We start from the raw sequence: 144,179 nt of genomic DNA on the forward strand, positions 1-144,179 counted from the left end.
GAGAATGAATTAGTAGTAGGTCACATGGGGCAGAAGAGAAAGAGAGGAAATGATAGAGGTGGGACATCAAAGTTAAGGAGTTGTGGGTGCCTTAGGATAATGAATAAATTATTATGTCTCTCATGATGATTATGGTGTTATTATGATTGTGTGAATGTATTTATGTTTGTGATTATGAGAAGGCGAAGTTGATATTGTGGCAATTAACAAAATCTCTAGCAAATTTGATCAGACTGTCTTCATCTTCTCCCCCTTATTCCTGTTCCGTATTTTTAAGATTTTGATGAATGTTCTGATAAAAAATAGAGAGAGCAGAGAGTGATTAAACACACAACACTAAACACAATATTATTTTACAGACAATACATATTTATAGTATCTAGATCACTCACAACGACACATCTAGATAGCTATTACAACTCACGCATAGGAAACTGAGTACTTCTAGATTGACACCTAGGGACTCACTATGAGAACCCAAACATTACATGGAAGAATTACTTCCAACACTCTCCCTTAATGCTTACATGTAATAAATATAAAAAACCCACATTACAAGAATAAATAAATCTTTGATAGATTTGTCTGATATTGATGCATGAGCATCCAACGCAGGGAGGACATGGCTGGGAGTTTGTCTCTTTCAAATAGTTTGGGTTTCATTAGTTTTCATTTCCTAGGAATGGTTGTTTCAGCCAATGTTAATGTTTGCTTACGTATTTCTTTTTTAATTTTTAGTTTTATTTAAAATTTGTTTTTAATTTACAAAGCAAGAAAAGACAATTATTTAGAAACCATTTTATGTAACCATATAATGTAACTACTGGCAGTTTGCTAACTGCCCAGTGTTCTCTACAAAACGAAAGGAGAAAAAAACTAATGTAATCTTTTGCCATCAGAGAATTGAATGAAGAGAAAGCATAGAAACAGTTTCTGAAGACAAACAATTGAATCCATTCATGTTACAGCTCTAGAATTTTTCCTACAGAATACTGTTAAATTATTTTCGTTTCCATAAGCAAAGTGCATAAACACAGGTGAACAGCAAGCACCAGTGGGGAGAGCTCCCGAAAAAGTAACAACATAAACAGAGCAAATATACGAAGGAACGAGAAAGCCATTATCCACAGAGACAAGTTTCAGTTACAGAAATGATTACGTTCCCAATTTCCTTTGCAAAAATTAACAATCGAATTTACAACACACACACACACACACACACACAGATATATATATATATATATATATATATATATATATATATATATCTTTTTCAAAAGCCGAGCATCACAGTGCATTGTTCAACAACCAATAAATAGAACAGAGTCGACCGAGACTACAAACCCCTGCGAGATCATTGCAGGATCGTTTAAATACACAAATAACTACAAACAGCAGAGTCGCAAATACATAGTGGAGCCACAGGCACAGTGCCAAGAAACCGTAGAGCGAAGCCAAATTACCACCAAAGACTCATAAACCCTATGAATAGTACACCCTCAGCTAAACAAACAGGAAGACACCAAGGAGCGACCCTACCCTATTCAGGCATAGGAGACACATCGTGAAGACCACGAACAAGCCCATCGCTCATGTGCATTGGCCAATGAACAAGTAGTTAGCCACGAGAAACAAACCACAATTACGTTAACAAAGTGAAACCAGAACAAAGGGTAGGGTTATGAGGACTTACCAAGGTAGAGTCGAGCTTGTGTAAGCCGACAGAGGAGCCACAGAGCCAAGGTCACAGCTAAAGAGTTGCTCACTACCACGAGGAGCAGAGGCTGTCAACAACTAAGAAAAGAAAAGTAAGAACAACTAGCATAGAAAGAGAGCTTACCTTTTGGAAAACTACCGAGTGGAAGTCGAAATTTGAGCAACTCCATAGCCGCAACCTGAGACAAGAACAAAACCAAAAAAATAATCAACCTATGAAGCCAACGCATGGAGGGGAGACAAGTAAACTAAAGATGCAACTGAAAACACAAATATAGCCGAGAAAAAGTTGAAAATAGAGACTGATACCAAGGGTTTCACACCCAGGTCTCAAAGTTGAGCCCAGAACAGGCCGAGACATTGTCCGCAGTCAGAAACCCTCACTAAATTGCAAACCAGGCATAGTGGAAGCAAAACCTCAAACAAGTGACAGAGCAAACCCTCGTGTTGCAGAACTAGAGACCTCACCAGCAGCATAGTGGCACAACAAAACTAACATAGTAAATGAAATGGACAGTTATGGTTTCAGGGCATAGAAGGAGCAAGAAGGAACAAAGCCTGAGGCCTGGACACATGTCCTCGTCTACATAAAACACCACTCCCACAGCATTAAAGTCAACCAACCACCGCTTAATAAAATTCCGATCAACAACTTTGTCATTAACTCGAAAGTCTTAAGGGCTGGACCCATCAAATTTTGGTATTAGAGCAGGAACAGTTAACTGATTTTCTTTTAAAATGGCAGAGCTATTTGAAGAGTAGTAAATGAGTGATTGAGGGAAGAGATTAGGATCCTGAATGCCCATTTGGTAGCAGTAGAAGCAGGAAGGAGAAGGGATCCGAAAGTAGGGGACGACAGTGAAGAAGAAGCTGTAGTTACAATAGATGGATTAGATGAAGAAGGACCTAAAATCAAATTGTTAAGGTCAGTCTTGTTGGCTAGCAGTAAGCCAAAGCCTGAAATTCTGAATTATGATGGTAATTTGTCCATAGAAGTGCTGTTGGACTAGATTAGTGAGCTGGACAAATATTTTGAATGTGAGGAGGTCAGCAAAGATAGGAGAGTTAAATTCACTGCCACCAAGCTGAAAGGACACGCGACCTTATGGTGGGACAGTGTCCAAGCAAAGAGGAGAAGATTGAATAAGTTACCAATTAAAAAGTGGACCAGAATGGTCGCCAAGATGAAGGGCAGGTTTTTGCCCAAAGATTACCAGATTGCTCTGCATCGACAGGTATAGAATTTGAAGCAGAGAGGAATGACGGTGAAAGAATATACTGAAGAATTCTATCAGGTGAATTTGAGAGCTGGTTATACTGAAGACACCCCAGAAAAGACAGCAAGGTTTGTGAATGGCCTAAGGTTGGAGATATTGAACAATATAAGTATTCTTTCTTTGAAAACCATAGAGGAAGCATACCAGAGTGCCTTAAAGGCAGAGGAAAAGATCATAAGAAAGTAGAATGCCAGGAGAGGATGAGGAATTGGCAGAGGGAAAGGAAATCCTTTGGCAAAGGAAGAACTGCCAACAACAGTGAAGAGGGCAGCAGTTCAAAGACATTAGGGACAATAGAAAAGGAAGGTAGCACTAGGGGAAGAAGGCCATACCAGAGAGGAAGGGGAAATGGTAGAAGCAGAGGAGCTCCCTACCAGTGCTACAAGTGCCACAAGTGGGGCCACAAATCCTTTTAGTGTCCTGAAGGAGAACAGGCTGGTCAAAGAGAAGCATGTGTCGCTTAGACGGAAGAAGCAGAGGCACCGCCTCAAGAGGTAGAGAATGTATCAGAGAGAGGAGAGGCCTTAGTCTTGAATAAGGCACTGTTGAAACTGGCAAAGGAAACAACTGAACAAACCCAAAGAAAGGCATTATTCTAGACTGTGTGCAAGTCACATGGCAAATGCTGCAAATTGATAATATATAATGGAAGCACTGATAATCTGGTTGCAACAGAGATGGTGGAGAAATTGGGTTTAAAACAATTGAAGCACCCAACTCCCTATAATGTGTCGTGGTTATAGAAGGGTCACCAACTGCTAGTTGATGAGCAGTGTGAGGTGGAGTTCCATACTGGCAAGTATAGGGACAAAATCATTTGTGATGTCATGCCCATGGACGTGTGTCATATTCTGCTAGGTAGGTCATGGTAGTATGACCGAAAAGTTGTTCACGATGGGAAAACAAACTGTTACAAGTTTGTTAAAGATGGGATTAAGCATACGCTAGTACCCATCAAGGAGGAAGAGACAACAAAGACTAGTGGAACAAAAGTATTACTAGTGGGTGGAAAACAATTTCTGAAACAGATTGAAGATGATGAGGTAAAGCATGCTGTTGTAAGGAGACCAAGAATAATGCTTATACACACTGAAATTTCTGATTTACCTGAAGAAATCCAGAAAATGTTGCAGGAATTTAGTGACATTGTGGTGGACAATCTACAAGATAAATTGCCACCAAAGCGGAGTATCAGTCATCACATAGATTTCATCCCTGGAGCTAGTTTACCGAATAAAGTTGCTTACCATATGAGCCCCAAAGACAATGAGGAGATTAAGAAACAGGTATAGGAGTTGCTGGATAAGGGACTGATTCGAGAAAGCTTAAGTCGATGTGTAGTTCTGACAGTTCTAGCTCCCAAGAAAGGAGGCGAGTGGCGGATGTGTACAGATTCACATGCAATAAACAAATTTCCGATCAGATATAGATTTCCATTGCCACGAATGGATGACATGATGGACTGTTTGAGCGGGGCAACATATTTTTTGACGATAGATTTGAAGAGTGGATACCACCAGATTAGAATCCGAGAAGGGGACGAATGGGAAACAACTTTCATAACTAATGAAGCGCTGTATCAATGGCTGGTGATGCCATTGGATTGAGTAACGCCCCTAGTACTTTCATGCGCCTCATGAACGAGATGTTGAAGAGTTCATTGGGAAATTTGTGATTGTGTATCTTGACGATATACTGATTTTCAGCAAGACCAAGGAGGAACATTTTTGACATGTTTGATATGTTCTAGAGAAGTTGCAGCAAAACAAGTTGTTGATAAATCTGAAAAAATGTACTTTCTTTCAGAAGGAGTTAGTCTATTTGGGTTTCGTGATTGTAGAAAATGAGCTGAAAATGGACCTAGAAAAAGTTGGAGCTATACTTAGCTGGCCATCCCCTAAGAGTCTGTTCGAAGTTCGAAGTTTTCATGGGTTGGCAAGTTTCTACCACAAGTTTATAAAGGATATTAGTGGAATTTGCGCACCTATGTTGGATACAATCAAGAAGGCAAATCAACCTTTTTAGCGGACTGAAGCTGCATAGAAGAGCTTCTAGATATTGAAGAAGAATATCATTGAGAGGTCAATTTTGAGGCTACCTGATTTCAAAAAACTTTTTCAAGTTCGTTGTGATGCCAGTGGTACAGCCATTGGAGCTATACTTAGCCAGGAAGACAAACCAGTAGCCTATTTCAATGAAAAATTAAATGAAAGCAGGCAAAAGTATATGTCTTATGACAAGGAGTTTTATGCCATCGTTCAAGCTTTGAAGCATTACAGACATTATCTGTTGGGTAATCAGTTTGTCTTATTTTCTGATAATTCTGCATTATAGTATGTTATGCAACAACATAAGCTGAATCATAAACATGCAAAATGGGTGGAGTACTTACAAAGCTTTACATTCGTATAACACAGAAGCGAAAAGATAGCCAGAGGCTTTGACTTATATTATCAGAAATAGGATTCGGATATTACAGAAGGAGTATTTCTTTACAGAGATCGGCTGTCGTCACTTTTACTAGACTTCATACCATTCGCTGGGAACAAGTATTACCGGAGGCTACCTGGCGATGGACAGACTCCTCCTCAGAAATCTTATGACAAACTTTAAGACTTTTCCTATGGTTCAGCCACTTTAGGTTCTCACCAGTGCCAAGCACACTGATGCGCAGGCTTCCAAACCGATACTATAAGACCAAAGTGATATTTTCATGATGCAAGCAGATCAGACACTATAGTCCACAGATGCAGAGCAGGAAAAATCACTCGACTCCATACTCACAAGACTCTAAACTCTTCAGACCCGAATGGCCTCTCCTTTCTCAGGTCTCATCTATTTATAAGACTCATGAGGGAAAAGCATCTCATGAGTCATCAACAAGATTGATAGAAAGCAAGATGCTTCTGCTGATAGTAGGATGTACAGACTGACAAAAGTAAGATGCTTTGAAAGGACCAAATCCAGGCATGAGCGAACTACTCATGTTATCTCATCCCTATTCCGATACGGAAAGCCAGAGGCATATGGGGACCGGATTTACTTTATGTTTACACCGAGGAGATTCGTACAAGAGAACCCTCGAAAGACTGAAAATATGAGATTTTCATATCTCAATATTTACACAGTAGATATTCTTGATCGGGGAATCTACGCAAGACCCGTCCAACTCCATTGTCAGTTGGAAAGACTTTACATCATGGTGTAGTAATCTACTTGAGGCCAGCTGTGGTGTTGGAGATTCCACTGTTCAATCAAGTAATTTGAATAGTACTGGACCCATATCTCTTTCTCTGTTTCCCAAATATTCGTGTCATGGGGATCTGGTAATTCCAAGTAGCTAAGATGACGATAAGGATTGTTTTCTGCACTTATCTGCTGATGAAAATATTCATAATTGGAATTATTGTTGGTGTAAAGTGTTCTTTCTTTGTAGTGATTCATTACGAACCAGCGTACATGGCCACATCTTCGTACTCCTTGTATAAAATCAAGATCACTCAGATTTACAAGATCATTGATTGTTTTTCTTAGGACATCTGTCAGGCATGGTTTCTGCGGAGTGAAGTTAGGAATCTTTAATAAGGTGAAGGAATGTGGTTTTAAGATTAATGGAGATAATCCATAAATCTTCCACCAATCTAAGAACCACTCTGGAAGTGGATCTTCTTCTTCCATATCTTCGACTGGAATGTGCTCATACCAAAAGGAGAACTACACAGAGTAAAATAAATTAGTTACAAAATTTTGTAATCCCATAGTTGTGTAGAATGCCTGTTCTTGCCATTCTTCATCAAAGTTGTCTCGATCCAGAAAGTTGCAGAATATTCTTAGAGTAATGTGGCAACTAGTGATCCATGTACTATCTTCTTCATCTCTTTCTAGCCTATAGGCTATGCTTCCAACATGTCTGAGATAATCAACAGCCTCTAAAGCTTCTTCATTCATTTCATCTTGAAGTGCATCTGTCCATTTGTATGGTATACCAACTCTCTGTCTGACTTCTTTGATTGGGATCCAGTTATGCTCATGGTCAAACAGATTCTTCTGTAAATTGAAAGAAACCCATCCAGTGGATGTTTCAATTTCTACTTCTTCTTGATTTCTTCGGATAAAATTTAGGTATAAGGCATGCATTGAATGTTCTTCAAGAAATTCTCTACTGAGCATGTCAGCAAAGCTATTTTTATCTCCTTTGACAAACTCGATATCAAAAGAATATTGGCTGAGTTGCATTACCCAGCGCACCATGGCTACGTCTTCAAACTCACACTTTTGAATAACAAACTTCAGGGCTTGACAATCTGTTCTTACTGTAAAGTGTGTGTAAATGACAAAGTCTTTAAACTTGGAAATACCAAGGCATACTGCTCGCATCTCCTTTTTAAGGCTAGACCAGTTCAACTGGTTCTTAGCCCAAAGACCAGAGGAGTATTGACAAACTTCTAGTGCCTTTTTATCTATGGGGTTTTCCTGACATAAGACTGCACCCCAGCTGGCATGGCTTGCATCTATCATTATGATCTTTTTACATTCTTCTCTTATAGGTGAAAGGGTCTGTATATTTCTTACTCTTTCTTTAATTCTTCGGACTACTTCAGGGCAATCTTTATTCCAGGGAATAGGATCTTTCTCTAGACGTTTATTTAGCAACTTTCTTTCCTGAGCACAATGTTTCAGGAACTTTGAGATATAATTTAAACTGCCTAGGAATCTCTGTAACTGATTTTTATCAGTTATCTCATCAGGAAAATGATCAACAAAATTGAGACTCCTTTGTATCACACTGTAGGAACCATACTGAATATTGTATCCAAGAAAGTCTATCATGGTTTTGAAAAGCTTCATCTTGGACGCAGAGAGGACTATTCCCATTTCTTTCACTCTTTTATAGAAGATCTTTATATGCTTGATATGTTCAGGAATGTTATTAGAATGAATCAGAAGATCATCTATATACTTCTTTAGAAATTCATCCATACCTTCAAAGGTTTCATCCATAATTCTTTCGAAGGCGGATGGAGCATTGATCAGGCCAAATGGCATAATGTTCCATTCAAAATGTCCTTCAGGAATAGAGAAAGTTGTCTTCCATTTGTCTTCTTCTTTGATCCCAACTTGCCAGAATCCAAACTTCAAATCGAATTTAGAAAAGATTTTTGATTTGGAAATCTGTGCCAGAATGCTTGATGGTTTGGGCAATGGGTAAGCATCATTGTCCAAAATAGAATTCAGGGGCTTATAGTTAACAACTAGTCTTGGTTTACCCCGGGCCTGTTCAGCATGATTATTTACATAAAATTCAAAGCAAGCTATAGGGCTCTTGCTTTTCCTAATTAATCCCTTTTTTAAGAGATCTTTGATTTATGCTTTGTATGTATTTAGTTGCTCTTCATTCATAGCAACAGCTTTAGATCTTCTGAGCTTGCCATTAAAATATTTCTTGAGTGGCAACTCTACTTCTTTCTTCTTTATATGCCAATTCGTACCTTTAGTTTGACACAGTACATTACATCTTGGTTTACATAGTTACAACTCAAACCCGATCTTTCTGCTTCAGACTCATCATCTAAATCTTTCTTTTCAGGACCTGGTTTAAAATATGATGTAGAAGCTGTATTTGCATGAAGTAGTTTGACAGAAAGATCTCTATGATTTTCTATGCATAGTCTTTTATTTTCTTTTACTGTTTTCCTCAATTCTTTAATAGCCATATGCATAGCAGGCAATGTCTGTGGTAGATCTTCGCCAAATTCTTCATTCTTGAATTGTCTCGTTAGTGCTTCTACTGAAAATAATGATGCAGGGGAAACATAACCTCGATTTCAAGATGACTTTGAGGTTTTCTTTGAAAGATGATTAGTTAGCATAGATCTGTACATTTCTTTTAGCTGCTGATCACTAGCAGCCATCATCTGAGTGAAGAGATTTCTTCTAATTTCATCATCTTCACTTTTCATCATACGTATCATATTGCACTTGCAAACATCAGGGTCACTGCAGTTACAATCATTGCAATTTGTGCAATAGGGGTCTCTGCAGTATTCTTCTTCTTCTGAGGAAGAGTCATCTGCAAAGTTCAATTCATTCTCTGATTCTGAATCAGAGGAGATTAGCTCATCATAACTGCTTGGAAGGTCAAAGTAATTTAATTTACCCTTTTTGTTCTTATAAGCAATTTTCTTTTTAGAGAACTCTTTCTTCTTCTCAGGACATTTATTAGTAGTGTGTCCTTTCTTCTGGCAGTTGTAACAAATTACTTCTTTGGAAAACATTTCTGTTTTTCTGTATGGCTTTGGTTTTCTGTGTCGATCGTCTTTTTTGTGGTGAAGTGGGGAATTATTCTTGGTGAATCTCTTTTTCTTTCTTCTCACCCCTTCAGAACTACCAGCTTTGCCCAAATGCCATTGTTTACATAGCTGCTGATAGCCATGCGGCTTCTTAGGATTAGTGGTAGCACGTGCAATCTTCATCTGAGAGCAAAGTTCAACAATGACTGCCTTAACTTCTTGATGAATAATGCCAAATTTGTAGTCTCCAATTTTGCTGGGGAGTTTAGCTACAATTGCTGAAGAAACCCAGTTAGGTATAGAGGAACCAAAAATCTCTTTCCATTTTGGTTCAAGAATTAAATCAGGAGAAAGAGTATGGAGACGATGCAGATATTCATTGAAATATTCACCAAAGTGCTGCATGTTGTGTAGTTTCATTGCAAGCAGAGTAATGACAGTTATATCATTGGTGATCTGAGGAAATTTAGTGAAATTGACTGTGATGCCATAAATCAAACAGCTATCATATTATTTACCGCAAGAGTAGTGACGCGGTCCATATATGTAGTGCCATCTGCATTTAGAATGACTGATTGTTCCCATTGTGAAAGCAGAGTAGGTAATTTTAAAGTCTCAGCTTTAAGCCAAGAGTCTAATGTACCTTCAAAGCCAGCTATTATTCTTCTTGTAGCATTTATTGGACCAATTTCAACTGCAAGATAATTACGATAACATACAAGCATAGAATGCAGAATAGACATTAGTTCGGCTTCGGTACAGTTGTCAATGTTCCATGAATAAGTGGAACTTGCTGACCAATCCTTATGATATTCTGATTTCATTAAATCACGACGGTCAGGAGCAGGGTTCCATGTAGAAGTCCAAGTAGATCTAGAGGTAGTAGCATGGACTTGCTGGTCAATGTCAGAAGTCTCCTTTTCTTCAGAAGGATCCAATTCAGAAATACCAAATTTTTCTTTATCCTGCTGAGAAAAATTATTTATGCAGCTTTCTAGGTCTTCAAGTTTAGGTGTATCATCTATCTTATTGATACTGGTAATTGATACATCTGATTTTTCTTCTTCTTCATCATGACTAGATGAAGCAAAGAACTCTGAAAAACTTCCTTTGAATTCTTTAGATTCTGCTTCTTCCTTCTTTGAACCAGGAGTGTCTTTAGGGACCGGCTTTGGAAGTGGTGTAAAGAAACTTGGATTAGCAAATAGAGAGTATGGATGAGAAGAAGTGGGAGGAGGAAAGTTTATAATGCTTGGTGATCCGGATTTAAACAGGAACGCAACAAATTACAGAGATAACCATATACACAAGATGCAGTGGAAATAATACTTCATTTCATTACTGTAAAATATTGAAATATGCTTACAAACAGAAATGGAAAGAAACCAGCTAGGGCGATGGTAGCTTATCTCTAAGAAGAGATGTGGTGGCTACATGCCTCTGAACTGTTCTGAACTGTATTACAATGAGGCTCGAAGGCCTATTTATTGTTGAGAAACAATGGAAAACCCTTCACATCCCGAAACCTAACCTGAGAAGACGAAACGCCAAATTGTGGACCCCGTTTGGGTAAATTGGTACACCAATTTCCCGGGTCGTAACTTTGGCATACGATCTCCGTTTGACGCGCACGATAGCTCCTTAGAAAGATCTATCTGAGTACTACCAAAAAAACGTCGTTTAGGGCCTCAAAATGGCTCCGGAAGTTCAGGACCCGAAAAACTGCTAAAAATAGTAAACTGTGCTACAATTTAGGAAACTGAAAAGACTAAAAGAGACAGTTGTGGGGGTCCAAATGGGATAGGTGGGTGGCCTCCAACATCCCCCTGGATCATTCCTCCCCCCTTAGGAAGCAATGGTCCCCATTGCATTGAGTTCCTCCTTGAGATGAGGAAGCTTCTGCTGAGCTGGGTCTCTGGTGAGCTGTTTTGCACTTTCTGATGTGACCAGAAATGGTGGGAAGCATGGTCGACGACGGTCCACATTGAACACTCGGTGCAAGCCAAGGAATGGAGGAATGTTGTGCTTCAAAGCATTGTTGCCCGTAGCCTTGGTACTGTTGTAAGGACCATGTCAGAGTTGCCTGAGTTTATGATGGGTTCTGGTAAGGCGTTCTCTCTGCAGATGTAACCAAACTTTGTCGCCCACCTGAAACTTGTGTGGTACCCCTGTGGGTGAGGAGAAGTTGTTCTTGTGTTCTGTCATGACCGTATCCCTTTGCTGCTGCTGCTGCGTGGAGGAACCCTTTGCAAGGATCATGGATGTAGCAACGATCTTCCCCTTACTTTGGGAGTGAACTAGACAGATGAATTTCCTGGTCTGTGATATGAGCTTGTTGCCTTTATTGGTAGTGATCAAAGATGTGGCGGTAGGTGGGGCTACCTCCGGTATCCTGTATAATGAATTATTCAAAGAAATAATGACAGCACGAGGCCTGGACTCATACACAGCATGTCACCTCCACAAGTATGGTTGGCCTAGTAATACATCACAAACATCCAGAGGTGTAACATCACACAATACCTCGTCTGTGAAGGGCTTGATGCTGTAGGGAAGGTGGCACTGCTGGCGAACTTTGAGATCTTGTCCTTCATGAAGCCACCCGATACTGTACGGCTGTGGGTGTGGTGTAGTCGTTAGGCCCAACCACTTCACGACCTCTGCTGAAACGAGGTTCTTTTGGCTGCCATTGTCGACAATGAATTGTAGCGGCAAACCCTTCACCCACATCTGTGAGTGGAAAAGACGCTCCCCTTCCTCTAGATTTTCGGGCTCATCTTTCTGGATCTTGGCGGTGGCAAAAGTGGCACTGGGATCTGCATCAATGATCTGCTTCCCTTTGCCATTCCCCTTGTCGGGTTCTGGCTCAGGGTCGGAACATGCATCTGATTCGGAAGCCTTCAACTCGGCCACCAGCGACTGCTTGGTCCAACACTCACTTGTGTTATGAGTGGGACTCTTGTGGAACTCACACCACTTTCCTGTGTCCTTCTTCGGCTTCGTGGTGTTGTTCTTTTCTTGCGGCTTCGACGGGTTGTCTTGGGTCACCCCGCCTTGGCTTTGTCCTTTGGGCTTCGGATTTGCAGATCCAAAGTATCGCTTCTTCTGTTTGAACTTTTGCTTGATTTTGACAGCGTATGGGTATGCTGTGCCGAGTGAGGAAATGTTCAAGAACACCATCTCTTCCTGGATGTATTTGTGCAGGTAGCCACGGTATTTGAGTACCAGATGAAACTCAGAATATTTGATACCCAACTGTGTGCGAAGGGTATGAAAAATGTTTGTGAACTCCGGCACATCTTGGTCTCGTCCCTGCCGTAGTGTGGTCCATTTGATGTATTTGTCCTCATAGGTTCCGACAGGGTAGTACTGCTCCTTGATGGCATCCCGGAAGTCATTCCAAGTGTGTGCGGCTGAAAATAGCGAGCCTGTACTTTCATCCTTCTGCTCGCAGTAGGTTTCCCACCAGTCCTTGACGTGGGGGGCTGCTTTGAGAAGAGCGAAAACAATCTTTTCCCGACTTGAAAATTCATGAACAGAAAAATACCCATCTAGCAGATTTGACCATTTATCTACGACATCTGCATTTATTTGAACCTGAAGATGGGGATTTCAAAATTAACTTGTACCTTAAACGGTGTGGCGTTTCCAAAGTCACTGTTGGAATCCGATGCGTCGCCTCTAGGTAGCCGCTGAAGGATCTGCGCAAAGCTATCCATCATCGCGTTCCTTTTCCGCTCGAGCGCTTCTTCGAGCAAGATTTTGATAGGATCTCTTGCCCCCTCGTCTTTCTTCTCATCTGCCATGGGAGGTCTTCGGGATTTGCGAGGCTGGTCTTGCAAAGGTTCGACCAATTCAAGCCCTAACTCCTTATATCCCGACCTCGTTGGGGACATGCAAAGAAAAACAGAGAAAAAGCAGACCGCTCTGATACCACTGATCCAAATTTAAACAGGAACGCAACAAATTACAGAGATAACCATATACAGAAGATGCAGCGGAAATAATACTTCATTTCATTACTGTAAAATATTGAAATACGCTTACAAACAGAAATGGAAAGAAACCAGCTAGGGCGATGGTAGCTTATCTCTGAGAAGAGATGTGGCGGCTACATGCCTCTGAACTGTATTACAATGAGGCTCGAAGGCCTATTTATTGTTGAGAAAAAATGGAAAACCCTTCACATCCCAAAACCTAACCCGAGAAGACGAAACACCAAATTGTGGGCCCCGTTTGGGTAAATTGGTACATCAATTTCCTGGGGTCATAACTTTGGCATACGATCTCTGTTTGACGCGCACGATAGCTCGTTAGAAAGATCTATCCGAGTACTACCACTTTGGGAGGCAACATGGGTCCATGGTGCCCCAGACTCCCAAAAAAATGCCCCAGACTCCCAAAAAAATGTCGTTTAGGGCCTCAAAACGGCTCCGGAAGTTCAGGACCCGAAAAACTGCTAAAAATAGTAAACTGTGCTACAATTTAGGAAACTGAAAAGACTGAAAGAGACAGTTGTGGGGGTCCAAATGGGATAGGTGGGTGGCCACCAACATCCACCTGGATCACTTGGAGTTTTGATTAAACTTTCCACAGAAGGAGAAATAGAATAAGGAACAGTAGTAATTGGATTGGAAAACAAAGTTGCAGATTTATAGCTTTCAGTATTTGGCTTTTTCTTTAAAGTAGCTAAATCTGAAGAAACAGTTTTCACATGTCCGTTTACCAAATCTAGATTGTTATTGACTCTAACAATCTCTCGTCCATGAGTAATTGCTACATCATGGATCTGCTTTTCTGTCTTTAAAGACAGCTTATCAAGACTCTGTGCTAGAGTCTGATCATTTTCAGCCAAGGTATTTACATGCTCATTTAAGTACATAGTATTGTAATCTTGCTTTTGCAAAATTCTATCCAGAAGTGCTTTCATTTCACTATTTGCTTTTTCTAAATTATCAAATTTAGGTTTAGCAAATCTTTCCAGGCTAGATAGAGCAAGATTAGTCCAATTAGTAGCAGCTATCATATCTTTGGCTGAAGAATTTGGATCATCTGGATGGGAAGGCAAAATTTTATACAATTTCCCATCTTGTCCTCTAATGACCAAATTTTTCCAAGGAGGAAAATCATTTTCAGTTTCAAAAATATTTCCATCAAGGAGCTCCCATTTATGCTTTACAGGGGTTCCTGATCTTATCATGTTTATTCTAAGATTAGAACAAACTTCTCTTGTAGATATAACAACCAAATTCAGAGAATGTTCCTCTGATGATCCAAACTCTTCAACCAAAGATATGATAGCTGCTACTAATTGGACTAATCTTGCTCTATCTAGCCTGGAAAGATTTGCTAAAGCTAAATTTGATAATTTAGAAAAAGCAAATAGTGAAATGAAAGCACTTCTGAGTAGAATTTTGCAAAAGCAAGATTACAATACTATGTACTTAAATGAGCATGTAAAGACCTTGGTTGAAAATGATCAGACTATAACACAGAGTCTTAATAAGCTGTCTTTAAAGATAGAAAAGCAGATCCATGATGTAGCAATTACTCATGGACGAGAGATTGTTAGAGTCAATAACAATATAGATTTGATAAAAGGACATGTGAAAACTATTTCTTCAGATTTAACTACTTTAAAGAAAAAGCCAAATACTGAAAGCTATAAATCTGCAACTTTGTTTTCCAATCCAATTACTATTGTTCCTTATTCTATTTCTCCTTCTGTGGAAAGTTTAATCAAAACTCCAAGAATTATAAACTTTCCTCCTCCCACTTCTTCTCATCCATACTCTCTATTTGCTAATCCAAGTTTCTTTACACCACTTTCAAAGCCGGTCCCTAAAGACACACCTGGTTCAAAGAAAGAAGAAGCAGAATCTAAAGAATTCAAAGGAAGTTTTTCAGAGTTCTTTGCTTCATCTAGTCATGATGAAGAAGAAGAAAAATCAGTTGCAGCAATTACCATTATCAATAAGTAGATGATACACCTAAACTTGAAGACCTAGAAAGATGCATAAATAATTTTTCTCAGTAGGATAAAGAAAAAATTGGTATTTCAGAATTGGATCCGTCTGAAGAAAAGGAGACTTCTGACATTGACCAGCAAGTCCATGCTACTACCTCTAGATCTACTTGGTCTTCTACTTGGAACCCTGCTCCTGACTGTCGTGATCTAATGAAATCAGAATATCATAAGGATTGGTCAGCAAGTTCCACTTATTCATGGAACATTGACAACTGTATCGAAGCTGAAGTAATGTCTATTCTGCATTCTATGCTTGTATGTTATCATACTTATCTTGCAGATGAAATTGGTCCAATAAATGCTAAAAGAAGAATAATAGCTGGCTTTGAAGGTACATTAGACTCTTGGCTTAAAGCTAAGACTTTAAAATTACCTACTCTGCTTTCACAATGGGAACAATCAGTCATTCTAAATGCAGATGGCACTACATATATGGACCCCGTCACTACTCTCCCGGTAAATAATATGATAGGCTGTTTGATTTATGGCATCACAGTCAATTTCATTGGATTTCCTTAGATCACCAATGATATAACTGTCATTACTCTGCTTGCAATGAAACTGCACAACATGCAGCCCTTTGATGAATATTTCAATGAATATCTGCATCATCTCCATACTCTTTCTCCTGATTTAATTCTTGAACCAAAATGGAAAGAGATTTTTGTTGCCTCTCTACCTAAGTGGGTTTCTTCAGCAATTGTAGCTAAACTCCCTGACAAAATTGGAGACTACAAATTTGGCATTATTCGTCAAGCAATTAAGGCAGTCATTGTTGAACTTTTCTCTCAGATGAAGATTGCACGCGCTGCCACTAATCCTAAGAAGCCGCATGGCTATCAGCAGCTATGTAAACAATGGCATTTGGGCAAAGCTGGCAATTCTGAAGGGGTGAGAAGAAAGAAAAAGAGATTCGCCAGGAAGAATTCCCCACTTCACCACAAAAAAGACGATCAGCATAGAAAACCAAAGCCATACAAAAAAACAGAAATGTTTTCCAAAGAAGTAATTTGTTACAACTGCCAGAAGAAAGGACACACTGCTAATAAATGTCCTGAGAAGAAGAAAGAGTTCTCTAAAAAGAAAATTGCTTATAAGAACAAAAAGGGTAAAGTAAATTACTTTGACCTTCCAAGCAGTTGTGATGAGCTAATCTCCTCTGATTCAGAATCAGAGAATGAATTGAACTTTGCAGATGACTCTTCCTCAGAAGAAGAAGAATACTCCAGAGAACCCTATTGCGCAAATTGCAATGATTGTAACTGCAGTGACCCTGATGTTTGCAAGTACAATATGATACGTATGATGAAAAGTGAAGATGATGAGATTAGCAGAAATCTCTTCGCTCAGATGATGGCAGCTAGTGATCAACAGCTAAAAGAAATGTACAGATCTATGCTAACTGATCATCTTTCAAAGAAAACCTCAAAGTCATCTTCAAATCGAGGTTCTGTTCCCCCTGCATCATTATTTTCAGTAGAGGCACTAACGAGACAAATCAAGAATGAAGAATTTGGCGAATATCTACCACAGACATTGCCTGCTATGCATATGGCTATTAAAGAATTGAGGAAAACAGTAAAAGAAAATAAAATACTATGCATAGAAAATCACAGAGATCTTTCTGTCAAATTACTTCATGCAAATACAGCTTCTACATCATATTTTAAACCAGGTCCTGGCAAGAAAGATTCAGATGATGAGTCTGAAGCAGAAAGATCGGGTTTGAGTTGTCACTATGTAAACCAAGATGTAGTTTACTATGTCAAACTAAAGGTACAAATTGGAAATCACACAGAGTTTTTGAAAGTTTTGATGGACACTGGATCTCGCCTAAACATTGTTAGTGATACAGTTGTTCCAACACATTTAAGGAGGCCTACAGAGTGTCCAAAGGTAATAACTGCCAGTGGAACTATTCCTACAAAGCATGAAGCAGATGTAAATATCTTTTTGACAGAAGCCACTGGAGTTCATCTTGTCTGTCCAATAGTCCCGGGAATAGACTGTGCCATGCACCTTGGGACTCCCTTCTTCAAACATTTTGAGAAGCATGGCGCCAAGCTAGATCGAGCATCGGGAAGGTATGGTTATTTTGTTAGCTTGGATGAAAAATAAATTTTCTTTCCTTTTATTAATCCTAATTCTCCAAATAGAATATCTAGAATTGAAAGGATGGAACATCTCTTAGCCAAAATGGTGGTGAATAAAGAAGTTCTAAAAGCAGAAGAACTTCTTAACAGTGGAAAATACGCCAAAGAAATTGCAGATATAACAACCAAATTCAGAGAATGTTGCTTTGATGATCCGAATGCATTCTGGCATATAAAGAAGCAAGAAGTAGAGTTGCCACTCAAGAAAGATTTTAATGGCAAGCTCAGAAGATCTAAAGCTGTTGCTATGAATGAAGAGCAACTAAAGACATGCAAAGCAGAAATCAAATATCTCTTAAAAAAGGGATTAATTAGGAAAAGCAAGAGCCCTATAGCTTGCTTTGCATTTTATGTAAATAATCATGTTGAACAGGCCCGGGGTAAACCAAGACTAGTTGTTAACTATACGCCCCTCAATTCTATTTTGGATTATGATGCTTACCCATTGCCCATACCATCAAGCATTCTGGCACATATTTCCAAATCAAAAATCTTTTCTAAATTCGATTTGAAGTCTCGATTCTAGCAGGTTGGGATAAAATAAGAAGACAAATGGAAGACAACTTTCTCTGTTCCTGAAGGACATTTTGAATGGAACATTATGCCATTTGGCCTGATCAATGCTCCATCCGCCTTCCAAAGAATTATGGATGAAACCTTTGAAGGTATGGATGAATTTCTAAAGAAGTATACAGATGATCTTCTGATTCATTCTGATAACATTCCTGAACATATCAAGCATCTAAAGATCTTCTATAAAAGAGTGAAAGAAATGGGAATAGTCCTCTCTGCGTCCAAGATGAAGCTTTTCAAAGCCATGATAGAATTTCTTGGATACAATATTCAGTATGGTTCCTACAGTGTGATACAAAGGAGTCTCAATTTTGTTGATCATTTTCCTGATGAGATAACTGATAAAAATCAGTTACAGAGATTCCTAGGTAGTTTAAATTATATCTCAAAGTTCCTGAAACATTGTGCTTAGGAAAGAAAGTTGCTAAATAAACGTCTACAGAAAGATCATATTCCCTGGAATAAAGATTGCATAGAAGCAGTCTGAAGAATTAAAGAAAGAGTAAGAAATATACAACCCCTTTCACCTATAAGAGAAGAATGGAAAAAGATCATAATGACAGATGCAAGCCATGCCGGCTGGGGTGCAGTCTTATGTCAGGAAAACCCCACAGATAAAAAGGCACTAGAAGTTTGTCAATACTTCTCTAGTCTTTGGGCTAAGAACCAGTTGAACTGGTCTAGCCTTAAAAAGGAGATGCGAGTAGTATGACTTGGTATTTCCAAGTTTAAAGACTTTGTCATTTACACACACTTTACAGTAATAACAGACTGTCAAGCCCTGAAGTTTTCTATTCAGAAGTGTGAGTTTGAAGACGCAGCCATGGTGCGCTGGGTAATGCCACTCAACCAATATTATTTTGATATCGAGTTTGTCAAAGGAGATAAAAATAGCTTTGCTGACATGCTCAGTAGAGAATTTCTTGAAGAACATTCAATGCACGCCTTATCCCTGAATTTCATCCGAAGAAATCAAGAAGAAGTAGAAATTGAAACATCCACTGGATGGGTTTCTTTCAATTTACAGAAGAATCTGTTTGACCATGAGCATAACTGGATCCCAATCAAAGAAGTCAGAGAAAGAGTTGGTATACCATACAAATGGACAGATCCACTTCAAGATGAAATGAATGAAGAATCTTTAGAGGCTCTTGATTATCTCAGACATGTTGGTGGTAGAGGGAAAAACTCCCCTAGGGCTTTTGGGTGAAACCTTAGCAGACTGAAAGTTGTCTATTTAAAGAAACATGCATTCATACAGCCATTATGCTATTATAAGCAAATTCTATGATAAGGGTACGTACCTTTAGTCCTATGTTTGAGAAGGCCTTTAGGGTCCAAACCCTTCTTGGAGTTCCCTTCTTCTCTTTTGTCCTGCAAAACCAACAATTCAAAGAACACAGCAGTACATGGACAAAAACTTATAAAGAAAACATCTTCATTTTACAAAGAAAGGTAGTTAGTTATGAAATCCAAACAACCATTTACACATGAATTCAAAACATGAATATCATTAACATAAAGAGGATTCAATTCGGGAACCAAGACATGTGTTTCTTTTATTATAGACAAATAAAGTACATAAAAAGGAATATGTTCACCTGAGTCACCTTCAGCAGGCTCCAAGCAAAGCTTCCTTCCGGATCCGTTCCAGCCTCAAGCCTCTAACAAAACTCCTTCCATGACTCTCTCCATGATGTCATAAATAGTGGATGAACATCAACACACAAGGAAACAAAGGTTTCCTGTACAAAATGGGGGAAGTGCAGAAGGCACAAGGGACTTCAGACCTGGTCAAGGGGGAAATCTCAGCATAATAACCTTTCTCTCTATTCTCTCCTCCCTTAGGCCTTCCCTTTGAGGTCTTTTTATACCATCTCCAAAGTAGTTTTTTAGTTAGGAGTTGGTTGGGAACAGTTGGGACACGGGCACTAACAGGTGATCAGCAGGTAAAACCCGCGATCTCCGATCGAAAAGAAGGAATTTTATATTTTTTTTAAGTGTTTTAATACATACATGCGGGTTGGATATACACAGACCCGCGTATACACGCGTTTAACTCAGGGCAATGTCGCGTATAAGGAATAAAACACTGTTTTTTAAATTTTAGGACCAGGTCTGGAAGGAGGGGTTGCCCTAGGCCATGAGTACAACATCACAAACCATAAGAGTGGGATTTGGAGCTATAACAGATGCCCCCTAATATATGAGGTCAGAAGGGGTACATGATGGCCGAAATATATTATGCGAGTACATGGAAAGGAAGTCTGTCAAAAACCGAGGAGGACTTCACCAGAATTCAACCTGCCAAGCCACCAAAGGAGATCAGAAAGAAACACTGTCTGAGGCGGGCATACCCATGCTCAGAAAAAGTAAAGCATGTCCGCATATCAAGTACAAGCGGATCCACTAAGTATACTAGTATAAATGACTGAAAAATACATATTGGATCATCTGATCATAATGAACAAGTAGATGTCTGAATATCACATATAAGACTGTCAATGATGCTGAAAGATGCAACGGATCACTGATATCAAGGACTGATCCCAAAAGGTACCAACTGAACATGATGGAATAGGATGGTACTACACTACAAACTCAGGTGCCAGCATATAGAATGTCGCCGTGACTGACTGCAACATATAAAGTGGAGTGGCATCAACTAGCAGCAACAGGAGCAACTGTCAAGTGAACCAATGAATGCTGATACAACCTGAGGTCTTCACCGACCGCCGTGGTACATTTCTACACCATGGGAATAAATGATCTGAAGTCAACCATGTGAGAAATCGTTTGATTACCGGTCATTGATGTGTACCGTTAACAAACGCGAGACTACTCACCGATAATGATAATGAGTGTCAAGGTACCCAGTACAATCTAACAAGTGTGAATATATGAGCTGGAGTCGAACACCTGTAAGAATCTATCGATCAGGAGACAATGATGGTTTCCCACTGTCGATAGTGAAGGATCTGCCACTAATGACTGCAAACCCCAAGGTACTTCCAAATGGACTCTAGATCTTTGACCTAGAGCAATTAGTCGAAGTCGATAGGGAAAGATCCACTAGAAGGAAGGCATTAAGGCATCCTCTATCAATCTAGCGCGAGTGTAACTCGTAGGCCAATAATGTGGAAGGAATCAGACGAAAAAGATGTAGTAACCCAACCGAAGTACGTTTCCGACGTACACAAGATGTGGCTAGCACACGGTAGAAACCCTCTGAACCAACCAATAATGAAAGCCGACACAGAGGTGAGGTATCCACCAATAGGGTCAAATGGAAACCAAGGTACTGCACGAATCCCAATGTGTGATAATGTAAGCTGATGTCGAACACAAGGGAAACCACTCAGTCAAAGACCCATGATACTAATCGATGCTGAGCACAAGGTGACCTATCAATAATGAAAATAGGGCCAGGGTGCAGCTCTAGACCTGTCCTCAGAGCAAGGTGTCGTCGTCGATAAGGACAAGACCCGCTAGCAAGAAGTCAATGGGGACCTTCTCAAACCGACACGAGTAAAGGACCAATATAACTGATGTAATGATAGACATGAGACTGACAACCAGGGATGGCCGACTGAAGAATGAGTCAAGAGACACCGCAGAGAGGCCGACTCGGGCTAACTTCCCTTGAACAAAAGCATGACTCAATGTGACTGTGTGGCAGCATATGATGACTCTGTATAAGTTCACCATGCAGGAGGCACGAACGAACCCTCCATATGATTGGAAGAGATAACCAATCGGGGGAGAACTGACTCAATAACAAGGTTATGGCGTACCTAAGTCAAACTAAATCCCACCCATGCGGAGGAGACTTTGTTTTGAGTGCTTTGTTCAAGGGCGACACGACTGACTCTAGCTGCCAACAATAAATGGAAATAATGTCCCGTTCCCGCTCTTTTTGGAATATTTAATTTTTTTGTATTTTTCTGTTAAGCCGGAAAAAGAATAAAAGAATGCTATGGTACAGTGGAAAGAGCGAGTGTCGGTGAAACAGATGATCTAGTTCCCGGGACAGGAACGTTCCTATGCTCAATGCAGGGAGGTGAACACTGGTCAGTGACACTCAAAGGTATGCTCCTTCCACGGGTCAAGATGTGTCAAGCTGAAGAAGTCAAAGGTATGCAAGGTTGATTTTGCAGACGTCATGGTCAAAAGTTGGCTTAAACACGAGTCCAAGTGAAGCCGGCTTTAGGCCAAAAGGTGCAAGTGGTTAACATGCAATGCAGTAGTACAACTCAACGCAAAGGAGCCTCTAGGGTATAAGGCCAGAACAAAGCGGAGAAGCTAAGAGGAATGAGTCTTCAACGCATAAGTCATGGCGGGACTAGAGAGGACTCCCGAGCCTACTCAAATCGGAGCAGCATGGGCAACAAATGTCAGTGAGGTGCTAACTAGGATGCCCATGTAAAGGATGGCTCTACCATCATGTCATGATTTAAAGAATCAGCGGGTGAAGATGGCTTACGAACCATAACACGATGGGATCGACGCTATGGCAGATGTATCGGTCGAATGGAGGCTAGTATGCATAATGCAATGGAAAAATAGTGTCCCTAACCTATATGCCAGTGAAAACACGATACCTGCCATGACAGGTCAGCAGTCATGGAACCGTCTCGAACTGTCGAAAAATTTCCAAAATGTCCTAAAAACAATCTCGACATTCCAAGCTCCCAAGTTAAAAGTCACATGAGGCCAAACAAAATAAAATTTTGAAAAAATTTTGCATTTTCAAGACTTATAAAAAGCATTCTGGACTCACCATTTTTACCATTTGAGTTTGAGAGCAAAAGATTTGGAGCAAAAGGAGCAATCTTCCCATGGTCAAATTCAACCGTTCAAATTCGTCGAATACCTCCAGGTAACCCTTATACTTAGCTTGCAATTGATTGTGATAGTTTTTAAGATTTATGATTGAGGTTTTACCGTTGAATTTTTGTCAAAATTTCGCTCGCGGCGTATACGTGGGTTGGTAATATTGAACCCGCGGATACGAGAGCCCTACACGCGACTGTGTGCAAAGGGACCCGCGTATACGCCGCGAATCATTTTAAACAAAAACTAACGGTTCAAACTCAATTTTTTTTTCAGGATGCCTATCACGTGGCATGAAAGAGAACATGCAGCGGTAGACAATGAAGTTATGAACAGTCCAGAGGCATTGGATGCGCTCTGGGGATGCGGTTTGCTTAAATTTTTCAAATTGCCAAATATGAAAGCAAACACGCGATTGCTCGAGATGCTCATTGATTATTGGGATGTCGATGAGGAAGCTTTTATGATCGATCAGATGCCACTCAGGGTAGAAGTGGAGGACATATATTTTATCACGGGCCTTTCCCGAAGGGGAGAGGTAGTACAGTCCCGGGGCAGGTCACGGAGTGCCCTCTTTATAGAGGACTATGTACAGATATACTGCCCTGGACATCCCAAGAAGGTTGGGAGCCAGATTTCCATTACACATGTGGCAAGTTTGTCACTTAGGATAATCCTGTTTACCATGGCTCGGGTGAACGGATCATCCTCTCTGCATCAGGCGTCACGGCAAAACATGAGCATGGCAGTTGACTGTCTTACTACTGTGTTTGACTGGTGTACTCCTCTTCTGGCCAACATGAAGAGCCAACTCACTTCTATCAGGAGGGGTCAGACTAAAAACTTTGGCTATGGAAGCATTTTGTGCACTTTCTTTTTCGAGAACGTTCCCGCACTCCACCCCAGGGTAGCAGTTTCCATCAGCACCCCACGAGATCCACGCATGGGCTTGTGGGCTGATCTGATGAAACGTCTGGGGGGTGGGGAGGTCCCAAGGACTGCATTTGACGATGACTTCTTCACCTGGTGGGATCAACAGATCATCGCCGTGGACGACTACCCCTATGCTGGACTGGATTTCCGAGGAGATCTTGATTTAGCGTTGCCACCAAATGCAGCATGGGGCGAGATTGGTAAGATTTTTTTTTGATTTTTTGATTTTTTGTTTTTTTTGGATTTTTCAAATATAATGATGAATTTTGAAAAATATTTTTTGATGAGATTCAAATGACTGATATGATGATCATGTTCCAGACATTGGGCCTGTACGACCAGATGGATTCCTGCGGCATGGACGACGTGGCCGAGGAGCCGAAGAGGCGGCTGCTGATATAGAACGGACTCTAAACAACGTCCAGCGACACTTGGCAAGACTGAGCTGCCGAGTACCGATGGCCATCATAGAGGACCTTCCTCCGGATATGCAGCGTCATGTGGTTGTCATGCCACGTGACTGGGTTTGCATCTTTTGGCACGTGGCCACTGCTATAGTGACATACTTAGATGCTCATCCTGAGCCGAGGCATTAGATATGCCGGATATGATTATGGGCATTTGAGTCCCAATTTTGTATATTTTTGGACACACATATGTACACTCGAGACGCTTTACGATATATATATATATATATATATATATATATATATATATATATATAGTTTGACTTTTTGATGCTTGATTAGCGATAGAATCAACTAACCAATTATGAGATCTTGGAATATGAAAATAATTAATATAAGTAAATGATCTTTGCAACAACCTCACCCTTAAATACTGGCGATATAAAGATGGATCCCGTACCCGATAAATGTTATTTAATTGAGACACTATCAATTGAGAATCAAGATAAACTACCAATGAGTCGATCCCATGAGAGATTGCCTCGGATAATAAATTAATAACAGCAGTATACTCGGCCATATTATTTGAAGTAGGACCGATGCACACGCCTCTTGATGCCATCAATTGACCAGTTGGATAATAGAGTACCCAAGCTGCAGAAGCAAGATTCCGAGTGTGCCGACTAGCACCATCGGCAAACCCAAAATAAACCAAATCATCCATCAACACCTGCCAAGGCAGACCAAAAAGTGCTGATATCAGAAAACTCTCGATGGTATATGTACAAATATACATAAAATACAAAGAAGCCATCGCCTGGTAAAACTAAGCAAAGTACTTCTTTAGGTAGAGCCCATTTCGGGGCTCCGCCAGCTTGCTTCCTTCGAAATCAATTAAATCATATGATCCTTTTTCTAAAACTCGTTTAATGATGAAAGGACCGTACCACATAGGCTTGAATTTTCCTGCCCCCAAGGCGTCCTTATCTTGGTCATAGACCAGGACAAGGTCACCTTCAGAAAAGACTCGAGGACGGACAGAGTTATCATACTGAGTTTTAACCCTTTTCTTATGGGCCTCATTCATCGTGGCAGCATCTCGACGCTACTCATCGAGATGTTCCAGGTGAACTAGGCACTCTTCGAGACTCGAAGTCTCAGGAAGAAGCTCAACAGCCAACTTAAGAGATGGAATTTCACATTCGACCGAAAAGATAGATTCCATCCCATAAACCAACTGAAAAGGAGTAAAACCAGTAGCCGTTTTGACGGAGGTTCGATATGCCCAAAGAGCCGAATACAACATAATGTGCCAATTGGACCGATTTTTATCGATTGTCCGTTGGAGTATCGTCTTAAGAGTTTTATTGACTGCCTCGACCTGTCCATTGGCATAAGGATAATAAGGGAACGAATGCTCCTGACGGTAACCTAATTTAAGAGCCAATTCGGACATTAATTGATTCTGAAAATGACTGCCATGGTCAGTGACAATCTCTCTTGGGATACCGAATCTTGAGATAACCTGATTGAAAAGAAACAAAGTTGTCGTGTCACTGTCGTTCTTATAAGTAGGCATGGCCTCAGCCCACTTCGTAAAGTAGTCTACAGCCACGATAATGTACTTGTGATTCGCCGCTGAAGGTGGATTACAAGTTGTAAAATCAATACCCCACTTAGTAAAGGGACCGACGGTGACAACGGGAAAAAGGGGAGCTGGATGGGCGCATATCTTGCGAGTAAAGATTTGACACGGGTGACAGCGTTTTACCGCTTCCACACAGTCCTTAAAAAGTGAAGGCCAAAAATAGCCGGCACGTAGGATGCGCTGGGCTGTAGCAAGCCCTGATAGATGACCGCCATAAGCTCCACTATAGCAATCATTAAGCACAGACTCTGCTTCCTCTAAGGTTAAACAGCGCCGAAGGATTGAATCAACCCCTCGACGGTATAATGTGTCACCAATGATAACATAGTTTTTAGCCAGGTGACGTAATTTGCGACGTTCATCCTTGGAGAAAGTAGAGGGAAACTTCGAAGTCTGGAGATAAACAATGATATCTCCATACCAAGGGTCGAGTGAAGAGATGAGGAATAAATGTTCGTCGGGAAAACTTTCCACATAAACAGTATCCTCTCCACAAGGAAGCTCAGAAATTAGCTCCGCGAAAACCATAGATTTCTTAGACTTGGCTGACAAGAACTCGAGATCGAATTCTTACAAAATGACTATCCATCTATTATATTTGCCCCCAATCACTCGCCTACTGAGGACAAATTGAAATGGATTGACCGCCGCTAAGAAAAAAGTTTTGCGAAGCAAGATATAATGACGGAGCCTCTGGACAGTGTGGACAGCTGCCAAGGCCAACTTCTCAGCCGAAGAATAGCGGAGTTCAGGACCTATTAAGCCTCGGCTCAAATAATAAATCACGTGCTCGGCAAGAGCATCGTCTTCCTGAACTAGAACCATACCAATGGTTGATTCTGCTGCAGCGAGATATATAAGGAAGTCTCTACCATAATCCGGTGGACACAAAAGCGGGGCAGAGACTAATGCCTTTTTCAAAGCATCAAACGACCGCTGCGTAAAGTCGTCCCACACAAATGGAACTCCTTTTCGTAGCAAACGCATGAACCCTTTAGTAATCTCAGCATATTTTGCTATAAACCGTCTTAAGAAATTAGCCTTCCCTTGAAGACTTTGAAGTTGACGAATTGAGGACGGGGGAGGCAATTGAACTATTGCCTCAACCTTGAAAGGATCAAATCGAATCCCTTCATTGGACACTATGAACCCTAACAACCGACCGGATGTAACCGCGAAAACGCACTTGTTGGGATTCAACTGGATTTTATAAAAATGACAACGTTCAAAAACCAATCGAAGATGACTAGGATGATCAGTTCTCTTTCGAGAACGATCAACGAGATCATCCAAGTATGCCTCGATGACATGTTTGATGTCATGAAAAGCGTATGACATGGCCCGCTGAAAAGTGGCTCCCGCATTTTTAAGACCAAAGGGCATCTTTCTATATGCAAAGGTACCCCAGGGACATATAAAAGCTGTCTTATGTTGATCTTCAGGACGGATAGAGATTTGATTATAACCTGAAAAACAATCCATGAAGGAAAAAATTTCATTACCCGCACACTCGTCGATAATCTGATCAATGAATGGCGTGGGGTAATTGTCTTTCGAACAAGCCTTATTTAGGTCCCTAAAATCGATGCATACTCGGATTGTTCCTTGCTTTTTGTCCACAGGGACTGGATTAGAAACCCAATCAGTAAGAGGAACAGGGTATATAAAACCCGCCCTTAGCAGCTTCTCAACCTCAGCTTTGATAGCCGCTGCTTTCCTAGGGTTGACCGGCCGAAGCCTTTGACGAACTGGTTTTGCATTTTCATACGTCTTGATCTCATGTTGAACTATAGAAGGGTCAATGCCAGGCATTTCCTCATAAGACCAAGCAAATACATCACAATATTGCTTGAATAGGTCGGTGTAAATTTGAATTTCTTCAGGGGAACACTCAATTCCGATGAAGATATTCTCGATGACGTTAGGGTCCCTAGAGATGTTTATAGGTATCATTTCTGAAATTACCGACATATTACCTTAGGCACGAACGCGTGCTGGAGCCAAAGGGTTCGACACCGTACAAACATCACTAGCGAGGAGCTCGGAGAATCTAGATTCTACTTCCTGCAATGGAGGAAGAAAGTATGAACGATGGTGTAAGTCTTCCCAAGGTCGATCTATACCCATCATTACTTCGAGGATTGCTTCTTCAGAAGGCAGAACCGAATCTAAGCAGTCCAAGGCAGAGGTAGAATCAAGGCTCCAAGCCGGGGCCACATGACCATCTAACTCCTCTTCAGAAAAAGGAGTAGAATGGTTGTCTACAGAGTCTACGATAGACTGATATCTAAGTTCAGCTACAGATATAGGGAATGCCATTCCATTTACTTGTCCTTCAACTAATGTGGTCGTAGGTGAAGGCAAGGTCCAAGGGTCTGAAAAATAATGAGTCCGGAAGAACTCTTCTGGAGGAGACTCCTTAGATGATGAAATAACATTAATTTTAGCGAAAGGAGAGGGAAGATCAAATGTACCCATCAATGAGGAATACATCCCTACTCCTAAATTCTCAGTCGGCGGGCGAGGGTTATCCACTAAAGGGACAGTAGAGTCAGAGCTTGCTTGAGGATCAGCTGGACAATAGTCCAATTGATCAACCTTAATGATTTTCCCCTCATGAGGAAAGAAAATTACACGAAACAGAGTTGAAACAACGACATCCATCTCATATACCTAGTTCCCTCCTAATAGGAGATTATAGTCTAGGTTAGCATCCATGACCTCTACTTCAATATTGGCGACCTTTCCCCCAACACATATAGGAAAGGTCGGGATAATCCCATGCGGCTTGTGAGAATGACCGTCAAATGCAGTCAAGACGGTGGGTGAAGGAACAACCGAAGGTGATCCAATAGCCTTCCAACATGACATCGACATAACGCATGTGGAAGCTCCTTCATCTACTACGGTGCGAAAAATATTGATTTTTCGGTATGTTGACTTTATTTGAAAAGCCATATGATGAGGAAGTCGCTTTTTGACATTTAACATGTCAAAAGTGAGCACTAAAGAGTTAGCTGGATCGACTGCTCCAATTGCGGAGAGTAAAGCACTTCTGTGAGCTGGACACGACTGGAGAACCTCTAAAGCGGACATGGCGCACGGACTCTGAGCCAGATCCTCCACAATGGAGTAATTCTGGGCGGCCCTAGCATTAGGATTAATCGTCACGCGTTTAGCGGAACCTTTCGGTATCCGTGGTATAGTCTCGATAGAGGGTCGCTCGATATGAAGGTCAGTACTTCCGGGAACAGTCTTGTCCTTGGAAGTTTCGGCTTCACCATAATTACGTGACCGAGTAGCCACATGGACATTAGAACCCATCATGAAAACATTTGACAATTTTTCCCCTTCCTGGTTGCCCCCAGCGGAGGTTCCAGGGTTCGAACTCGCGCCAGCAAGAAGTTGCTGCCCTTGGGGAAACGGGTTGGTTAACACAGCTTGAGAACTAGAAGTCCCTTGCTGTCCTAACAAGCGCTGAGCGTCTTCAATCTTAGGGCAAAGATGAGTTAGATGGTCTCCACTGCACAACTTGCATGGAAACTTGACTTTCTTTCTCGACTCATTTCTACCACCACCAGCATTGTTGCCGGATTTATTTGCATCAGGCTTCCCATCCTGGTTCTTTTTCTTACCTCGTCCTTTCTTTTTCCCATTGGAATTTTGATTTCCTTTGGGATTATCAGATTGGATGGCATTTATTGAAGAAGTTTGGGAAGCGGGGGGATTAGACGATGTGACTTGGTTGTTAGAAGCAGTTTGCAAGGACAACTGCTGCAATTGATTCAACAAGTTCACGGTAGTTGTGTCTACTGACCCGACGATACCATCCGCGTGCGGACCTCGCTTTGACTTAGCTACATCAACCTTAGATCCAGAAGCATCTGGCAAGTACTTTTGTAGGATCCCAGACTGAGAGTAGATCTATTCTAATTGCTGGGTCCTAAAAATGGCTTGCTCCTCAGAATAGACCCCAGACATGGAGACATCCTTGGAGATCTCGGGTTGTAAAGACTTCAAAAACCACTCAAGACAGTACTCCAGAGGGATTTCGGCTTTAATGAGCCTCTTTCTCCATCTCCATTCCTGAATATGATCAGAAATGTGGGTTGCCTTATCCTGACGAAAGGTGGCTAGAAGTTCAGTTTCGGCATCATAGCAGACAGGCAACTGGAAGTGATTTAAGAAAATATTGGCTAAGTCAGCGAACGATGTAAAGCTGCCCCCTGGCAACTCTATATACCATTTGGCCGCATTACCAGTCAAGGTGCGCTGAAAGAGTCTTAACCTAATCGAGTCATCGATAAGGGAGTTAGATGAGCACCACAGATGGAATGTGGTTACATGGTCGCCTGGGTCTTCACCACTCTTCCCTTCGAATGTTGGAATGTCCGAAGGGAGTTTGGTTGGGACCGGAGGCCAGGCTGGATTGTACCTGATTGGGTCATTTGTTAACTTAGTGAGATCTGGCAAGTTTAACGTTGCCAGAAACGGAAGCCTAGGAGGACCTTGGGGATTCCACCCAGACTGGGCAGAACTCCCAAAGCTCTTAAAAGATTGTCCTGGAATTTGGGAGGCACCAGGTTGCCCGAAGTGACCAGTAGAACCGGCTGAACCAAAAGGCAATCCTTGTGGTCTAGCAAAATTCAGAGTTTGACCAACTCCGGTCGTATAACCTCCATAACCAGCAAAGTTTCCTCCTAAAGGATTGTAGGGAGTTGATAACCCCTGATACAGATTCCAAGCCGAATCAAGGGGAGGAATACTTTGAAACATGCTAATTGTGGAGTACGGCCTATTCCCTTGTTGGCCGCTAAACGAATTCCCAGTTCCCGCGCTACTAACCCCAGGGTTATTCCAACCTTGGAAAGGATTGCTGCTTTGTCCTACAGAAGAAAAAGGCATGGATCCTACCGTCGGGTTGGAATGTGGTATATGACCACTTCCGAAAGGAAAACCCTGGAATGAAGCCGATCCGCCCATCATGGACGTAGCGGCACTAAACGGAACCGATGGAATACCCTGTGATTGGGTGCCAAAAGGGAAAAGTCCAGTACCAAAAGCATTGGTTTGGGCATTTCCACTCGTGGACAGAATGGAGGTAGACCCAACTAAAGATGTGCTAGCAAAAGATCCGAACAAGGAAGCGGAGGGGATGGAAATGGTTCCTCCCCCTTGCACCGATGTTGGGGTTTGCATAGTCGTAGCACTCGTAGAAGCCATGCTTCCAGTAGTGGTCATCGATGGTAAGCGCGTAGCGTAACCTGGACTTGACGGTCTATGCGTCGGAGTCCCAACGTATTGTAATACGTCTGGATGACTAGATGGTAGTGGAGAATTTGGAGCCACTAATGACTCTGAAAGTTCTTCTACCTCTATGTTATTCTCCGCTTGAAAGCGAACTCCAGAAAGGACTGGAGTGTCCCTCTCTTGCTCAGAAGTGCCAGGCCTTGCTTGGCCGCTAATGCCCCCGAGAGGAGGATCAATCCCCGATGTGTCAATCGGCGTGGGATGGAACCCACCGGTAGTATTTCCTCTGCGCCTTCTGGGAGAAGGCTCTAAACTTGGTGGCGAGACACCACGAAGTCTTCGAGACCCTCTTGGAGATCGGTCAGCCACTTTGAATTTTTTATTATGATCTAACTAAAGACTCAAAAAATTGAAAGCTAGGCCAACTAGGAGCATAGAGCACACACTATAAAGTCCCTAAAGATACAGCCAGTCAAACAACTTCCAAGTATTTCTGCTCCTGGTGATTAAGACCTTACACGAAAATACGAGAAAGTGAAATAAGGGGCCTTCCGAAGATAGTCTGGGATGATGAGGGCCCAGTCCTATCAGCGAAGGTATCAGAGGAAGTTACGATGACCTCCTAACAACAGCCTACGCCGATGCAAGCCCCCAAGCTTCACAAGGGTGCCCTCCAGTAGTACTGTCGAGAGTGATGCAACGTGGACCTCAGGTGCCACGGGATTCCCCTCCGCAGCCACCTGTGTAGTTCCCTAGGAGCAGCAACTATGGATACCAACTCGTCGCAGAAGCCAGGCGGAACAATCTTGAGGTAAGTTTGGACAAGTAGGAGAGGGGGTATCTCTCTTCCCTGTCTTCGCAGACCCTCGTGCTTAACTCCCAGATCCAGAGCTTTCCTGGTCTTCCTAACACTATTGGATTTTCTCTCGTTATTCAAACTCCTACGTTTGACGTTTATATGTCCTTGGAGAGTTAACTCTCCACTCGCCTAATCCAAGGCCCTAAAATCCTAATCTTGTTGGTGCAACTGACTAAAACAAAAAGTTCTAGTGAATTTTAGTTAGCGTTTGATTTTATTAGGCTGTTCTTTAAGTCACAAGGTAACGGAAGTGAAACTAGTGGTGTTTTTTGACGCAAAAGAAATTAATAAAAACTTAACTACATGCGCATGCACTTTTTCGTTTTTTGATGAAGAGCAATTTCTATAGGGTTCAGAGGTACTTCCAATAAAACAAATTTTTCTTTTCTTTTCGTTAATGCACACTTCACACTCACAAAAGTTAACAAAGCTATATATGCCTAAAAGAGGATGCAAATCTATCCTAATGCAACAACTATATGTGGATGCAAGATTCAAAACTACTCTAAAAACAAAAATGAAAGTTGCTTGTTTATCAAACTTTATCTTGCCACTTAAGATGCCTAGATGGAATATGAGGTGTTTCCATTCATTTCGTCTAAACACTAAAAACAAGTTCTAAGACTAACATAAAGCACTTTCACTTCTCTAAAAGGAAACCAAATGAAAAACAAGTTCAAGAAAGCAAAACTAAGATTTTCAAAAGATTTTCTTCAAAGCAACAACCAAAAATTCTTTTCAAAAAATGCTCTCAACAACACTGAAACTTGTGATTGAAGAATAGGCAATTAAACACTTTTGTGAATCAACACCACTTAATGGATGAAAACCCAACAAAAATACATGTGTTTGAAATAGCTCTTAACAATCAAAAGCAGCAATGAAAGCCTTGGCAATGAAAAACCAAAAATATCAAAAAGACAAATTCCAAGAAAGTGTCAAACGACAACTTTCATGAAACAAAGAAGCAGATGGTCACAAAAAGCAATTTTGACAAGCGAACAAAAAAGTCACCAAAAGCAAGATTAACACAAAGATTTAATTCAATCCTCCTACCCTGATGAAACAGAGCAGCCAAGATTCCTAGAAAGAAATCTTGCATGCCTTAGCAAAACGATGACGCTCGCAATCAACAAAAACCAAACCAACACTCCTTATAATCAAAGAGAATTCAGAACGAGATGCTCGCTGTGAAATAAATAACTGCTACTGGAGAATAACTGTTTCAGACTGACTCAAACCACCAGAAAAACCTTCAGAGGCCAAAAAGATTTACAAATCTTGAAAATTGGGATATATACGCGACTGTACTGTAGTACAGATTGCGTGTATACGCGACTGTGTTTGAGGAAACCTGCGTATATGCGGGTTCTCTCAAAGAAACAAGCGTATATACGCTTCTGTATCTAAGAAAAACAACGTATATGAAAAGCTTCAAGAAAAATAAAAAAACAAACTGAAGAAACTGGCAAAGCTTAAAGTTCAAGTACAGACCAGACAGTAACAGCAAGCAGACAAGGCAGCTGAGCCCTGATTGGCTTGAAAAACACCCAAACTAGGAACAACAAGAGTGTTGTCCCCAGTGGAGTCGCCAATTCTGGTAGAGGGAAAAACTCCCCTATGGCTTTTGGGTGAAACCCTAGCAGATTGAAAGTTGTCTATTCAAAGAAACATGCATTCATACAGCGATTATGCTATTATAAGCAAATTCTATGATAAGGGTACATACCTTTAGTCCTACGTTTGAGAAGGCCTTTAGGGTCCAAACCCTTCTTGGAGTTCCCTTCTTCTCTTTTGTCCTGCAAAAGCAACAATTCAAAGAACACAGCAGTACATGGACAAAAACTTATAAAGAAAACATCTTCATGTTACAAAGAAAGGTAGTTAGTTATGAAATCCAAACAACCATTTACACATGAATTCAAAACATGAATATCATTAACATAAAGAGGATTCAATTCAGGAACCAAGACATGTGTTTCTTTTATTATAGACAAATAAAGTACATAAAAGGGAATATGTTCACCTGAGTCACCTTCAGCAGGCTCCAAGTAAAGCTTCCTTCCGGATCCGTTCCAGCCTCAAGCCTCTAACAAAACTCCTTCCATGACTCTCTCCATGATGTCATAAATAGTGGATGAACATCAACACACAAGGAAACAAAGGTTTCCTGTACAAAATGGGGGAAGTGCAGAAGGCACAAGGGACTTCAGACCTGGTCAAGGGGAAAATCTCAGCATAATAACCTTTCTCTCTATTCTCTTTTCCCTTAGGCCTTCCCTTTGAGGTCTTTTTATACCATCTCCAAAGTAGTTTTTTAGGTAGGAGTTGGTTGGGAACAGTTGGGCCACGGGCATTAACAGGTGATCAACAAGTAAAACCCGTGATCTCCGCCCAAAAAGAAGGAATTTTATATTTTTTTAAGTGTTTTAATACATACACGCGGGTTGGATATACACAAACCCGCGTATACACGCGTTTAACTCAAGGCAATGTCGCGTATAAGGAATAAAACACTGTTTTTTAAATTTTAGGACCAGGTCTGGAAGGAGGGGTTTCCCTAGGCCATGAGTACATCATCACAAACCATAAGAGTGATATTTGGAGCTATAACAGTTGGAAGCATAACCTATCGGCTAGAAAGAGATGAAGAAGATAATACATGGATCACTAGTTGCCACATTACTATAAGAAGATTCTGCAACTTTCTGGATGGAGACAACTTTGATGAAGAACGGCAAGAACAAGCATTCTACACAGCTATGGGATTACAAAATTTTGTAACTAATTTATTTTACTCTGTGCAGTTCTCCTTTTGGTATGAGCACATGCCAGTCGAAGATATGGAAGAAGAAGATCCACTTCCAGAGTGGTTCTTAGATTGGTGGAAGATTTATGAATTATCTCCATTAATCTTAAAACCACATTCCTTCACCTTATTAAAGATTCCTAACTTCACTCCACAGACACCATGCCTGACAGATGTCCTAAGAAAAACAATCAATGATCTCGTAAATCTGAGTGATCTTGATTTTCTACAAGGAGTACGAAGATGTGGCCATGTACGCTGGTTCGTAATGAATTGCTACAAAGAAAGAACACTTTACACCAACAATAATTCCAATTATGAAGATTTTCATCAGCAGATAAGTGTAGAACACAATCCTTATCTTCATCTTAGCTACTTGGAATTACCAGATCCCCATGACACGAATATTTGGGAAACAGAGAAAGAGATATGGGTCCAGTACTATTCAAATTACTTGATTGAACGGTGGAATCTCCAACACTACAGCTGGCCTCAAGTAGATTACTACACCATGATGTAAATTCTTTCCAACTGACAATGGAGTTGGATGGGTCTTGCGTAGATTCCCCGATCAAGAATATCTACTGTGTAAATATTGAGATATGAAAATCTCATCTTTTTAGTCTTTCGAGGGTTCTCTTGTACAAATCTCCTCGGTGTAAACATAAAGTAAATCCAGTCCCCATATGCCTCTGGCTTTCCGTATCGGAATAGGGATGAGATAACATGAGTAGTTTGCTGATGCCCAGATTTGGTCCTTTCAAAGCATCTTACTTTTGTCAGTCTGTACATCCTACCATCAGCAGAAGCATCTTGATTTCTGTCAATCTTGTTGATGACTCATGATATGCTTGTTCCCTCATGAGTCCTATAAATAGATGAGACCTAAGAAAGGAGAAGGCATTCGGGCCTGAAGAGTTTAGAGTCTTGTGAGTCTGGAGTCGAGTGATTTTTCCTGCTCTGCATCTGTGGACCATAGTGTCTGATCTGCTTGCATCATGAAAAGATCACTCTGGTCTTATAGTATTGGTTTGGAAGCCTACGCATCAGTGTGCTCAGCACTGGTGAGAACCTAAAGTGGCTGAACCATAGATATCAGTGGTCAAGCGAACAAGGTAGCAGATGCACTAAGCAGAAGAGTTCTACTCTTGTAGGAGAGCACGATACAAGTGTTGGGATTTGAACACCTGAAGGAATTGTATCAAACAGATGCAGATTTCAAGGAGGCTTATGAAGCCTGCCAGAATCCATTGTTGAGGAACAATAGTCCATGGCTGGACTATAACTTGCAGGAGGAGCTATTATTCAAGGGAGGACAGTTGTGTGTCCCAGAATGTTCAATGAGGGAGAATCCGGGAAAAACATAGTGGAGGTCTAACTAGAGATTTCAACATTGATAAGACCTTGGATAAGCTCAATCATTTTTATTACTAGCCGAAGATGCGAAGAGACGTACAACAGTATGTGACCAGGTGTAAGATATGTCAATTGGTGAAAGGGAACAGTGAGAACATGGGGTTATACACACCCTTGCCTATTCCAAACAGACCATGGGACTCAGTCAATTTGGACTTTGTCCTGGGTCTGCCCAAAACACAACGAGGTTTTGATTCCATCATGGTAGTGGTGGACCGATTTTCGAAGATGGCACACTTTATCCCTTGTAGGAAAACCAGTGATGCTACCCATGTAGCACACTTGTTTTTCACCGAAGTCATTAAACTACATGGCTTACCCAAGTCCATAATTTCTGACAGGGACGTGAAATTCACAGGGCATTTCTGGCGCACCTTGTGGAAAAAGCTGGACACGAAGTTAAATTTCAGCTCCACTTATCACCCACAGACTGATGGGCAAACAGAGGTGGTGCATAGAAGTTTAGTAAACCTGCTGCAGAGTCTAGTTGGATAAAATTCATGAGTGTGGGATCATGTACTTGCTCAAGCGGAATTCACTTACAACGATTCACCAAATTGAAGCACAGGATGTAGTCCTTTTCAGATCTTGTATGGAATGCATCCCTGAGGAGTGCATAGCTGCAGGATTTGGGATAGTTATAGAAAATAAGTGCTGACGGGGAAGACTTTGCAAGAGAAATTAATGACCTATATGAGCAGGGGAAGATGAAATTACAGGATAGCAGTCAGAGGTACAAACAGAAAGAAGATCTGAAACGACGTGACGTACAAGTTAATGTAGGGTGTCAGGTTCTAGTGCATCTGCACAAGGAAAGATTTCCTAAGGGTGAATACAATAAGCTGAAATTCAAAAAAATTGGACCTTGTAAAATTCTATGTAAGTTTTCTGCAAATGCCTATGAACTGCAATTGCCTCTAGGTATAGGAATATCGCCCATCTTTAATGTGGCAGATTTATTCCCATACACTGCCAGTCTGGAAGAGGACAGTTCGGCACAGCCAAAGTAGGACACCTAGGAAAGGAGTAGTTCATGGATGAGACAAATGCCTTCAGCTCAGCCACTTGAAATTGAAGGAATCCTTGACACACAGGTGGCCAGGCGGACTCGAAGGAAGGAGTACCTACAGTACCTCATCAAGTGGAAGAACTGCCCTATTGAGGACAGTTCGTGGCTTGATCCAGGACAGATACAATGTGCAGGGTATTCTATCGAGGAGCTCATGGACCAGAGCCATGAATTTTCACCTACACCGGGGGCCTGATGCAGGAGCATCCAACTCAGGGAGGACATGGCTGGGAGTTTGTCTCTTTCAAACAGTTTGAGTTTCATTAGTTTTCATTTCCTAGGAATGGCTGTTTCAGCCAATGTTAATGTTTGCTTACGTATTTCTTTTTACTTTTTAGTTTATTTAAAATTTGTTTTTACTTTACAAGAAATAAAAGACAATTATTCAGAAACCATTTTATGTAATCATATAATGTAACTACTGGCAGTTTGCTGACTGTCCAGTGTTCTCTAGAAAACGAAAGGAGAAAAAAACTAATGTAATCTTTTGCCATCAGAGAATTGAATGAAGAGAAAGCACAGAAATAGTTTCTGAAGACAAACATATGAATCCATTCATGTTACAACTCTAGAATTTTTCTTACAGAATACTCTTAAATTATTTTGTTTTCCATAAGCAAAGTACATACACACAGGTGAACAGCAAGCACCAAAGCAAGGAGAGCTCCCGGACAAGCAGAAGCACAAACAGAGCAAATATACAAAGGAACAAGAAAGCCATTATCCGCAGAGACAAGTTTTAGGTACAGAAACGATTACATTCCCAATTTCCTTTGAAAAATTTAAGCAATTGAATTTACAACATATATATATATATATATTTGTCAAAATCCAAGCATCATAGTGCCCTTTTCAATGACCAATAAATAGAATAGAGTCGACCGAGACTACAAACCCCTCCGAAGTCATTGCAGGACCATTTAAATACATAAATAACTACAAATAGCAGAGTTGCAAATATACAGTGGAGCCACAGGAACAGTGCCAAGAAACCGCAGAGCCAAGCCAAATTACCACCAAAGACTCATAAAACCTATGACCAGTACAACCTCAGCCAAACAAATAGGAAGACACCAAGGAGCAACCCTACCCAGTTCAGCCATAGGAGACACGGTGTGAAGACCACGAACAATCCCATTGCTCACCTGCATTGGCCAATGAACAAGTCGTTAGCCACAAGAAACAAACCACAGTTACGTTAACAAAGTGCAACTAGAAGGCATGGTAGGGTTATGAGGACTTACCAAGGTAGATTCGAGCCTGTGTAAGCCGATAAAGGAGCCACAGAGCCAAGGTTACAATTACAGAGTTGCTCACTGCCATGAGGAGTAGAGGCTATTAGCAACTAAGAAAAACAAAGTAAGAACAACTAGCATAGAAAGAGAGCATACCTTTCGGAAGACTGCTGAGTGGAAGTCGAAAGCCGAGCAACTCTATAGTTGCAACCTGAGACAAGAACAAAACCAAAAAAATAATCAACCTATGAAGCCAACACATGGAGGGGAGACAAGTAAACTAAAGTTGCAACTGAAAACACAAATATAGTCGAGAAAAAGTTGACAATAGAGACCGATACCAAGGGTTTCACACCCCGGTCTCGAAGCCGAGCCCAGAACAGGCCGAGACATCATCCACAAGAAGAAACCCTCACTAAATTGAAAACCAAGCACAGTGGAAGCAAAACCTCAAACAAGTGACAGAGCAAACCCTCGTGTTGCAGAACCAGAGACCTCACCAGTAGCATAGCGGCATAGGAAAATGATCATAGTAAATGAAATGAACAGTCAGGGTTTCTGGGAATAGAAGGAGTAGGAAGGAACCAAGCCCGAGGCCTAGACAAATGTCCTCATTTAAATAAAACACCAGTACCACAGCATTAAAGTCAACTAACCACTGCTTAATAAAAATCCAATCAACAATTTTATCATTGACCCGAAAGTCTTAAGGGTTGGACCCATCAAATATGGTCATCATCAACACCCACATCCACTCTAGAATCTCGCAAACATGCTCTTTCATGACCACATCTTCAAGTCATCACTTGACCTCCATTTAAAATGTAACGGCTTTAGACCATCGTTGATGTGCTTTGCACAATGGACACTTCTCAACCTCCCGGAGCGCAACAGGTCAATCTTGATACTGAACCATCCTATGGAATTTCCACCATCTATGAATCCATGTCCCTTCGCAGCCTTCATCAATTATCTATGATAGCATTCTGGGTACAGAATGTCTTCAACAGACAATTCTACAGCTTGACCTTGTATAAATAACCTGTACTAACGCTCCCGGAGCACGACGATTCACACCAGCTTGACCTTATTAAGAACTACCTATGACCAATGCTCCTGGAGCACAATGTGTCACATTAGCCTATTAATTATTGGCTTGTTCTTCAGAGTTCTATATCATTTGATTTTTGAATAACATACTACAACTTAATAAAATTACACTATAAAATTTCTCTAACCACCTCTTTTTTCCAATTTTCCTTTTTCAAGCATCTTAAAAAAAAATTCTTGAACCTGAAATCACCCATAGATTGAGCTTCTCTTATCTGGTCAACATTTCCTTTGCCTCAACAACTATTTTTCCACACATTATGCATATGCTGATCTGATCCATCCTATTTTCCAGATCTAGTGAGAATTGTGTTCGATTCTGGGAAATAATGGCCTCAACATTGTACGCCTCCACAGCTCGTTATCTAAGAGCTTCTGGATTTCATAATCAACAACAACCTTAATTAGGCCACTTCCTCTCATTACCATGTTTTCCCACCTCATAGCATCAATTAAGTACCAACAATGGATTTCTCACCTCCGGTGTTCTCACAGTCAGATTTTTGCTTTTTGAGAATACTGATTCGTTAACAGGTCACTGCATTCCAAAGTTTTGCAGATATGTACTTGCAGAGCCTCCCCAATATGCTCGACCAATCCCTATATTTCTAGACAGCGTAAAGTGCTTCCACCAATTTCATATTGTCTAAATCTTGAACCCATGTTATGCATTTGTCCACTAATGCTCACCCCACAAGGCATAGGCAACTACAAACAATATATGCAAATGAATGATTTAATTCATTCATTAGATCAACAATACTATTAGAATTGCAAACAATACCCATGCATAATCTATAATTTTTTCCTTGCCACCAAGTTATCCCAATTGAGCGGATTGTCTTGCCCTCTGCAGATCATCTATCTTTCCTTCGATATAATTTGCGGCCCCAACAAATCAAAACACAAAGCTAACAAATTTGAACACAAAAAATAAAATTACTTACACGCCAACATTCACACAAACAATATTTTAAACACTGTCCTATGCTATCTATTTACATAACAATGGACTCAAATTTCTCTCACATCTTCTTGGCTGTCCTGTGAAGGAGTTAAGCCACTTCCAACTCTGATACCATGATAAAAAATAGAGAGAGCAAAGAATGATTAAACACATAACACTAAACATAGTATGATTTTATTGATCTTATAGGCATTACATATGTATAGTATCTAGATCACTGACAATGACACATCTAAATAGCTATTACAACTCATGCATAGGAAACTAAGTACTTCTAGATTGACACCTAAAGACTCACAATGACAACTCACACATTACATAAAAGAATTACTTCCAACAAATTCTGTTAAGATATTAACAAAATGTGAATTACAAACATTTTAGATTTTAATATTTGCAAATTATAATGGTGTTGCAGTAAACTTTATTATAAGATAATGGTTAGTTGTTAGGTTATATTTGAAAATAAAATAGTGTTTAGTAGTTGGGTTATGTTTGAAAATATCTAATATATAACGGTAATTATTGGGCTGTTAATTCAATTTTATTGTATAGCTTGTCAACAAAACACATCACACAATTAATTAATTTTTTTAAGCTTTCAATCCTTCATAATATATAGTCAAATCATATATGTGAAAAATTAGTGTTAATGTTTTTTAAAATTCTTGTTTGGCGATAGAACACACTTGGTAATTTATCCGAATAGGATGTTTTATGTCTATTGTAGAGTTAGGGATATTTTCGGAATGCAATATGCATGATCAAAGTCAATTTAATTTTCGGATAAGTATGAGCACAGATATATTACCATTTTTATTTAAGCTTAGTTGACTTTTAAAATATTCAGAAGTCTGCCACTTAGTTTGAAGTTTATATTCACATTTAGAAAGAATGCTATTCAGCGAACATTGAAGTTTAAATTTTGAAAAATATGTTTAAGCACTAACACATCTTAGATAGTGTATTTTCCAGCTGTTTTTTTAGTTACGTATATATTTCAGAGAATCAGAGGTACACGTATCAATACGCGAGAAGGCAGCCCACCGCCCCTCCAGATTATACCGGACGCTTCATTTTGCCAAAAGTACATTGCGCTGTTTCATTGTTTTGGAAAAATCTCAAACTTTAGCACGGTATGATCACATCTTTGATGTCATTGCTTTTCACGTAGATATTGCACTCATAGCTGAATATATTTGATAAATAAACATAACATTAACAACATTTGTATTCACATTCATGACTATAACAACATATCTGAAGTTCTAGACTTCTACGGAAATCAAATTGTTAAAATTGTTCTTAATTTTAGATCTAAATGTGTAAGCCTCCTTATACAGTGCAAAACTTGTTGATTTTATAGATTTATGGTAAAGTTGGATTTAGGGTGTTGGGTATGTTTAAGATGAACATTATCTTTTGAAATATAAGTAATTATGAATTAAATGATGATAATGATGATGATTAAGGTCCAGTAAGACCAATGCGGTCTATTGAATTTTAATAAGAAGAAGAATCTAATTGTAATTCTTTAGAATCTTATTTTTGTGCTCAAAAAGAAGGGAAAGAAGTGCACTAAGATCACTATAGGTATGCTGGCTTAACTAGTCAAGAAGATTGGACGTGTGACAGATGTTAGGGAAATGACAACCGATGTGAGTAAGGGAAGGACAATCTAAAGGAAATTTCTTTTCATCCTTGTTGACACCTAATCCTTGTGATTGGGTGTATTATTGTAAATAGATAGATAGGAAATATGAACAGTCATCGGGAGACGAACTGAATAGTCTCTCCCTCATGTATATAATGAGGACCTACCTGATGGAATAATACAGTCAATTTATTTCTGCCCTATGGAGTTACTGCCTGGCTTGACATGGTATCAGAGCCAGCCCTTTTTTAGCCTTTGTGTCCCTTGTAACTCCCTGTTTGCTCTCCATATAGCTGAGCAGCTCCTCCATAAAATTAGCTGCTTCTGACATGGTAGCTGCCCCACTGTCTATACTATCCATACTGCCCTCCACTATCCAGCACTGTCCATCCTGTCTGACTGTCCAAACGTTTAAAAAAAAAAGGCGTTGTCCTGACATAAAATAAGCACTGTCCTGTGCGTTAAAGTTTTTGAAATGCCCTGACTTGCACCTGCCGCCTCCATTGCATGAATTGATTCTTCTGGTGGAGAAGTGGGGAAGCAAACCACGTGCCTCTCACATAAACCTATTCTGATTACTCGCTCTCCCCTGATACTAGGAGCAGCGTTATTCCCACAGACGGCGGTCTTCGCCTTAGGTCCTGCGCTGGAGTGGAAGGCTTTGTCAGGCTCGTTTGCATTGGAATTGAGAGTTGTTTCGGATAAACATAACTTCTTGTTTGTTATTTTTTGTTTGTTCTACAGTGAGAAGACTGTGTGCCGGAAATTGCAAGAGTGCAACGGAGCTGACCATTTGAGCACTAACAAATGCAAATGAACCGAGACCTCGTTCTAGTGGCGGAGTGGAAGAGTGATGGTGCCACTCAGAATGGTATTTTTGATGGTGTTTAAACTATAATAGTATGATACCTCTGCTCACATACGCAGCCATAAATATTTTTTTGAACACAGCCATATGTACTGTTTGAACATTGTCATACCTCTGCTCACATACGCAGCCATAAATATTTTTTTGAACACAGCCATATGTATTTTTTGAACGCTGACATGGTAGCAGAATAGATGACTGTCGATTGCTGGGAATTGGAGAGGAGCTGTGGGTGATGCGCGCCATAAAAAGGATCTTTGTATCTTGGTTTGCAATCCCTCTGAATGCCATTCTAAAGGATCTCTTAGTTTTCGGGAGATTGAATTAAATTTGGAAAAGCGCTTAAGCTTTTTGCAGTTTTGTGGAGTATTTCATGTGGCTTAAAATCATAGATACACCTGTCTCAAATTATTCTTGAAAATAACCTAAATACATCTCTGTATGACACAATATCTGAGAGTCCAAATACATCTGGACTACATTCTTCAGTTTTTCTTTCGTGAACGCAGTGCTGTTGAGGGTATTTTATACTGCCATATTTTGTGCTTTGAATCGACTGTCCCATTATATCAGAACTATATTTTTTTCCATTAAGAGTAAAAGTTTTGCAGTCAAAATTTTATTTGCTACAGTATGCATTCAATCATATCTATGGTGGGAATAGTTCTCACTGGCAAGGAGAACTATCCTGAATGGTCCCGAATGATAAAACACACCCTCATTTTCAATGAGTTGTGGAAAGGAGTGTGTGTTGGAGAAGGAGACAATGACCCAGTACAACCTACCTTAGACAAAGAGCTCATCATTTCGGAAAACAAGAACAACAAAGCTTATGCATTAATCGCAACATCTATAAATGAAGAGTTTGCTAAAAGAGAGAAAGCTTTTGGAAACAAGACAGCTCCTGAATCTTCTAAAGCGACTGTGTGCCTTGCTCATAAAGAAAAGCATCATGCTCAAGATTCTACAAGAGGAAGAGGTGGATGAAGAGGAAGAGGAAGATATTTCAGAGGCAGGGGGGGCAGACATTCTCAAGGAGAAAAGGCGGATTTGCACTGCATTCGCTGCAAAAGAAATGGATCACATGACGCCTCTACATGCAAGCTACCATGGGACAAAATTGAGCAGAAAAGAAATCAACATAAAGGTAAAATTGATGATACAGACAAAGGTAAAGCACCTGAATCCGCTCACTATGTTGAGGCACAATGTAACATTGGATTAAATGAAGATTTGTTTAATGCTTCACTTGCTTCTTGGAAAAATGATTGGTTGCTTGATTTAGGAGCAACCTGTCACATGATTCGTAGAAAAGATTTTTTTGAAGATTTCACTGACAATGTTGATGGAGCAGTATATTTTGCAGATCAATCAAAAATCAAGCCATCAGGGCTTGGCACAATCAGGCTTAAACTGCCTGGTCTTCCAAACTTTCTTCTGGATCATGTTCTATATCTCCCACAGCTCAAAATAAACTTGATGTCCTTGGTCCACATCCGCCAACAAGGTCACTCCATTCATATGTTTGATGGCAAGCTTGAGGTAAGAAAAGCATCTGACCACTCACTTGTCATGAGGGGAATAGAAGAAGAAAGGCTTCTCAAACTGTAAGGAACTTTTGCTCATGCACAACATTTCTCATACAATTCTCATCATGAAGAAGGTACACTTCCATCAAGTTTATTATGGCATGCTAGATTTGGACATTTGAACTATGACAGTCTCTGCTTGTTGAAGAAAAATGGTGTTGTTGGTTTGCCTACAATTCCTAGGAAACTTAAACAATGTGATGCTTGAATTCTAGGAAAGCTTAGCAAACAGTGTTTTCATGATTCACATTCAAGAGCACATAGGAAGCTTGAACTCATTCATTCAAATTTATGTGGTCCAATGCATGTTCCTTCTACAAATAGAAATAAATATATCATGACATTTATTGATGACTACACCAGAATGTGTTGGGTTTATTTATTGAAGAACAAATCTGATGCTTTTCAAACATTCAAGAATTTTCATAAATGGATTGAAAATGATGCACAATCTCATATTGGGTTTATTCGCACTGATAATGGAAAAGAATACACATCAAATGAATTTCAAAACTATCTTCGCCAAAATGGGATCAAACATCAAACAACTGTGCCTTATAATCCCCAACAGAATGGTGTAGCCGAAAGAATGAATAGGACAATCTTAAATATGGTAGGATCCATGCTCTTCTTCAAAAATGTAAAGATAATGTTTTGGGCTGATGCTGTTCTATGTGCTGCATATATAAAGAATAGATGTCCATTTAATGCTATAAGAAACAAGACTCCTTATGAAATGTGGTATGGACATGTTCCTTCGGTAAAACATCTCAGAGTCTTTGGTTCCACCTGTTATGATTTGATACCAAAGGAACATAGAAACAAACTTGGTGATAGAAGTCGCAAGTGTATCTTCCTGGGGTACTCAAACACCTCCAAAGAATACTTCCTCTATGATGAAGTAAATAAGATGTTTGTTGTATCTAGAGATGTAATTTTCCTTGAATCATCCAAAACTGACAATGTTGTTGAGCAGCAACTTGATCACTTAGATAGATTTTCAAAAGCAAAATCATTTCAAGAATTTGATAATCAGATTCCACATACTGAAGGGGGGATTCCTATACTAGATCAACATGTGGAATCTTCTTCTGAAGAACACTCTCCCCCGCATGAAACTCCAACAATGGATGATGCTTTAAGTGATGTAATTGATAGAATTGGGAGAATCAATATTGATTCAGTCCCAACTCAATCAACGGAGCAGCCTGGACCATCTGAGAAAGGTCCCCGAAAGTGGCTGACAAAGACATTTGAAAGTGTTCATCTTGATGAAGTTTGAAAGATAAGAACCAGAAATTCTAACTAGTGAAATGGAGGTGATGTAGATGACTCTAATTCACCTGTTGATATGGATGTTTCTCATGATTGTGAATTGAACTTGTCTATAGATTTTGAACCAACTTCCTTCAAAGAAGTTGCTTCTCATGATGAATGGAAAGAAGCGATGCAAAAGGAGTATGATGCCCTCATAAAGAACGGCACTTGGAAGCTGGTTGATCCTCCATTAGGAACCAAACCAATTGGCTGCGAGTGGGTCTACAATAACAAGTATAAAGCTGATGGCTCACTTGACAAGCACAAAGCCAGGCTTGTGGCAAAAGGTTTTGCACAAAAGGAAGGGGTCGATTATGAGGAGATTTTTGCCCCCACAACAAAATGGGCTACCATCCGAATGATCTTTGCACTAGCAGCTCAGAACAGTTAGAAAGTACATCAAATGGACGTAAAAACTGCTTTCTTGAATGGAGATCTAAAAGATAAAAAAATTATGTCCCAGCCTGAACGATTTTCTGTGAAAGGACATGAACATAAAGTATGCAAACTTGTGAAGTCCTTGTATGGCCTCAAACAAGCACCGCGAGCCTGGTATGAAAAACTAACTAAGCATCTTCTGAAACTCAATTTCAATCATTTTGATCTTGATGATGCAACTTTATTTGTCAAGAAAGTTGGCAAAACAGTTGTATATCTTGTGGTATATGTAGATGATATTTTAATGACAGGGAACAATGAAAGCTACATTGCATCCATAAAGAAGGAATTGGGGAAAAGTTTTGAAATGACTGATTTGGGCTATGTTCATTACTATCTTGTCATTGAAGTAATCCAACATCCAAAGTCCATATTTCTTTCTCAAAAGAAATACATTGGAGATTTGTTGAACAGGTTTGGCATGATAGAGTGCAATCCTCTTACTACTCCAATGGAACAAAACTTAAAGCTCACATCTATTGAAGGAAAGGAATTTGAGGATGCAACAAAGTATAGACAGCTTGTACGAAGTCTCAACTACCTCACTACTACCAGACCAAAAATTTTGTTTGCTGTTGGAATCCTCTCCAGGTTTATGCAAAAGCCCTATGAGGGACATTGGTCTGCTGCAAAAAAATCTCTAAGGTACTTGAAGGGAACTCAAGACTTTGGAATCAAGTATACGCAGGTGGACGACTTCAGCTTGATTGGATACTCTGATTCAGACTTCGATGGAGACAAAGAAACTGGAGTATCAACTTCAGGATATGCTATGAGTCTTGGATCAAGAGCTGTCTCCTAGAGATCACGCATACAATCAGTTTCAGCAGATTCCACAACAGAAGCAGAATACATGGCAGCAGCTGAAGCAACAAAAGAAATTGTGTGGCTCAGGAAAATTCTTGAAGATTTGCACGTAAAACAAGTACAATCAACTCCACTCATGATTGTCAATACCTCTGCAATAAAGTTGGCCAAGAACCCAAAGTTCCATGATCGAACGAAGCACATCAATACTAAATATCATCTGATTCGACATCATGTTGAGGCCAAAACAATCCATCTCCGTCATTGTTCCACAAATGAGCAAATTGCAGACATCTTCACCAAAGCGCTTGGAAGAGAAAAGCTTGAACGATTCAAAACAATGCTTGGACTCACCAACATCCCTTTAGATTAAGGGGGGGAATGTTGACACCTGATCCTTGTGATTGGGTGTATTATTATAAATAGATAGATAGGAAATATGAACAATCATCAGGAGACGAACTGAACAATCTCTCCCTCATGTATATAATGAGGACCTACCTGATGGAATAATACAGTCAATTTATTTCTACCCTATGGAGTTACTGCCTGGCCTGACAATCCTCAACCCTCTTAGTATCGCAAAGTTGACAAATTCTATCATCCCACGAAGTCTTGGGAGTAGACCACTGCCCGATTTCACTTCGATGCTCATGAGAATTAGTTTGAATCTTAGCGATGCTCATTGTTTTCTTCGAGCTAGTCAAACCAGAAAGACAATTCTAGTTCTCAAAGGTGGGGTTGATCACCTCCTTATAATATCTTAGCTTCCTTTTACCCTCCAACTCCTTATCATCCCATAGCTTATCCTTAAATTTGGAGTTGGTAGTACCTTTGACACTATCCTTGTTTTGTTGGATGACCTCCCTGTTTATCCCCTAATGGTTAAGACAAGACTAGGAATCCTTATGCCACCCACACTTGAGACAAAGGTGGAGGTTTTAACAAAATTTAGAAGCAATTTTAGGAAGCCTCTTGGATTCGATGTTGTAAAGCTTCTTCTTATAAATTAGATACTTAAACATATCCCTGCTTTCAATAGGGGAGAGGCCAACTTCGATCAGGAGGATATGATAGGGGGTATTTCCATTTATCTTGAGATTGTAGGTTATGAATTGCTTTTGAATCATCTCAATATTTCTCAACGACTCTATGGATATACTGCAACCCCAGGCTTCACAACTGAATAGGACAATAAGGGTGATGAGGGTCTCAAAGAGGAACCTATTTTTACTCCAAATACAAAGATCGACAACCTCACAATTGTTTCCAAGCTCATAATAAGTTTTCGAACCTCCAATAATCCTTTTTTCAATGCTATAATTCCAATTGAGCTGATAAGGAATGTTAATACCCAAGCATTTATAAGAAGAGACCTGATCCAAGCAATTGTTATCATAGACGAAATTTCTATAGGTGATCTTTTTGGATTTAATTATCATGATTTTAGTCTTGTTAGTAATAACCGTCATACCCATCTTAGAGCAATATTCGTGAAGAGTCTAAAGCCGCTTGTCCAAATCCTCATGGCTTGTAGCAAGAAGAACGATATAATTGGTGTAGAGGTGAAGATTAATGATAATACCAACAAGCTTGGTTCCCTTGCACCCTCATATTCAAAATACTCCTTTAGCTTATCGATGTAAATACCAACATGGATAGGGGAAACAAGACACCCTTGCTTAACCCCAATATTTCATTTAATATCTTTAGACTACCCTTCATTGCTCTTAAGCTTGGCAGCAACCGTCTCATAGAGGCGAATCACAACAATCTTCAACTCAGGATGAATCATTATCTAATCAAGTCTTTTCCAAAGCTTATCCCGAGGAAAAGTGTCACAGGATTTTGTAAAGTCCACAAAGCAACAAAAGAGATCAGTTTTCCTATTGCGACATTCCTTGAAAATGATCCTAAGAGTGAAAAGATGGTCGATAGTCGAGTGGCGTCTCCTTAAACCAGCTTTCCCTTTAGCTCTTTTATGATGGCTTCCAAGCTAATGGTTGATCTTCTTATCCAAAATGAGACCATAAGGCTTGGCTAAGATGTGGCTAATCATAATGGTCTTGTAGTTAGAGGGAACAATTTTCTCCCCATTTTTAAAGATACGCATAATAAGTCTTTGCGTCCAAGGCTTAAGGAACCCATGATTTATAGCCAAATTGAGAATCTTGTCTAGATGAGGAATGATGATAGATATTCCCAGCTTTAAGATCTCAACTTCATATCCTTCAATATCTTTAGTTTTCCCACTAGCGAGCTTATTAATCCCAGATTCAACATCTTCAAGAGAAAATATATCTTCCTTAATCAGAGTGCTAACGATGTTCTCCATGGTGTCTGAGGAGTTATACAACTTTTTAAGATAGGTGTTCCAGTTTTCTAAGGGAATTGAATGATTATCTTTAGATTTACGAACAAGAACATTTCGCAAAAACTTTCTGGGTGTAACTTTCGAAAGGCGAAGAAGTTTCTCTTATCTCTTATTAATATATCAACATGTTTTCTCTTTTACAAGGGCTTTGTATATACTAATATTTTAGAGCTTTACAGTTTCGATAAGAGTGTCTCAAATAGTTTTCCTTGCACTTTTACATTATTTGTCATACCAAGGGCTCAAAGTTCTATTAATATTATTTTATGGAACCTCATTGGAGAACTTGTTAACGGTAGTCGAAAGGGTAGTAGTAAAATTTTGAAAATATTGATCAATATTGTTATTATAAGTCAGGGAAATTAAATCAATTTTTAACTCCTCTAAGAAAAGGTCAATATTACTCTAATTCAAATGAGTGTGTCTTTAGCTTTCACTAGTGTCATGCATGTGGCTGGTATGCATGACAAGATTGAGTGTTAAAGACAAAAGGTATGTGGTTAGAATGAGGTTCGAAATATTTAAGGAGCTCATAGTTGGTAATACAGTTAAGGACATGGGTATTTGAAATCAAATAGTCCACAACACTACTTCCCAACCCATGTAAACAAGTCATCTAGCCAGAGGAAGTCCACTTGCTAATACCATTACATATAATCAGGTATTGGGAACTACAAAGCTTGAGGAGCTCGATGCCAAATAAGTTCTCGGTTTTATCCTTAGAGGTTCTTTTGAATCTACTAGCTAGGTCATCATCCTTTTCATGCCACAAGGGGTTAGGGTTAGGGTTGTTACTTAACATAATAACTTGGTTGGTAGCAGTTCTAACATTGAAGTCCCCAAGAAAAAGGATATTACCTTCATTCCTTAGGTTGTGAATGTCTTCTTCTAAGGTAGTGAAAGGACAATTCTTATCTAAGTTGTTTTTATTATATGAGGTAGAGTTGATAGGGCTGAAATAACATATTGCAAGAAAAATGTTATTAGAGAAAGAATCAGAGATCTCGATCCAAATGTACTGATTTAAGGGGTCGATAGTATGAAGCCGGATGTGAGAAGAAGCAATGTTATTAATATAACAAGTTATACTTCCAAGACCCTTTCGAGAGGATTTATTGTTCCAAGCAGAATAAAGAATGAATTTTTCATGGTGAGGAACCCTAGATTCGTCATGCTCCCAAGTTTCAACTAGAAGAAAAGGTCAATATCACTCGAGATCCAAATTAAAATAGAACCTTTATGCCATGGAAAACCACGACAGTTCCATAAGAGAATTCTGAATGATCCTAATCCCTATTTATCACTTGTATTTTGGAATCTATCTCAAATAATAGCTTTCCTTTGATAATGGTAGTCCATTTCCCTTATTTCCTAGCCTTCTTGACCTTTTGGACTTCTTTCCTGAGTTTAGCGTGGTCTTCAGGAATCAAATATTCATTTATAAAGATTTTGGATCCCTCTAGGCTCGAGGATTTCTTGGGTATATCTAATTTGTGGTCATTGAAACTTACCTTAATACATATTAGTCTATGTTTATTATCAAGTAATTTTCTTACCTAGGTTGCTTCTGTGATATAAGTTGTTTGAATTTGAGATTTTGTTTTTAATTTTTCTTTTCTATTTCTAATGTGTCCTCATTGTTTGTTCTTCTATACCAACAATTATAAGGTGTAAGGCTCTTTTATGGCGTTCACGGTTGGGTTCAATCAATTTGTTAATTTCCTCTTTTATGGGTTTAATATCTAATTTATTCTCTGTGTTATTTAGGGCGGAGTCATTATTTATTTATTTTTTAGACTATTCATCTTGTTTTTCAGGGTGCCATTTTCTTCAATCATTGATTGTTTACTATGTTATATTTCTTGAATCCTACCTTTCATTCCGCGGAGTTCATTTTCAAGCAAGATTATTCTATTTTCTAGTGATTTATGATTGTTTTCAATCAATGTTGTTAATTCTATTTTAAATTAGTTTTCACTTTCTTCTCTTCGTCTGTCTAGAGATTCAATGTACTCATAAAGACTATCTAGAGTAATTTTACTTTGTTTTGTTAGAAAATTATATATTACAGAGAAATGGAACACATAAAATATTGCAAAAATATAAATACAGAAAATACATAAAACAATAGAGACACAGATATACGTGGTTCACCAAGTTTGGGCTACGTCCATGGAGAAACAACTAGTCATTCCTTTTATATTATCCAAGAAACTGAGGAGATACAACCTACAGTAGATCCGCTGTAATTCCCTCTTCGCTCTCACTCTCCTCTCTCTTCCTCACTCAGAATACATAGACGCAATACAATTCCCTCATATATAGCGAGGGGTTGCCTTTTAGGGAAAAAAACTCTAAGTTAAACATAACTTCTATCATCATATCCCTGCCTAATGAACGGTCAGAATGACTACGAAATTACAACATTTTACAAGGCAAATTTACATCTATTTTTAGCTTCGGGGGCGCTGCCCCTAATCCCCCCGCGGGGGGGGGGGGCTCCCAAAGGTTGCAGTTGCCCCTCCCTCGAGCCCGCCTGCACCGAATATTTTACATGCGGAATTTCCACCCTATTATGAACTGTGGTCCAATGCGATGATACCTTTGAGTATAAAAGATAATTAGGCTTCACACCCAACATGTTTCCCTTTACTAGAAAAGGCCTTAGATTACTCATAATATAAATAATCAAAACTTCACAAAAGAGTGTGAGATGGAACGTATGTACCCATCATAGTACGAGTGATTTACGTCACCTGCAATGATATGTAGCCTGCAATGATATGTAGCGTGCACTTCTTTCGCCTCTACTTCTTGCCAAAAGGATCTGAATCTACATAGAATCGCCAAAATTTAGAGGGTATCTTCGTGCCTTGTTCAAGTTCTTCTTCACAAGGATGAACAAGTATCAATAGTCCTCCTTAGTTCCACGTATCCAGACATAAATGAATATGAGGTTGTCGTTGTCTTGAAACCCTCTTCGTTGGATATCCCAAATATTTTTTGCCTCAAGAAATTAGGGTTCAGGCTATGCATACACTTCAAATGCTTCGGATAGTCACAAAGAATCACATGCACTTTAGAACTAAAACTAAACGTTAAGAATGGTTGAATGTGCCTCCAAATAGTGACAAGAAATAGCATAACCTTATACCTGAGATGAGTTTCTTCATAACAATATGACGTAATAAAACTTTAGAGATCGAGTACTCTCTTAATATAGGTGGAATTTGACTTAATTTCAATGTTCTGTATCAGTGTTTTTCTCATAACCGAATCTCAGAGAGGCACATGAAACACATGTTCGATTCTACAGAAATTTGTAAATTTTGCTGGTTGGAAAGATAGTCTTTAAAGCCACGAACAGAGCCAAAAGAGATAAATATCAATATATAATGTCGAAGACTTTAACCAATAAGAAAATAAAATAGTTAAGATATTAAATATTTCTTCATTAACTAAATTAAAATCAACATCAAAATAGTGAAATAGTTTGTAATATATTTATTAACAAATTCAACTATATATATGAATTCGTTAGTAACATAAAACGTATTGTTCATGAGTGAATTTCAAAAATTACATTAAGGATAAGTGGAATAAAAATAAAGAAAAAATGTAGAAAAATAAAAAAAAATTACATTGAAATCAATATAGATTCATAATTCAATGCATTGATTTTAATGTAAACTTCAATTCTATTCAATTTCTAGAGCATTGATTATATATATATATATATATATATATATATATATATATGGATTTGAAGTATTTGTCAATTTAAATTTCTATGAGAATGTTAATTTTAATATCAATTTCTATTTTTATTTCGATTTCTATTCGTATTCAAATTCTATCTCATTTATTTTTGTGTACATGTCACTTTCTTGATGTGTTGATCTAGAGATGAAGAAAAATGTGCACTGAAATCAATGCATGATCACTAAAATCAAATTCTCTTAAAATTAAAAAGATTTTCTAGTTTATACATCCATGTCTATATTTTTTTATTGTCAAAGAGACATAAATGATATTTTCAAACATTAATCAACTAGGTAACATTCATGGGAATTGATATCGTTGTGATTGTTCGTCTTGCTTTTCACTCTCTCTATGTCAATTGCAATGTTATTAGTATGTGTAACCAAGGAAACCAATTGATAGATTATTTTTAGAATACATTAAATTTTTTCTTATTCCAATTACTCTTGTTAGAATACACAATTTATCATATGGTTTACATACATATATGTCATTATTATTCTTCATAATAATCTATCAATCCATTAATTTGACTGGATATTAATTTCAGTTTACATGTCAATTTGAATTTGAATTTGAATTTCTCTAGTGACAGGGCTATCATCTTAGAATGATTTTGCTTCAAGTTATTAATTTTCATGTACAAATCTCAATCTAGTTATTCTCACTTACTTCATAATTACTTCAATATCTCAAGATATTTATTGATATCCACCTACAATGTACTATATTCAACAACAACACGTAAATCTTGTTTTCTGTAAAGTGTTTATTCTCTCTTTACTTATACAATTGACTCTTTTGTTAAGTGAACAAGTGAGATTGTAAAATCATTTCTCTTAAATTTCAATTTCTTACCTTTTAACCTCTCCTTACACTAAAATCTATATTTACTACATCCTTTTTCTATGCCTTGTATTTATTTCCCCTTCTTCTAAGTTTCCAACTTCATACCATTATCTTTGTTTTCTTAATCTATATTTTTATTTTTATTTACTTAAATATATGTCCCATTGTTTATATTCCTCCACTTTATCTTTACATATTTTCTTATTCTTTCTTTCTATTTTCAAACTATTTGTGATGCAGGAAAGTGTTCCCTCTGCGGACAGAGGCAACCCCTCTAGCCCTAGAGTGGGTCTATTCACAAATAAGGACATATCAAAAATAGCTTTCATTAAATAGTCATAGTTGGAGGCTTACCTCAAACGGTGGTCAATGGAGTTCTGTTGTGCTGCTCCAGCTTTCACTTCCTTCTCTTAATGAGTGATCAACCTAAAACAATGCAAAGGAAATACAATAAAGCACGTAACAAGAAAACAACAATGATCTGTTTATTCACAAAGTCAAGAAGTCATGAGCTATCAAGTAAATTACATACAAGACATAGGAAAACATCATTGATTGTATTAATAATGAAATAAGAGCAAGCTTACAGCCAAAGTCTTGACGTCGCAAGCCTTCTCAGAGGGATCCAGCCAGCATGTTCCTCAAGCATTCATTCTTTGAAGATGGATCTCCCAATATACAAGTATCTCTCACTTATAAGTTTTACACAAGATTAAGAGCACTTCACAACCTTGCACAAGCTATCAACAATCCCACACTTGTCACACTCACACCAACTATCTAGCAAACTCAGAAACACTAACAACATTGCTCGACTAGCCAACTATCAAAACTATCCAAAAAATAGCAATGCATAGCGATGGTGAGAGTTTAAATAGGAGAAGGAGTCTCCATGAAAGGTGGAAGAGTGAGCTTATCCCAAAGAAAGATAGCACAATTGATGGAACTTCCATGCCAGAGAAAGGAGGGCGATACAAACTATGCCAACAACCAGGTCTGGAGTCATCTGGAAGGCCGGCTGTTGGAACAAATTCCTCCAATCTGTATCATCACAGGGGCATAACTGATCTTTAGCACTGACATCGCTAGTGAGTAATTTAGCTAGTCAGATCATCGCTAAAGATTATAAGTAACTTCGCACTAGGACATGAAATCGGACCATCGCGGGAATCGGATGTACTTTTGCGCTGGCAGCGCACTCGGACTGTTTATGAGCACCTTTCAGTGCGTATATTAAGTCCATAGTCACGATGAGGCAGATAACTTAGGAAACATGGGTCATTTGGCAGCACAAGAGAGCATTTGTTCAATATGAGCATGTTTAACTTAGACATATAACACAATAGAAAGACTGGAGTGAAGACAGTGACAAATTACTATGTAATAGATGCCCCCTAAAGTCAAGAGAGTGGAAGGGGTGAAATGCTTTACGAAACAGATTGAGCTAGAATACCATATAGAAGAACTTGAATAAAAGTACAACTGATAGCTCTGATAATGAAGTACATGTAGTCTAGGCATGGGCGAGCCATCCAAAAGGCATATGAACTAGGTCTGTGGTATGGACCCAGCCATCCAGCTAATGAGACCATAATAATGATAAAGGTATGGTCGCAGCCATCCATGAAGACTCAAGTATGGTTGCAGCCATCCATGAAGACTCAGGTATGGTCGCAGCCATCCATCAATGAGTCATGTAATCACGAACCAATCCAAGTAGCCCAAACATGTGTAATCTGAGTTCGCGGTCTTGAACCCATCCGATCATAGTACAAATTCTAGCATGCGAATAGATGTGTTGAGGTTGAGCATGATAGAAAGTCACTTGATTACCGGTCAATGATGAAAATCGTTAACAAGCGCAAGAGAAACCACCAATAATGCCAATGGTTCTCAAGGTACTAGCTAGAACAATCCACGAAGTGTGAGAAAGGAGCTGAAGTTGAACACTTGTGGAATCACCCAATCGACGACCAATAATGAAAGTCGACTGTCAGGTGCGAAGAACTTTCCATTGAGGCATGCAAGCTCTAAGGTACCAAAGGGGATCTCTAGATCAATCTCCTGGATAATGAGCTAATGTCGACAGGAGATGACCCGTCGTAGGAGGGCCATAATGTTTCCCCCATCAACGACACGAGATAAGGAACAAGCGGTAGATGGCTAAATAGAGTATCGGAGGAGAAGGCAAGCATGTAAACTGCAAAAGGATTATACTCTTAAACATGTCGGCGACACGACTCCGAAGGGTGGCAACATTCAGGTACCAAGGGATCAGAGGCTCGATGAAGACGACATGAATCGGATGGAATGAGGCTAAACTGCAACACAAACCCGCGAAGGCCAAATGACGATGTATGGATGTCCCAACCCGAAAAGAAGAAAAAGTGTCGATCTTTAAGAGTGACTAGCTGCCAATGATGATTTCCAAATTTTCCCTACCATTGCTGGCGAGTACCCCTATTATTTTTAAAAAAAAGCTTGAAGGGGATAGCATATGATTGTAATGTAAGTTCGATCGTCAGTCGAATCCAACCTAGTAATAGTTTAACGAGCCCTAGGAAAGAGAAGCTCGAGTTTCGTCATGGTGACGAGTCTAATGTCGTGAGGGTTTAACGAGTCCGACATAGCTAAAACTCAGAGTCTTTTTCATGTTTAGAGAGTTTGAAAAAGACACGGAAAAGAAAACTCCAGGGAGGTCCTTGTTTTGTAGATTTGTGTCTCTCGAGCCCGAAAAAGTATAAAACGATACTCGAAAGAACCACCCGACCATTACGACCGAGGAGTACTTTTCGTGTTTTAGTGACCTCGACCCGAAAAAGTAGAAAAGCAGTCGAAATCACGTTGTTTCGTAACCAATAACGATCTTGAAACGACAAAGGCCTGTCAAGCTTTTGAATTGTTTCCATAAATGCAGTAGATATTGTACTAGCTTTAAATGGATGTGATAATGCACAAAAGTGTGCATACTTGGTAAGTCTGTCAACTACCACCATGATGACACTCTTTCCCTCAGACTTAGGTAAACCTCTGATAAAATCCATTGAAGCCTCCTCCCAACATTGGCTTGGAATGGATAAAGGTTGTAATAGACCCAGGGTTTTAATTGTTTCAACTTTATTTTTGCTGGCAAACCAAACATTCTGCCACAAACTTTTGAATATCCAATTTAAGGCCATCCCAAAAAAATTCCTTCTTAACCTTGTGGTAAGTTTTTAAAAATCCTGAGTGCCCTCCTAAGGGAGAAGTGTGTGATTCCATAAGAATCTTTTGTTTTAGTTGGGAATTCTTACAGAGGTATAAGCGATCTTTGTACCATAAAGAATCATTTTTCTAGCTAAATGTATCAGACGTACTGGAATCTTGTTGTAACTTTCAAATAAGTGCCCACACTTCTTCGTCATTCTTCCATTCCTCCCTTGCTTCATTTATCCAATCTGGTTGGATAATAGAAATGGCGCACAACAATGCTTCCATGTCCTCATCCTTTCTTGAGAGTGCATCTGCCACCACATTTTGCTTCCCTTTTTTGTAGATGATTTCAAAGTTGACCCACTTTTGTTGCTCTTCAGAGGATAATCTTTGTTCTAAAAAGTATTTAAGGCTATCTTGATTTATTTTTACCTTGAAGTGTCTTCCCATTAGTTAGGGTCGCCATTTTTTAAGTGCATGGGGTATTGCCAACATTTCTTTCTCATAAATAGCTTTGTGTAAAAACTTTCCCTTGATTGGACAACTTTCAAAAGCAATGGGTCTTTCATCTTGCATTAAAATAGAACAAATTCCATTTCCTAAAGCATCACATTCCACAATAAAGGTTTTTGTGAAGTCTGGTGTAGCTAATATCGGTGCTTGGCACATTGCTTCTTTAAGATGTTCGAAGGCCTTTGTTTCTTCTGGAGTCCATGAAAATGCATATTTCTTCAATAATGTTGTTAGAGGTGATGCTATTCTCCCATAATTCTTAAAAAACCTGCGATAATACCCTGGCAACCCGAGAAATCCTCACAAATTCTTTATGGATGTGGGGAGTTTCCATTCCTTAATGGCATTAATTTTGATAGGGTCTACCTTAACTCCTTCATGAGATACAATATGACCCAGATATTCCACCTCTTGTACTCCAAAGAAACATTTGGATCTTTTTGCATATAATTGTTTCTCCTCCAATAGTTGTAGCACCCTGTCAACATGTTCAACGTGATCCTTCCAAGACTTGTTGTAGATTAGTATATCATCAAAAAATACTAACACAAATTTTGTAAGGAATGGTTTGAAAATGGAATTCATCAAACCTTGGAATGTTGAAGGTGCATTGGTAAGGCCAAAAGGCATGACCTAAAATTCATAATGATCCTCATGAGTTCTAAATGTTGTTTTCGAAATGTCTTCAGTCTTCATTCTGATTTGATGATATCCTGAACGAAGATCCAACTTGGTGAAGTAAATTGATCCATGCAATTCATCCAGTAATTCATCAATGACAGGAATCAGAAACTTATCTTTAATAGTGAGCTTGTTGAGCTCCCTATAATCTGGACACATGCGCCATGATCCATCCTTCTTGTGAACTAATACTACTGGAGGAAAGAAAGAACTTTGACTCGGTTGAATTATACCAGCCTCTAGCATTTCTGCAACCATACGTTCAATTTCACTCTTTTGGGCATAGGGATATCTGTACGGCCTCATGTTTGGAGGAACACTTCTTGGAATTAGATGAATAGCATGATCATGATCATGAATAGGTGGGAGACCTTTGGGAGTCTCAAATACCTTGGAATGATTGTTCAAGACTTTTTGGAGATTTGGAGAAATAGATGATTCCAATGTGGAAACATCTAGTGAACATAATTGTGCAATTACACCCCTTTGTTCCTTTCTTAGAAGCTTTGTCATACCGTTAGAGCTAATTATCTTTCCTGGTTTCCCTGCAATACCCCTTAATTCAACTTCCTTTCCTTCCACAAAAAGTTTCATGAAAATTTCTTGAAAATTAAAAATCTATTGTACCCAAGGATTTTAGCCATTGGACTCCTAGTACAACATTAGCACCTCCCATTGGAATGCAAAGCATTGGGCTAGTCAATACATATTCTCCCATCGATAGCTTGATATTATGGAACTTTCCAGAGCAATTTATTGTTCCTCCATTTGCAACCATCACTTGACACTCTGGTGCTGGATATAAGAAGCAATTCAATTCTTTTGGTACCTTACAATCAATAAAATTGTGGGTACTTCCTAAATCAATCAACACTATTACCTTTTCCTTCTTGATTTGTCCTTCTATCGTGATGGCTTGAGGAGTGGTAATTCCAGCCAATGCATTACAAGATATGGTCAGATTCATTTCTTCTTTATCTAGGCTTTGTTCCTGGAGTATATCCTCTTCTTTTGACCTTTCTTGCTCCTTTTCTTCTTCCTCTTCGCAATCTATGTAGAATAATTTCTTCTCAGCACACTTATGATCTTTATTGTATTTGCTATCACAACTGTAACAAAACCCGTTTTCTCTTTTTTCTTCCAATTGTTGTGGTGTCAACCTTATAGGTTGAGGAAGGCTAGGGGCAACAACACTTCCATCTTTATAGTTGTGAGTGGTATGCTTCCTGGTTGCCAAAATTTTTCTTTCTATTTTTCTTGCTAACCTGAATGCCTTCTCTAATGAATCAGGTTCACAAAGGCAAACATCATGTTGGATATTATCCTTTCAAGACCCTAAGAACACATCAATCCTATGCTCCTCTAGAATATTTTTTACCCTTATGTTCAATTTTTGGAACTCTTCAATGTGCTCCATTATTGAACCCTTTTGTTTGAGACTTATCAATTGGCTTAAAAAAGTGTTGCTTTTTGTATCCTCATAATGTGCTGTCAATTATTCCGTAAAAATTTCCCAAGTGATAATTTGCTTATGAGAGCAAAGCCATTGATACCATAAAAACTGATTTGGTTCCAAATATAAAGTTGAAATATGTACCTTTCGCGTGTTTTTCACATTATTGAGATCGGAAAATTGATCCATCTGTAATATCCATGTTGCAGGATCCTTGCCATCAAACTTCCTCATATCGATTTTTGGAATATGGTGGGTCTTCGATCCCACATTGGAGTCTATGAAATCATGATTAACATTTCTTTTCTTCGCATCATGAGTTTCCTTTACAACATTTTCACCATTAGTAAGTATTTCTTGTAGAAAATTTGTCAATTCTGTCTTCAAATCTGCCATGTCTGTCTTCAAATCTGTCTTCAAATCTGCCATGTCTCTCTTCAAATTTGTCTTCAAATCTATCTTCAAATCATCCATCTTAGCTTCCATTCCCTTTATCTTAGATTCCATGCCATTTATCTTAGCTTCAGTTAGCTTTTGTGAGCGCGACATTTGTTGCACTTGTTCTTGTAATTTTGATATATCATGTAGCATTTCTTCCTCTTCTTCATGAGTCATGCTAGGGCTTTCAAGTTGCTTACTTGGTGTTTGCATTTTCTTTCCTCTGGGCATCCGTTACTGATAATAATACTCTACTATTGCCTTTGAATTCCTTCAAAATAATTTTTCAAATCAATCTTAAGAAAAAATGTAAAAGAATCTACACACCTTTTTTCACTTTGTAGGAGCTTGATATTGCCTCTGATGTATCTCTGTACTTTCAGATCATCCAGTTCTAAAATTGTGACCTGCAGTAGCCCTCTGTGTCCTCTTTCCAATGCCACCAATCTAATCCAAATTGGATTCCCCAAGGAAGAGTTATGCAGAATCTCCCACAGTGACCTGATTATAGACTAGTTCGGTAGAGCGAACTTGTATGACATGCCACGAGTCACTGTTTCGACCTTTGGCTCTAAAAAAAACACACAAGAAACTAAAGTCCATCCTCTTTCTGTACCTTCTTAATAAATTTCAATCAAACGCTCAGAGTGAAAGTTATGACGATTTTCCCCAGGTCACCTGTTTGGAATGAAATTCAGGAGTCTATATGAAGACCAACTTCCTCAGATCATATCTCCTCAAATATAGCACGAACAACTCTGAAATTTGGATCTAAGATTTAGCGTGATTTTTTCTAAAATGGGTTTTTTTTTAGCTTCTGAAATGTCACAAAGAAAAAGTTATAGTGAAAATGCGACGATGACCTGTTTGGAGCAGCGAAACCCTAGAATCCAAAGCTCTGATACCAAATGTTATGAAACCAGCTCAAGAAAAGATAGAAAAGATAGATCAACACCTTAGAATTCAGCCTCTTCGAGGGGGTAACCTCCTTTACATTACATAAATGAACAATTCTTGGATGATTCAAATGACAAAACCTCCTTTCTATATATAGGAGTCTAAGTAGTCATAATATAACCCAACCGACCTAACAATAATAATATAAAGCCACAAAAATAACAATAGAGGGATTCTATGGGGCATAGTAATAACAATATGGGGATAATAGGAGCACAAAAATATTAATAAGGGATGCAACTACAATATTAATGGGGTAATCACTAGTATTATAGGGACCTAACATGTTCCATATGCAAGTGCAGTCAGTAGCCTGATGTATGCGATGGTATGTATTAGACCATACATTGCACATGTAGTGGGAGTATTGATCAGGTTTATGTAAAAACCAAGGAAGGAGCACTCGACAGCAATGAAGCAGGGTTTTAGGTATTTACGTGGCACCAGTGATTATGGTTTGTGCTACCAAGGAAGACTAGGATAGGATAGAGTGTTGGATATTCATGGCTTCATTGATGCAGACTGGGCTGGAGATCTGGATCAGAGAAGATCAATAAGTGGGTATGTGTTTCAGTTATTTGGAGGTGTAGTTAGTTGGGTGATCAAGAAACAATCTGTAGTGGCACTATCAACTACAGAGGCAAAATACATGGAAACCACTCATTCAAGCAAGGAAGCAATTTGGTTGTAGAGATTGTGTTTAAATATGGGGTTAGTATAGGGAGCTATAAGGATAGACTGTGATAGCCAAATTTTCTTGGAAAAGAACCCTGCATATCATTCAAAGACAAATCACATTGATGTTTAGTATCACCTTGTGATGGATATGATAGAATATAAAAAGGTGTTGCTGGTAAAGGTGGACACTTTGAAGAATATTGTAGATGCATTGACGAAATCTGTGAGCTCTGAGAAGTTCTCCTAGTGTAGAAAAACAATGGGCATAGCAGGGCTGGATAAATGACTAAGCTCTATTATGGTCCCCTATGGGAAGAAAACAAAAAGTGGGAGAATTTTCGATTGTGTTATATTCTTTCCAGGACTAGCCCACATAATTAACGAGGGGGTTAGAAGAGGGGCGGAGCCCCCCCTTCATTGCACCAATTACATAGTGGCGAGAGTCACAGGGGGTTTGAGGGATGTAGGTAACCCCACTCTATGGGGTTCGACGCAACGCCCCAAAAAATTTTGTTTTTGGACCCTGAATTAGGTTGGGTAGACCTAGCTATGGTTTTGTGCATGATTTTCACACATGGTTTTGGATGCGATGGTTTTCTGTCCATAGCCTTGGACACAATAGTTTCCGGTCCATGGTCTTGGACACGATGGTTTTTGGTCCATGTTCGTGGACATGATGGTTTTTGTTCCATGGTATTAAATTCTTCAACATGTATAAATATGTATTGTAACATTGAAAGGAACATAATGAAAAATCAAGCTGGTTGACTCGGTTTTGAGAACCAGAGGAAAATCTCTGTGTATATGTGTTTTATGTGTTATGCTCTCGCATTGTTATTTTCTATGTTTTAGAATTCATATGCAGGTAATTTCTGTATGGGGTTAAAACCTACAACACACTCGTTGTATGAGCAATATACTTTTTACCTTGGCTTCTACAACAAGGCACTAAAGAGATAGATTGATTCTTTTGAGGAGAAAGGAGTGGCTATAACGCTCCACTTTTTGAGCTAGTGATGTTCATTGTATACATGTGTCTTGGAAATTTTACTTAATAACATAAGCCTTCAAGGCCAACACATTCTTCCTGCATGGATTATGGATATTTTTAATACTATTATGTGAATGTTTGTAATTCATGTTTTCTTTCATCCGTGCTAAATTAGTTGAACTATTTTGGTAGTTTTCATATTAAGAATTTATTGTAATTTCTATTATCCTTGTCACATTATCGTGGACTATTCCGCCGGATATTAGACAAATTTTCCTCATCATATTGGTTTCGATGATCGTTGCATCTCTGTGGAATATTTTTCTTGATGTTGCACAAACCCTTCTTCTTCATGTTTTTCTCCATTAGGATGGTACTACTACCTCTCTCTTAGATGCTCAGTTATCCTCCCCTTTATAGTGAAATAACTTTGACACACTTATGATTGAACACTCACCAAGAACACCCCCTTTCTTTTCAAAAGTGCATGTGCACTCATATATCTTGATGATACGAACTTAAACATGAACGCAACAACTTACAGATATAATCATAAATACAGAGATGCAACAGAAAAATGCTTCATTTCATTAATATAAAAATATTGAACTATGCTTACAAAGAGAATGGAAAGAAGATAGTTTGGGCGATGGTAGCTTATCTCTTAGAAGAGATGTGGCAGATACATTCCTCTGAACTATGTTACAATGAGGCTCAAAGGCCTATTTATTATTGAGAAATAATGGAAAACCCTAAACATCTAAAGACCTAACCCTAGGAGATGTAGCACCGAAACTATGGGCCCTGTTTGGGTAAATTGGTACATCAACCTCTCAGGGTCGTATCTTTGGCATACGATCAGAAAACCCTAAACATCCAAAGACCTAACCCTATGAGATGCAACACCAAAACTATGGGCCCCTTTTGGGTAAATTGGTACATCAATTTCTCAGGGTCGTAACTTTGGCATACGATCTCAACTTGGCTATCATAAAACATCATATCGAATATCTCAAAGATAAGGTTGAAATTAAATCGGCAAGCTATTTGGGGACATTTTTGATCTCTTTGTCTTCCCTAAAAAAATCGTTTAGGGCCTCAAAATGGCTCTAGAAGATTAGAACCCGAAAAACTACCAAAAAAAATAAATTGTTCTACAATTAAGGAAACCAAAAAACTGAAAGAGAACGTGTCAGGGTTCCAAGTGGAATAGGCGAGTGGCTACCAATATCCACCTGGATCACTTGCTAAGAGCAAGAGCCAGGGAATATCTATAAGAATACATGGAAACCAGGTAGGTATTCTGGATGGGGATCCTACTCCAAATGGTGTGAGGTCTAATTGGGACTTCACATTAGGGATATCCCATGTTCTATGGATTTCCGGCATCGTCAACAGTGGCACTAGAAGGAGGGCCAGATGACAAGCTGAGCCTGTGGAATCTGGTTTGATACTCTTATCTAAATGGCTCATACTCAAATATTATTCTCTCATTGTTTCTCTAATTTTTCCCTTTATCAATTTTCAATCCCAGATGAGCTTCTCTATCACTTGTCCTAGTTAAAGTTTGATGGTGAGGATGGAACATCAATAATCAAGCACATTTATCATTTTCTTAAATTTTATGAATCTTACAAAATCAATGATGAAGAGTGTGTTTTTCTTCCTTACCCTTGGAGGTCATACTAATTGATGGTTCCATACCTTTCCACCTTCTTCCATCCATTCCCTTCATCATTTCCTTAGGGAGCTTCATCAAGCCTTTGATAGGTACAATTACCGAGATTTTCGTAAAATAATCAATCTCTTAAGAATGAAGCCTAACGAATTAGTTGAGGACTTTTCTAATCTATTCCTTCACCTTTGTTGTGAAATTTATGAAGAATATATGAATCAGGATTTCTTGAAACAAGAATTTGAGCGCTTGGTTCTAATCTCTTTATATGGTGAACCTGAATCCCCTAATTTTCCTACTTCCCCAATTCTTGTGAATCATGAGACACCTCTAATTTCAGAGGAGGAATCTACTGTTCCTTTTGTTCTTTTTCCTCCTCCTTTTCCATTTCCAATGGGGGTGCCTCTCTTAGATGATAATAAAATTGGAAAATCTGCAAATCATATTCCTAATCCATTTTCTCATTCTTCTTCCATTTCTCATGACCCGGTTTCAATGGAGGAAATTGTAGAATGGATCATGAAGCCCAGATGGAAGAAAATCTTCCCCATTCTACAATACGATGTTATCATTCATAACTCTATCCTTTAATATGATCTAGCTTTTCATGATCCTCTATCATCTACATGCCATGACTCTTTATACTGTGATATGCCCAATCAATCTGCTCCACTAGCTAGTCTTTCACACTCTCTTGATTTTCACATTGTTGGTTAAAATTACGATCAGGTACAAGGAAGTCAATTTACACAGATAGAGGAGTAGGAAGGTAAAGATGCTATCAATGTTTCTTGTTTTTGTCAAGATCCTCTAGGTCAAGATGATGCGCTTCCATTCTTGGATGATTGTCAATATGCTAATCTCGACAGTGAATCAAATGCAATAAACTCTTTCAATCAATCTATAGCCTTGGGAAACAATCATTCCCATGATGATGACTACGATAATAAATTCCCAAGTGCATTATCTAATTTTTCAGATCCTCCACAACATGTTGATCTGATTAAAATTATATCTATAATATGATCTAGCCAAATAAAATGTATGTATCGAAACTTCCTCTTCATCTCACAATCCCTTATGCTCTACCATTTGTGATGCACTTACTTGCGACAAAGATACTCCATGCTCTTCAATTTCTTCATCTGATGAGTTAAATTCTCAATTGACACAAGGTGGTGAGAATATCCATGATGAAAATGAACACGATCAAATCATTGAGTGCTCTTTCCATTCCTCATCATATTTTCTCTTGCATAAAAAGAACTCTCCAAATCAAATTTCTCATGACATTTTTTGGTTTCATACATCTTCATATTTGTGATAATATGAATCTTTTAACATGACTAATCTAGTTGTTGAAGTTGAAAAATATGATCAAATCAGTGATACAGATGCTTTCCACCCGATTAATAGTGATCTCATCAAGATCAGTGAAAGAAGTTATCCTCACACAATGTGCGATATGGTTCAACCTTCAGGATGCAAATTAATAATTTTGGAATGTTTCAGGACTTGCTAGGGAGTCGGGGCACTTCAACTTTTGTTGATGGTTATGTTAGGATTTATTTCTATTAATACCCCTGACTTACGTCAGATATGGCTTTCTTCACAAAACTCTTCATTCGACATTGTAAATTATTTCTTGAAATATAATTTCCATTGCAGATATGATCTCTCAAATTTTCAAGATCTGATTTATGATCAAATTCAATATATTTCACCTTCACGAAAATATCCTATATCAAAATCGGGTTTAGAATTCCTATCTATCATAAAATAATCAAATTTAAAAGTTTATTATTTTAAATATAATCTTTGGCCAAAGTAGTCACAGCTATCACACTCTTTTGAAAACAATCATTTCCTCATCCTTCTTTCAAATATTCTGATGCTAATCATTTTCTTCATTGCACCTTAAATCCCCTTGAGCATCAATGAATGCATGGATTATTTGATGAATCAAATTCTTCTTCACTTGTTTTACCCTGACTAGTTTCATGTGATTGTTATACTAGCATTCCTATTTACTTCTCTTGACAATTACAATGTTATTACAATGTGTAACCAATCACAAGAAAATGGTTTGTTATACTTGTCACATGAGGAAAACAATTCTACAATGAAGAACATTTATGAAACTATTCAAATTGATTTGTTAATTAAAGAATGGGAATCTAATGCTTTAATTAACTTATCATTATTCTGTCTTTGATGATTGTCATTCGTTTTATCATTTTCTCACCAATACATTCAATGACACTTGTTTTACATCCTTCGATATTCATCATTCAAAATATCACTATGCATATTATTGTTGAGCCATTGAGGCATGCTAAACTCCGCTAATGCTTATGTCAAGTCCTCAATATCTCAACATGACTGCTGAATATGATCAAATCTATTTTCCCTCACAATATTGTTATTATAACCCCGTGCCTCTATTTGAAAATCCATATTTTCAAAGAGTTCAAGGTTTTGAAGAGGATCATCATGAATATTATGATCCAATCATTTAATGGTTGGAGAAATCTTACCTGGGAATCTCCATTGTAATAAAAAAAATTCGACCTTTTCTCATGCTTGCTAAGCAGGACGACAGAGAAGAAGGTGCATTCGCAAAATGTCTTTGAGGTTTTTCTGATTATCGTTTCCATTGAAATGGTAAGAATGTGAATTGGATGAAATTATAAGTCATGACACGTCTTTCTTCCCACAGGCAAGACCTTCCTATTGTTTTGCAAGTTATTCAAGCTCTCATATTCTCTCATGCACACTACTTTATATCTGTTTTAGTTGATCATATCTTTGTGATTGCAGGTCGAGAATGATTATGGTGGCTACATTAGAAATTTCATTATACGTGATACCAACCTATTAGTTGTTAGGTTAGGAGTAGGATTAGTTACAACTTAGTTTTCCCATTTCTCTCATTCATCCCGTGCTTAATCTCTTTACTCTCTTATCTTTTCTTACTTTTCTCTTGCATTATGCTTTGGTTTAGCTTCTTTTTCTTATGCTTCAGCTTTTATTTCTTGTTGTGTCATGTATTTTCCTTTTTTTCATTAACAAGATGTTTCATGAAGATTCTTTATTGGCTCAGAAGGACATGCGGAAAAATAGAAAAGGACTTTGTGACACTACAACATTTGGCTAACTCTCTGTCCTACTTCCTTGTATCAATTACATCTTTTGGTTGATGATGTTTAGATAAAAAATGTGGTCCTTGTGTTAAGAAATACTTATGCTGAACCATGACCTCCATGTATATTTTCTAAACCTTATGCATACACTCAGGTTTTTATGTTTTAGTGTTTTCAAGATGATCCAATCAAGTAGAGAAGGACAAGGGGAAAATATAAATGAGAAAACCAATATCAAAGGTGTTATGTATGCTTCTATGAAGGAAAAACATCTCCTGGTGTCAATAAGTCAGGATCCCTCTTCTACCCATAAATAGATACGTATCAATGAAACGTCATCTTTAAATAAATAAATAAAGGTGAAAGAAGAGAAAGGTTTCTCGTGATGAAAGGTGAAGCAAGAATTTTCGTTGGGGTAATATACAAGCTCACTGGAAGTGGAGCAATGTTTGTGTTCTTGAACTCACTCCATCGGGTACTGTCTAGGCATGTTGGTAGTAGAGCAACATGAGAGATGAAAAATAATACTATGAAAATCTAAATCTCGTGAACTTCATTAGCTTATCCTGATTCAAAACATTGTCTAATCGTTGATCTCATGTTTATGTTTAACTCGGTAAGGAATTGAAGGGTCTATGTTTATGCATGGGCCAAGGCAGAGAAGATGTAGTTCTACCAGTGTCTCGCCAAGTGTTGTCGCTATGAAAAACAACCTCCAAAATTTTGTGTTCACTCGAATTTTGGAGCCTTCTGTGGATCTTACGATTGGTCATTTCATAGTCACTACTTGGTAAAATGATCATTTTGTGCTCCCTTCTTGGACTGGAAGTGTTGAAGTTAATTTATCATACATGCTCAGTCTGCAAAAAGTGCATAAGCGCATTATTTTATGTGAGCTTAGACAAGAATAACACTTTCCTACCAAGACTATGCCTGTACAATGTCCAATCCATGTCGACAGTCTGTATGCATTGACGACAGCTATTTCTCACATTATAGTTGTGTTTCTACTTCTATTTTAGTAATTTTTTCAATTTGTCACACCCGCACACCTTTATTTTCAAGAGTGTCGCTTTCATGTTTTTAGATGTCGTGTTAACTTTATTTCCCTATAACTAGTGTCAATTTCATGTTATCTTTGATCTACCATGTGTTTTTTTCACCATTTTTTATATATCACAATTCTCATTCACATTTTTATCTTCATATAGCAAATGTCGTCTTCTGGTATGGGAATTTCCACTTGTCTTGTAAAGTTGAGTTTTGTTTTTTTTTCAAGGGGAAATCTTTGTGATACTGAGTTTTTCTTATCACGTAAGCATGTTTCACACTCATTTCAAAAGATTCATGCACTATCACACAAGTTTCGTCATTATCATTGCAATGTCTATCTTTAGTGTCGCAGTTGTCGTAAGTTGTCACATCAAGGGAAGTATGTGTTCATATGTTCTGGATGATCTACGCTATGTTTCCAAGTGTATATGTGTATTGTCACATGTAATTTCTATCAGTGTCCACATCAGCTTCATTGATCCCTCAGTTATCTAAATTTCATAAATCTCCCAACAACTTAGCCTCATCTAACAATCCTAAGCTACAAATTTCATTGTCTCAGCCCTTAAGCAACAATATTGTCACTTGGCACTACACAATGGGTAGTCTTTGCCTCCCAAAACTGTGCATTTCACAACCTTAGTACTCAAGCCCAACCCTTGACTCCCAGAACTGCATAATCACTGAGTCCCATCTGTTTTCTAGAACTATGTAGTTGGCTGAATGAGTGACCAACCCCTCAACCTAGCCTCAACTATGTATTGTGCAATATCTGAGACCAAGCACCAACCCTAACTACCTCAATTGATGTTGGGCATGGAATCCCCCTCAAGGCTCAAAGCCCAAGTTCTAACCAAATTTTGTTGTAAAGCTCTGCGAATTGCAAGCATGGGGTGTGAAAGTATAATAGAGTCATAGGGTTGTCCACCCTAGTTTTGTAATGTAATGTTGGCTAGATAGACCTACCCATGGTTTGTAGACCATGGGATTGTATAAATAGAGTGAGGCTGTAAGTGTAGAAAAAGATAGATAATAGAAGAGAAGAATGAAAAGTCTAAGTGATTGAGTCATAGTGCGAAGTGCGTCTTTGGTTCGTAGAATAGGAGAAGGCTCTACAACTGAGTGCATAGAGGCCTAGTAGTCCGCAGCTGAGTGCACGGACCCCTGTAGCTGAGTGCGCAAGGTGGAGTCGAGTTTGTAATCGAGGAAGGAATTAATAAAGAGAAGTTTTATCATAATTTTGTGTATTTGGTCTTGTGTCAATACATGTTTAATTTGCAAATTCAATGTTTATTTACTGTGTGCCCCTGTATGAATGATTTATGTTGTTAAGTATAACTTAAAGCTAGAATAATCACTAACATTTGAATACCAGTAAATTCTCAGGTAATAACGTAGAAGCACAATGATTAGCCCCTAAGTAGGGTTGCACATAGGCAGTATACCAAGTTGCGAGGTGTGGGAAAGTGCGCGAAACAACATGCACACAGGGTCAAACCGCGGACCACTTGAACTCATCAAACATATCTAGGGTGCGGAAACTTGGTTCTAGCACCCTCCCATACTACTTCGGGTGAGACCTGAGCTTGCGATCCATGGAGTTTTGCCGAAAGGGCCAGTAGTACCTGGATTTGTTTGGCTAAATAGACTCTGATCCTAGGTCAGGCCCTAATAAGCCAACAAATGGTCTGTTGCCAGGACCAGGATCTGCATAAGAGATATCTGATGTCGTATCACTGGAATCTAACAAACAAAGGAATTGAAGAGTAGTTGGACAAAAAGATTCATGAGTTCGCGGCATAGGAAAACCAGAATCCGCGACTATCAAAGGAAGAGTGGTTACTTTGCTACTTATGTACGAAAATCCACGCAATTTTCTTTGCATCCTTCCCCTCTATGTTATATGAGTGGATTGTGAAACTAGCATATAGTCAAGGAAGGTGTAGGCTCGACAAATTGTTTGTGTGGACTCCCGAGTTGGTGCATAGACTGGAAGCATCAGAAGACAAGATCGCACGTGGTGTGGACCATTGGCTCGATCAAATTATAGGATGGTTTCTCACCTAATTCACGGTAGATACTTCAGTCAGCTACAACGAGTTGAACGACGCTTCCTTAAGGGATTTCAAGGTAGGTACATTAAATCTTTGACACTTGGATTAAAATTATACAATTTGAAAAGTGGGTTATGCGAATAAATTGATGTTTGGGTCTATGCGAAGTGGAAGGATCTACAAAAATGAAGGTAGCACATAGCTAGAAACTAGCCCCTTGATTTCACCTCTGCATGAAAGCGAGGAAGATCTCGTGAAAATCTCACCAAGAAGTATGATCAGTCTGATAAAGCAAGAATTCTGTGCATACCATATCCACATACACCACTAACAGTTTCACCATATTCACCCTCGTCTTCGCCCACACCACCTCTACCACCACCACTATTCAATATGGCAAGCACGATAAAGTTGCAAGTGTTCAAAGGAGTAGGGAACGAAGACCCAGACTAGTTTTTGTTCATGGTAAAGGTTGTATGGGAATCACGGGGACTTATGGATGAAAATATAAATAAAGCAACACTGGTTAGTGCTTTGCAGGATCACACACTGATGTGGTACGTTAAGCATTCCAATGACAATCCAAATTCTGGGATCATGGATATCCAAGCCGCACGAAATAGGAAATTTAGCAAGCCAAAGTCAGAGACACAGTCGATTATTGGATTTAAGGAGATCGTGATGCTTCCAAGCGAGACCCCCTGGGAGCTAGATCAGAGACTATAGGGTATGATTCGTGAAGCTAACATGACCTTGACGGATGGAAAACACCATGCATGGTTTGTAGCATCACTAACACCACATCTAAGGACAGCGTTATCATAGCAAAAGCTATCCACTCAAGTTGAGGCCTTGGAGATCGTAATGAGATTGCAGGAGACCCCAATACAAGACCCTAACCTAGGAGTTCAATAGATCCACATGCAGTTGAAAAAATTTTGCCTCTAGATGCAGAGTTTGAAAGATGATAGGACAACTTTCCTAGAAGTACGCAAGGAGGTATGGTGCATAAAGTGCAAAGGCCAGGGACATGACAAGGACCATTGTCTAGTCTTTGCAAACTACCTAGTGGGAGGAGGGCCAATTCCATTGAGACCAAAGGCACAAGTAGGACTGAGCGCAATGCCTACATTATGGTGCATGATTTTTTAGATAGGAGGGAAGCATGATATAGATAACTGCCATCTATTATAGAAGTATACACAGACTTCCTAGCAGTTGTTTTGTAATTTTTGCAGGATAGTAGGCCACGATGAACATACCTGTAGAAGTTATGAATTGATGATGGATCAGATTCCTAACTATAGAGTGTAGACCAAAACATGAGCCCTCGATCAAAATGTATGGATGGCACACACTAGATTTCAGGGGCGCAGAAGAGGTCGAGGTGGAATGGGACCGGGAAGAGGTTGTGGATAGCTGATCTATTACAATTGCGGAGGGCCAGGGCATTATGCTCGTGATTGTACAAATTCGACAAGAGCATTGTGCTTATATTGTACCTAGTTTGATCATGAGATAGAGGACTATCACACGCTGATAGCAAGGCTACATGATAAAGGAACACTCCAACCTCCCCCCCACTCAGAACCTGCAAATGATGAGGTCTCAGTTGTACGAGGAAGTCCTGAATGTAAAAATCATGCTTTGAAGTGGTATTACAATAGGAGACGATAAATGCAAGCAACCTGAAGAGAGTGCATTGGTTCACAAGGCTCCGACGAAGGAACCAAAATTTGATTTGGAGCATGCTAAGGAGACATTCATGGAATCTAAGAAAAGCTTCACAGAGGCCTCCACTTTAGGTAGTAAAGACAAATTGGAATTGGAAGTGGACCCATCAAGGATTACTACCTTTCTGGAGACATGCATGAAGCCGTTGTGCGATAGAAAAGCTATGAAGGGACTACAAGAACTCATCACTAGATGTGTTGGGACCGCACCAGTAGAACAATGCATAGTCCAAAAGCTCGGGAAGCACACAACGCGAAGAGAAAGGGAAATGAGATTGACTGCGCAGATCGGGCATTATGAAATGGATCAAGTGATTCTGGATCTAGGATCGGACCCGAATGTCCTACCAAAGCAGACATGGGAGCGCATGGGCAGGCCTGCACTACAAATGGTCACCAATCCAGCTGTGAACGATGAACCAACAAAAGATCCTACCTATGGGAAGATTGCAGGGAATAACTGTGGATATCGAAGGTGCAAGTGCTCTTGTAGATTTCGAAGTAATAGATATTTTTGATGATAGTATTCTCTATCCCACGCTATTGGGAATAGACTAGGCCATCGACATGAACGGAGTGATAAATATAAAGGAGTGGAAAATGATTTTTGAGAAAAATTCACTGCATGTAGTGGTACGTTTAGACCCTGCAGAAAGATCGCGCTACACAAAGCTAGTGCACGACTATGACAGTGACGACGATCTAGACTGTATTTACAAGATAACTACTTGGGAGTAGGACTGGGTGAATCCAACTGTGGATATTAGGATCTCGTGGGAGCACGAAAGCTCCTGCACTTCAGATTCAAATGAAGAGATAGAACAATGGCAGAACTAGTTACAGGAGGTAATGATGCTCAATTGCAACATGATTATAAGGTCACTATGTTGCGTGGCAACAAAATTAAGAGATCTACTTATGTATGACAAATTGAACGAGGTGGATGATTCCCTGTATAAATTTAAAAGAGAAGTACTGAAACAACTACGTTTCGACCCTCTGAAATGGGAACTGTGCACTACGCCCACAAGGTGGTGGGGTATGCATCAAAGAAGGTTTGAGGATTGGTGCAACTGTAGAAGGATGATACGCATGTGGTTTGGAAAGCCTCAGATGTGGATGAAAGCCGGGTATGATGGACAAAATAGCTTGCACGCCACCTCTCCAGATGGGTATAGGTGTATGTTGCACAACCTACACAAATGCACATTGTCCTCACGATTGGTAACACGACCAACAAGTAGGAGTGGGCAAGATGATGGTGTGAACAACAAGGCATGATAAGACCAAGCACGTCAAAGATTATCCATGTGGAAGCCTTTGACAAAGTACGCGAAGCGCTGAATGTGGTCCACCATGAGAAGCAAACTGACTGGGGCCTACACGTACCAACGGTTCTATGGGTTTATAGGACCATGTGGAAAACCATGACCATGCGAGAACATCCAAAGCTGAAGTATGAAGAAGAATCTGTAATCCCTATAAAGTATGCAAAGACTAGTCCATGCAGAGTAGTACCTGTAGATACAATGGTCCGCGAATCCCGGAAGGAAAGGATGACATAGCTGCAAGAAATAGAATGCATGGGATTTCAGGAAGAAATCCAATAGGGAAACTTCAAACTTGAAAAACTTGAAGAAGAAAGGATACATTTGAGGAAGAAAAGTGCTTTGATGGATGCGAAAGTCAAGAAGGTGGAGGACGAAATAAAGAGATATTTTCTAGGAAAAAAGACCAAAGTGGTAAGGCAGGAGGCGTGCGATCACAATGACAAGTTTATGGCCTATTACCATGAATTCATCAGTTTGATGCCTTGGCTTGGACCGAATATTGCTAAACATAATGACCAGGGTAGCATGTTGCAAATGGTGAAGTGCACGATGACGACTGTAACAATAAAAGGTGGGGACTCTCTAGGAACCATGATGAAGGATAGGATGTAACTCCACACGGGTGGTGTGACAACCTGACTAGCCAAGAGGAGGATAGTCTTAGTGCTCCAGGAAGTTTAAAGGGAGCGTGGGACTATAAACTATCCTGCCCGAGAGCTACACGATGTTGGAGATGCGCACAGAAGTAGAGAGTCACAAGGTCCACGTATGCTCATGGGGGACTACGCTACCAGGCGGATTGGCCAGAAAGTGACCGTTGAAGTCACTATTCATGATGGGATGATCAACTTAAGGTCAAATGGAGTAGTCAGTGGACATTTAAGACGCGATTTATGGACAAGATTTGGGAAAATCTGCTACTAAGAAAGCATTAATGAACCAGAATTGGCAGGAATGGTCGAATTCAAATTCAAAAGGCACTATAAAATGTAAAGGGCTGCCCAGCAGACAACACTTCGGAATTTGTGAATTGAGTGGTTGAACAGAGCCCTGAGTGTTGTGAGCTAAGAGTTGATTAAGCCTCTGAATTCGCGATTGATCGATTGCAACATGGAGACGATGACAGTAGCTAAGGATGGTCTGGGGATAGACGAGGTGACCACCGGTGAGGTCATGTAGACCCCAACTGTGGAGGATTTTTGAGAAGGTGCCGGGACTGTGGTAGAGATCTTGAAATCCCCACGTACACGATGACCCAAGAAGGATAAACAAGCAATGGCTCTCATGTGTGTGTCCCTGAGGAACACACTGTGCAACAAACTATCGATGGAGGAGAAGGGGAAAGCTATCACGATAGAAACATATGAGAAAGAAGAAAATTTGCAGGCCCTCATTATCACAAAGGAAGAAGACAAAGGCATGGAGGTCGATATTCCACCTATGCACTCTATGACAAAACTGCCCGCCTACATCCTCCCATGAAAAGAGAAGGCCAAAGTGCCCAAGGACCTAGACGCGACCAAGAATTCGCTCCAGAACCCGCTCCTCCCAGATGGCATTATGCTTGAAGGCACGCACCTAGGCCACGTGCCAACCATGAAATTTGAAGATTGGGAACTCACTGACCAAGAAAAGTTCCCTAACCTTGAGACTGGGAACCTGATGAAGCAGAACACTGTGGGGATGGTGACAACGTTAGAGCTATGGAAATCGTTACGCAGAGTGGAAAAGGTCAAGTTACTGAACCTACCATGGGTGCCGCATTTCCACCGCACCCCAATAGCCATTTTTGTCATCAGGCAGCTACTCTGCCTGGTGAATGATGGGTATCTATGGCTGGAGGAGCCCATCCCCATCACGACAGACCTGAATCATCACATTTCCGGGCTAGCATACAAAGGAAATGACCTCGTCATCATATCAGAAGGGAAGGGTAGTGATTTGGCCCTCGCAGAAGCCATGAAGATGAATTACAAGTTGGAGAAGAACAAGAAGGGATATGCCATCTCTGGGATCAAGGATAAAGGAGTACGTGTAGCAACCCAAATCCTAGCAGGAAAGTTATGCAGAAGTGTCGTGCAGATAAGGTACCTACACTAGTGATCGCACTGGCAGAGCAGTGTGTCGAGGGGGTCTGGTCTAATTGGTCCGAATTCCTCTACACAGAGTTCTCACAGAATTGTTGCGAAGCCTAGGAGCAAGGTAAAACCTTCCACTATGAATGGTTGTTGTTGTCCATAGTGCTCGTAGCAGGGGAATTGCTAGAGGACAATCAATTCCCCATCATTGACAAAGAATTACCAGAGGCCGCGAGGTATGCTTCACTCTGGGCCACAAAGGATGCGAAATGGATATGTGACAGCAAGATCTTCTAGGTTCTCATGGAGATGAAAATCCGAATGTGGATCAATCAGAAGCCGCACTTGTCACCCATAGTGTATAATAGTCTACAGATTTTTGTAGAATTTAAGGCAGACATGCATAATATATACATCAGGGTTCGAAAGGATCTGACAAAGCAGTGGACGAAGCTGCCCTTTGTAGCCACTGACGATGCCATTCTTAATGTCTTGGAGACATGGTCACCAGAATGGCGCACCCCAGATATTGCAAAAATAGAGAGGTCGGCAGCACAAAATAAGAAAGATGATGTCAAGTTGCACGTCGCATAGTTGGCTGAGGAAAGGCAGAAGGAAATAGCACCAGGTGAGGTGCAGGCATTGTGGGAAGTGGCATAGAAAGTAGCCGAGCAAGAAAAGGTCGTAGCAATAGCAGTAGCATAGGAAGCAGCCACGAAGGTGGGCGAGGGCCAAGCAATGCCTTCGCAGGAGCAGGAAGCAGAGGAAACCTAAAGAGAATAAGGAGGCGCAGACCCATGCACCGCGTCCACACATTTGAAGCACCAACACCCAGTAGCGTGAGCAGGACTAAAGAAGAAGGTCAAGGCCTCGAAATTAGCCATTGACCCAATCACCCTAACTGAGGGTGATCTGCATAACATCGACAAGAGAGTATGAGATGTCACAAATGAGGCTCTTCAGGATTTCATGCTGGAGAACCAGACTGTGTTGGGGGCCCTGAGAGCATAGTTGTAAGAATTACAGGTGAGCCCCCCTCAGGTTGGTACCCTTTCAACAAACCTCGCAGAAGGATCCTTGGCAGCAGAGAAGATGTTGCGCATGCGGACGACGAACACAATAGTGTTGCCAAAAGGGGCGCTAGTAACATCAAATGAGGCCGAGAGGTTTTCAGTGAGCACGATGAAATGTATCAGTGTTAATCTAGCTTCCCTCCTACACGAGACACTATGTTTGTTACAGGATGGGATAACGACAGAGTTACGCGCAAGGGAGATCCACGTGCTCCAAGTCCTCAATGAGAAAAAGATAAATATGGAACAGCTCAGCTTGCAGCATGAAGAATTGGTGTCACAAAAACAATAGCTGGTGCAGGTGATTGGTGATGCTTGCTGAAGCATCCCCGAGCTCGCCATCCCAGCAGATCTACCAGCAGAAGTGTGGATCCACAGATTAGTAGCAAGAGTCTGTGAGGCTAGGGAAGAAATGACAAAGGTTTAGTTGGAGCTGAATCTTCAGATCGTCAAGATGCGATTAAAGTTGTAGCCATCCACTCCCCCAAACGTTAGAGAACAACGCGCTTGCGCTATCATAGTGGGATTGGAGGAAATCAAAGGTGCAGTATGAGACTACACCAGCAGGGTTGAATAATCACTTAAGGTCCTCACCACTTTGTAGGAGGATCCCACTATTCAGTGCTTAGAGACAAAGGCATGTGAATTCCAATAGTAGTATGACATTGTGCGAGGAACTACATAGACAATGGTCCTCACCCAACAGCTTGTGAGGATGCATCAAGTTAAGGCACTGAAAGAGCAGGTGGACATGGCAAGACATAAGGAGGCAGTTCTAAAAGCACGCATCTAGCCTTGGATCGATGAGGCCTTCACTATCATTGCAAACATCAAAGGCAAGCTCACGCACATACAGGGGATGCATGCATTGCTGCAGAGAAGCACCCCAGACATAAAGGTCTCGGAATAACGGTTGCAGTAGATCCAACAAGCAGCAGTTTAGTGCGTTGTTGACCTCACACAACACGAGAACAGTTGGAGGGACTCCACCCAAATATCGTCGCGCCAACCGAGTGACTCGAGGGCATGTCACGATGTTTGTGTTGGGGGCCTGTTGGGCATGGAATCCCTCACAAGGCATGTTTTGAGCTCAAAGCCCAAGTTTTGACCAAATTTTGTTATAAAGCTCCATGAATTGTGGGCATAGGGCGTGAAAGTATAATAGAGTCATAGGGTTTTCCTCCCTAGTTTTGTACTATAATGTTGGCAAGATAGACCTACCTATGGTCCATAGACCATGGGATTGTATAAATAAAGCGAGGTTCTAAGTGTAGAAAAAGATATAGAAGAGAAGAAAAGAATGAAAAGTCTAAGTGATTGAGTCACAATGTGAAGTGTGTCTTTGGGTTGTAGAATAGGAGAAGGCTTTGCAACTGAGTGTGCAGAGGCCTAGTAGACTGTAGTTGAGTGTGCAGACGCCTGCAGCTGAGTGCATAGGGCAGAGTCGAGTCTGTAACCGAGGAAGGAATTAATAAAGAGAAGTTTTATCATAATTCTGTGTATCTCGTCTTGGGTCAATACATGTTTAATTTGCAAATGTACTATTATTTACTTCGTGCCTCTGTATGAATGATTTATGTTGTTAAGTGTAACTTAAAGCTAGAATAATCACTAACATTGGAATACCAGTAAAGTCTTGGGTAATAACGCAAAATCACAACCATCAACCCCTGAGTAGGGTTATGTGTAGGTAGTATACTAGGTTTCGAGGTGTGGGAAAGTGCGCGAAGAAACTTGCGTGCAGGGTTGAACCACGGACTAGTTGAATTCATCAGACATCTCTAGGGTGCAAAAACCTAGTTCTAGCACCCTCCCATATTGCTTCGGGTGAGACCTCAATCCATGCTCCGTGGACTGTTGTCAAAAGGGCCAGTAGTACTAGGATTTGTTTGGATAAATCAACTCCAAACCTAGGTCAGGCCCCAATAAGCCAACAGTTGAAAAACTACATAGTTATTGGGCCTTTCCCTTCACTGACCACTAGTTCTGTCTCAGTCAACAGATCATCATGTTTCATCTTAGATAGGGGTTTATCATACTGATGTCGTCTTTTCGTGAGTTTATGACAGAAACAAGAACTCTACCATGCTATGAAAAGATGATAAAGAAGGAGATGGATAAGGAATACATGTTAGATGACACATAAGGAGGTGAGGAGAAAGGATGATCATCAAGAAATAATATTAAGGGACATTGGAATATGAATAGGACCGCATGAAGACTCCATCTAATTTACAACCCTTTGGAGGACAGATATGAAAAAAAATCACATCTCTATTGAAGTTGAAGTACGAAGGACAAATTATCATTGCCACATAATTATGTCTTCAATGTCATGTATTGTTGTAAACATTGAAACTCATTTCATGTATTTTATTTAAGTGTTTTGGTCCTATTTACAATGTAGGAGAATTGTCGTCTTTTCCCATACTGGTTGTCACACAGGGTGTAAAATCCTATTCTAATAGTCACGAAGGGTCTACCTTTGTGTATATTATTTTTATTAAACATTTAAACATCGGTCACTCTCATTCACAAATTTTTGAGCACTATTGAACAAGTGTTACCACGGTCATCGCAAAGTGTACCTTAAGTGTTGCACTTGTCGTAAGTGGTCATAAAGTGGTCACACTGAGGGAAATGTGTTGTTCATGTGTCATGGGTGATCTATGTTGTTGTGTCATCAAGTATTCTAAGTGTGAGATCATAGTTGAGGTCTTATCACTATTCACATCAGTTTGACTGGTCTTACACTTAGTCATTTATGAGATGGTCTCCTGACTAAGCAACTTGGATTCATTGGCCTCCACAAACTTCAAAATGTGTAGTTACAGTCCTCTATCTGAGACCTTTCTCACTGAAACTATATAATTCATACTTCTTACGTCCGAGGGATGTTACGTTGCGCAATTTTTATGCTCAAGCTTCTGCCTTGACCTCCAGAATTGTGCACTAGTTCTTGCCAGCCCTTGACCTCACACTACACAATCAAAAGCCTCAAGATCATCCATCGAGCCTTTGAAATGTGTAATTTCATAGTATATCAGTATCCATCTCCTCCTAAAATTGTGCACTATGTTTTCCCAGTGTCCATCCACTAGGTTTGCTTCACTGTCACTAAGGATTATGCAGTTGCTCCCCTCAATCTCACCTTAACTACAGACTACGTAGTCATAGTGACCAAGCCTCACCCATGGATACTTGAAATACATAATTACATAGTCACTCGGCTATCTCTCCTGACCCGTCACCCAGTCCCAACTCAGTTTATGGATCCAAATGCACCGTATTAGACTAGGGGTTTTTATATTGATGTCATCTCACCTTGAGTGAATTACAGATGTGGATACTTTCTCACACCATGAAAGGATGATGAAGAAGGAGATGTCGAAGGGAAGCATGTTGAAATACATTTTTTCAGTTGGACATGCAAGTTGATCAATTGAAGCAAAGTAAAGGGACACCAATTTGCGACCAAAACCCTAGATTTGAGATCATTGAAGACTCCTTATCACCAAGCCATGAGGAGGTGGAAGAAAAAGGAATTCTGAAGTAGATATTAGAGATATAGTATCATCAGTGAAATGACACTGGCACATCATCAAGTAGTCGATGTCAACAGTCTCATGTCATGTCATGTCATGAGTTTTCATAGTCCACATCGTCATTGTGAATCATGTATATTCCAAATGTATCATAAAGTGGAAGTCCAAGGGACACACATGGAATATGAAGAGTCATGTAAGTTGAAAGGTCATAGGAAGTCAAATAGTCATGAGGGTAGTCAAAGAGTCAAAAAGAGTGTGAAGCATCACCCCTTGGTTATATATACACCCTCATTGTTTGAGAAAAGGACTTTTCACCTTGGCTCCTCTCACAATGCACTAGAGAGACATATCAATTCTTTTGAGGAGCAAGGAGTGGCTCCAACACTCAACTATTGGAACTAGTCATGTTCATTATATACATGTGTCTTGGAACTTTTACCTAATAACATAAGCCTTCAAGGCCAATACATTCTTCATGCATGGATTATGGATATTCGTAAGAATATTATGCGAATGTTTGTAATTCATGTTTTTGCTCATCCATGCTAAAGTAGTTGAGCTATTTCAATTATTTTGGTAGTTATCATATTGAGAATGTCTTGTAATTTCTATTAACACTACTGCATCCTCATGGACTATTCCATTGGATGTTAAATAAAACTTGCTCATCATATTGGTTTCAATGACTGTCGCATCTCTGTGGACTATTTTGCTTGATGTTACACAAACCCTTATTCTTCATGTGTGTCTCTACTAGGGTGGTACTGCTACCTCTCTCTTAGAGGCACACTTCTCCTTCCCTCCACAATGAAAGAAATTTGACACACATATGATCTAACACTCACCAGGCACACCCCTTGCTTTTCAAAGGTGCATGTGTACTCCTCTCTCTTGCTGAGAGTTCGAGCCAAGCATATCTATAAGAATACATGGTAGCTAAGCTGATATTCCAGATGGGGTCCTATTCCAAACGATGTGAGGTCTAATTTGGACTTCACATGAAGGAGACCCCTTGGTTGACGAATTTATAGCTCCATTAACATTGTCAATGCCCGAGCTCTTTAGAACTACTTCTAGTAGCGTTACTGTCTTTTTATATTTTTATTTCCTTGTTTAATGTTGTTTGTTCTTGTCATGTCTCACTCTTTTTCCTTTATTTTGGTCAGTTTACATAAATAAATTCTTTTCATTTTAATCTCTTACAAATTCAATTGTGTAGGAAAATAAGTGTATGCAGTTGGGGATCTGCGTGGAAGGAAGGATTTGAGGAAGAGGGGGTATGTGTGGGATAATGGGGTTGCAAAGTAAACATTCTTCCATAGACATGAAAATATCTTAACTTTAATTAGAAACTTCATATAAAATATTAAATGAAGTTTCTTTTAAATGGATGTGAGAAAGATATGTTTTATAGGAGAACGAGTTGTCACTTAAACTCAATCAACTTCTGAGAGTGCAGATTAATAGATACTATAAAATTAATTAAAGCTCACTTATTGTAAACAAATTAAGATGCCATTTTCGTGAGGACAAGATACAGACCCTAGTTATTTTGAAATTTTATAAATCTTAATCCTATATCTAAAAAACATTTCTCTCCCACAAAATGTAAGTGTTTTATGAATTTACTTGGTGAGTCAACATGTAATCAAGACATCATTCAAGTTCTTAATATCATATACTAGTTGTAAACAAATGAAGAATGTGAAAAGGACTTGGAAGCGAGTATCCATTGTATAAAATTGGAAGCATTTTCAAAAGAGAGATAACTGTGATAGAAGCTTTATTTTTTCACTTCCACACCTCTTCGTATATTCTTCATCCTCACATAGTAACCTTCCATAGTGCGGATAAATGGATATTAAAAAATTAATTAAAGCTTATTAACAAAAAAATTTTATTATGAAAAGATTGTATGTTGATAAATAAAAGTCTTTTTAAAATTTATTTGACAAATCAAAGGGTAATCAAAACATTGTTTAAGGGCTTAACAAAATTTACTTTAATTTTTTTGTAATGATTGCTAGTTTCAAACGAATCAAAAAGGTGTAGATGGCTTGCAAGTATTATCCATCCTAGCAGATTGCAGAATGTCTCGAGGAATATTTATTCCCCCACTTCTTCATCTTCATGCACATTCCCCCTATGCACATAAAGTCAATCAACATACCACATGGATAATGCATATTAAAATACTAATTAAGGCTTACTAGTTGTAAAGAAATCAAGAAGGTTTACTAATTGCAAACAAATCAAAAGGATGTAGAGGGCCGCACAACTAGTATCCTTCCTAGCTTAAAATTCTTTCCATTTTAAACTTTTACAGATTTAGGTGTGCGAGGGAATAGGTGTATGGAGTTTGTGATTTGTGTGGAATGAAGGAGTCATGGAAGAGGGGTTATGGGTGGGATACTGCAGGTGAAACATGAAATTTCTTCCACATACATGAAATTATTTTAACTTTAACTAGAAACTTAGTATCCAATATTAAATGAAGTATTGTTTTAATGTGTGTGAGAAAATAAGTGTTGTGTGGGAGAAGAGGTTGTCAAATAAACTCAATCAACTTCCCAAAGTTCACATGAACACATATTAAAAAATCAATTAAGTCTTACTAATTGGAAATAAATCAAGAAGTAGTTTTCATGATGACAAGGTGGAGATCCTAGTTTCTTTAACATTTTTCCAGTGAAACAGTGAACGAACGTGTAAGCAAACACGAGACAAGATGTGAAACCCAAAATGTCTTAAGTGCACCAAAAAACCAATAATTATAAAAATATGTAGGGATTATGCTGCTATGCAACTATCAATTTTCTTTAACTTGGCCTCATTTTCCTTTGAAATAAGAATTTACAAAACTATTACATATGTTATAATCTTTTTAAATGTTTCAAACATAACAAAAATTATTTAAAAATTAAATAATTCTTATGTATTTGAGAAGAAAGTCACCTCTCCATTACAAATTCTTATAATATTCAAATTATCACATATTTCGAGTTTTTTCTTATATTCTAAAAAACGTGATACTTAGAGTTAAATAAAATATGAAAAATAATTATATAAATTAGTTGAGGTTATTTTGGCTAACTCAGAGGAAGGAATGAAATCCTTCCACCTAAATTCAATTTTTGCAAGTGACATAATGGGTTTTAACAATATTGACACTATAAGTAAATATTCTTGTTATAAAATATACATCATTTTACTTGTTAAAGGAAAAATGAAAAAAAAAAAGAAAAAAACTAATAAAAATACAATAAGTATGTTATATGGGAAACGTAATAATTCACTTCTCCTCTTCAAAAACATATGAAACAAGAGGGATATGTTGTGTCAGTTTCCAAGAGTTCATATGAAACAAATTCGTAATGTAATGTATGTTCCACTAATAAAGGAGTTAATTGCATATCATTTTCCATAATTGTAGATTAAGATTTCAAACATGAATTTATTAAATCATAATTTTTCGTGAAGGATGGACATTATTACCACAAAGTCATAACAAAAGGAGTCAAACTTAGAGGATCATGCAAGCTTGATGTTACAAAGAAGGATCATCAAGCATTGGCATCAACTACTATGCCAATGGAAGAATTATGGAATGAAAGGTACGGTAATTTAAATCATAATAATCTTATGATACCTCAAAAACTCTAATGGTGGAGGTTATTCCACATTTTAATAATTAAAGTGTTGAATGTGAGTAATTTGCATTGCAAAAACAACATAGGAAAGACTTTACTACAAGTATAGAAAAGATTAAATAACAATTCTTCAGTTAACACATATTGATGTGTGTTATCCCACGTGGTGTAGATTCTTATTTCCTTAGTTGTCTTGATGGCAGAACTATATTCATAATGGTTTAATTTAGCAATAAGAAAATGACGTGTTTATGTAGACAAGAAAGTACATCAAGATTATATCGAGGAATCTAATACACATATAAGGAGAAATCATCAAACATAATTTCAAATAATGGGCCTCAACAACAACATACATTACCAGAAAATGAACACAATGGTGTGGCTGTGAGACACACTAAAACTTTAGTTGAATGTGCTCATACTATACTATACTATATATATATATATTTGAGTTAACCAAATAAGTAGAATTATGTATCTCAAAAATAGAATCCCTTGAAACAATTTACAGTAAAAAAACCCTTAAGCAGAATTTTATGGCTATAATCTAGTATTTAATAATTTTAGAGCTCTTAGGAGCAAGATATTTTCCCATATTCCAAAATAATATGGAAGAAATATTGAGTAGAAGTGAATAAAATGTGTATATATTGATTATAATATTGATCATACAAGTTTATAAAGTATATGATCCCATCTCTCATAGTGTTTCAAGAAGAGAAGTTATATTTCATGAATTTGCAAATAAGTTTTAGGAGGGAGAGAGTGATATATGGAAATTGTCTTAAGATAGTAAAGAAAAAGGGATTGAATAGAAATAGGTTGATGTTGAAGATCAAGATAACGTTGAAGCAGAAAAAAACCATAGTACACCAATAAAGAGTGATGCAACACCAATAAGAAGGGGAGGAAATCAACAAAGCAGTTTGACATTATAGAGATCAACAAGGAACCTTTAAATTTTCAACAACAAAAATGACATAAATAATAGAAGCATGTCATCAAAGAAGGATATGATTCTATAATGAAAATTGAAACATTAGAAATGCCATAACTTCATGAGAATAATGTCCCTATAGCTCCAGAATGGATGTTTGTGTCTCAATCTAATGCTAATGATGGCATAAACAAGCATGAAACTAGATTGGTAGAAAATGGATATTCACAAAAAAGAAGGAAAATTTATAAGGACATTTTTGTACATGTACCTAAAATGAAAACCATTAGAATAATGATTTCATTGAATACTAAATACAATTAGAAGTAATATAATTTGGATGTTAAGTTTTCATTTTGAATTAATAACAAAAATAAGAAGTTTATTTTGTTCAACCAAAGGGGTTTCTAAGGATGGGTCAAGAACACATTGTGTCTGAGCTAAAAAAATCACTATATGGAATCAAACATGCACCCATCTCATGCCATGTAAAATTGGTGTTTTCGTATTTTGGCAAGCTTCGATTAAAAGTAAAAGTGACATGAACCTATACATAAATAAGTATGGGAGTGACGTTATTGTGTTCCTTATATTCATAATTATACTAAGAAAGGGGTGAATTAGTATAATGACATTTTGTTTTCTTAAGGGGGCCTAACCCATGTTCAAAGTTATTCACACCAACCAACAAAACCATAATTGCTGGCTCGTTCGGCAACAACCTACATAACACAGGTAGCAGTCTCAACCAAAAAGGTATTGGGGGATGCTAGAACCAGGTTTCTACATCTTGAGATTGTGTGATGTGTATTCCAACATCCTTATGGCTCAGATCTACCTTCAAACAGATCTAGACCTTCCCCATGGTCCATTACTGCAACTCTATCCAAATGGATTCTAGACCTTCATGAAGGTCTACGATCAAGCTTACCAGACCCAAAAGAATCAGACTCACAACTTTTTCTCTGTAAGTAAGAACCCTAGATCTGCCTTAGCGTAGATCTACCTGTTCCAACTAGTTATATTACCAGATCTATCTAATGTCTTCGCAAAAATAATTCATTAAATTCTTCATGCATGAATATTAAAGATTTAACACATTCGCACAGAAAATACACTTTATTTCATAGAAAATGGATCATTAAGCGATAATGTATAAACTTAAACAGAAATAAGAACAAGGCACATATGCAATAGATTTGGTCCAAAATCAGCCTTTATTAGATTCAACATTCAAATTACAGACTCTTCCACCCTACGCACCTAGCTGCAAGGGCCCGTGCACCCAACTATGGACTTGCCAAGGTCTCTACACACTCAATTGTAGGAGCCTTCCCCTTTCACCTAAGTACAGGAAACAAAGCTTCCCTTCCTTAGCACTTTTCCCTTACACTTGTTCTTCACCAAAAGGTTATATCTCTAGACTCACTATGACTTAAATATTTATAGCCTTTCTAGTACAATACCATGGCCCGCGGCCTATGGGTGAATCTCAAAACCATCCTATCACTTACCCAGACAAGGGACTAAAGCATGTCTGAATCTTACTTAGCTGCGCACTTCGCTTCCTCATTTCATAGATAGTTTACATTCTTTGAAAAATTCTTGACCAAAAATGGTTAAACTAACCCAAAATTGACCCTAGGGATGCTGTCCCAATAGGCCCCCAACACAAATATGATGACTCTCCCTTGAGTCACTTAGCTAGCTTCTCAAATTTATGGGAGAGGTCACTGAAATCCTTCTTCATTGCTTCCAGCTCTGCGATGCCTTCTACCGCATCCTGCTTCACCTCTTTGACCAACTTTTCTGTAGTTGGTCCTTCTACTACATGGCCCTATGAGTCTACTTCATAGCTTTCACTTTCTCCTGAATGGTCTGAGAAATTTGGCTGGCCTCTTTTCTCCAAGGTTGAAGTGAATCCTTTAAAACTGATTATTTTTGCTACAACTCTTGTTCTTGTTCCTGTATCAGCTTCCCTTCTTGTAGGTGTGCGAAGCACTGGATTGGCGCAAATGTGCACATAGTTGTTGTGATCTCATCATATCTTTGTTGGGCCTCTCATATTTTCGTACTTAGTCTCTACAAGTTTGGGTCCTCCTAAAAATTTTCCCATAACTCCATAGCATTGTTAAAAAGGAAGTCGCAAACTTTGAATGCATTCTCTAGAGTAGTCATGTGCTCCTTTATAGCTGCACCACACTACTCCCTGACCTTTAGCCGAGTAGTCAGTTGTAGCTTTAGCTGTAGTTCTTATATATTCATCTAGAAGTCAAATGTGACTCTGCCTATCTCATCTTTTGATTTGTGGACCACAGTAGCCAATTTCCTGATCTTCATTGTAGCTGTGATGTCTTCCAGAATATGTAATTCCTAGATGGAATTACACGCATGTGTAATTGCGGCTTCCAGGATCTGACTCTATGCTTCTCTCTCTTCCTTTTATTTTAGGGCTTGAGCCTTCTCAATTAATATTTGTTCATTTTTTACATTAACTTCGTTTATTACTGCAAGTACGCACCGCTCTCTGATTTTAAGCTTGTCCAAGACCCCCTGATGAAGCACATGGAGGGTCTGAAGTGGCAGTGCAACTAAGTTTACCCTATGTCTTTGATCATGATCAGTAGAGCGCAATCTTCCTCTGCTTTCATGTGGACTACTCCATTTGGTAAGGATATGAATCTGAGGTCTAGAGTCATTTCCGTCTCCAATACACTCTTGCTCCCTTGTGCCAGGCTCACTTGCACCCTGCTCGCTTTCCCTACACTTGCTTCAATCATGCCTGTTTTTATCTGCAACTTGTGCAGAATCTTCTGGATGCTCAATAATATCTGCATATATTGTTGCTTAAATTGCTGCCACAACTCTGTTGTGGTGTCTATGACTTTGTCCCCAATTTCATCAAGGTCCTCTTCTATGATGACCATTGGGTCAATGCTCACTTTCTTCTCTGATTTGCGCTTATTCCTTCGCTTGATAGTTGTCTACTTACTCTGCTTTTTTAATGCGAAGAGAGTACTTTGCTCCTCCCCTCTGTCTCTGCCCTTCTCGTATGGTTCCTGCTCCTCAATATGCTAGGGAACCGATGCTTCAACTTCCTCTGCGTTAGCGTGCTTTGTTTCAGTACACTCTTTTTTAGTAGTTGCCTTAGCGGCAACTTCTTTCCTTCTCTTCTCAGCTAATGCTTGTGCCACTACCTATGCTGCTTCCTTTTGTTTCTATGTAGCTTTTGTCTGCATAGTAGAGCTTTCTTTGTCTTGACTGGTACTTGCACCAAGATCCGTGGGTTGTCACCACTGTTTTGGCTAACTTCCCACAATTTCCTGCACATATGGTTTAGAAACTGTCATGCGGAAAGAGTCAATTTTGCGGAGAAAACCGACCTCCCTAGAAGCTAATGAAACAAGCTTAGATGAAAACTTTTGACAGGTAACCAGTGGATCTGGGCAGCAAAAGACAAACTATAAACAAAATCTAAGAGGCAAAAAGGAAAAAATTGAAATTTTCTCAACTTTTGACAGGGTACACAGGCAGCCTGTTTGCACAGGTGCGGCCACGCTCTGTGTACACAGCAGAGGTGCGTACAAGTACTCACTGGGCTTAACGCAGAGGGTGCGTATTGCTCTCAAAACCAAGAAAAATAAAAACTAACTCAACCCTAAGCTATTCCACCCAAATTCACAGTTAATCAGTCAAAAACCAGAAAGAAATCGACTTTTCTCAAATCAAAGTATCAATCAAAAGAGAAATCAATCAAATCCATGGATTCCCCAGTGGAGTCGCCATTTTTTCATGCGGAAAGAGTCAATTTTGCGGAAAAAACCGACCTCCCTAGAAGCTAAGACTTTCTAGTGACAAACAAGACAATCAAGCACTATCTTTCCTTAAATATGCATTTAAAATACAAGCAACCAGGTGTTTAAAGCATACCTTTAGTCCAACACTGTTTGTAGCAGCCAAGCCTCTTCGATCCAGATGAGCTCCTCCTTCTCTTTGAAACCTACATTCACTAACAAGAAAACGATTACACAACACCTGAATAACTCATATAATAAAACATATTCATCATAAAGACCAAGGAGTATATGAAACAAATTATATATAACAACTTGTTGAGAAAAATGAACTTAATTGTATTAATTGGAAACAAAAGAAACCATTACAACCAGTGCCTTGGCGTTGTGCAGGTCCCTCCCAGGGTCCAGCAAGAGTTCTCCTTTACTTTGATCAGCTCACCCACTTCCAAATGAAGCTAAGAAAGGATGGGAATCTCTCCTCTCGAGCTCTGTAAGGGAGTCCTAATTTCAGCAGCATCTACCCTTAGGAATGTTCAGCTTTCAACCTCCTCTCCCTCTGGCCCAATGCTTGTATTTATAGTGCTTTGGAGGAAGTTAATCAGGTCCACCATCAATGGGATAAGCCCCTCTTTCAATGGGATAGCTCCCCTCTTGATGGGATAAGTTCCTCTTTCATAGGGATGCATGACCCATCTGGAGGCGCTCAATCCACGTCAAACCATCTTCTAGAATGCTCTAGAATCGACCACAAGTAACTTTTTTGGAGTAAAACTTGCGCCTTTTGACCTTTACAGGAGTACGCACCCACCCCTTTACAGACAGAGCATACAAGTATGCAGGTATTGTGAACTTGAGGTGCGTACATGCAAGTAAGGGTAAGAGAAACTGCGTAACTAGAGTTAATTGACCTTTTAAGGACTTTCTCTCTTTCTTGGAGTTTGACATGAGGAGCAGAGGTATAAAACTTGCCAAGGAGGACAGTATGACAATTGATGGAGACATACTGACTGCAAATAGTCATGGTGACAAATTTTAGTGTAACAGAAACTAAGTATGGAAACTTGTGCTAGATATGCTTAGGGTCCCACCTTGCCTGATAAAGATATTATGGAAGTCGATGTTAAACTCCGTGAAGGCCCTCAACTACATAAACAAGGATGGAAACAACCTTGGTCGCTAACTTATCACTGTTTGTATGTCCATCTCAACCAGCATCCAGAAAGCCTTTGACTCCATGATTCACTCTGAATCCTTCGTCAACCACAATGAAGTGAAATTCGTCGCCTTTGGTAATTATTCTTCCTATAGAGGAAACTAACTATCCTTTGGTAGTCGCCATGCTACTAATACAATTAGCAATAGGAGCTAGGAATATTGAAGCACTTTTCTCTCTTCCTGTGCTTTGTGGAAGTTCGCTAGGAATTGTTTACATAAGTATTCTACCCAATTGTACTGCACCCTGTTCACACATTGTGCAACCAACAAAACTACTAGCATCAGAACTTCCTCCCCACGACATTTCCTCATTATATTCATAGATAGAATTTGGGAAAAAAACTGCACCACCCGGTCTTAAATTGAGCGGATAGAATATCTGCACGACTTTTTGATCATCCCGAACTTCATCTTCATTTTATCCTCCAACGCCTTTTCTTCGCTTTTTGATGAGCAACGAAAATGGATAATTATTTGGGCTCATTCAACCTCCTAATTCGACTTAATCCACCATTCTCATTAGTTTATTGCATGTTTTTTATTATATTTATGCTAATAGAGTGAATTGGGTTAGTCATTATGCCAACAAGTCTAATGTGTGCTTTGTGTAGCCTTTTTGGTCAATTTGGAGACAAAGTCAATGGTTGAAATGAGCACTTGGCAGCCCAATTCGTGGAGAGTATTTTTAGGAAGGTGTTCCCTTCATTTATGGGCCCTTACCTCGAATTCTCCACCATCAGCTCGGAGTTCAAGGGCCACCAAATCAATCAGCACAAGGGTAGCCAAGCAAGTCAAGTAGGACTGCTGTTAACTACAAGTCTTGGGCAGCCGAGTCCCTAAAGTTTAGGAGGACTGTTGGGGTCCTCAATTTGTATAAATAAGAAGGCTTAGGGCCTCATTTTGGTTAGCTAGTAGTTAGTCATTTTGGTTAGCTGGTAGTTAGTCATTTCATAGTCTTGTTGTAGTCATTTTGTAGTTCGATTTTTAGGCAGTAGATTAGCTTTGCTTTGAGCACATTTTCAAGTTTCCATTCTGGACTATTTTGATGTAACTCTTCTTTTCTTGCACAATAAAGATGAATCCAGCTTTGCACCAGCTCTAAATATCTCTTAGGAGGCTATAGATTTTGGGGTTGGGCCCATCTCAAGTGCCCAGTACCTCCTTTGTTTACTTTCATGTGTCTTTGCTGCATTCTCAGAGTAAAATCTGCTATTTAGATTTAAAACTTGTTGTGTTATTTAGGTTGCTTTTGATGATTAAAGTAGATTTTCATGTTCAGATTGATTTGGATAGATTAATAACATAAAGGATCCTTGGAAAAAGGGGCTCAAGCACCTCTGATCTTACCTCTCCCTCAGTGGGATCGTGAGTTGGGACAAAGGTGACCTTGCTGCCCACAAAAACATTGTTTTGCTTCACCATGCAAGTATTAGTGTTGGATTCTTAGTTGTCAAACTTGATATCAGTTTTGACTGCATGCTTAGGGTTATGATTGCTTAGTTGCATAGTTATTTCATCTGATTTTGTGCAAATAAACTTCTGTTCCATTTCTTTTGCTATTATCTAGGTCAGATTAGGTCAAGGTAATTAGGTTCTTGATTTTCCAAGTCTTCATTTGTTAAATTCGAAAAATAACTTGCAAAGCACCTGTTATTCTTCTCTATCTACCCATAATCCATCAGATAATCTGCTCCAACCCTTAGTCCATGATTCGTACCCTTCATTTGCCATACTTTCCCCAACTTGCCCTAATTCCTACATTGTTGTGCATCATCGCTGCCTCCATCCTTGAACAAATCCAATCGCTCCTCCAATGAGCTCCAGAAGAAAAATGGTACACCTTTGTGGAAGCTGGCAGTGGAGCAATTTGATGATACAGTTGTTAAAATACTTCTGCTGGCAGCTGACATTTCATTTCTTCTCGCCTACTTTCGTGATAATGTGTCTTCTGAGGAGGGCATAACAGCCTATGTAGAGCCCCTGGTCATTCTCCTGATTCTCATCCTCAATGCCATTGTTGGAGTATGGCAGGAGAATAATTCTGAGAACGCTTTGGAAGCTCTCAAAGAAATGCAATCTGATCATGCAAAGGTCTTGAGAGATGGACATTATGTTATAGATCTTCCCTCCAGAGAACTTGTTCGAGGATATATAGTGGAACTGAAGGTGGGAGACAAGGTTCCTGCAGACATGAGAATTGTGTCCCTCAAGACATCCACCTTTAGGATGGAGCAGAGCTCCCTGACCAGAGAGAGCATGCCTGTGGTCAAAAGAACATATCCAGCCACCTTGTGTGACTGTGATTTGCAGTCAAAAGCATGCATGGTGTTTTCAGGAACTACAATTACCAATGGCTGCTGCACATGCATTGTTGTGAGCACTCGCATGTTTACAGAAATAGGTAAAATTCAGGCACAAATTCAGGAAGCTTCAATGGAATGTCATGATACCCCTTTGAAAATAAAGTTATATGAATTTGGTGAAAGACTGACAAAAGTGATTGGTGCCATTTGTATTCTTGTCTGCATCATGAACTACAAATATTTTCTTTCATGGGAAGTCATAGATGGGTGGCCAAAAAAATATCAGGTTTTCCTTTGAGAAATGTCCGTACTACTTTAAGATTGTTGTTGCTCTGGCAGTTGCTGCTATACCAGAGGGATTACCGGCTATGATTACTACATGTTTGGCTCTTGGCACTTGTAAGAGGGCACAAAATAATGCTATTGTGCGTAAGTTACCGAGCGTGGAGACTTTGGGTTGCACCAGAGTGATTTTCTCTGATAAGACAGGTACTCTTATAACCAATCAGATGTCTGTCAGTGAGTTTATATCCAGAGGGCATAGTGCTGGTTCACTTAGAGAGTTTACTGTTGAAGGAACAACATATAATCCTGAGGATGGAAAAATATTGGATTGGCCTGCACATAATATGGAGGAAAATTGAGAAACTCTGGAAGAAGTTGCTGCAGTTTGCAATGATGCAGGGATATCTTGTCAAGGTCACTAGTTCCGTGCTACTGGTATTCCCACTGAGGCAACCTTGAAGGTATTGGTTGAAAAAATGGGAGTTCCAGACCCAATGGTAGGTGATACAAGTGCCATTCTCAATAGTGGCACAGTGAAATTGGGAAATTGTGATTGGTGGATACAAAGATCAAAGAGGTGGGATTTATTGGAGTTTGATTGTGATCGAAAATCCATGGGTGTTATTGTCCTGGAACCAATGGGACAAAATCGTCTGCTAGTGAAGGGCACCATGGAAAATTTGCTTGAAAGGAGTGCTTTTCAACAACTTGCAGATGGATCAGTTGTTGAATTAGATGATGCATCAAGGGAATTACTCTTGAGGAAGTTTCATCAAATGAGTTCAAAGGCTTTGCGTTGTTTGGGACTTTCTACAGGAAGTTTAGAGAAAGGGCAGCAGAAGGAGAAATTGACCGAGATTTTAGCTGAGGCAGCGCTTGTGTTGGCCACCCTAAGCGCATCCATCCCCTCCATGAACACTCATTTTTTTTCAGGGTTCGGACACAATTTAGTCATGGTTCAACCTTCTACAGGAAGCTACAGGGCTTTCTACAGGAAGTTCTGTATTTTTACCAGAAACATCCTGTAGAAGCCTTTGGGCAGGCTAGAATCAAGTATGGAGAGGGATTTGAAGCTTGAAGTCTGTTGAGGAGGCATGCAACCACTCTTCTCTTCCATCCTCCATGGGTTTTATCTCCTTTCACCACCATTTCAACCATCATATTAAATATACTCACACAATCATACCAAGGCTGAGAATTCTCTAGGAAAAGGAGCAGACAGTGGGAAGAAGCAGAGAGAAAAGCATGGTTTTCATGACTAAGAAGAGGGCATCACTTCAGAAGCTTGGCATGACAGGGAGGCCACCAGGGCCATCAAAGATGAGGAGATATATTGGTTGCTCAGAGGATGAGCAACACTTTTAGTAGGGGGGTGATGATGAGCCCCAAAAATGGATAATTATTTGGGCTCATTCAACCTCCTAATTCGACTTAATCCACCATTATCATTAGTTTATTGCATGTTTTTGATTATATTTATGCTAATAGAGTGAATTGGGTTAGTCATTATGCCAACAAGTCTAATGTGTGCTTTGTGTAGCCTTTTTGGTCAATTTGGAGACAAAGTCAATGGTTGAAATGAGCACTTGGCAGCCAAATTCGTGGAGAGTATTTTTAGGAAGGTGTTCCCTTCATTTATGGGCCCTTACCTCGAATTCTACACCATCAGCTTGGAGTTCAAGGGCCACCAAATCAATCAGCACAAGGGTAGCCAAGCAAGTCAAGTAGGACTGATGTTAACTACAAGTATTGGGCAGCCGAGTCCCTAAAGTTTAGGAGGACTGTTGGGGTCCTCAATTTGTATAAATAAGAAGGCTTAGGGCCTCATTTTGGTTAGGTAGTAGTTAGTCATTTTGGTTAGCTGGTAGTTAGTCATTTCATAGTCTTGTTGTAGTCATTTTGTAGTTCGATTTTTAGGCAGTAGATTAGCTTTTCTTTCAGCACATTTTCAAGTTTCCATTCTGGACTATTTTGATGTAACTCTTCTTTTCTTGCTCAATAAAGATGAATCCAGCTTTGCACCAGCTATAAATCTCTCTTAGGAGGCTGTAGATCTTGGGTTTGGGCCCATCTCAAGTGCCCAGTACCTCCTTTGTTTACTTTCATGTGTCTTTGCTGCATTCTCAGAGTAAAATATGCTATTTAGATTTAAAACTTGTTGTGTTATTTAGGTTGCTTTTGATGATTAAAGTAGATTTTCATGTTCAGATTGATTTGGATAGATTAATAACATAAAGGATCCTTGGAAAAAGGGGCTCAAGCACCTCTGATCTTACCTCTCCCTCAGTGGGATCGTGAGTTGGGACAAAGGTGACCTTGCTGCCCACAAAAATGTTGTTTTGCTTCACCATGCAAGTATTAGTGTTGGATTCTTAGTTGTCAAACTTGATATCAGTTTTGACTGCATGCTTAGGGTTATGATTGCTTAGTTGCATAGTTAGTTCATCTGATTTTGTGTAAATAAACTTCTGTTCCATTTCTTTTGATATTATCTAGGTCAGATTAGGTCAAGGTAATTAGGTTCTTGATTTTCCAAGTCTTCATTTGTTAAATTCGAAAAATGACTTGCAGAGCACCTGTTATCCTTCTCTATCTACCCATAATCCATCAGATAATCTGCTCCAACCCTTAGTCCATGATTCGTACCCTTCATGTGCCATACTTTCCCCAACTTGCCCTAATTCCTACATTCTTGTGCATCATCGCTGCCTCCATCCTTGAACAAATCCAACTGCTCCTCAGCCTCATCCACGAATTCCTAGACCTCTTCACACCCCCATTTCACCTCCATACTCATTCCTCCATATTTTTCCCTCCATCCACGCTCCAAAATCCCATTTCGAAACATCCTGTAGAAGAATTACAGAACATCCTGCAGAAATCCTGAACATCCTGTAGAACCCCTGCAGACTTCCTGTAGAAGCTCATAAACGCGGTTTCTTGGCAGCCAAACTTTGTGAAACTCTCTAGAAGGGTGTTAGGGACCCCTTAGGCCCTCTCCGAACCTTCCCGACCTCTTCCAAGAATTTCTCCTCCTTGATCCACCTCTGCATAGTCAAAAATAGTTAGAAGCACATGCATGATAATTCCAACAACTTAAACAAAAATACAAAAATATGTTTTCTTCAGATAGAGGTAGTCTAGACACATGTATTTTACCTTCATAGAAGTAATGGCATCTCTTTTAGTAGTTTTCATGCTCTCCTTTGCGTCAGTAGGACTAGCTGGTAGAATTAGGGTTTGCGTTTCTTTTTGGCTTTCAGTTTCTTTTTGCAATTAGATTAGCTTCCTTCGAGTTAGCTTTCATCCATCAATTAAAAAGATTCTTCTAAGAGCTCATAGAAGTTGGCTTAAGCTCCTAGTGGACTTGTGCCAGCTGACCAAGTGACAGCTGCGGCAAGAGCTAGTACTTGTGCATACAACACCGTCGCTTCCAAGTTTGTTACGAACTACCGGGTTGATAAAATTAAAGAAGGGAGTTCCAGGAGTTGTAGCATTATTGCTACAATACTGGGGCCCACCATCTTTTTGGCACCGTTGTCGGGGAAGCGTCAGAGTATTGGTGATTGTTTCTTTTCTTCTAATTTCCTACTCTCGCCTTCTGCTAAGTAGTATTTCATTTCCATTCTACAATTTCCTTTCTGCAAAAGTAGCATAGACATTTCCCGCTTTCATATATTAGCATTCAAATTCTGCAATTTCATTTCTGCAAGCGTAGATTATCATTTCAATTCCGCAAGCGTAGACTAGCATTTCATTCCTGCAATTTCATTTGAGCAAAATAGATTAGTCCTTTCTTGCTTTCATTTCAATTTCGCATTTTCATTTTAGCAAGATAGTTAGTTGTAGTTCAATCTATTTCAGTTTTGCAGGTAGAAGTAGAAAAAAGTAAAAAATCAACCAAAAAGATTTCATTTCATGCCTTGTAGGAGTAGAGGTAATTTAGAAAAATATTTGCACAACACCCCCCACTGCTTACACAGCCAACCTTCTCTCTTCTTCGATGGCTGTGATTAAGAAGAAGCCCTAGGTGGACATCAAGGCATCTTTAAAGAACCTCTAGGGGAGAAGAAGAAGAAGAAAACATTCCTCTGGAGAGAATGGCTACAAGCAGAAATGTTGGGAGCAGTACCTTATCCAAAAATGAATTTGCAAATCAGATCGAAGATTTCAAGAGTGATATGAGGCAGTTTCTTGCCGTGCAACTGGATACCTTGCGGGTCCAAAAGAAGCAAGAAGAAGCCAAGAGGGCTTTGGCCATTTTTTTTCCTAGGTGCACTAGAAAGCATCCTAGGAACGAATGTCCATTGTACTCCATAGAAGTGTGTTTTGTCTGTGAAGAATACCATCCTACATATCACTGCCCTTCCTTACCCAGAATAAAAGCTTCATATCAGAGAGCCAAAGGAGCCACTGAATCACTCTATTATATGAACGAAAGGAGGCCGCATGGACCTAGATCTTACTAGCAGGAGCTGCAAGGGACACCCGAGACCTATTATGGCCCCTATCAAGCCACTTTCATGCCTTCTTAGGGTCCCCCTGCTCATCCTTCCTGGTTCACACCTCCTCCGTGTTCCTTCATAGATCCATATTATGCCCAACCAGCTGCTCATTCGTTTCACTCTTATGCTCAGCCACAACCTCAGTGGAATGCACCTCATCAGGGGTGGAGGCCCCAATACAACACTCCTCCCGCTTCTTTTCCTCCACCACCTGCTCATCCACAACCATCGCCTCCTGCTCCACCAAGGAAACCCCAAATTCCTACCCAACCACAACCCCATCCTCATCCATCTCAAATCTACACCCCCACTCAACTACCCGTACCACCATTTCCGAAACCACACATTGGAGTAGCTCAACTCCCTTGCAAAGCTGAGGCACAACATGTCCAAGCAACTGCTCTTGAGCTCAATGATCTTCACCATAGCTCAGGAAGAGTATTGCAAAAAAGAGAATATATTGAAAGCATTGAAGGACCACATCAAGCAAAAGAAGATTTAGAAGAGGAAATCAAAGAACCATGGGCTTTACTTGATGAAGAGAAGACATCAGAAGCAGAGATAAAGAAAGATCCTTCATGGTTACCATCAAATCTTCCATGTATTCAAGAGAAAGATCAGCAAAAAGAGGAAGATGAGGAAGTCATGTTAGAAGGTGACATGAAACATGATCCAGATCAACAAAAGAACCAAGGATATCAGAGCTATATTGAGATATGGTTTCAGACGGTCACTAAGTTGCAACAGTACTATCTTCCTCAGCTATGTTTGATCCCTTCAAAGTCAAATCATTTGGTCTCTGAAATCCGGGTACTTGTCAAAGCATGCATTTCAAGCCTTCACATCATCTTGTCTCTAATCTCGATGTGCACATGGCTCCATTGGAAGTATTCTTACACTTGAAAATGATTTTGTTTTTCAAGTAGGGTTGGGTAGAAAAAAAGGAAAAAACAAAAAAGAGCAAAAAATGAAAATAAGAAGAGAATAAAAATCTAAGGTGAAAACCTCCTTGGAGGCGCCTTAGATTGGCTCATTGATTGAAAACCTTCATAAGGTGGTCAATGGGTTGGAAAAAAGAGAAAAGAGAATAATATCTCTGGGTGAAAACCTCCCTTGGAGGCGCCCAGGGCAGGCAATTAGGGTGAAAACCTCCATGAGGTGCCCTAGTTGTTTTTCAAAAAAAAAAAAAAGAGAAAAAGAAAAAGAAAAATAAATCTAATTTCCATTGAATAATTTCAGGTTGCAGCAATGACATTGCAGGTCAGGAGGATCACTCAAAACAAAGACAAATGAGTTTTTGTGCCTTCTAGAGGAAGTTCTATATTTCTACAGGAAACATCCTGTAGAACCTTCAAGCAAGCCAGATTCGATTTTGGAAGGGGATCTAAAGCTTGGAATCCATTGGTTATGCCTGCAAGCATCCATGTTCCCATTCCTCACCCTTTTCCATCATCTTTTCCACCTCATTGTGCTTCTATAGGAAGTTCCTGTAGAAATTGTAAGAAGCTAGAAATGGATTTCAAAAAGGTGGTTTGGCGAACATGGTAGCTTCCTCAAGGGTTCAGAAGTCCTCCTGCAATCTAAAAACTCATCCTCCGTCATCTCCATGCCTGCATCACAACCCAAGTTCATTTTTCATGCCATGCAACAAAACTGCAAAATGCCTTGAAGTAAAAATACCTAGAACAGAATTTGTTTCTTCCATAACTTGAAAACCATGCATCCATTTGAAAAACCATTTTACGGGGAATTGTACCGAGGTGATGGGAACATGCCTGAGCAGTTTCAGCCAATCTCGGTGCACGGTTTCCAAGAAATCAGCCTCCATCACCAGCATCCATTTTTGCATTTTCTCCATATCCATGCATCCGTTTTAAAACCTGTTTCATAGGGAGATGCACATAGGTGGTAGTAGCCTACCCAAGCAGGTTCAGCCAATTCCGATCCACGGTTTCCGAGAAATTGATCTCTGAAATCTTCAGCTATTTTCCATTTTTCTTGAAATCTGTGCATCCATTGATCACGATTTTGCTATGGGAGGTGCATCATGATGATAGGAACATGCTCAACAATTTTCAGATCGATCCGGTTTACCATTTGGGAGCAATGGCGAAAACAAGTTCTGGTCCTGTGAAAATTCAGCAACAACAGCTTGAAGGTGCAGATCTGAACGTGGAAATGAACTCCTGCAGCATGCATCCGGCCAGAGGACACCTGCACAAGGAAAAAACAACCATGAATCATCAACCAAGCCATCATGCAACCAAAGAAACAAATGCATGCAGAAACAAAAAGGACACAGCAGCATGCCGACTTACAGGTATGTGTCTAAATCGGTTCCTCTATTTGCATCAATATGATTTAAAAGTGCATAAATGAATGAAATGGTGAGATTAAGCCAAGAATCTAGCAAGGTTAACCCAACAGTGCCTTCTCTAGCACTCAGCCAGAAATCATGCAGTATACGTGGATAGTCGACTCATGTGGAAATTAAAAAAACATGGAGTGTTGGCCGTTTGAACTCTAGTGCAACTGATCTAGAAGAGAACATGCAGTTCATGATAGCACTGTAGTTTGCATGTGGCCACGTACCCCTAGCCACTTCACTCCCTCACCACAAATCATGTCGTAATTGAAAAATGCTCGGCTGACTCTCACCACCCGCTGATTCATTTGCACCTGTAACGTCCTTAGCCGAAGTATGCATCCTCTGCTCCCACAATCTGTCAACTAGTCGTCCTCCATCAGGTTTTCTACCTGTTTTCGAAATTATCCCACATATCAGGCTTGCTTAGAGGTGCAGGGGCACTCTACAGGCGTTTCTACAGGAAGTCGTCTATAGGAAACGCAGAAAACAGCTCTGCAGAAGGAAAACCTGAGATTTTTGCCAAAATTCAAGCTTGAAATGAGAAAAGTAGTTAAAGCTCGTGTCCAACGTTACCAGGGTTCTTGAAAGTATTGATTTTGGGGTTTTTCAAACGCATTATAGATCTGTTAATGGTGGAGCAATCTGTTTGAATTCAGAATCTGATCATCTATTTCATAGTCCATGGAGGACAATATATTCCCTGCTTGGTCTAAACACTGTTGAAGAATGCTTAGAAGAATATGATGTGAGCTTAGAGAACGGTTTAAATTCTCATGAAGTGGAAAAACGCCATCAAATATATGGATGGAATGAGCTCTAGAAGAAAAATGGTACACCTTTGTGGAAGCTGGCAGTGGAGCAATTTGATGATACAGTTGTTAAAATACTTCTGCTGGCAACTGTCATTTCATTTATTCTCGCCTACTTTCGTGATAATGTGTCTTCTGAGGAGGGCATAACACCCTATGTAGAGCCCCTGGTCATTCTCCTGATTCTCATCCTCAATGCCATTGTTGGAGTATGGCAGGAGAATAATTCTGAGAACGCTTTGGAAGCTCTCAAAGAAATGCAATCTGATCATGCAAAGGTCTTGAGAGATGGACATTATGTTGTAGATCTTCCCTCCAGAGAACTTGTTCGAGGAGATATAGTGGAACTGAAGGTGGGAGACAAGGTTCCTGCAGACATGAGAATTGTGTCCCTCAAGACATCCACCTCTAGGATGGAGCAGAGCTCCCTGACCAGAGAGAGCATGCCTGTGTTCAAAAGAACATATCTAGCCACCTTGTGTGACTGTGAGTTGCAGTCAAAAGCATGCATGGTGTTTGCAGGAACTACAGTTACCAATGGTTGCTGCACATGCATTGTTGTGAGCACTCGCATGTTTACAGAAATAGGTAAAATTCAGGCACAAATTCAGGAAGCTTCAATGGAATGTCATGATACCCCTTTGAAAAGAAAGTTAGATGAATTTGGTGAAAGACTGACAACAATGATTGGTGCCATTTGTATTCTTGTCTGCATCATGAACTACAAATATTTTCTTTCATGGGAAGTCATAGATGGGTGGCCAAAAAAATATCAGGTTTTCCTTTGAGAAATGTACGTACTACTTTAAGATTATTGTTGCTCTGGCAGTTGCTGCTATACCAGAGGGATTGCCGGCTGTGATTACTACATGTTTGGCTCTTGGCACTTGTAAGAGGTCACAAAATAATGCTATTGTGCGTAAGTTACCGAGCGTGGAGACTTTGGGTTGCACCACAGTGATTTGCTCTGATAAGACAGGTACTCTTACAACCAATCAGATGTCTTTCAGTGAGTTTATAGCCATAGGGCATAGTGCTGGTTCACTTAGAGAGTTTACTGTTGAAGGAACAACATATAATCCTGTGGATGGAAAAATATTGGATTGGCCTGCACATAATATGGAGGAGAATTGAGAAACTCTAGCAGAAGTTGCTGCAGTTTGCAATGATGCAGGGATATCTTGTCAAGGTCACCAGTTCCGTGCTACTGGTATTCCCACTGAGGCAGCCTTGAAGGTATTGGTTGAAAAAATGGGAGTTCCAGACCCAATGGCAGGTGATACAAGTGCCATTCTCAACAGTGGCACAGTGAAATTGGGCAATTGTGATTGGTGGATACAAAGATCAAAGAGGCGGGATTTATTGGAGTTTGATTGTGATCGAAAATCCATGGGTGTTATTGTCCTTGAACCAATGGGACAAAATCGTCTGCTAGTGAAGGGCACCATGGAAAATTTGCTTGAAAGGAGTGCTTTTCAACAACTTGCAGATGGATCAGTTGTTGAATTAGATGATGCATCAAGGGAATTACTCTTGAGGAAGTTTCATCAAATGAGTTCAAAGGCTTTGCGTTGTTTGGGACTTTCTACAGGAAGTTTAGAGAAAGGGCAGCAGAAGGAGAAATTGGCCGAGATTTTAGCTAAGGAGGCAGCACCTGTGTTGGCCACCCTAAGCGCATCCATCCCCTCCATGAACACTCATTTTTTTTCAGGGTTCGGACACAATTTAGTCATGGTTCAACCTTCTACAGGAAGCTACAGGACTTTCTACAGGAAGTTCTGTATTTTTACCAGAAACATCCTGTAGAAGCCTTTGGGTAGGCCAGAATCAAGTATGGAGAGGGATTTGAAGCTTGAAGTCTGTTGATGAGGCATGCAACCACTCTTCTCTTCCATCCTCCATGGGTTTTATCTCCTTTCACCACCATTTCAACCATCATATTAAATATACTCACACAATCATAGCAAGGCTGAGAATTCTCTAGGAAAAGGAGGAGACAGTGGGAAGAAGCAGCGAGAAAAGCATGGTTTTCATGACTAAGAAGAGGGCATCACTTCAGAAGCTTGGCATGACAGGGAGGCCACCAGGGCCATCAAAGATGAGGAGATATATTGGTTGCTCAGAGGATGAGCAACACTTTCAGTAGGGGGGTGATGATGAGCCCCAAAAATGGATAATTATTTGGGCTCATTCAACCTCCTAATTCGACTTAATCCACCATTATCATTAGTTTATTGCATGTTTTTGATTATATTTATGCTAATAGAGTGAATTGGGTTAGTCATTATGCCAACAAGTCTAATGTGTGCTTTGTGTAGCCTTTTTGGTCAATTTGGAGACAAATTCAATGGTTGAAATGAGCACTTGGCAGCCAAATTCGTGGAGAGTATTTTTAGGAAGGTGTTCCCTTCATTTATGGGCCCTTACCTCGAATTCTCCACCATCAGCTCGGATTTCAAGGGCCACCAAATCAATCAGCACAAGGGCAGCCAAGCAAGTCAAGTAGGACTGCTGTTAACTACAAGTCTTGGGCAGCCGAGTCCCTAAAGTTTAGGAGGACTGTTGGGGTCCTCAATTTGTATAAATAAGAAGGCTTAGGGCCTCATTTTGGTTAGCTAGTATTTAGTCATTTCATAGTCTTCTTGTAGTCATTTTGTAGTTCGATTTTTAGGCAGTAGATTAGCTTTGCTTTCAGGACATTTTCAAGTTTCCATTCTGGACTATTTTGAAATAACTCTTCTTTTCTTGCTCAATAAAGATGAATCCAGCTTTGCACCAGCTCTAAATCTCTGTTAGGAGGCTGTAGATCTTGGGGTTGGGCCCATCTCAAGTGCCCAATACCTCCTTTGTTTACTTTCATGTGTCTTTGCTGCATTCTCAGAGTAAAATATGCTATTTAGATTTAAAACTTGTTGTGTTATTTAGGTTGCTTTTGATGATTAAAGTAGATTTTCATGTTCAGATTGATTTGGATAGATTAATAAAATAAAGTATCATTGGGAAAAGGGGCTCAAGGACCTCTGATCTTACCTCTCCCTGAGTGGGATCGTGAGTTGGGACAAAGGTGACCTTGCTACGCACAAAAACGTTGTTTTGCTTCACCATGCAAGTATTAGTGTTGGATTCTTAGTTGTCAAACTTGATATCAGTTTTGACTGCATGCTTAGGGTTATGATTGCTTAGTTGCATAGTTAGTTCATCTAATTTTGTGCAAATAAACTTCTGTTCCATTTCTTTTGCTATTATCTAGGTCATATTAGGTCAAGGTAATTAGGTTCTTGATTTTCCAAGTCTTCATTTGTTAAATTCGAAAAATAACTTGCAGAGCACCTGTTATCCTTCTCTATCTACCCATAATCCATCAGATAATCTGCTCCAACCCTTAGTCCATGATTCGTACCCTTCATTTGCCATACTTTCCCCAACTTGCCCTAATTCTTACATTCTTGTGCATCATCGCTGCCTCCATCCTTGAACAAATCCAATCGCTCCTTAGCCTCATCCACCAATTCCTAAACCTCTTCACACCCTTATTTCACCTCCATACTCATTCCTCCATCTTTTTCCCTCCATCCACGCTCCAAAATCCCATTTCGAAACATCTTGTAGAAGAATTATAGAACATCCTGTAGAAATCATGAACATCCTGTAGAACCCCTGCAAACTTCCTGTAGAAGCTCATAAACGCGGTTTTTTGGCAGCCAAACTTTGTGAAACTCTCTAGAAGGGTGTTAGTGACCCCTTAGGCCCTCTCCGAACCTTCTTGACCTCTTCCAAGCATTTCTCCTCCTTGATCCATCTCTGCACAGTCAAAAATAGTTAGAAGCACATGCATGATAATTCCAACAACTTAAACAAAAATACAAAAATATTTTTTCTTCAGATAGAGGTAGTCTAGACACATGCATTTTACCTTCATAGAAGTAATGGCATCTCTTTTAGTAGTTTGCATGCTCTCCTTTGTGTCAGTAGGACTAGCTGGTAGAATTAGAGTTTGCTAGGGTTTGCGTTTCTTTTTGGCTTTCAGTTTCTTTTTGCAATTAGATTAGCTTCCTTCGAGTTAGCTTTCATCCATCAATTAAAAAGCTTCTTCTAAGAGCTCATAGAAGTTGGCTTAAGCTCCTAGTGGACTTGTGCCAGCTGACCAAGTGACTGCTGCGGCAAGAGCTAGTACTTGTGCATACAGCACCGTCGCTTCCAAGTTTGTTACGAACTACCGAGTTGATAAAATTAAAGAAGGGAGTTCCAGGAGTTGTAGCATTATTTCTACAATACTGGGGCCCACCACTTTTCCCTCCAAACTCCTTGGCAGGGTCTGCCCCTTTATAGTGAAGCTTCGTAATCTTATGAATGAGCATATCGGTTATAGGGATGGGTTCAACGAGCCATAAGCATCCATCATGCACCAACATGAGTAGCTGGCGCAAACACATAGTGTTGATAATCAACCGGTGGAAGCGTGGCCTTAACTGATAAGGTCTCTACTTAACAGGCTTTGCGTTAGGTTTGAAAGTGATTTTCATTGCACCTAAATCTCTTACGATCCCCTTAAAATCCGAGAATTTTGTTGGGAATAGATCTTGGTATTCCCGTAGTAGTTCAACCACCTTATTGATTGTATCTTTGTCCCAATAGTCTCCTATATTTGCGAACTTGGGCTCTGCTTCAGATCCAATATTTACTTGTTTAATTTTCAAAGGCTTTGATATATCTTATTTTTTTGCTTTCGGTCCTTCAACTTTGCATTGTCCTTCTATATTTGGAATGTTAATATTTCATGGGCCTTCTTCTTCCTCTTCAACAGTCACATAGTAACATTCCAATGCCTGGCACAGCTGTGCACTCCAATCTTACTGAGCCCATTCGACCAGTTCCTTAGGCATTATGAATATAGATGATTTTATCTCCTAGAGTGCTTCATCAATGCATTCAAACCCATCCTCAAAGTTGAAAGTGAATAAGAAACTCTCTCTTGAGATATCCAATTTAGTTGTCCCATGGTGAAGCTTTGTTTCCAAATAGCAGTTGATTGTGATTGTATCTAAGGTATCACAAAAAATGTGCACCCATTCTCGATGTGGTTCGGTTTCCTAGTCCTTAGTCCATTGTTCCAAATGATCATGCAGATCATCCTTCCAACTATATTTTTCTATCACCCGGGTACTAGCATACCGAAACCATAATCTCATCATTCTTTTGTATTCCTTCCATACAGCGAAGCTTTCCTTGTGCGCACCCCACCAATGGGCACGCGTAGCGCACAGTGCCAACTCTAATGGTTGGAAGCAATGTTTTTTAGGTACCTCCCTTTCAAATTCATATAAAAATAGATCCACATCAGTCGAACCATCCTAAAGTGGAAGCTTCCTTACGTCAATTAAGACACACTGTAGTGATTTGGTTATCATATTGCAACGAAGCGTAGATACTTTATGCAACTAATTTTGCTAGTGTTCAAGCTCCTCATCTGAGTTTGAGCTATAGGAGCTATCCCTATCCCATGCAATTTGTCCATCAGCCATAGGATTGATCCAATCTTCATTTCATGTTGTGATGTTATATATCTGATCCAGGTCATCATCATCTTCCACAAAATCAAGAACAGGTTCAATATAGCGTGCTCCCTTAGTAGGGTCTAGTTGTACTACCACCATGAGAAACTTCCTTTCAAACATCATCTTTTGCTTCTTGAAGAGTATTACTGCGCCCATATAAAAATCACAATCAATCCCCTGTAGCATGAGGTATGAATTACTATCATCCACTATTTCAGTGACCTCAAAGTCAACGAACGCGCTTGTGCCCTCAATGTCTACCATTACATGATATAAGTGCCCCATCAGAATAATCTTATGTTGATTTTCCATCCGCAGCTGAATAGGATACCACTGTAGTGCAGGTCTTCCCATCCTTTCCCATATCTTCCAGGGTAGTACATTCGAATTAGACCCCAAATGTAGGATGACTTGGTCAATATCATATTCTCCTATATGTGCAGTCAACCTCATCTTGTGCCCCGTTCATTTCTTATGTTTACTAATTTTTCTCACTATGTGCTTCTCAACAGGGGTCTTTTCATTGTTAATGCATTTTTCAATTAGTTCTTGCAACACTTCTACTACTTTCTTATTGTGCAGTAACTTCATGCAAGTCTTTAGAAAGGTAGCTAATACTAAAGGATCTACCTCTTGTGTTATACTAATTTCGGTATTTTCTCCTAGCTTCCTGAGGTGGAGGCCTCAGTGAAGTTGTTCTTTACTTCCATGGAGGTCTCTTTAGCTCGATTAAGATCAAAGTCTATTTCTTTCTCGGCAGCCTTGCACACCCACCCATCAACCCTATGGTGTTTTCCCTTATTTGCACCAGTGGCCATACCACTTCTTGTTACTATATTTATGCTATGATCTTCTTCCCGGACTCCTCCCTCATCATCTGGATGTTTTGTGTAGGTTGGGTCTTCTTTTCTTCCATATTTTCCATAAGGATCAGACATTCCTCTATCACATGGTCAAATTGTCTACAATACTGACATGACAGATGCGTGGGGTTTAGGCAATATTGTGTGAAATGTTATGCTTCACTATAGTTATAGAAAATTATATTCCCACGTCCTCAGCCGTCTCTGGCCCCTCTTCCTCATCCTCGATGTTGGAATCCTCTGCGTTCTCCTCCTGTGCCCTAATTCTAAGGCTAGTTTTTTGCCTGCATTTGGTAGGTAGGTGTTCGATCCATCATTAGCTTATAACTCCTATGATGGCATTTTTCATGACTTATAGATTTACAAAAATTACAAAACAAATGCTGAGGTGTCTGTACAAACTTCTGTAGTAAATGGAAATGATCAGTCGCATGTTGTCCTATAATTTGACAAATAGCACACCATGGCGTAGCTACCGCACTCAGACCAACATTATTCTCTGGTTTCAAGGGCACATTCCCTCCCCCAATAAGATAGTTCTTATAAATCAACCAATTGTCCTTATCGTGCCGATGGCCCTTGCATTTCAAGCACCAGACTTCAACACGCACCTCTGGCTGGGCTTTCTTTCCTTTCTTTTGGCTCTGCAACTCCAAGTGCAGGCTTTCTAGCTGCGAGTGAATTTGTTTCACTTCGAGGTTTGTATCTTGTATGGGTGAGGTTTCTAGCCACATCATGATTTCTAAGGCTTCTGCTTGCATTTTCATCTTTTGTTGTGATAGTGGAAATCTTAAGTGTAGCAAGAGCGACATGATATACTAGTCTCGATGCTCAGAATCTGTAATCACCATATTGGCTTGCCTGATCATGAATTTCAACTTTTGATTGAAATCCCAGGGTGTCTCATCTATATTTTGTCAAATTTCTTTAAACACAGTTACCAACTACGCCTCTGACTTAGGCTTTCTAAACTCCTTGTTGGGTTTATGCCAACATCATGGTGGGGTTGTCAGTGCAGTATTTGATGTACCATGTCAATGCTTGATCTTGTAACACTGTGACCAGCTGCGCTTTCTTGATGTTATCATCCAAAATTTGTTGTACTATCCATACAACTCCTGCAACAAACTAGAATTGAACAATGTAAACTTTGAAACGAGAACTGATACTGTTACCCGTTTCGTAGAGATAGCAAAAAAGTGACCTGATTTTGAAAAGGGGTGATGCAGAACGAACATGTTTTTTTTAGAGCATACTTTTTGGCACTTTAATTTTTTTATGTACATTACGTTTTAGAATCGTTTTAGAATGGTAGTGATTTTCATGCTAATTTAAAAAACAGAGTATTCTACATCACCACCTTTTTTTAAAAGACCTGTGTTTTGGCTTTAAATTTTCTAATGTATAAAATGTAAATAATTATTTTGTAAATTTGATCATTTTTGAAGTGGCCGTTTTCTTCACATTTTCTTGTTTTTTATTTTAATTTTAACTTTTTTTTTAGTGAGGTTTTTATTGTTTTGCATTTTTAAATTAGGAGGTCGATATTTAGAATTTTCGATATTCTACATATTTATACATCCTTAATTAATTTTTGAATCCACATGAAATAATTGTTTCTAAAAAACAATATTTTTTAACAATGGACATAAAAATAACCATTTTTAACATAAATATAACTAAAAAATTACATGTTTTGATAATTTTTTGCTAGAATTGACATGTCAAAATCACAATTTTTATACGATAATTTTAACCAAAAACAGTTAAATAATAGCTTTTTTTATGAATTTCATGTCAAAAAAATAATAATTATCACTTTTTTTTTCAAAAAATAATGATTAACTTAAAAATCAATGCGAAAATCACATATTACAAATATTGAACGTATAACAACCCTAATTGAGTGTTTATTATTCTCATAAAATGTCAAAGTCAAAACATTGCAAAGTTTGAGTTACAAGCATAACTTAAATTTAATCAACAATGTCACGTAATCTAAACTCTTCGTTCTCTAGAGTTTCATCATTGTCTTCTTCCACAATATTTTATGTTTCCTTTTGCTCACTTTCCTCTTCTAATGGGTCTTTGATGTCTGCGAATCTCCCAATGTATGTCTTTCCAAACATTCCATGTAATGGTGGTTGGGGTTCCTTTGCCTTTTTTGCCACACGTGATTCACTAAAGTCCCCTTTATTCAACCCAATTTCTTGCATTGCATTTAGAAGAAATTGAAGAACATTAATTCTTTGCTGAATGAAATTGCACTATACTGGATCTTTTTCAATTGCAATGCAATTTCTTCCTTTTTGAAGGCAACATGCTAGCGTTGTACCTAATTATCAAGCACAAAAGAAATAATGAACTAAATTAGTACAATGACATATTAATTAAAAAATAACATATTGAAATTCAATTCCATATAATAAAACTTACCTGAGCCAGAAAATAAATCCAGAACCCAATCTCCTTCATCTAACAAATGTCTATAAGACAGTTAATCAATCATTGTGGTTTTTGATAAATGTTAACTATCTCTCCTTTTGCTTTTGATTCCAGGAATCAACCAGAGCCAGAAAATAAATCCAGAACCCAATCTCCTTCATCTAACAAATTTCTAAAAGATAGTTAATCAATCATTGTGGTTTTTGATAAATGTTAACTATCTCTCCTTTGCTTTTGATTATAGGAATCAACCAGCCACTAGCCGGGCGGGCGGCTGGTCGCTGAGTGATTCCCACCAGCCGAGCGGGTGGCTGGTGGCTGGTTCATTCCCAGAATCACCCAGCCACCAGCAGGGCGGGCGGCTGGTGGCTGGGTGATTCCGGGAATCAACCAGCCACCAGCCGGCCATTGGTTGATTCCGGGAATCAACTAGCCACCAGCCAGCCGGGAATCAACCAGCCACCAGCCGCCTGCCTGGCTGGTGGCTAGGTGATTCCAAGAATCAACCAGCCGCCCGGCTGGAATCAACCAGCCACCAGCCGGGCGGCTAGCTGGTGGATGGTTGTTTCCCGGAATCAACTAGCCACCAGCCGCCTGAGTGGTGGTTGGGTAATTCCGGGAATCAACCAGCCACTAGCCTGGTGGCCAACTAGTGACTGGTTGATTCCAGAAATCAACCAGCGATCAGCCGCCCGCCCGGCTGGTAGCTGGGTGATTCCAGGAATCAACCAGCCACTAGTCGGGCGGCCAACTGGTGGCTGGATTATTCGGGAATCAATCAACCGCCACCACCAGCTGGCCACTCAACTGCTGGCTGGTTGAATCCCAGAATCAACCAGCCACCAGCCAGTCGCCCGGCTGGTGGCTGGGTGATTCCAAGAATCAACCAGCCACCACCCGCCCGCCCGGCTGGTGGCTGACTGACTCCGGGAATCAACCAGCCACCAGTCGGGCGGCTGGCTAGTGGTTGGTTGATTCCGGGAATCAACCAGCCACTAGTCGGCCGCCCGGCTGGTGGCTGGGTGATTCCGGGAATCAACCAGCCACCAGTTGGGTGACTAGCTGGTGGCTGCCGCCCAACTAGTGGCTGGTTGATTCCCGGAATCAACCAGCCACCAGCTGGCCGTCCGGCTGGTGGCTGGGTGATTCTCGGAATCACCCAGCCACCAGCCGGGCGGGGGAATGACCCAGCCACCAACCGGGTGGTCGGTTGGTGGAATCAACCAGCCACCAGCCGGGTGGTCGGTTGGTGGCTGATTGATTCCCGGAATCAACTAGCCACCAACCGCCCACCCGGTTGGTGGCTCCGCCTGGCTGGTGGCTAGTTGATTCTGGGAATCAACCAGCCACCAACCGGTCGCCAACTGGTCGCCCGGTTAGTGGCTGGTTGATTCCGGGAATCAACCAGCCACCAGCGGGGCAGTGATTCCCGAAATCACGCAGCCACCAGCTGGGCGGGCAGCTGGTGGCTGGTTGATTACCAGAATCAACCAGCCACCAGCCGGGCGGGCGGGTGGTGGCTGGTTGATTCCTGGAATCAACAAGCCACCAACCGGGTGGCTAGCTGGTGGCTGGTTGATACTGGGAATCAACCAGTCGCCCACCCGGCTAGTGGCTCCGCCCGGCTGGTGGCTGGTTGATTCCCGGAATCAGCCTGCTACTAGCCGGGCAGCCAGCTGGTGGCTGGTTGAATCCCGGAATCAACCAGCCACCGTCCGGGTGGGCGGCTTGTGGCGCGTTGATTCCCAGAATCAACCAATCACCAGTCAAGTGGCCAGCTGGTGACTCGTTAATTCCCGGAATCAACCAGCCATCCACCCGGCTGGTGGCTGGTTGATTCCCGGAATCAACTAGGCACCAGCCGGGCGGCCAGCTGGTGGCTGGTTGATTCTTGGAATCAACCAGCCACCAATCGGACGGCTAACTGATTCCCCCACCCGGCTGGTCCCTGGATGATTCCGGGAATCAATGAGCCACCGACCGGGCAGGCGGCTGGTGCCTGGTTGATTCCCGGAATCAACCAGCCACCAAACGGTCGTCCGGTCCGTTTGGTGGCTGGTTGATTCTGGGAATCAACCAACCACCAGTTGGTCACACCGCTAGTAGCAGGTTGATTTTGGGAATCAACCAGCCACCAGTGGGGCGGCCAGCTGGAGGCTGGTTGATTCCTGGAATCAACCTGCCACTAGCTGGGCAGCCAGCTGCTGGCTGGTTGAATCCCGGAATCAACCAACCACCAACGGGGCGATCTGTTGGTGGCTGGTTGATTCCGGGAATCAGAATCAGCCAGCCATCAACCGGGTGGCCGGTTGGTGGCTGGTTGATTCCGAGAATTAACTAGCCATCAACCGGGCGGGTGGCTGGTGGCTGGTTGATTCTGGGAATCAACGAGCCACCAACTGGCCGCCCGGTTGGTGGCTGGTTGATTCCGGAAATCAATGAGCCACCAGCACTCACCCAGCCGGTGGGTGTTGATTCCGGGAATCACCCAGCTACGAGCCGAGCGGGTGGCTGGTTGATTCCGGGAATCAACGAGCCACCAGTCGCCTGCCCGGCAGGCGACTGGTGGCTCGTTGATTCCCGGAATCAACCAGCCACCAGTTGGGCGACCGGTTGGTGGCTCGTTGATTTCCGAAATCAACAAGCCACCAGCCACAAGCCGCCCGCCCGGCTGGTGGCTAGGTGATTCCCGGAATCAACCAGCCACCGGCTGGGCGAGCGGCTGGTGTCTCACTGATTCCTGGAATTAACCAGCCACCAGCCGGGCGGCCAGTTGGTGGCTCGTTGATTCCCGGAATCAACCAATCACCAGCCACTCGCCCAGCTGGTGGCTGGTTGATTCCCGGAATCAACCAACCACCAACGAGCCGCCAGCTAGCCACCCGGCTAGTGGCTGGTTGATTCCGGAATCAACCTGCCCCAGGCATAGGCCGAGCAGGCGGCTGGTGGTTCCTTGATTCATAGTATCAACTAGCCGGGCGGCCAGTTGGTGGCTCGTTGATTCCCGGAATCAACAAGTCACTAGCCACCAGCCGCCCGCGCGACTGGTGGCTTGGTGATTCCCGGAATCAACCAACCACCGGCCAGCGAGCGGCTGGTGATTGGGTGATTCCCGGAATCAACCAGCCACCAGCCGGGCGGGCGGCTGGTGGACCAGCCGGCCGACCAACTGGTGGTTGGTCTATTCCAGGAATCAACCATGCACCAGCCGGGCAGCCAGCTAGTGGCTGGTTGATTCCCGGAATCAACTAGCCACCAACTAAGCGGTTGATTGATTCTCCCGCCCGGCTGGTGGTTGGATGATTCCAGGAATCAACTAGCCACCGGGCGGGCAGGCGACTGGTGGCTGGTTGATTCTCGGAATCATTCAGCCAACGGCCGGGCGGGCTGGTGGCTCGTTGATTCCCGGAATCAACCAGCCACCAACTAGTCGCCTGATTGGTGGCTGGTTGATTCCAGGAATCAATCAACCACCAGCTGGCCGCCCGGCTAGTGGCAGGTTGATTCCGGGAATCAACCAGCCAGCAGCCAGGTGGAGCCACTTGTCGGGCAGGCAGCTGGTGCCTGGTTGATTCCAGGAATCACCCAGCCATCAGCCGCTCGCCCGGCTGGTGGCTGTCTGATTCCAGGAACCAACCAGCCACCAACCGGGCGGCCCGCCTGTGGCTGGTTGATTCCCGGAATCAACCAGCCACCAGCCGCCCACCCGCCTAGTGGCTTCGTCCGGCTGTTGGCTGGTTGATTCCTGAAATTAACCAGCCACTATCCGGGTGGCCAGCTGGTGGCTGGTTGAATCTCGGAATCAACCAGCCACCAACCGGGCGATCGGTTGGTGCCTGGTTGTTTCCGTGAATACTCTAGCCAACAACCGGGTGGCTGGTGGTAGGTTTATTCCGGGAATCAATAAGCCACCTGCTAGTCGCCCGGCTGGTGGCTGGTTGATTTCGGGAATCAACGAGCCACCAGCCGCCCGCCCGGCCGGTGGCTGGTTGATTCCGGGAATCACCCAGCCACCAGCCTCCCCCCTAACTAGTGGCTAGGTGATTCCCGGAATCAACCAGCAAATGGCCAAGCGGGCGGCTGGTGACTGGTTGATTCCTAGAATCAACCAGCCACCGGCCGGGTAGGCGGCTAGTGGCTGGTTGAATCCGGGAATCAACCAGCCACCAGGGGACCCTGGTGGCTGGTTGATTGCTGGAATAAACCAACCACTAGCCACCCTCCCGGCTGGTGGCTAGTTGATTCGCGGAATCAACCAGCCACCAGCCGGGCGGCCAGCTGGTGGCTGGTTGATTGCCAGAATCAACCAGCCACTAGCCACCCTCCCGGCTGGTGGCTGGTTGATTCCCGGAATCAACCAGGCACCAGCCGGGCGGCCAGCTGGTGGCTGGTTGATTCTCGGAATCAGCCAGCCACCAACCGGGCGGCTGATTGATTCCCCCGCCTGGCTGGTGGCTGGATGATTCCGGGAATCAACCAGCCACCAGCCGGGCGGGCGGCTGGTGGCTGGTTGATTCTGGGAATCAACCAGCCACCAGCTGGGGGGGCGGCTGGTGGCTGGTTGATTCCCGGAATCAACCAGCCACCGGCCGGGGGGGCGGCTAGTGGCTGGATGATTCCGGGAATCAATCAGCGACCAGCCAGGCGGCCATCTGGTGCGGCTGATGGCTGGGTGATTCCGAGAATCAACCAGCCACCAGCCGGGCAGCCAACCAGCCACCAGCCGGGCAGCCATCTAGTATACCCGGCTGGTGGCTGGTTGATTCCGGGAATCAACCAGCCACCTGCCTAGTTGATTCTGGGAATAAACTAGTCACCAGCTGGACGCCCGGCTTGTGGCTGGTTTATTCCGGGAATCAACCAGCCACTAGCTGCCCGGCTGGTGGCTCTTTGATTCTCGGAATCACCCAGCCACCAGCCGGGCGGAGCCACCAACCAGGCGGGCAGCTGGTCGCTGGTTGATTCCCGGAATCACCCAGCCACAAGCTGGGCAGGCGGCTGGTTGACTATGGGCGGCTGGTGGCTGGGTGATTCCGGGAATCAACAAGCCACCAGCCGCCCGCCCCGCTGGTGGCTGGGTGATTCCCGGAATCAACCTACCACCAGTCACTCGCACGGCTAGTGGATGAGTGATTCCGGGAATCAACCAGCCACCAGCTGGTGGCTGGGTGATTCCGGGAATCTCCTAGCCACCAGCCAGACGGGCGGTCGGGGTGGGGCGGCCCAGAATCTCCCAGCCACCAGCCGGGCGGGCGGCCGGGCCACCGGGTATGTGCCACCCTAGGCTGCGCCACCCCAGCGGCCCGCCCGGCTGGTAACTGGGTGATTCTGGGAATCACCCAACCACCAGTCCCCTGCCCGGCTGGTGGCTGGGTGATTCTGGGAATCACCGAAGCACTAGTCGGGTGGCGGGAATCTCCCAACCACCAACTAGGCGTGCGGGCTGGCCACCGAGGTGGCGCAGCCCGGGCTAGGGCCACCTTGATGGCCCGCTCGTCCGCCCGGCTGGTGGCTGGGTGATTCCCGGAATCACCCAGCCACGAGTCGGTTAGGTGCGGGCGGCTGGTGCCTGGGCGATTCCCGAAATCACCCAACCACCAACCAGCCGGGCAGGCGGGGTGGCGCGAATCAGCCAGCCACCAGCCGGGCGGGCGGCGGGCCGGTGGGTTGGCCCGGCCTGGGCTGGCGCCACCCTGGTGGCCCATCCACCCGCCTGGCTAGTGGTTGGGCGATTCCGGGCATCACCCAACCACCAGCTAAGCGGGCGGGCAGGCCACCTGGGTGGCACAGCTTGGGCTGGCGCCACGCCGACGGCCCGCTTGCCCACCTAGCTGGTGGCTTGGCGATTTCGGGAATTTCCCGGCCACCAGCCGCTTGCCCGGCTAGTGGATGGGTGATTCCGGGAATCACCCAGCCACTGGGCAGGCGGGCCGCCCGGGTGGCGCGACCTGGGCTGGCGCCACACCAGCTGCCCGCCAGCCTGCCCGGCTAGTGGCTGGGGGATTTCGGGAATCACCCAGTCACGAGCCGTGCCACCCTAGCGGCCTGCCCGCCCACCCAGCTAGTGGTTGGTCGATTCCCGGAATTGCCCAGCCACCAACCGGGTGGGCAGGCTGGCCGCTGGGGTGGCGCGGCTGGGCTGGCGCCACCCCAGCGGCCCGCCCGTCCACCCGGCTGGTGGCTGGGCAATTCCTGGAATCATTTTTATTTTGTATCTAGCATGTTATGGTTGAAAACATGTTGAATTTATAATTAGGAAAGAAAAATGATATTCTACCAAAAACATTAATGTGTTTTTTTCCTCATAAACAACTTTGTTTGGCATATAAAAGTTTGGTTTTACTAGCATTTTTTAAAAATTTTGATAATTGACTCTAAAAAAAAAAGTCATTGTTCCAGTATCATCACTTTCGTTTTTAAGCTATATTTTGCATGAAAATTTCGTAGTAAATTTCGTAGTCACTGCCATTTTTAAAACATGTTCAAAATTGACCCCTAAAAAATAAAATCATCGTTCCAGTATACACACTTTTCATTTTTAGCACTGTTTTTGATGTTTTTTGGCCAGAGTTCCCGTTTTGAGTTTATAGTTCGCGTTTCAAAGTTTACATTGTTATTGTTTGGTGTCTTCGCTCCCAATCCCTTAAAAACCAACAACTTCATCGCTTTTGCCATGTTTAATGGTCATAGTGGAGGTGGAGGTGGAGGTGAAGGTGTCGGTGTATGAGGTGGAGGTGGAGGTAGAGGTAGAGTGAATGGATGAGGTATCCTCAGGATACCCTGGTTAATCAAATGTACTGTACTTCACAGTGTAGTAAACACCATCCCTTTGTTGTCACTGGTAGCGGGTTCAATGAACAGACTATACTCATAGCTCAATCCTTCATTTCTTATAAATAATTTCCCATGTCTCTTAGCCCCAAACATCAATGTAACTACATAACCCAATTTTCACATAACAACATTTTAATCCACATTTTAAATGATTTCAAATACTTACCTCGTGGTCCCTTGAAGAGGCTACATTCCACTTAACTATAGCTGATATTTCTATTGATTGTGAAATGAGTCACCAAAACTTCCAAGCATGCGATCAATCCAATGATCCATGACCCGTACTATATTGCTTCCTAATGCTTTGAGATGTCACACCAATTCCAAATTCCACACTATAGGGCCATCAATCCTCCACGTCCCTTGACTATCTCGAAATTTAGACAACCATTCGTGTAGTTCATCAAAGTAGAAACAAAAGAATGCTTATGTTTCGTATATGTATAAATATCTATGTAACCACTGTTCCTTAGATAATTTAGGGCTCTTATTCTCTTCAGCCACAAATGCGTGCACTTTTCGTTCAATCCACTTCTCAATCTATTTCTTCATAGGAAACCATTTATCACACATCTCTTATATGGATCCTAGTCCTGGAAACGGAACCCTTTGTTGGCTTAAGGGGACTGACCGAGGTTGAAAGTTATTCGTGGTAATGAAAAACCCCTAACTATTGGCACTTTTAGTAACAACCTGCATAGAATAGATTGCAGTATCACTTGAAGCAGTGTTGGGGGATGCTAAAACCAGGTTTCTACATCTAGAGACTGTGTGAGGCATATTCTAAAGTCCTTATGGCTCATATTTGCTTTTGCGTAGATCTAAACCTTCCTATGGTCTACTACTGCAACTGTTAGGCCCCTATACTGCTAGTGTAACCCCTTATTGTTATTAGTACAACCCACTTATTATATTGATGTACCCATGTAGTGCGCATATTATTACTCTTGTACCCCATAGAAGCCCACTATTGTTATTATTGTGCCCTTACATTATAATTGTTATGTCGGCTCTAATTATGTTATGACCCCTTAGACTCCTATATATAGAAAAGAGGTATTTTCATTTGTATCATCCAAGAATTGTTCATTTATGTAATGTAAAGGAGGTTTCCCCCTCGAAGAGTTTGAATTCTAAGGCGTTGATCTATCTTTTCTATCTTTTCTTGAGCTGGTTTCATAAAATTTGGTATGAGAGCTTTGGATTCTAGGGTTTCGCTGCTCCAGACAGGTCATCGTGGCATTTTCGCTATAACTTTGTTATGTGACGTTTCCGAAGTTGTAAAAGAAAACCCATTTGAGAATGAATCGCGCTGAACCTTGGGTCCGAATTTTAGAGCTTTTCGTGCTATATTTGCGGAGATATGATTTGAGGAAGTTCGTCTTTTTGCAGACTCCTGAATTACATTCCAAATAGGTGACCTGGGGAAATCGTCATAACGTTCTCTCTGGGGATCAGATTGAAATTTCGTAAGAAGGCACAGAAAGACGACGGACTGTAGTTTCGTGTATGGATTTTTCGGATCCAAAGGTTAAAACAGTGACTCATGGAATGTCGTACAAGTTCGTTCTTCTGGAAAGGTCTATAAACAGGTCATCTTGGGAGATTGTGCATAACTCTTTTTTGGAGAATCCAATTTGGATCAGACTAGTGGCATTGGAAAGAGGACACAGAGGGCTACTATAGGTAGAAATTTCAGAACTTAACTATCTGAAAGTATAGAGTTACAGTCGTTTCAAGATCGAGGTCCTAAAATCAAGAAAAAGCAAGATGAGGAAGTTTGATGGCAAGGATCTGGTAGATTGGATACTTCAGATGGAGCAATATTTTGATCTACATGGTGTACCAGTGTTACAAAAGGTATGTATTGCATCTTCATATTTAGAACCGGATCAATTTTTATGGTATAAAGGGCTTTGTTCTCGTAAACAACTTGTTACATGGTCAGCTCTCACGGAGGAAATGATAGCACATTATGAGGATACAAAGAGCAACACCTTCTTTATAGAAACACCACAACAATTGGAAAGAGTAAAAGGGCTTTGTGACATATTGGAAAGTAAAATTATGGCAACAAGGAAGTCTACCCCTCACAACTATAAAGATGTAAGTGTTGTTTCTCCTAGCCTTCCACAACCTACAAGGGTTACAACACAACAATTGGAAGAAAAAAGAGAAAAAGGGCTTTGTTACAATTGTGATAGCAAATGCACTAAAGGTCATAAGTATGTTGAGAAGAAATTATTTTACATAGAGTATGAAGAGGAGGAAGAAAATGATCAAGAAACATCAAAAGAAGAGGATATATGCCAGGACTCAACACCAGAGAAAGAAGAAATGAATCAAACCATATCTTGTAAACTATTAGCAAGAATGACCACTCCTCAAACTCTCAAGATAGAAGAACATATCAAGAAGAAAAAGGTGAAAGAAGTGAAAGATCACATCAAGAAAGAAGAAATGAATCCAACCATATCAACTAGCCACCAGATGGCCGTCCGGCTGGTGGCTGGTTGATTCTCGGAATCACCCAGCCACCAGCCGGGCAGGGGAATCACCTAACCACCAACCGGGTGGTCGGTTGGTGGCTGGTTGATTCCGGGAATCAACCAGCCACCAGCTGGGCGGCCAGCTGGTGGCTAGTTGATTCCCGGAATCAACTAGCCACCAACCGCCCACCCGGTTGGTGGCTCCGCCCGGCTGGTGGCTAGTTGATTCCGGGAATCAACCAGCCACAAACTGGTCGCTTGGTTGGTGGCTGGTTGATTCCGGGAATCAACCAGCCACCAGCCGGGCGGCCAGCTGGTGGCTGGTTGATTCTTGGCTGGTTGATTCCGGGAATCAACCAGCCACCAGCCGGGCGGCCAGCTGGTGGCTGGTTGATTCCCAGAATCAACCAGCCACCAGCCAGGCGGGCGGCTGGTGGCTGGTTGATTCCCGGAATCAACCAGCCACCAGCGGGGCAGTGATTCTCGAAATCACCCAGCCACCAGCCGGGCGGGCTGGTGGTGGCTGGTTGATTCCTGAAATCAACCAGCCACCATCCGGGTGGCCAGCTGGTGGCTGGTTGATTCCCGGAATCAACCAGCCACCCACCGGGCCAGTGGCTCCGCCCGGCTGGTGGCTGGTTGATTCCCAGAATCAACCTGCCACTAGCCGGGTAGCCAGCTGGTGGCTGGTTGAATCCCGGAATCAACTAGGCACCGTCCGGGCGGGCGGCTTGTGGCTCGTTGATTCCCGGAATCAACCAACCACCAGTCAGGTGGCTAGCTGGTGGCTCGTTGATTCCTGGAATCAACTAGCCACCAGCCATCCGCCCCGCTGGTGGCTGGTTGATTCCCGGAATCAACTAGGCACCAGCCGGGCGGCCCGCTGGTGGCTGGTTGATTCCCAGAATCAACCAGCCACCAACCGGACGGTTGATTGATTCCCCCACTCGGCTGGTCGCTGGATGATTCGAGGAATCAATGAGCCACTGACCGGGCAGGCGGCTGGTGCCTGGTTGATTCCCGGAATCAACCAACCACCAAACGGTCGTCCGGTTAGTGGCTGGTTGATTCTGGGAATCAACCAACCACCACTTGGTCACCCGGTTAGTAGCAGGTTGATTTTGGGAATCAACCAGCCACCAGCGGGGCAGGCAACTGGTGGCAGGTTGATTCAGGGAATCAACCAGCCACCAGCGGGGCGGCCAACTGGAGGCTGGTTGATTCCTGGAATCAACCTACCACTAGCTGGGCAGCCAGCTGATGGCTGGTTGAATCCCGGAATCAACTAACCACCAACGGGGCGATCAGTTGGTGGCTGGTTGATTCCGGGAATCAGCAAGCCATCAACCGGGTGGTCGGTTGGTGGCTGGTTGATTCCGGGAATTAACTAGCCATCAGCCGGGCGGGTGGCTGGTGGCTGGTTGATTCTGGGAATCAATGAGCCACTAACTGGCCGCCCAGTTGGTGGCTGGTTGATTCCGGAAATCAATGAGCCACCAGCCGCTCACCCAGCCGGTGGCTGGTTGATTCCGGGAATCACCCAGCGACCAGCCGAGCGGGTGGTTGGTGGCTGGTTGATTCCGGGAATCAACGAGCCACCAGCCACTGACCGTGCAGGCGACTGGTGGCTCGTTGATTTCCGGAATCAACCAGCCACTAGCTGGGCGGCCAGTTGGTGGCTCGTTGATTCTCGAAATCAACAAGCCACCGGCCACCAGCCGCCCGCCCGGCTGGTTGCTAGGTGATTCCCGGAATCAACCAGCCACCGGCTGGGCGTGCGGCTGGTGTCTCACTGATTCCCGGAATTAACCAGCTACCAGTCGGGCGGCCATCTGGTGGCTCGTTGATTCCCGGAATCAACCAATCACCAGACACTCGCCTGGCTGGTGGCTGGTTGATTCCCGGAATCAACCAGCTTCCAACGAGCCACCAGCTAGCCACCCGGCTGGTGGCTGGTTGATTCCGGGAATCAACCAGCCACCAGCCATCGGCCGGGCGAGCGGCTGGTGGTTCGTTGATTCACAGAATCAACCAGCCGGGTGGCCAGTTGGTGGCTCGTTGATTCCCGGAATCAACAAGCCACCAGCCACCAGCCGCCCGCCCGACTGGTGGCTTGGTGATTCCCGGAATCAACCAGCCACCGGCCAGCGGGCGGCTGGTGGCTGGGTGATTCCCGGAATCAACCAGCCACCAGCCGGGCGGGTGGCTGGTGGACCAGCCGGCCGACCAGCTGGTGGCTGGTTTATTCCCAGAATCAACCAGGCACCATGCGGGCAGCCAGCTAGTGGCTGGTTGGTTCCCGGAATCAACTAGCCACCAACTTGGCGGTTGATTGATTCCCCCGCCCGACTGGTGGTTGGATGATTCTGGGAATCAACCAGCCACTCGGCGGGCGGGCGACTGGTGGCTGGCTGATTCCGGGAATCAACCACCGGTGGCTGGTTGATTCCCGGAATCATCCAGCCACCGGACGGGTAGCCATCTGGTGGCTGGTTGATTCCCCGAATCAACCAGCCACCAGCCACCCGCCCGGCAGCTGGCTCGTTGATTCCCGGAATCAACCAGCAACCAACCGGTCGCCCGATTAGTAGCTGCTTGATTCCGAGAATCAATCAACCACCAGTTGGACGCTCGGCTTGTGGCAGGTTGATTCCGGGAATCAACCAGCCACCAGCCGGGTGGAGCCACTTGTCGGGCGGGCAGCTGGTGCCTGGTTGATTCCAGGAATCAACTAGCCATCAGCCGCCCGCCCGGCTGGTGGTTGTTTGATTCCAGGAACCAGCTGCCCGCCCGAGAATACTCTAGCCAACAACTGGGTGGCTAGTTGGTGGCTGGTTGATTCCGAGAATCAACCAGCCACCAGCCGGGTGGGTGGCTGGTGGCTGGTTGATTCCGGGAATCAATAAGCCACCTGCTAGCCGCCCGGCTGGTGGCTGGTTGATTTTGGGAATCAACGAGCCACCAGCTGCCCGCCCGGCCGGTGGCTGGTTGATTCCGGGAATCACCCAGCCACCAGCCACCCGCCTGACTGGTGGCTGGGTGATTCCCGGAATCAACCAGCCAACGGCCGAGCGGGCGGCTGGTTGATTCCCAGAATTAACCAGCCACCGGCCGGGCAGGCGGCTAGTGGCTGGTTGATTCCGGGAATCAACCAGCCACCAGCTGGCCGCCTGGTGGCTGGTTGATTGCCGGAATCAACCAGCCACTAGCCACCCTCCCGGCTGGTGGCTAGTTGATTCCCGGAATCAACCAGGCACCAGCCGGGCGGCCAGTTGGTGGCTGGCTGATTCTCGGAATTAGCCAACCACCAACCGGGCGGCTGATTGATTCCCCCGCCTGGCTGGTGGCTGGATGATTCCGGGAATCAACCAGCCACCGGCAGGGCGGGTGGCTGGTGGCTGGTTGATTCCGGGAATCAACCAGCCACTAGCCAGGGGGGGCGGCTAGTCTCTAGATGATTCCGGGAATCAACCAGCCACCAGCCGGGCAGCCATCTGGTGCAGCGGGTGGCTGGATGATTCCGGGAATCAACCAGCCAGCAGTCGGGTGGCCATTTGGTGGCTGGTTGATTCCGGGAATCAACCAGCCACCAGCCGCCCGCCCGGTTGGTGGCTCTACCCGGCTGGTGGCTGGTTGATTCTCGGAATCAACCAGCCACCAACCAACCACGCTGTTGATGGCTGGTTGATTCCCGGAATCAACCAGCCACCAACCGGTTGCGCCACTCGACTGGTGGTTGGGTGATTCTGGGAATCAACTAGCCACTGGCCGGCCGCTCGGCTGGTGGCTTGTGTCTGGTTTATTCCGGGAATCAACCAGCCACTAGCTGCCTGGCTGGTGGCTCTTTGATTCTCGGAATCACCCAGCCACCAGCCGGGCGGAGCCACCAACCAGGCGGGCGGCTGGTCGCTGGTTGATTTCTAGAATCACCCAACCCCCAACCGGGCAGGCGGGTGGTGGCTGGTTGATTATGGGCGGCTGGTGGCTGGGTGATTCCGGGAATCAACCAGCCACCAGCCGCACAACCGCCCGCCCGGCTGGTGGCTGGGTGACTCCTAGAATCAACCAGCCACCAGTCACCCACCCGGCTAGTGGTTGAGTGATTCCGGGAATCAACCAGCCACCAGCCGCCCGCCTAGCTGGTGGCTGGGTGATTCCGGGAATCACCCAGCCACCAGCCAGACGGGCTGCCGGGGTGGGGCGGCCCGGAATCTCCCAGCCACCAGCCGGGCGGGCGGGCGGGCCACCGGGTTGGTGCCACCCTAGGCTGCGCCACCCTAGCGGCCCGCCCGCCCGCCCAGCTGGTGGCTGGGTGATTCCGGGAATCACCCAACCACCAGTCCCCTGCCCGGCTGGTGGCTGGGTGATTCTGGGAATCACCCAGGCACCAGTCGGGCGGAGGGAATCTCCCAGCCACCAACCAGGCGTGCGGGCGGGCCGTCGAGGTGGCGCGGCCTGGGCTGGTGCCACCTTGGTGGCCCGCCCACCCGCCCGGCTGGTGGCTGGGCGATTCTGGGAATCGCCCAGCCACCAGCCGGGCGGGCTGCTGGTGGCTGGGTGATTCCCGGAATCACCCAGCCACGAGTCAGGCAGGCACGGGCGGCTGCTGCCTGGGCGATTCCCGAAATCACCCAACCACCAACCAGCCGGGCAGGCAGGGTGGCGCGAATCACCCAGCCACCAGCCGGGCGGGCGGCGGGCCAGTGGGTTGGCCTGGCCTGGGCTGGCGCCACCCTGGTGTCCCACCCGCCCGCCTGGCTAGTGGCTGAGCGATTTCGGGAATCACCCAACCACCAGCTAAGTGGGCGGGCAGGCCACCTAGGTGGCACAGCTTGGGCTGGCGCCACGCCGACGGCCCGCCTGCCCACCTGGCTGGTGGCTTGGCGATTTCGGGAATTTCCCGGCCACCAGCCACTCGCCCGGCTAGTGGATGGGTGATTCCGGGAATCACCCAGCCACTGGGCGGGCGGGCCGCCCGGGTGGCGCGGCCTGGGCTGGCGCCACACCAGCTGCCCGCCAGCCTGCCCGGCTGGTGGCTGGGGGATTTCGGGAATCACCCAGTCACGAGCCGTGCCACCCCAGTGGCCCGCTCGCCCACCTAGCTAGTGGTTGGTCGATTCCCAGAATTGCCCAGCCACCAACCGAGTGGGCAGGCTGGCCGCTAGAGTGGCGCGGCTGGGCTGGCGGCACCCCAGCGGCCCGCCCGTCCACCCGGCTGGTGGCTGGGCAATTCCTGGAATCATTTTTCTTTTGTATCTAGCATGTTATGGTTGAAAACATGTTGAATTTATAATTAGGAAAGAAAAATGATATTCTACCAAAAACATTAATGTGTTTTTTTCCTCATAAACAACTTTGTTTGGCACATAAAAATTTGGTTTTTCTAGCATTTTTAAAAAATTTTGATAATTGACTCTAAAAGAAAGTCATTGTTCCAGTATCATCACTTTTGTTTTTAAGCTATATTTTGCATGAAAATTTCGTAGTAAATTTCATAGTCACTGCCATTTTTAAAACATGTTCAAAATTGACCCCTAAAAAATAAAATCATCATTCCAGTATACACACTTTTCATTTTTAGCACTATTTTTGATGTTTTTTCTGGGTTTTTTGGCCAGAGTTCCCGTTTTGAGTTTATAGTTCGCGTTTCAAAGTTTACATTGTTATTGTTTGGTGTCTTCGCTCCCAATCCCTTAAAAACCAACAACTTCATCGCTTTTTCCATGTTTAATGGTCATAGTGGAGGTGGAGGTGGAGGTGAAGGTGTCGGTGTATGAGGTGGAGGTGGAGGTAGAGGTAGAGTGAATGGATGAGGTATGCTCAGGATACCCTGGTTAATCAAATGCACTGTACTTCACAGTGTAGTAAACACCATCCCTTTGTTGTCACTGGTAGCGGGTTCAATGAACAGACTATACTCATAGCTCAATCCTTCATTTCTTATAAATAATTTCCCATGTCTCTTAGCCCCAAACATCAAGGTAACTACATAACCCACTTTTCACATAACAACATTTTAATCCACATTTTAAATGATTTCAAATACTTACCTCGTGGTCCCTTGAAGAGGCTACATTCCACTTAACTATAGCTGATATTTCTATTGATTGTGAAATGAGTCACCAAAACTTCCAAGCGTGCGATCAATCCAATGATCCATGACCCGCACTATATTGCTTCCTAATGCTGCGAGATGTCACACCAATTCCAAATTCCACACTATAGGGCCATCAATCCTCACGTCCCTTGACTATCTGGAAATTTAGACAACCATTCGTGTAGTTCATCAAAGTAGAAACAAAAGAATGCTTATGTTGCGTATATGTATAAATATCTATGTAACCACTGTTCCTTAGATAATTTAGGGCTCTTATTCTCTTCAGCCACAAATGCGTGCACTTTTCGTTCAATCCACTTCTCAATCTATTTCTTCATAGGAAACCATTTATCACACATCTCTTATATGGACCCTGGTCCTCGAAACGGAACCCTTTGTTGGCTTAAGGGGGCTGACCCAGGTTGAAAGTTATTCGTGGTAATGAAAAACCCTAACTATTGGCACTTTTAGTAACAACCTGCATAGAATAGGTTGCAGTATCACTTGAAGCAGTGTTGGGGGATGCTAAAACCAGGTTTCTACATCTAGAGACTGTGTGAGGTATATTCTAAAGTCCTTATGGCTCATATTTACCTTTGCGTAGATTTAAACCTTTCTATGGTCTACTACTGCAACTGTTAGGCCCCTATACTACTAGTGTAACCCCTTATTGTTATTAGTACAACCCACTTATTATATTGATGTACCCATGTAGTGCCCATATTATTACTCTTGTGCCCCATAGAAGCCCACTATTGTTATTATTGTGCCCTTACATTATAATTGTTATGTCGGCTCTAATTATGTTATGACCCCTTAGACTCCTATATATAGAAAGGAGGTATTTTCATTTGTATCATCCAAGAATTGTTCATTTATGTAATGTAAAGGAGGTTTCCCCCTCGAAGAGTCTGAATTCCAAGGCGTTGATCTATCTTTTCTTGAGCTGGTTTCATAAAATTTGGTATGAGAGCTTTGGATTCTAGGGTTTTGCTGCTCCAAACAGGTCATCGTGGAATTTTCGCTATAAATTTTTTATGTGACGTTTCCGAAGTTGCAAAATAAAACCCATTTGAGAAGAAATCGCGCTGAACCTCGGGTCCGAATTTCAGAGCTTTTCGCGCTATATTTGCGGAGATATGATTTGAGGAAGTTCGTCTTTTTGCAGACTCCTGAATTACATTCCAAATAGGTGACCTGGGGAAATCGTCATAACTTTCTCTCTGGGGATCAGATTGAAATTTCGTAAGAAGGCACAGAAAGAGGACGGACTGTAGTTTCTTGTATGGATTTTTTGGATCCAAAGGTTGAAACAGTGACTCGTGGAACGTCGTACAAGTTCGTTCTTCTGGAAAGGTCTATAAACAGGTCATCTTGGGAGATTGTGTATAACTCTTTTTTGGAGAATCCAATTTGGATCAGACTAGTGGCATTTGAAAGAGGACACAGAGGGCTACTATAGGTAGAAATTTCAGAACTTAACTATCTGAAAGTATAGAATTACAGTCGTTTCAAGATCGAGGTCCTAAAATCAAGAAAAAGCAAGATGAGGAAGTTTGATGGCAAGGATCCGGTAGATTGGATACTTCAGATGGAGAAATATTTTGATCTACATGGTGTACCAGTGTTACAAAAGGTATGTATTGCATCTTCATATTTAGAACCGGATCAATTTTTATGGTATAAAGGGCTTTGTTCTCGTAAACAACTTGTTACATGGTCAATTCTCACGGAGGAAATGATAGCACATTATGAGGATACAAAGAGCAACACCTTCTTTATAGCAACACCACAACAATTGGAAAGAGTAAAAGGGCTTTGTGACATATTGGAAAGTAAAATTATGGCAACAAGGAAGTCTACCCCTCACAACTATAAAGATGTAAGTGTTGTTTCTCCTAGCCTTCCACAACCTACAAGGGTTACAACACAACAATTGGAAGAAAAAAGAGAAAAAGGGCTTTGTTACAATTGTGATAGCAAATGCACTAAAGGTCATAAGTGTGTTGAGAAGAAATTATTTTACATAGAGTATGAAGAGGAGGAATAAAAGGATCAAGAAACATCAAAAGAAGAGGATATATGCCAGGACTCAACACCAGAGAAAGAAGAAATGAATCAGACCATATCTTGTAAACTATTAGCAAGAATGACCACTCCTCAAACTCTCAAGATAGAAGGACATATCAAGAAGAAAAAGGTGAAAGAAGTGAAAGATCACATCAAGAAAGAAGAAATGAATCCAACCATATCTTGTAATTCATTGGTCGGAATTACCACTCCTCAAACTATCACGATAGAACGACATATCAAGAAGAAAGATGTTCAAGAAGTGAAAGATCACATCGAGCGTCAAGAAATGAATCTGACCATATCTTGTAAAGGATTGGAAAAAATTACCACTCAAACTCTAAAGATAGAAGGACATATCAAGAAGAAAAAGGTTCGAGCAATGAAAGATCACATCGAGCATCAACAACAAGTTCTCCAACTTTTAAAGGATACCGCCACTTTGGTGCAAAATCAAATGAAACAACAGGTAGATCAACATCATAGTGAAAACGGTTTTGATGTAGGTGATTGGGTATTTTTACTGCTACATCTAAATAAAGCTATTTATGAGAAGGAAATGTTGGCAATACTACGTGCACTTAACAAATGGCGACCTTACCGAATGGGAAGACTCTTCAAGGATGAGGATGTGGAAGCATTGTTTTGTGCTATTTCTATTATCCAACCAGATTGGATAAACGAAGCAAGGGATGAATGGAAAAAGGACAAAGAAGTATGGCCACTTATTCAAAAGTTGCAAAGGATTCCAATGCAAACAATATTTCGAGAAATTGAAGAGGAAGGAAAAATCACATTGGAACCTGGAGTAGTCACAGAAGCAAGAACCCGACAACTACGAAATCGATCAATTTCAGAGTATCTTATCAAGTGGAAGAACTTACTTGCTGAATATTCCACATGGGAGGACAGGAATTTTATACGGAAGCATCAAGAACTACTCAAGCATTGAGGACAACTCTTTCTGAAGGAGAGGGGCATGTTAGGCCCCTATACTACTAGTGTAACCCCTTATTGTTATTAGTACAACCCACTTATTATATTGATGTATCCATATTATTACTCTTATGCCCCATAGAAGCCCACTATTCTTATTATTGTTCCCTTACATTATTATTGTTATGTCAGCTCTGATTATGTTATGACCCCTTAGACTCCTATATATAGAAAGGAGGTATTTTCATTTGTATCATTCAAGAATTGTTCATTTATGTAATGTAAAGGAGGTTGCCTCCTCGAAGAGGCTGTATTCTAAGGTGTTGATCTATCTTTTCTATCTTTTCTTGAGTTGGTTTCATAACAGCAACTCTATCCAAATGGCTTCTAGGTCTTTGTGAAGGCCTACGATCAGGCTTACCAGACCCACAAGAAGCAAACTCATAACTTTTTCTCAGTAAGTAAGAACCCTAGATCTGCCTTCACACAGATCTACCTGTTTTGACTAGTTATATTACTAGATCTATGAAATGTCTTCATGAAAACAATTCTTACATTCTTCATGCATTAATATTAAATTTTTAACAGCTTCGCACAAAAAATACACTTTATTTCACATAAAACAAATCATTAAGTGATAATGCATAAACTTAAACAAAAACAAGAACAAGGCACATATGCAATAAATTTGGTCCAAAATAAGTCTTTATTAGATTCAACATTTAAATTACAAACTCTTCCACCCTACACACCGAGTTGTAGGGGCCCACGCACTTAGCTATGGACTTGCCAAGGTCTCCACGCACTGAGCTAGAGGATCCTTCCCCTTTTGCCTAAGTACAGGAAACATGGATTTCCTGCCTTTACACTTTTCCCTTACACTTGTTCTTCAACAAAAGTTATATCTCTAGATTCACTATGACTCAAATATTTATTGCCTTTCTAATACAATAACATGGCCCACGTCCTATGGGTGAATATCAAAACCATCCTATCACTTACCCATACAAGGGGCTAAAGCCCCTTTGACTCTTACTTAGCTGCATGCTCTGCTTCCCCATTTCGGGGACACTTTACATTCTTTACAAAATTCTTGACCAAAACTAGTTAAACTAACCCAAAATTGACCCTAGGGAACCCATCCCAACACATTTTGTATTTATTAAAAATTTGAACATTATAAAACATCAATCTCATGAATTTAAAAAGTAATAGAAGATATATTTGTAAACCCTTACAAGAGAGAACCATAAAAATTATTTATATGAAAGATCTTGTTGGGACCAACCTACATGAGACACCAATCTTTTTTTCTACTTTGTAGGAACAAACCTATAGAAGAAAAAAATCCCCTCTATTTCAATGTAGGCACCAACATATAGGAGACATCAAACTCCTCTACTTAATTATAGGCACCATCCTATTGGAGACACCAATACGATCTACTAACTTATAGGAACTAACCTATAAGAAATACTATTTTATTTTGTTGTAATATTTGTAGACACTATCTTACAGGAGACACCAATCCCCTAAAATACTTTGTAGGCACCAACCTACAAAATACACCAATCCCCTCTACTGCAAGATTTTCAGACACCAACCTATAGTAAAAAATAATCCCCACTACTACAGATATTCATAAGAACCAACCTATTTCATTGAGTCTACTTGCTTCATCACAATTTCTGTTACTCGCTTCTCATTTCACTATGTGTGCTAATTGATTTTTCCTTCACCTGATATAATTTGTCACATTTCTCTTCAATAGGTATACTTAATGCTTCTTCATTCAGAATGTCTATTTCTCCCAAAACTTGTTGCTTTTGGCTCCTTTCGAAGAATGAACTTACACAACATGCCAGATATCCAATTTTGTAAATATAGTTTTATAATTTCTACTAGAGGTACCTAGACATATCTTATTTATCTCCTCTATATCTAACAATATAAAACATCTTAGAAAAATTTATATCAAAAACTCTATGATGACCTATTTGAAGCATGCATTAGGACAATTAAGGAACACTAGATTTCTTAGATAATATCTTTTAAATTATAGTAAGACAAAGTCTAAAATTCCTACCACAAGTGCCTTGAGATCTTTTCTCTGTAACTTCCATATTCCACATTTTGTTTGAATCACATTTTTATGAGCATTTAATAATCCTAAATTCATCAGAGAATATCTTTGAAATTATAGGGACTGAAAGTATAAAAGTTTAAACATAGGTGCATGAAGATATTATTTCTATATCCTCCAAGTTCCATGATATGAAACATCACAACATAAAATTTTGAAAGAGGAATGCTAAGTTGACTTGTTTGAAGAAAATTTTAGGAGAATTTAAGAAGGATAAATTCATCAAAGCATATCTTTGAAATTATAGGAAAAATTAGGTCTAAAATTTGAATTATGGGTACACTATACCTTCTACTTGTACCCTCCACATTTCACGGTTGGAAACATACCAAAGGAAAAATTTTAGTGAAAATTCATAGATGACATGTTTGACATAGTTTTCTTAAGAGTTCAGAAATCCTAACTTCCTTTGAGCATAACACGAAAATTATACCAAACCAAGGTATGAAATTTAAATCATAGGTATGTAGTGAACTTATATATATATATATATATATTTCCAATTTGACATGTTTGATGTAAATGTTAGGGTTATTTAACAAACATAAACTCACCAGAGTATATCGTTAAAATTGTAGGAAAAATATCTTCTAAAATTTCAACCACATGTACATGAATATGTTATATCTATATCCAAAAAGTTTCATGGTCTAAAATATAAAAAAAAAATGTATATAAAAATGCTAAGATGACTCATTCACCCCATAAATCACATTTTTCTTCCACATTTAATCAGTAATAATCACCCCAAAAATATTCGTTACTTACTCTTGCAAATATAGTATATATTCTTAATTAGATACACATGAAATAAACTCATCTGTTATTTATTTATAGTATTTATACATTCACTTATTAGGCTAACTTGTAAAACTAGTTAGATAAGTCGACTGATAGATTGGTTGGATCATCCTGATGTTATATAGTTTTAGGATTAAATGCACGGTGTATGGAGAATGAAGAAACCCTCAAGGGTCTTCTCGGGACGCTTGGCAAATTGTAATATTATATGCAACGGTCACAAAGCTACATGCATGTCCATACTCAATAACTAACTATAAAAGAAAAACATATTCATTACCTCGAGTCTCCATGTAGATTTGATGGAGAGCACTATGACACTAGGTGGAAGTCCCCTGAGCCGTCTCTAGATTAAGTCTTGCACATAGAAGAGACAAGCATAATCACAACCTAAAACCTTGACAATTAATGAATAAATATACAAAAGACATCTAGTTGCACATAACTAAGCTACTCATGCTAAAAGGCATTGGACAAACAAATAAATGAACTATAATATCAACACCATGGAGTAGACAGTACAACTCTAGTTCTATATTAATGTCGAAAGAGTGATTACAACCACTGGTTCCATCAGACTTCCCTTACCCCTCCAGCTCCTCTCTCTCTCTCCCTTCTTACCAACTTCTTATGCTTAGGTCTAAGACTCTGCTCGAAAATCAAGTAATCTATCCTTTAAAATAATATGACCCCTTTCACAATAGCCCTAGCTCTGCTTATGTAGCATTCGAGGTTAGGGTTGCCAAATTTATCCATGAGTTTCTTTAAGTAAAAGCAATGATGTTGCCATTGTTTTGAGCTCTTTGCCATTTTCCTTCTTCATTAGGATTAGAAATCCCTCAAATAGGTCAAAATTTGATGTTTCCTTGCTTTTTTGAGTAGATTTAGGAGAGAATGTAAGGATATTTCCTAGTCAATTTGCTCCTTTGACCCTTAGATCCTCATTATGGTTCACTAACACTGTCCTTAAAGTAACAAGTAGAGTTACTGGGGTCAGTAACGTTCCCTTAGGCTTGTAGAGAAGCTTTATAAGGCATGTTTTCAGTGTATAGGCAGTGTTAGCTTGGAAACAAGGCTTCTGAACTTGGTCATTGCTTCAACCATCATGTATTTCCCCTCTAAGCTGATGAGGAGGTCATTTTGTTGTATAAGAGATGCCCCCTGAAGTGTGAGATTAGAGGCTGTGATGATGACTGAAATAATTTACTTAGCTGTTGTGTTTGTTCTTTGAAAAAAGGAGAGAGAGAATCAAAGCTTTGAGCTGTACGGGAAACTTGATACAACACATATATATATAACAACTAAAATCATGTCCTGAGTTGGGCATTCCCATGCTCAGTAGCTATGTCAGAGTGATTTTCTCATAAAGAGGATATGACAATGTTGGCTGTCGATAAGCACAATGTAGAATTGGTGTCATAATAGAATCATTCTGATGAGCTGTCTCCAAAAAACAATATATGCAACTTGGGAGAGGAAACAAGGTTGAGTAATGCAAGCCTCTACCCAAGGTCTTGATTTCTACTTCACCGAAAAGCATAGATCGATGCATGTGAATATATGCGTCGACGTTGAAAATGCATAAATCGTATAATTACCAGTAAATAATGGAGACCGTTAATAGACGCGATGAAGGCCACCAATAATAGTGATGGTCTCCAAGATGCACAGTACAATCTAGTGCGTGTGAAAAATGATTTTGTTGTTGAACACTCGTTGAATTGCTTAACCAAGAGCCAATAATGAGAACCCTTGATTGAACACAACGTCACTTGCCAGTAATGTCTACAGGTACCAAGGCACTAAATGTGTTTCTAGGTTGTCTTCCTAGATAGAGTGTTGAAGTCGATAGGAGGAGACCTGTTGAAAGGTAGGCAATAATGTGTCCTACATCAATTAACAAGAAACGGGACAAGAATGATTTATTTTTTGAGGAATCTTTGAGCATTGGGTCAAAATTACAGAGGACATGGTGAAAGGATATGCTTGATGGGTTGATGGAGGAAACAAAAGGTTAGCCCTAGAACAATAGAAGGCACGACAACGGTGTTAACCATGTAGCACTAGACTCATGAACACCAAAGAGTCTTAGGATACTAAGATGCAAGAACATCAGGGTATTTAGGCTAAACTCATAGGATGGTAAGATTTATATTGAGAGGTTGTCACGAGGAAGGATTATCTGAGGGAGTGCCATGTTTAAGGGAATGACTACTGCCAAACCATGCTTTCAAATACTGAACACAGTTGTGTTGTCCACTTTCCCCATCTCGTTAGTTTAGTGAGTCTAGATGGGTAAATTCATCGATATTTCATATTTTAAGAGTCTGAAAAGGACCACAAAAAGAGTGACTCTATGCCCTATCTGATTAGTTTAATGAGTCCAAATAGGCAAACTCATCGGCCTTTTCTCGTTTTAAGAGTCTAAAAAGGATCATAAAAAGAGCGACTCTATACCTCGTTTGTGTATTTTAATGAGTTTTAATGAGTCTAGATGAGAAAACTCGATGGTCTTTTCATATTTAGAGAGTCTAAAAAGATTGTAAAGAACGACTCTAGGGTGGTTCCTTTGTCATAGTTTTTAACCGGGTGCAACAAAAGTTTAATAGTATACCTGGATCGGTTACTTTTCTATGAGTTAAACTATTGAGTCTGGGTAAAGAGAAACCTATGATCAATAGATGTTGACCTCATTTTGTTATGAGTAGAGGAGATGGACTAAACTCAATATTCATCATGAATTTTTAATGAGTCACTTGACGAAAAACTCAATTCCTTCATTGAATTTTAATGAGTCAAATGAAGAAAACTCAAGGTACCTTTTTCAGTTTAGTGAGCAAGGAAAAAGAGGTAAAAGAACTACTCTTTCCTTCTTCGTAGATTTAATGAGCCCGAAGAAGGGAAAACTTGGGGATTTTTTAGTTTAACAGCGAGAAATGGTCCCAAAAAAGCAAGTGCTCTTGTTGTTGCCATAGATTTTTAACGATCCTGGTGACAAAAACTCGAGATTTTTTAGTTTAAAAAGCAAGAAAAATACCTAAAAAAATGCTCAGGTCATCTTCATAAGTTTCTAATGAGCTTGAAGAAAAAACTCTAGATTTTTTCATTTTATGAGCAAGAAAAAAGTGCCTAAAAAGAATGCTATAATGATCTTTTTCAGTTTACTGAGCTAGAAAAAGAGCATAAAAGAGTTGTTCGGATCGTCGTCATATGTGTTTAACGAGCCCAATGATGAAAAACTCAGGAGTTTTTTAGTTTTTAGAGAAAGAAAACATCCTATAAAAGAAAGTGCTCGTTGAGAATTTGATGCAGTGATTATCGCCATTCATTCCTCAAAGTACTTTCATCAAAAAGTAGAAGAAAACAAAAAAAAGCAACAATTCCTATACATATGGGGTCACGCATGATAAAAAATCATGGGGAATGGACTACCTCCTCTTTAATGATTTCAATAAATCATGTCTCCAAAAATAAAAATAGGAAATTTTTTTGAGCTTTAACATTCACCATTTTCACTATTTGAGAACTGTGAGCACATTTTGGAGCCAAAGAGGAGCAGAATTTCCATAGATGATTGCAGGAGATCCAGGCGACCATTTGACGCGTTTTCAGTCCCAAGTAGATGCCAAAACCTTGCTCTATGCTTTTCTTAACCTTTCTTATTAATTCTAGGGTGGATTCTTACAGATCTGGGGCGCCCTAAAGCAGTATTTGCACACTAACACCCTCTAGCAGGCCTGCAGAGGGCATTAAATGCCCTTTACGACCTGCTGGAGGGCATTAATCCTCCTTGTGTACCACTGGGGAAAGTTAAAGACTGGGGGCACAATTTAAAACCCCATTCAGTGATTCCTAAAGCTTCGTTGCCCCATTTTGACTGATTTTTGGGTTGTTTTGCACAAGTTTCAGGCCATAATGACTAGCCTATGGAGAGAACGGGCTCATTACAGCCAGGACTTGCTGATGTGAAATGATCCATCTTGCATACTTGCATTGCACCACTATGGTTTGCTAAAGTATGAAAAGTTGGAGTTGATGAAAGGGCCGGAGGGTTTGTTGAGATGGATTATCCAGCACTGGGATGAACATCAGTAGGTGTTCAGGATTGCCGATCATCAGCTAGCCATTGACCGTGATGACATTTATTTTTTGATTGGTTTGTCGTGCCAAAGAGCACAATCAAACCTGACCAGGGGTAGGCTTGATCCTCAGTCTACTCTAGAGCTAGTTGAATCCTACTGCATCCCTAAGAGTGGACTTGTCAGCAATAGAGTCCCCATAGAGAGGATTAGGTCCAGGTGTATGAGGGCCATTTTATGGTTGATTGTACATTTGGTGGGGTCAAAGAGTCCCCACATTGCAAGAGAGGCCCAACTGTTTCTTATAGTTGATTGTGTCCAGCTTCAGATGTTCAACTGGTGTGAAGCAGTGCTTTGCCAGTTGAAGGCAGAGTTGACCGCATGCAAGACTCAAACCCGATGTAGTTTTGGGTATGGTACTCTTATTGTATCATCCATTCTTGAGAGGGTACATGTTATGCGCCCAAGAATGAGCTTAGATCCCTTTGATTCGAGGGAGATGAGACAGGGGTGATGGTCATCACTTGATCATCGCACAAGAGGAGGACCCATCCAACACTTCTTCGAGTGGCTTTGTGGCCATATTGTGATGATTGATGACTATGCCTATGAGGGCATGGAGTTCACCGGTGACCTTGACTTGATGCTACCTCCTAGGACCAACTGGGGTCCTCAAGGTGAGAATGATTTTTTAGAGTACTTAAAGTATTTTTGAGATTTTGAATATTTATGCGATCTTTTTGTTGATTTTATGGGTGAACAAGTACTGACATGAAGCTTTTTGCTTGACACAGATGTGGTGCCATTACGACCTGCAGGCGAACTTCGCCACATGAGGCAGGGAGGCCAGCTAACTGCTCAGGGGGGGTGATGCTGACTGTCTTTGCGAGGTTTTGAGGAACCTGGAGGGCTTGAGCATGGGTGTTACCCCCCTTCCTATGAGGGAGATCCCCACTCATATGCAGCGACACATAATTGGTTTGCGTGAGAAGTTTTTGGTTCCTTTTCGGAGGATAGCCAGAGCAGTGTTATCATTTCAGGATCAGTAAACACTATTTAGCAGGTTCTTTGGCATAGCCAACTGGTGTTTATAGCTAGGCTTAGTAGCCATTATCTACTTAAAACATCCAAGTTTTCGAATATTTTGATGTAAAAGACCGGATTCTATCTATATATATCTACAGACATTTTGGTATTTGTACGGTGTAAATGTTTTTTAAGTGTTTTTTGTAAAATTTTAACTTTGTAAATTTTTACTTTTCATATATGTATCTATAGTGAATGCGAGAGATGCCAATCTAACACATAGTTTTCCAATGAATCAACAACTGTATTAAATTCTCTAGGAATGTGTTGATATGTGATAACTTCAAATTGATGTTCCTAGAGTCATACCCTTAAATAATGATGTAACAAGGCTAGATTATGAATGTGATAATTATTTGTCAATTACATAACAACAAGATGAGAGTCTAGCCTGACCACCAGATTGGAGATGTCCCTTGATGATGCTTCAGTGAGAAGTGAAATTACAAACATGTACTTAGTAATATGGTTGGTGGTCGTACCAAGAAAGACTTCCCCGAAACAAAACAGTTTCGACTCAGGTGTGTAGATGACCCAAGTAGCTAACGCAATGTGTCGTGTGTGACAACTGGCACCATCCACATATCCTACATATGTTAAGGGTAACGAAGGCATCTGCATTTTGAGAAAGATATATGACACAAATACTTCAATAAATACCAAAACAATCCAATCACATCAAGAAAGAAGCAAAATTTATAAATACATAAAATTCCAAAGCACATGACTAGTGCAATACTAGGCATAATACTTTTTCAAATAGAGCCCATTTTGGGGCTTAGCGAGCAGGACTCCTTCCCAGTGTTGAAATTCATATGTCTCTTTTGAGAGGGTTTTCTTGACGACATGTGGACCAAGCCATAAGGGTTGAAGCCTTCCTGCCCCACAAAGGTCGTGTTTTTTATCGTAGAGAAAAACAAGATCTCCCTCTCGGTAAGAATGAGGCTTGAACTTTTTGTCACACTGGGATTTTACCCGGCACTTGTGGACCTTGAGTGCCAACTTTACATCTTGATGGGTTTCATCCAATTGATTTAGGTATAGGAGGCACTCTTATTTGGCAGTAGTGTCGGGCAAGAGTTCAATGACGAATTGTAGGGAAGGAATCTGACACTCAATTGTTAAAATTGCTTCCAGGTCGTAAGCTAGTTGAAAGGGTGTGAAGCCCATGGTAGTCTTAACTGAAGTTTGGTATGTCCATAGTGCCGAATATAACATTGGATTCCATTGAGTTTTATGATTCCCTACTAACCTACGCATCATAGTTTTTAAGACGCCATTGATAGCCTCTACTTGACCATTAGCGTTGGGGTGGTAGGAAGATGATTGATCCTACTGAAAACCTAGCAGTGATCTTAAGTCAGACATCATGTCATTCTAAAAATGAGACCCATAGTCTCTAACGATCATGTGGGGTACACCGAAGCGACAGATAATCTAATTAAGTATGAATAGCACCATGGTTTCTCCATCAACCCGAAGGTGGGAAGGGTTTCATCCCATTTTGTGAAATAGTCCACAGCTACAATAATATAGTTATGTCTAGCAGAGGAAATAGGATTTCAAGTTATGAAGTCTATCCCCCATTTGGAAAAGGGGCCAATGGAGATAACCTGGCGTAGTAGGGCCAGAGGAGTGCACATTTTCTTTGTGAACACTTGACAAGGATGGCATTGCCGGATTGCCTTGACACAAGATTTTAACAAGGTCAGACAGTAGTAGCCTGCACGTAAAATTTTCTATGTAGTAGATACACAAGAAATATGACCGCTATATGCCCCAGCATGGTAGTCATTTAAAACGTGTTCTGCCTCTTCATAAGTGAGGAAACGTCAAAGAACTGTATCCACACCACGGTGATATAATGTATCGTTAAGCACTAGATAGTGTCGCGCTTGGTGGCAAATGCGACAATGGTCACTTGACGATAGCTCGAGGCAGAACTGTTGCGCTTGGAGGTAGACAAGAATGTCACCATACCAAGGGTCAGTAGTGTCGATAAGACAAACAACTTCATTCGGAAGAGGATCATGGGCTATCTTGTTAGGATTGACAATGAGACAATTCGACAAAAGTTCGGCGAACACTAAGGAACTTTTCACCTTGGCAGCAGTGAAAACCAAATCAAATTGTCAGAGGATCATGATCCATTTTGAATATTTCCCTCCAATTACTTGACCAGACAAAATGTGTCTCATGGGATTCTCCAAGGTTATGATAGTAGTCTGTCACAATAGTATGTAGTGTTGGAAGTGGTTGACAACGAAGATGATTGCCAATGAGAGCTTTTCCACATGTGAATATCTGAGTTCGGGCCCAGCCAGGCCTTTTGACAAATAATATATCACATGTTCACTCTGGTCATCATGAGTTTGAATGAAGAACATTCCGAGAGAGGATAGCGAGGCTACCAGGTATAGAAGAAAGTCGCGACCATAATTGGGAGCATTAAGGAGTGGGGCTAATATAAGTGCCTTTTTCAAGGCATCAAATGATCGTTGAGCTTGATCATCCAAGAGATACGCCACTCCATTCTTAAGTAGGCGCATGAAGCCTTTCATCAATTTAGCATAGTTTACGATGAACCGTCCTAAAAAGTTTGCCTTCCCTTGTAAACGTTGGAGCTGCAAAATGGATTGTAGTTTAGGAAATTGAGTAATTACCTTTACCTTATCGGGATCAACCCTAATCCTATACTTGGAGACAATGAATCCAATTAAGCATCCAAACTTGACAAAGAAAACACATTTATGCAAATTCAAGTGTATGTTATAAAACCGATACCAAAGAAAGATGGCTCTTAAATGATTTAGGTGTTGCGTTCATTGCTTGGAATGGGATGGAAGGTCATACAAGTAAGCTTGAATGATATGCATTATCATGAAATGCATAGTCCATGGTTGTTCGAAATGTTGCTCAAGCATTCTTTAAACTGAACGGGAGTTTTCAATAGGGAAATGTTTCCCATGGGCAAACGAAGGTGGTTTTGTGCTGGTCTTTGGGTTTTATAGCAATCTGATTGTAACTTGAGAATCCATCCATGAATGAAAATGATTCACAAACGGCGCAGTCGTCGATGATCTGGTCGATGAATGGTGTCGGATAATTATCCTTGGGAGACACAACATTCAAGTCTTGATAGTCGACACATACACGGATGGTTCCTTGTTTCTTATCGATAGGAACTAGATTGGTAACCCATTCCGTTAAGGGAATAGGATAGATGAAACTAGCATGTAACAACTTTTCCACCTTGGTTTTGATGGCTACCGTTTTGCGGGGATGGAGCAGTCGAAGCCTTTGGCTGATAGGTTTAACATTGTTGTATATCTTGATCTCATGCTTGAAAATAAACGGATCTATGCCAGGCATTTCCTCATAAGACCAAGTGAATACATTACAGAATTCCTTAAAAAAGCAAGTGAAGCTTGCAATTTCCTCAGGATTGTAATTTGCTTGAATCTGGATGTTTTCCATGATGCCTGTCATGAGAGAAATATTGATGAGCAATGTCTTTGAAATATTGCCCATGTTTCCTTCTTCGTCCAAAGTTTGGATAGTCGTATATGGTGAGGAAATGATTTCAGGTGTGTTAGGTGACAGGATTTGAAGAGGCATCATGTCCGAATCAAATGTCAAAATACGATGGTGCGAGTCCTCCCAAGGTCACTTTTTTAAACTCATGATTTCTCTAATATCTTTGTCCATAGGTAGGACTTGATTGAGTGGATCGAAAGAAGGAGCCGTTATGGAAGGGGCAGCGGTACCGTTGGTTGTAACCAAAGTGACTGGAGATTCAAATGTAGATTGAATGGCTTGGTAGGTGGATTCAGCTGGTGACAATAGAATTTGTTCTTCGTAATTGTCAATGTCTGAAGGGGTAGGTAGGATCCAAGGATCAATCAATTCATGAGGAATGGATGAAACCATATTGACCGTCTATGGAACCGTTGGCGGCAGAAGAGGGAAACAACCTATAATATCCCTAACCTAGAATATTCCTCAAACCCCAACAAAAACTCCAACCAAATATGTGAAAATGATATAATAACCCAGAAGTGATAAAATAACAATGGAACAACATATAATAATGTAAACCAGAAATATAAGCAGATACACAAGAATTGCAGCGAGAAATGCTAAGCCATTTTATTATACTGAGGAATAAAATGAGTACAAGAGGTGATTAGACAGATGGCACCTCAACTTGCACAAGGCAAGTGAAGAAATACTCTTAGAATGACAAGAATGGCCGCTCTGCGTGAATGCTGCTCCTGTGCTACTGCTGCCGCTAGGAAAAAAATGATTATTTGGGGCTGCTACCCTCCTCAGAAAAAGCTAAAACTTTGGATTTTGGCTCTATTCAAGAAACCCAGAAAAACGCAGAAAGCTCTCCTGAAATAGCTGACCCCCGAAATTCACCCCCTTGGGATTTTGCGCAGTTCCTCACTACTTTGCGCTGCCATTGAAGGAAACCCCTCTAAACTCTGCCTGAAACCTTACCAAAAATCCTCCAATAGGAAAGGGATGATCCCCTGCTCAATCACCCAGCATAAATCCTCTTGCAAAACCCCAATCCAACAATACTTCCAGAAAGAACTGTATCCCTCTCACAGTGCTGCATAGTCCTCCAGAAAGCTGATGAAACTAGTGCTAAAAATGCTAATAAACTACTGTAGAAATGCCAATGGTAATACCTTTCCCAAGCAGGCACTTGAAGTCCCCTGGGGCTAAGGGTGAGATCTCCAATTTGAGACACTCAATGCACTAAATAGTGTTGCAGACTAGCTAAACAGCCATCGTGCTCAGAAGTCAAAATGACTAGCTCAAAATGCACATAACTAAATGATCCAAAAATGAGGGAGCTCCTCTCTATTTTATAGCCTCTGCCTCTCATAATCCCTAGGCTCACCTCATCCTGCGTGATTCCCCTCTTGCCATGTGTTCTTCCCTCCTGCGCAGTCCCTCCATGTGTTTGTGTGTGCCCCATTTTTGCGTCCCCCTTTGGCCCCCTTGGCTCCTCCTTAAGTCACAACGTTGTGCTACTAGGAAGTGACTTTTTATTCTTAAAGTGAGTTATGTATCCCGTCCTCACTTGTTTATTTATAAATAACTATAGAAGGTAAAAATTGAGAGAAATCGAATATTCGAATTAGCCATGGCTAATTAGGAATATTACAGTCTCCCCTGACAAAATGTTGCTTGTCCTCAAGCAACTGAAGTGATGGATGCTGCAAGATCTTCTCACTCTCCCAAGGGTTATCTTCATCTGAAAAATTCTTCCGCCTCACCAAGAATTCACGGACCGTCCTGCTTCACAACTGCCTCTCCCTGGTATCAATGATAGCCTTCGGCTGCAATACCAAATGCCCCTTGTCATCCATGGGTGGTAGCTCATCTATCACTGTCACCTACTACCCCAATTCCTTTTTTAGGCATGACACATGGAAAATGTTATGCCTTGGGGCAGCTCCAACTCATATGCAACCAGTCCAACCCTGCGTATCACCCTGTATGGCTCATAAAGGTGGGGCTTAAGATTCTCAGCCCCCTTCTGTTTTAGTGACGATTGTCAGTATGGCTGTAACCGTAGGTAGACCATGTCCCCTACCTCAAACTGTCTCTCCACCCGACCCCTGTCGGCATACAGCTTTTGCTGGTCCTGTGTTGTAGCCATGTTATCCTTGAGAGCTCGGAGAATATCCTGACTCTCTTGGGTCCATATCTTGGCTCTGGGATCCTTGCTATCACCAAACATCACGTCAGCAAAAGATAAAGGATGACACCCATATAAAGAATAGAATGGTGATATATCAATGGACATGTGATGTGAAGTATTGTAGCGGTACTCCCCTAGATGCAGCCACCTCAACCATGCTCACTGCTGCCCAATGACGTAGTTATGCAAGTAGCCCTCTAGCCACCTGTTAACTATCTCTGTCTACCCATCCATTTGTGGGTGGTAACTGGTACTTGGTGTCAACTCCGTCCCCACCAACCGGAAAAGCTTATGCAAAAACCTGCCCATAAAACGACTATCCCTATCAGTGACGATGGTCTTAGGAAGACCATGTAGCCTAAAGATCTCCCTGAGGAATAGCTCGGCCACCTATGCTATTGTGTAGTGTGCAAATATGGCAAAGAAATGCATGTACTTTGTCAGTCGGTCAATGAGGACAAAGATACAATCCTTGCCCTATATCGCGGGCAATCCTGTGATGAAGTACATCGAAATGCTCTCCAATTTCCCCTTTGGAATGGGTAGTGGCTACAATAAACCCATGGGATGGCTTATCTCTCCCTTGTTCTGCTGGCAAACATCGCACTCCCTTATATGTCGGAGTACATCCTCCTTGAGGCTCTTCTAGGAGAACCTCTCTCTAATGGTCCTATAGGTTTTGGTAAACCCCTAATGGCCTGCCAATGGTGAATCATGTGATGCCTAGAGTATCTTCTTCTTGAGCTGAGACCCCTCACTCAAGAAGATCCGATCCCTGTAATAGATGATCTCATCGATCACCTTGAACCTATAATCTGCCACCTATTTGTCCAGAATCTCACATGCAAACCTGTCTTTGGAGTACTCTACTAAGAGTCGAGCCCTCTAGTCTGTATCGAAGCTCATAAGAGACAACGTGGCTGGTCTACCTGAAAGGGCATTTGCTACCATTTTGTTCTTACCCTTGACATATTCATTGTTAAAGTCATATTCTTGGATCTTACTAATTCACTTCTGCTGCCTCTCCTACAACTGCTTCTGCTCCAAAAAGAACTTGAGGCTATTGTGATTAGTCCTCACCCTGAACCTATTCCCTACAAAATACTATCAGTACTTAGCCAATGCATGCATGATGGCAAACATCTCCTTGTTGTATATAGAAGACAACCTCTCGTGCAGAAGCAGCTTCCGGCTCTCAAAGGCTATATGGTGACCTCCCTGCATCAATACTGCGCTGATCCCCTCTCCCGATGCATCACACTCCAAAACAAATGGCTGCGTAAAATCTAGCAATGCAAGCACTGGGAAGCTGCTCATAACCTCCTTGAGCCTGTCAAAGGCTCGCTACATTTTATCCGGTCAACTGAATTCCCCTTTGCTCGTGAAACCTGTCATGGATGCAACAAGCTGTGAAAAACCTTTGACGAACTTCTGGTAGTAAGTACAAATGCCAATGAATCCTTGAAGTTTTGTCACATTTCTTGGCTCCAGCCAATATTTGATGGCCCTAATATTCTCCTCGCGGACCCTCACTCCATCCACTCCTATGATCTGTCCCAAGTATAACATCTCTGTCTACCTAAACTCACATTTGGAGAGCTTGGCATAGAACTGCTTCTCCTCCAAGATGCGTAATATTGTCTCAATATGCTGGAGATTCTCCTCCCACGTCCTACTGTAAATGAGTATATCATCAAAGAGCACCAACACGAACTTCCTCAGGTGACTATGGAGGATGTGATTCATGCAAGACTTTTATGTAGCTGGGACGTTGGCTAGCCCGCAGGGCATCATCGAAAACTCAAATTTCCCATAATGACATCTGAATGTGGTCTTGGGAATGTCTTGCTCTCTCACGTGAATCTGATGGTACCCTGATCCCAAATAAATCTTTGAGAAGAACCGTGCTCCTCTTAACTCATCCATCAAATCATCAATCCTGGGTATGGGGTACCTGTTCTTTAATGTCCTCTTGTTCAGGCCCTGTAGTCAATGCACATCCTCAATGTATCGTCCTTATTCTTCACTAACACCACAAAAGAAGTAAAAGGACTTGTGCTTGGTCGAATGTGCCCAAGAGCGAGCAAATCCTGAATGGCCCACTGTATCTCGTCATGATAGGCCTTGGGATGCCTATAGGTGGTGATCACTGCCTGGATGACCTGCTCAAGCTCGATAGTGTGCTCAAACCCCCGATCCGGTGGCTGTTATGGTGGAATCTCTCCAAACACTATGGCATACTGATCAAGGATGGACTGGATCTCTAGATGTACCATCTACCCTGTAGTCCCTGCCTTTGATGCACGTAGCTCCACTGCCCACTCTATGTCTCCCTTCTGGAAGATTGCCTCCATCTGATGAGCCGACA

At 41.1% G+C, this 144,179-nt stretch overlaps 2 pseudogenes; both read left to right on the plus strand.

Moving 5' to 3' along the window:
• The window catches only part of LOC149257743 (ethylene-responsive transcription factor ERF106-like), a 626-nt pseudogene extending 500 nt beyond the window's left edge, over positions 1–126 (plus strand).
• Positions 127–17,507: 17,381 nt separating this feature from the next.
• Positions 17,508–93,371, plus strand: LOC149257744 (calcium-transporting ATPase, endoplasmic reticulum-type pseudogene; annotated as a pseudogene).
• The last annotated feature ends 50,808 nt before the right edge of the window (positions 93,372–144,179 follow it).

The sequence above is a fragment of the Pinus tabuliformis genome, chromosome 6, assembly GCF_031772625.1.
Source record: "Pinus tabuliformis cultivar Carrire ecotype Pingquan chromosome 6, CPIR1, whole genome shotgun sequence".
In the NCBI taxonomy this organism is placed as follows: Eukaryota; Viridiplantae; Streptophyta; class Pinopsida; order Pinales; family Pinaceae; genus Pinus; species Pinus tabuliformis.